The 144,179-nt window shown below is 33.4% G+C and overlaps 8 protein-coding genes and 1 non-coding gene across 10 annotated transcripts in view; 7 read left to right on the top strand and 2 right to left on the bottom strand.

Annotated features, from left to right (window-relative positions):
• The window catches only part of LOC145604562 (calcium-dependent protein kinase 1-like), a 6,033-nt gene extending 1,399 nt beyond the window's left edge, over positions 1-4,634 (bottom strand). Inside the window, exons 1-6 of the mRNA XM_081660450.1 lie at positions 3,088-4,634; positions 2,603-2,746; positions 2,361-2,513; positions 1,123-1,238; positions 809-976; positions 1-170 (exon numbers count right to left, since the gene is read on the bottom strand). The exon at positions 1-170 is cut by the window's left edge and continues 55 nt beyond it. Coding sequence (XP_081516576.1) covers positions 1-170; positions 809-976; positions 1,123-1,238; positions 2,361-2,513; positions 2,603-2,746; positions 3,088-3,952 — 1,616 coding nt within the window. The 5' untranslated portion in view covers positions 3,953-4,634. The remainder of the gene's footprint in view (positions 171-808; positions 977-1,122; positions 1,239-2,360; positions 2,514-2,602; positions 2,747-3,087) is intronic.
• A 12,332-nt stretch (positions 4,635-16,966) lies between these two features.
• Positions 16,967-31,478, top strand: LOC145605037 (histone deacetylase 19-like). The gene is made up of 8 exons (XM_081661047.1): positions 16,967-17,104; positions 17,463-17,993; positions 18,824-19,264; positions 22,149-22,379; positions 27,484-27,554; positions 27,658-27,718; positions 30,910-30,984; positions 31,090-31,478. Exons 2-8 carry the CDS (start codon positions 17,466-17,468, stop codon positions 31,186-31,188), a joined length of 1,506 nt encoding a protein of 501 aa, XP_081517173.1. The 5' UTR covers positions 16,967-17,104; positions 17,463-17,465; the 3' UTR covers positions 31,189-31,478.
• Positions 31,479-56,189: 24,711 nt separating this feature from the next.
• On the top strand, positions 56,190-66,963 carry LOC145604607 (ABC transporter I family member 6, chloroplastic-like). Its single transcript, XM_081660508.1, has 8 exons — positions 56,190-56,323; positions 56,946-57,308; positions 58,387-58,437; positions 58,622-58,843; positions 59,217-59,339; positions 59,710-59,886; positions 64,291-64,391; positions 66,648-66,963. The coding sequence occupies exons 2-7, from the start codon at positions 56,946-56,948 to the stop codon at positions 64,375-64,377; spliced, it is 1,023 nt and encodes a 340-aa protein (XP_081516634.1). The 5' UTR covers positions 56,190-56,323; the 3' UTR covers positions 64,378-64,391; positions 66,648-66,963.
• Positions 66,964-78,175: 11,212 nt separating this feature from the next.
• LOC145604020 (F-box/kelch-repeat protein At3g06240-like) lies at positions 78,176-87,625 on the bottom strand. Its single transcript, XM_081659976.1, has 2 exons — positions 87,457-87,625; positions 78,176-79,026 (listed from the first exon to the last, which is right to left on the bottom strand). The coding sequence occupies exons 1-2, from the start codon at positions 87,623-87,625 to the stop codon at positions 78,176-78,178; spliced, it is 1,020 nt and encodes a 339-aa protein (XP_081516102.1).
• Positions 87,626-88,529: 904 nt separating this feature from the next.
• LOC145606513 (small nucleolar RNA R71) lies at positions 88,530-88,635 on the top strand. Its single transcript, XR_014105373.1, has one exon. It is a non-coding gene; the product is annotated as a small nucleolar RNA R71 (small nucleolar RNA).
• A 7,837-nt stretch (positions 88,636-96,472) lies between these two features.
• On the top strand, positions 96,473-100,094 carry LOC145605264 (zinc finger BED domain-containing protein DAYSLEEPER-like). Of its 2 annotated transcripts, XM_081661314.1 has the most exons (5): positions 96,473-96,702; positions 97,386-98,265; positions 98,355-99,569; positions 99,672-99,729; positions 99,842-100,094. In XM_081661314.1, the coding sequence occupies exons 1-2, from the start codon at positions 96,696-96,698 to the stop codon at positions 98,171-98,173; spliced, it is 795 nt and encodes a 264-aa protein (XP_081517440.1). In that variant the 5' UTR covers positions 96,473-96,695; the 3' UTR covers positions 98,174-98,265; positions 98,355-99,569; positions 99,672-99,729; positions 99,842-100,094. The 2 variants fall into 2 exon arrangements, with proteins under 2 accessions (XP_081517440.1, XP_081517439.1); XM_081661313.1 differs by having other exon boundaries at positions 98,355-99,729.
• On the top strand, positions 98,496-99,281 carry LOC145604019 (zinc finger BED domain-containing protein RICESLEEPER 1-like). The gene has a single exon (XM_081659975.1). The coding sequence runs from the start codon at positions 98,496-98,498 to the stop codon at positions 99,279-99,281; it is 786 nt and encodes a 261-aa protein (XP_081516101.1).
• A 4,130-nt stretch (positions 100,095-104,224) lies between the features above and the next one.
• On the top strand, positions 104,225-109,871 carry LOC145603614 (sucrose-phosphatase 2-like). Its single transcript, XM_081659561.1, has 10 exons — positions 104,225-104,314; positions 104,969-105,072; positions 105,163-105,462; positions 105,574-105,675; positions 105,787-105,975; positions 106,087-106,377; positions 106,623-106,809; positions 109,185-109,231; positions 109,328-109,423; positions 109,542-109,871. The coding sequence occupies exons 2-9, from the start codon at positions 105,013-105,015 to the stop codon at positions 109,409-109,411; spliced, it is 1,260 nt and encodes a 419-aa protein (XP_081515687.1). The 5' UTR covers positions 104,225-104,314; positions 104,969-105,012; the 3' UTR covers positions 109,412-109,423; positions 109,542-109,871.
• Positions 109,872-130,269: 20,398 nt separating this feature from the next.
• Positions 130,270-131,590, top strand: LOC145604018 (uncharacterized). The gene is made up of 3 exons (XM_081659974.1): positions 130,270-130,626; positions 130,659-130,809; positions 130,869-131,590. Exons 1-3 carry the CDS (start codon positions 130,270-130,272, stop codon positions 131,588-131,590), a joined length of 1,230 nt encoding a protein of 409 aa, XP_081516100.1.
• The last annotated feature ends 12,589 nt before the right edge of the window (positions 131,591-144,179 follow it).

Raw genomic sequence — 144,179 nt, 5'->3', positions numbered from 1 at the left:
AACTCCTCACAGGCCTGCTGGAGCTCATCTGCAGTAATATAACCACTTCCATCCTTATCAAAGTAATTAAACGCTGCAAATAGATTATCATGTTTTTCAATTTTGTTCAGATGTAATGTTGCGGCTATGAATTCTCCATAATCAATTGTTCCGCTGTTATCAACATCAGCCTGCAATATAAGATTATAGAGAAAAAAACAAAAAAAGGCATTAGAAACAGAAGTTGATGTTGTATATTTATACTGCATAGTACTTATATTATACAAGGCACATCTTTCCAAATATATTAATAAAATACTAATGAATGGTGGATTGCCGGAATTCATGTTTAGTGGCTTGTCCTTCTTAAATTACTGAATGCACACAATCCCAAAAGCATTGTTCCCAACAAAGGTGCACACTACGTGAAATGGCGTTCACTTCAAAGTAAAAGTGACACATAAACCTTAGGAATCTTATCTTGCCACTAAGAATACACTTATAGAGAATGCTATTACATAATTTATAATACAACAAAGCTCTTTAGGGCGGTTCTCAAGCAGAAAAATAACCTGTACCAAGTTCATGAGTAAGTCTATGCAACACAAATTGCTGCTTGTGGGTTGTGAACCAGAAGCAACAGTCCCAACATATGCTGGAAGACTACTTAGATAATAACTGGATGCAGCCACATCAAGACAAACAAATAAAGAATATGAGGGCCAGAACTATTGATTTCACCAATGGTTGCTAATAAAATGAATCCTCATTGGCTTCTATCATCCTTCATCAAGCTCAAGATGTTCATAATATTCAAGTTATTACTTACAGCTTGCATAAGATCATAAATTTCGGACTCCATAAGGTTTGCACCAGCCTTCTCAAGTCCGACCTTGAGTTCTTCGTAAGTGATTTGGCCACTATTATCTGTGTCTATCATTTTGAACATCTCTTTAAGGCCTGCGATTTCTTCTTCAGATAGGCAATCTGCAATCACCTGAAATACACAACACAATTTGTATATCATTTAAGCATCAAACAAAATCCAAGTGAGCTGCATACTTAGCTTTACAAAGATAATTGCTTTCACTTCCGATAATCTTCATCTTAATAGAAATTTATTTCCCATATTAGGAAACTTACTCTGAGAGCCATTTTCTTGAGTTTATTCATGGCCCTGAACTGCTTCAAACGACTCAAAACAGCAGAATCAAGAGGTTTGTCAGGTGCCACACCATCAACCTGCACCCAAGGGTGACCTGAAAGGAATTTGTGTTATACATAAGCAGGAAAAGTAAAGAAATAAAAAGTCAACATCTCAATACAGTGGTTGGATACTTGATGAAATGAGGAACGGATAACCAGAGATCATACTAAGAAGTAAGAACCCATTCATAAAATTTGTGAGAGTGGTAGAAAAGTTATACAAGACATATTCTTTGTTATCATACGTTAAGAAAACAAAATTTGGAGGACTATCAACCTATGTTATGTAGAGTAAGGTATGGGTATCAAATATAGGTATGTGTCTGCAATCTCTGCAAGTCAAGCTAAGAATATGACTTCAAAATCGTTCATAACATCATTTGTAAAATTCTTTGCTTTTATTCTTTAGCTACATATATACAAATACTAAAGCTGAAAGTCTGAAACTCATAGTTGAAAGACCTATCCTTCCCAACCTTCGCACTTTATGAGTTACTTTAAATGTATGAAAAGGAGAAATAGATAAAGGGAGAGAGTTGCACACACAGACACACATCTTGCAATGTCTACAGGCATACAACAAGGTTATTACATAAGTATAAGTTTAAGCTGCTGGTTCATGTAAAATTTGAGCCTTTGAGGCATACAACATTCATCTTCAGCCATATATATGTATTCATCATCTTATTCCCCCTCATGAATGATTAGCCATGTCTCAGATTGATTACTTAACACAAATTTGTACTCCCATCAAAATTTTGTTATAGTACCTTGATACAGATATGCCAATTGGAATAGACATGGGCTAGGAGTTGGTCGAGTCAGACACCTAAAGAAGTAAAGCTTACCTGCCTAGGTAATGTATAACAAGAAGCTCTATGTCTCTTTTGCACCATGCTATGGGCATGGAAGCATGCAGCCTTCGAGTATCTTTTAGACCAAAAAATCCATACTAGAATTACAGTACGACAGGGTGTAGACTGTGTTAAACCCATTAATACAGGCGGGACGGGACCAATGTATAGCTTAAAGATCCTAGGTTAATAGTAAGAATATGAAACCAATTTCTCTAGCGTATAATCCATCATGTTTAGCCCACATTGACAATACAAATCAGGGTATTTAAATTAGTCTAAAGAAACTGATAATAAAATCAAACATTTGTAACAACTCACATAGAACCTCATGCGCAGTCAGTCGCTTTTTAGGATCACGAACAAGCATTCCTCTCACCAAATCTTTTGCTTCATCTGAGATACTAGGCCAAGGATCTGAGGTGAAGTCAAGATCTCCATGCAGAACTTGTTCAAATATCCCTTGCTCGGTTTCTGCACATTTAGTTCCTCAATAATTAAGTAAATTTTGGAGTTTGGACTCAAACAAAAGCTTCAGATCAGAACAAAATTGAGATACTCACCTCCCCAGAAAGGAGGTACTCCACTAAGTAGAATGTAGATTATGACTCCAGCACTCCAAACATCTGCTTCTTGACCATAACGTTTTCGTAGTACTTCTGGTGCAACATAGTAAGGGCTCCCAACCACATCAGTAAATTTATCACCTGGAAAAAATTCATGTGAATCGTGAAAACTTGTTAAATAGATTCAATGTGCTAGGAAACAACAAGCAAGATACTTATCAAGAACAAAAAGGAAAATGAGAGGCGAGCAGACTTGACCAAAGATTAAGGGTATGTTTGACCAACTACATTATCTAATTTTGTCTTATTTCAAGCAAACTAAGTTATGCAGCATGATATGAAGCATGGAATAGAAAGATGACAGCTGAAATATTCACTGAAAAAAAGTAGTTTAAGATAAAAGGTTCCCTTTCTAAACAGGTACATCTATATAATAACAAGTTTGATGCCAAAAGATACAAAAGTGAAATACAAGAATATACCTGGCTTGAAAAATATTGATAGTCCAAAATCAATTGTTTTAAGGGGTGAATCCTCATCCTGACTTACAAAAAGAAAATTTTCTGGTTTCAGATCACGATGCATAACCCCCAAAGAGTGGCAAGTTTCCACAACACCAACTATAACCCGCGTAAGTTCAGCTGCCTGTCGTTCTGTATAATGCCCACGCTGAATGATCCTATCGAAAAGTTCACCTCCTTTGCAGAGTTCCATCACAAGATGAACTGCAACAGCATCCTCATAAGCCCCTTTAATTGCAATAACATTAGGGTGACCAGCAAGATGATGCATTATCTGAATTTCCCTCCTCACATCCTCCACATCCTCATCAGTCAGCAGCTTCCTTTTCGCTATCGATTTACAGGCAAACTCCTTTCCACTAGCCTTCTCTATACACATAAAAGTAGTTCCAAATTGCCCTTGTCCTAATTTCCTGCCCAAACTGTAAAATTCCTTAATATTCCCTGTCTTCTTTAGCAGTACAGACTCCACTCGGAGTCCTGCACTGGGTGCTCTTTTAAACTGAGGGGGTTTCTTAGGTTTAGCTTGCTCTACTGGTTCAGCTTCTGCTTTTGGTATCACCATTGGTTCAACTTCTGGTTTTGATACCGGGGTTTGCTCGGTTTCTGGCTTTGGCATTGTGATCTGCCTAGGGGGTTCACTTTGGGTTGGCAAAGGCGGTTCGCCTGCATTCGGGGCAGGAGATGGGGATGTTGGGTCATGCTGGCTTCCTCCATTGGAAACAGAAGCCGTATCATCCGGTGACCGGCTTCGCCACACTACAGCTGAAACTGTTTGTAGAAACCCATCCCTAGAAATAGAAGGTCCAACACAAGTATTACCCATCTATTTCTCCCCCAAATTAACTTCTTTTTATTATTACACCCTCTATTTGTAACATCAAGATCCAATGCTACCAAACTTCTAATCTGACAAATTACAATCTAATTTCAAGATCACAAATCCAATCAACCCCAATAAGTCAAACCCTTAAAATCCAACTCAAATCAACAACTAAACTTAATTGATCTAAAATCAACAAAATAATGACACCCAAATTTCAACTAAATGTAAATTACACAAGCTTCAATTTGCTTAAACAAAACAATGGCTCAAACCCCATATACAAAAATAGCACAAAAAACTATAAAGATCAAAACTTTAACCCAATTTATACCATCAAAATTGGAATTTAAGTCAAGCACGCTCAAACCTTACAAACTGAAACTCCTCTGCTAAGTGCTTATTAAACAAATACCCAGAAAATGTCATATATCAAAGACAAGATCAAGTAAAAATAAGCAAGTAGTTTTACCAAATAACACTCTTGAAGATCAAATCAACCAATGCAGTCAAAGTGGTAGAAAAGACCAGTTGATACATGCAATAAATAAACTCCTCTAAATGGGTAATTGGGTATGAAAAACGGGTAAATGGGTATGAAAAAATGGAAGAAAAGCATTGAAATTTGCTAAAAAAATTGAATTGGGGAAATGAGGTTGAGTTGTGGTGGACAATGTTTACCAAGTCAAGAAGTTTTTTGATTTATATATGGCGAGATTTTGGGGGTGATTTGTCTGCTGTGGGGTCGAATTTGGAGCTTTTTAATCTTTGTTTCTGGCACTACTTTTACGCGTATTTAGACTTGGATAGACAATTAATCAATTATGTATATGCGAGAAAAGTTTGGCTTTTTAAAAAGAATTTCTTTTTACACTTTTATCTATTTTCTTAAAAAAAATAAAAATGGATAGGAAAGAGGTTTTAATTTTTTTTTTTTTTTTTTTTTGAGGAAAGGTTTTAATTTAATTTGCCGTCGTAATTTAATTGTTAACTAGATATAAGCCCGTGCGATGCACGGTTCTAGTAAATATTTTATTAATTTAAGGTTTTTTTATATGAAGATCATTCATTAGATATTTGGATAAATTACCTAATATCATAAGATAATTTTGTTTTTAATTTTAACACTAAAGTTATCTTTCGTAGGTTTATTCATTTTACGTGGCGCTTGAATTTAAAATCCCAAACCTTATTCTTTAATTTTGCTTAAGTGACAATTTAATTTTTTAATAAAAAATAAATGACAAATCATTTTATTTATTGGTTAAAATAAGTCATTTGCAAATGCGTTTTTTTATATACTTGTTCTGTTTCAAAATGTTAATCTCATCTAGAATCTTTTAACTATTAAAAAAATTAGGGAGAATCTTCTAAATTTCTCTCCATATATAAGGAAAAACATAGTGATATGAGATTTAGTTTTATTCGTTTCGATGAGTACATTATTAATATCTAATTCATATATGTAAAAAAGATTATTAGTTTTTTAAATAATTTAAATTTTAATTGTTCACTATTCGTTATTATTACCTAGGTGGCAAAATTCTTAAATCTTATTCGTCACTTTTTCTTAGGTGGCGAGTGAATTTTTTAATCCTAAAATAAATTATTAATCTAAAATTTCATTGGTCAAAATAATACCTTTTCTTATGTGGCGCGCCGAATGCTCCCGAAAAATGCCTACTTTATTTATATATATATTAGATAGATTAGATGAAGCCCGTGCGACGCACGGTTTGTTTGATTTTTTTTTATGAGCTAAAATTTATTGTATATTTAGATGAAATTCCTAATATTAAAGATAATATTTCATATTTAATTAATTTAAACTTAAAAATCTCATTCGCCAATTTCACTTACATGGCATTTGAATTATTTAATTCTAAAAGAATTTAATAATCTCTTATTTAATTGGCTACTACTAAGATTTATAATCCTACATGGCGCATTGAGAAAATTAGATCCTTCGCGTACTTAGCACATTTTTGATGATGTAGTAACATGCTAGGCTTGCTTAATTAATCCCAAGCATGCTAAGATTATGATTGAATTGTAATTTGGTCGATATTGGTGATTGAATTATGAAGCATGATTTATTGGTGATTGATTAATGATTGAAAATAATTGTTTGGCATTTAATTGTTCACTATTCGTTATTATTACCTAGGTGGCAAAATTCTTAAATCTTATTCGTCACTTTTTCTTAGGTGGCGAGTGAATTTTTTAATCCTAAAATAAATTATTAATCTAAAATTTCATTGGTCAAAATAATACCTTTTCTTATGTGGCGCGCCGAATGCTCCCGAAAAATGCCTACTTTATTTATATATATATATTAGATTTTATTTTGACGAACTAATTTTTTTTTTTAAGGAATTGTCGAATTGAATTAATTGTATTTAACAATACTACTTCGTGATAGTAGCGATAATACAAACTTTTGGTTGTATATATATGTTATGTGTTGGAGTTTTAGTAGAGAACTCTTAATCTTATTTTAAAGATGACTTTTGAAATAATTGATGTTTTAAGGACTTTAATTTTATTTTAAGACGATTTCAGAAATAAAAGTTTTAATAAACTTCATTTTCTTTACTTTAAGACGATTTTAGAAATAACATCTTTTATAATTTTGTGAACCTTCTTATTTCAAACCCTTTTGTGATACAAGAGTGAATCATAACTTTGCTTGTTTGTTTTAATAATTAAAGATAGTTAATATGAGGTTATGGCCTCATTTCCAAACATGAGGTTAAGATTAATTATTTAGATGTATAAGGTTGTAACAATTATTCATCTCCATAAAACTAAGATTATATTCCATTACAATTACCCGCTGGATAAATTGACACTCGGATATGATTAAATAGTTTATTGTTCCCTTTTATTTGGAAGTAAGGCCTTGACAGGTTTCGTGTTTTATTTGGCCAATTACATTAAGCCTAAACACATTAACCTTAAAACCTTACAAAAATTACCCTTGAGTGATTTTAAGTGAGATTATATAGCGAATCCTTACAGTTTCACTTCAAAAAAATACCTTGACCCACTGAAAAGTCGTCAATTGGGACGCATTTGTTAAATTGTCTTGTTCAAAAGACATTTTTGGTAATCACTAATGGTAATCACTAATCGGGGTGATTTTCCTCAACCAAGGTGGTTCATTTTACTTTTATGAGTAACTCCGTCAAAGATTACTAAAATCCCACTTACAAAAGTGACGTTTATATCAACTACCCAAATTTAAAACCCAATGGAATCTATACTAATCTATTAAAAGGCGTTCCTAAAAACGTCTATACGCCACGTAGACCCCTTCATTTCGCCACATCACTTACTCAACTTCTTACTATGCCACGTCATCCATTCAACTCCTCAATATGCCACGTCATCCACACAACCAACAATAATACTCCATGTTGTCTCAACTATATTGAAAAAAATATATGGATGCAAGGGTTCGATCACTTGACCTCTTAGAAGAAAGGTTATTGTTTAACCATCTAGGCTATTGTCAATTATGCTTTAACCTTTCACAATAAATAATATTATACTACAAAGTAATGAAGACACATAATGCATACAAACTATTCAATGCTCTTTGAAATTAGCAGTTGTATAACTATAAAAGTAGTAACCCGGGGCAACGCCCGGGCTATTCACTAGTTGGTTACTTAAAACATGGCACTTGTCCAAACTACAAAGGTTTTTATCCGTGAGTGAATTTAAAATCTCGCTATCATCGGTACGTAGTACAACTTTGGTGCTCAAACCTACCTTATATTAACTTTTATATCGTTTTTATGTGATTAACATGTCTTAAAACATGTTTTTTTTCAACGAAATAGTAAGAGCTCGTTCCTTAATTAGAACGAAAGGGAATACGAGTTACAGACATTCGATTCTCTTAACCTAAACCCCGAACCCCGTGCCTTATTTCTTCTTATGCAGTTAGTAGTTGATTTTTTAATTTCATATCTTAAAATTGAATGTTTTAACATTCGTCCTTATTCTGATAAAAATAAGGTGGCGACTCTACGTTTTTAATTATACTAGAGTAGCCAATGCGCGCGGAGTGGCTTGTCCTTTCTTGATATTTATATTGGGTTGTGTTAAAACTCTTCACGACATTGGGTTTTAGGGCGCAAATTCTTGGCTGCATTCTCGTGCAGCCAAGCTAGCTGCAACATTTTAAAAAAAAAATTATTAGAGCTTTTAACAGCCTTAAATATGAACATATAGTACATAAAAAATGAATATACGTTTTTTTTTCTACTTTTCCTTATATCTTAACTCTATCTCTTCTTCTTTCTTAATTAGCTCTATTAATATTCTCTCTCTTTTGTTCTCTCACAATTTAAAATTTTCTCTCTTTTGTTTTTTTCTCAATTCAAAATTTTTTCTCTCCTATTTTTTCCTTTCCTTCTAGATTTACTTCACTTCCTTCAATTTTTAAGCTTATTTTTCCTAATTCGGATATTCACCAATTCGACATCACTGTAGCATTCTTCGTCATCTTCGTCGCAGTCATGAATCTTTGGGTTTTTAATTTGTTTGTGTGTGTGTGTGTGTGTTTTTATAATATGTGAATGTTGTAAAATTGTTTTTGCATTTGTGATTCCAAATCTATCATGTTATTGATCGATAATGAGTGTTTCTATGATGAACCGAGATTAGATTTAAGATGGATGTTCAAATTTTTAGAGTTAAAAAAATTACAAACGAACTTGTGTATAATTTCTGTAAAAAAATTGAACATTTAGTACATAAAAAATGAAAATATGTTAACGATTAATTTTAACTTTATTTTTCTTGAATTATTATTTACAATGAATTTGAACCTATATGAAAATCATTTTCATTTTTAATTAATATACGAAATGTTCATAACTTTTTTGACGTGTTCATTTCTTTACGTGTTTTTTTTATATATACTAAATGTTCATTTATTTACTGTGTTCATATATTTTTATGAAATGTTCATTTTATTTGGTATTGTCTAGCTATTTTTGGTTGCATGATAAATGTTCTTTTTTTTTTTGGATGTGTTCACTTTTTATTACTAAATGTTCATTTTTTTACATGTTTATTTTTTATACTGAATATATTTTTTTACGTGATCGTGTTTTTTTTACTAAATGTTCATTTTTATGGTCATAATATAGCAAATTTATGATTATATGATAATCATGTTCATTTTTAATAAATGGTCATTTTTTTTATAAGATGTTCATTTTTTTTACTTGCTCATTTTTATTATTAAATGTTTTTTTTTCATTTTCATATTTTTTTAACCAAATGTTCATATTAATTGGGTTGTGTTTAAACTTTTCGTTTTTTCCTGCACAACTTTTCTAGTTGCTTACAACTTTTCCTCAAGAAATATCTATGCAATTGTTCAACAGTGCAATATTGTTAAAACATCTACGAACTTAATTATGAATAGATTAAATATAATTTAAAAATCATAGAGCACATATATTATATATTAACAAAAGTTATTTAACATGTCATATGCATATAATAATGGAAAATTTTTCTGGAACATTTACTATTTGCAAGTGTATACTCTCATCCAACCTAGTAATTACTCTACATAAATTATATGGGATTAAGTATATGAAACTAAAAAAGAGAAACAATTACACCCAACTCGCCAAAACATTAACATTTAGGGGATCATAGAAAATATCAGTTTGCATTGGCAACTTTCTTCCAAAAACGTTGGTTATGATCTGAAGTCGAAAAAGCTTTATGCAGCCCCAATTGTAGCCTTTAAACCCTTATAATTCCTTGACTTCCTTCTTGCTTTTTTTTTTCCTCTTTTCACCGTAGTCAGTTTGGCTTCCTTTCTTCCTAGTACATCTACTTCAATTCGGCACAATCATCAGATTCATTTCATTGATCTCAATGTCATTTATTAAACACAATTATACGTGTAAAATTTTGACTTCACAAAAAATCAACATTTTGCTTGTCCAATTCATAAAGTTGTCATGCAATTAAACTATAACCCCAATAAATTATCAAACATTTTAAATTTAATTATTTCATTTCCTTTTCCATTTAATTTAATTAATTGAGTAGAAAGATCTTTCAAATTCATTTATCTAATAAAGTTATCTTATTAGTTTCGATCATGAGAGGTGAACTTTAAATTTACCTATAATATATTTACCTATATCATAAATAAATAATATAAAAGTGCATAAATGTAAGGAGAGAGAAAGCTCAACAATCATTATATATGTACATGTGGAAGGACATAAATGTAAGAAATTATCTATGTGGGTAAAAACGTATACATACATTTTGAAGGGCATATAGGTTCGTGCACTATTCATAAGCGCAATCTCCCACTTTTTATAAGGTAGGGAAGTCATGTTAAACACTTAAGTGGAACCTTTATAGTCTAATCTTTGTCCGCTAAAAACCAAGTACCACATAACCAAATTAAGGTTGTATGAATTAAACTAAGGAAGAAATCAATAATAACAAAAAGCCTAGGGTCACATACATGTTCACCATAATACTCCGAGATGAAACATAACAATTAATTGTCAATGCATAAATTAACCTAATTATAAAGGGGTTTCGCTACGTATTATAATCACAGAACCTAGCGGTATTAAATCGATCTCTCGAATCTTGACTTAATCATTAATAAATTAATTCCACCTATTGAAACTAAGCCTTGATATTAATTCTCATTTCTTGAATCTCGAATCAATATTGCGGAACTCATACAATTAAATCTGCGCAAATCTAATTGCATAGCATTATAATAACAGTCAATAGGAAATTAACCCAAAACATTAACAATCAATAATAATAAATCATCCCTTCATATTAATCATGGATCCCCACAACCCTAGATTTAAACTACTCACACATATTTAAATCTAAACTAATCAAAGCGATTAAATTAAACATAGTTAAAATCAATGAGCAATAACAAGAAATTAAAGGAAACAAGTAAATAAATTAGAAGTCTCAAGTAGCTGCTAATATCGAAACTAATATAATTATCAAAGCAAATAAAAAACAATCAGATCCAAAAAGAAAAAAGAACAGATTTGTTGAAAACTAAAAACATCTAAAGCTAATAAAACAAAAGTTGTTAAAAAGAATCTAATCCTAAAATTAGAGGTGGTCAAGTTGGGCCCGGCCTGACTCGAACCGATTTTGGGCGGGCTTTGCACAACTTTTTCCGGCCCAAAATTGGAGTCCGACCCGAGTAAAAAAATGGACGGGTTTGGGAAATCAATTTTATGCAATTTTAGTTGATTTCTTTGGCCCGGTCTGAAATTGGTCTGAAAAGCCCGCATGGCCGCCTAGTTTGGGCGAGTTTGGGCACACATTTTCCGGCCTAAAGTTTGGCCCAACCCGTAAATGGGCAATTTTTTTTTTACCTTGGCCCGACTCGCCCATTGATCACATCTACCTAAAATCATGAAGCTGCTAAAAGAAAACCAAGCTCAAACTAATTATCAAAGCTAATAAATTGAACTATTGCTAATGAATGACATCTTCGTCTCCAACAATTTTGGGAATATATAGATGTAGCCCAAACCTACTTAAATCAGCAAATACACACTTGCCCGATCGGGCAATGGGCCACCGAATCGGGCCTGCTTATTCACGCCCAGCTGAAATGATAGTGGGCCTTTACCACTTGGGCCGCCTAATAACTTAATCTTTGTTTTGTAATTCGTGGCCTTATTACTTGGTCCGTAATTTCCTTCTTAATTAAACTTGGACTTGCAACCCAATTAGTACTCCAAGCGAAACAAGGTTTCTTTAAGTTGGTCTTGAGCTTTAAGTATACGGTCACAAAATATGATCAAACTCTAATATCTTTGTAGTGGCTCAATAAACTCGAAAATTGTCATAAATCTGCAAATTCCTATAAGATAATACCAACTCTACAAAACACTAGAAAACGTATATTAGTAATAAAAATAGCTCCACAGAGCTCAATAAGCACAAAAATGACTGTGGGACGGGGAATAAAAATATATATAAAATAGACTCATCAAACATCCATATACTTGAGAGGGTAATCCAATTCAGCGACATTATCAAATGTGTTAAAGTCACTCAAGTGGATAGGGTTTATAAACTAGTTATTTGCATATTGGAATGCTCAACATGGCGCGTAATGAAATTAAGGCTGTTAATAATATTTTACCATAACTTGCACACACTCTTGAATCGTAGCAAACTAGCAGTGTGTTTGAACTAAGCCATGTTTAAACCAATCTCTCATAAAGAGATAATGACAAATCCAGACAAGGAAATAGGCAAGCATAGTAAATAATAATGAGAAAAAGTATACCAAGACACCAAAATCCAAATTTAAACAACATAATAAAAGTAACATTTATATTATGCTTCAGAATATATAATGGGATTACATTAGAACTGATCTTAAGAAAGGGAGATAAAAAGGATACAAGAAATATAAAAGATACATCTGAGCAGAAGGTAGGATATATACTATGATCATTAATATAATTACAAAAGGCATTGCTCCAACAGGTTACTATAAGGTAGTGAAAACATGCAAAAGTCAAGTAGAAGGGGCTGGGAGCCTAAGGAAGTACAGTGGAGCCAAGTAAAAGCATCATTTTTTGTTGGGGTTAGAGGAAACCAAATCATCAGGTTCCTTAATTCTCCTCCTTTTACCAGAATCAGAGGAGGCATTAGAAATATCCACAACCATAACATCAAAAAAATGTTGATCATCATCAGAAGAAAGGCATGTATGCTGCTGAGAGTTAGTGCCATATTTAAATATTGGAGGGGTGGAAAGTCCTTGATCAGAGGGATCATCCTCAAGCATTTGGTCCATGAGAGAGGGGAAGCTATCATCCTCTATTAATAGAGGGGAAGCAGTAGCAGCAACCGCATTAATGGGAGTAGCATCCCGAATTGTTTCCTCAAAAGATTCATGGGCAGCAAGCATCAAATATTGATTATCCAGGAAGATGTTTGAGGGGGTAGGAGGGATATGGACCACAATAGGACCACTAGGGAATGCAGGACTAGAAGGTGACTCAACTTTAGCTGCGGTAATGACAGATTTACCAGGTTGGAGCTTAGTGAGGCCAGAGGATCTGAAAGGCTCTCCGTTTTGAGATTACTTTTACCCATTTAGAAGAAGTAAGAGTAGTAGAAGGAGAGGCAGAAGGATCACTCCTAGGGGAAGAGGAGGGATTGATGTTTAATCTCTCAATGAGGATATGCATAGAAGATTGAGCAACCTTAGGGCAGCTGTCAAGTGCATGGGATTTAGCCCCACATTGGGGGCAAACTTCAGCCATCCCCACATAATTGAGGTGGATTTCCTTAATCCCATTAGATAAGTTTAGAAAACAGACCCAGGAATAGGCTCAGTAACAGAAACATTAACACAAGCTCTAGCAAACCTAACTTTCTTTTTGCCTCGGTAAAGTGATCTAATTTAACAAGTCTACCAACAAGGGCCAAGATAGTAGCAAGACATTGGAAGGACCAGTAAGGATGGGGAAGCAGGTAAATTTTTACCCATTGGTCAATGGAGGAGATAAAAGTTGAAATGGGACAGAAATTTTCAGTCCATTCAAGCATGACAAAGTTAAGTCCATGCACAAACCAAGGTCTCCCCAACCAAGCATTAGTCTTGTCCTCATTAGTAGCAAAAGTAAGGAGTAGCCACCCATTACCGATAACTTCAAAGTCTACATGACCTTTAAGGAAAACCCAAACACTCCTAAGTTTAGACTCAATAATATGCTTAAAGACTCTTTCCCCAAAAATATTTCCCACAAGACAAGCATTAGACATATCATGAACTATAGTAGAGTCAGGGGTAGGGGTAATGGAAAACTTAGGAATACTACCCGGGGCAGGAGGAGGGATAGGATCAGAGACAGAGGGCATGTCTATGATGGGAAAACTCATTGAATATGGGGGAGGTAAAACCAAATGGACTGGAGGTACACTATGTCCTGAGTGAACGGTAGGGGCAGGAAGATTCTTATCTTGATTTCCATCAGAAATGGATTGGTTGGGTGGGGCCGTATGGACAATTCCATCACCAAGGCAAAGGTCAGTTCCCATAGTACTCGATTGGGACCCCAAGTTGGGAGGGTGAGAAGGATAGGCTGAGACACAGTGGGCGTAGGTGCGGGGAGGGTGTACAGAATCAGACATGAAAAAGAAAACTAAGAAAACTAAGATAAAGAAACAACAAAACAAAATAGAAAAGGAGAGGATGTAAAAGTGAATACCACTAGAGAAGTAAAAGGATCTATTTATACCCAAATAAAAAGGGGAGATCAGAAACAAATACCTAAGGCAAGGAAGAGTAAGGAAATTAAATAAAAAAAAGACATAAAGTAAGAATTAACAGAGCAAATGATGCATGAAAAAAATAATTAAATTCAAAATGTATAGAAATATGACAGGTAGCAATAAGATTTGACAAGGGTATACCACAATTACCAAAAGTAAAAGCTCAAAATTACAGCACATAAAAAATAATAACCCACAAATTCAGTAAACATGACACGTAGAAGAGTAGGTGATTATAGTAGTAAGATAGTGAGAGAAAGAGAAAGAGCACTCCCTTAAAACCATAGGAGAAGAGAGAGAAGTAAAACCATGCACAACAATTGTAAGGCATGAAAGAGAGGCATGCAAAAATTTGTCACATGTCAAGCTCCATAAGAGAACAAAGGAACCTAAAAAAATCCATAAGTTAGTATATATAGAGGAGGAAGGGCACGCAACTTAGAATCATATCATTGAAACAAACCAGAATTTCAGAGTGCAGGAATGAGTGTAACTAAAACTTAAAAAATTATCCAATAAAAAGAGAATGTAACAAGGAAAGGAACAAGAGAGAGTCAAATAAAGAGAAGAATAGGGAGTACACAACTCAAGAGTAATACCATATAAGATAGGATAAATATTTAAAAGAAACATATGCGAGTAAACAAAAGAGGAAGAGCACAAGAAGGGCATATGGTGGTTAAGCAATGAAAAATCAACATATAAAAAATTAAAAGACAAGCATAACTCCAGAAGGGGGTACATGGAGGTAGGATCAAAAAAATACCAAGGATACACAAAAGTGTACCCATAACAAAGAACTTAAACAAGTTCAAAAAACCCAAGTTCCAAAGAGGAATAATAATCTGAGTAACAACCAATAAGGAACATGAGTAAAACATAAAAAACGAAAACATAATAGATAACAAACGGGAAGTGTTTGGTTTGGGGGTTAACAGAAAAAGAAGAAAAAAAAGGGAAAAATCAGTTTTAAAAGGGTAATACAGTAGGAAGAAGGCAAGAAGACACCAGAAACTTCAGTGAGAAGGGAAGTTACCGAAAAAGCACCAAATAATTACAGCACGTCGTATATTCGAATTAGCTTGAGCTCCCAAATATACTACATATTTAAAATTAATAAAAAATGGTAGCGGGTCAGCGGGTACCCGCCTAACACATAGGCTAGCCCAGTGGCGACCCATGACCCAACCCGCTAGACTTCTTTTTTACCGGGTTGAGTACCCGGTCCATTAAATTTGGAAAAAAAAAATGCCCATTTAAATTTATCGAATCGGCAGGTCAGCGGGTTGGGTATTTTTGAACACCCCTAGTGTAGGTGGGTGAAGAGAAAAATAAATAAGTTACCCTTAGGACTTGTTCTCTTCACCTGAAATAAGGAGATCTGATCTGATTTTAATAAGGTCTGATCTGGTCTGATTTGAATTTTTATTATTTGGTCTGGCCTGACCTAATTTAATAAATAAGTTATCAGATTGAGTTTGATATAACTCGGATCGACCTTAGTTAATATTTCGAGAAACACAAGTCATTTTTCAGGTTGAAATTCTCAACCTTACCTATAGTTCACCTTTAAAAAGTAATATTTAGTAAAAATAATTTTAATTTAATAAAAATTAGTTTAGTTCAATAAAATCAATTTAGTTTTGTAAAAATCGATAATTATAAAGAAGAAAAATAATAGAGAATCGGACAAAATAATTTAAGTTCAGTAAAACCAACATAAGTTTAATAAAGATAATTTAATTTAATAATTTCAGTTCAGCAAAAAAAAGGTGAAGTGAACCAGGCTTAACTTATTTAATTTTTTAGGTTGAGTTCAGGTCGTGTCTATTATTTCTAGGTTTAGCTATTTAGGTGTGTGGAAATAGTATTTGAGAAAATGAAAGGATACATGGAAAATTGATATTTTATAAGATCTTGTTAACTTCATCTTATAACACTACAAAAGTACAGAGTAATATTCAGTAAAAATGATTTCACTTCAATTCCCTTCATTAAAAATAATTTCAATTCATCAACAACAATAATTTCAGTTTAGAAAAAGTAAATTTAATTTCGTAAAAATGATTTCTATTCTATATAAAACCATAATTTGAATAAAGAAATGCAATAGAGAATAAAAAAAAAATCATTCTAAAAAAATAGGAAAATTTGCAAATTGCAGCTATTTAAAGTTCGTATTTTGCAAATTTCAGCCATTTTAAAAAAAAATTGCAAATTGCAGCCCAAAAGTTCGTATAAATTGTTAATTGCAGCCCGATTCAACTTTTTCAACGGTTTATATGTCGAAAAATCTTCTGTTAGGGTTTTAGGGGCTATTATAGCTTTTAAAGATCCGAATTGAGCTCGGAATTAGCAAAAAAGTAACACAAGTGTCTTATTTTTACAGTTTTCCACAAATCGATATATTTTTGTTACGCAAAACGAGTCACGTTATTTTTTTTTGCTAATTTCGAGCGAAATTCGGACTCCTAAGGACTAAAATAGCCTTTTAAACCTAAACCAAAGATTTTTCATCATGTAAACCGATTAAAAAATTAAATCGATTGTAATTTACAATTTATAAGAACTTTTGATCTGCAATTTGCAATTTTGTTTTAAAATGATTGCAATTTGCAAAATAAAAAAAAATAATTTAAGTTAAGTAATACTTTGTATCCCTTAAAACTTTCATTCTAAAAAAAAGATTTTGCTAGATGAGCGTAGCCCTACCTCCTCTTCCTCTCTATTTCAGTTCATTCTCCATTGGAGCGCACTTGACGATCTCCATTGAAGCGCCCTCTAATTCCTGAATCGTCCATTGAAATAGCTTCTGAGGTAAGCTGCTATTGTTTCCTTTTGTAATCATCGTATCAATTTCACAATCTAGGGTTTAATTCAATTGTCAGTGTAGTAAGTTTAGGGTTCGAAAATTCAAATGCATTCATGACACATCTATAAGCTATTGGAGCAACATTTTCATGTGAAGTAGTTTACTATACTCGTAATTATCTACTCAAAGTATTACATTTGGTTGTTAATATTCAAGTGCATATAGTAATGGATGACATCGTTAATCCGAGACATTCGAATGTTTTATTTTTGTTGCGTTTGATTTCATTTTAATTTTGAATGTTTTGGGTGCGCTAAATTTACAATCTTGTTAGGAATTGTTACCCATTTGTCCATTGATTAGGTGATGGACTCAGGAGGTAATTCGCTTCCGTCTGGACCAGACGGAGTGAAACGTAAAGTTTCGTATTTCTATGACCCGGAAGTTGGGAATTATTACTACGGCCAAGGTCACCCGATGAAGCCGCATAGAATTCGTATGACACATGCTTTATTAGCTCATTATGGTCTGCTTCAACATATGCAAGTGCTTAAGCCTGTACCTGCAAGAGATAGAGATCTTTGTAGATTCCACGCCGATGATTATGTCACCTTCCTTAGGTGCATTACCCCTGAAACGCAACAGGATCAATTGAGGCAGTTGAAGAGATTTAATGTTGGTGAAGATTGTCCTGTATTTGATGGCTTGTACTCGTTTTGTCAGACTTATGCTGGCGGTTCAGTTGGTGGTGCGGTCAAATTGAACCATGGGCTTTGTGACATTGCGATTAATTGGGCAGGTGGCTTGCACCATGCGAAAAAGTGCGAGGCTTCTGGGTTCTGTTATGTGAATGATATTGTTTTGGCAATTTTGGAACTTCTCAAAGTGCATGAGGTGAGAGAAGTGATCTTCACCGTCTTTCATGATTTTAATTTATAAATGTTTATGAAGGTATTTCTTTTGTGTACGATATTATGGTCTTTGATGGTGAATACTACAATTGGTTACTTGGCCGTTTTAAGATTATATGATAATGATATAGCTTTTTAGCCTTGATAAAAGCTTTTATCAGAAGGTTATTGACTAGAAATATTTAATTGCTTTTCGCAATTGGTCACTAGCTACTTAGTTGGATTTATAAAAAAATGATTAGATGTCCAAGTTACATGTTCTTTAGATTCTTTTGCTGTGAGTATTCTTGTATAATAAAAAAATGATGCTATACTTGATGGGTTGGAAACCAAATTCCTATGGAAGAGATTGTTCCATCATATAACCTGTCTAGATATTTCAGAATCCATTAATAAACCATTTAGAACCTTTTTGACATGGTTTATGGCAGAGCCAGCAACTAAGAAACAATTGTGTTTTCAATCATAGTAGTGCTATCTTCAGTAGCTATTTTGTATCTGTTTTCTCTTGCCCAAAGAATTCACTCATTGGCCTATATACTTCAGGTGTTTTGCACTATATCGGTGCTGATATTATGTGTTTTTTGAATCAGAACCATAGTATACAAGCATAATGCATAAGCTAATACTAAAAAAATGTAAAGTGTGAAAAGCCTGGTTTAAATTATAAATTGAGCTCTTTTAGGTGTTCTGCACTATATCGGTGCTGATATTATGTGTTTTTATTTTTTTTTTAATTTTTTATAATAATTTTTTTTTTTAGAACCATGATAGGCAAAATTCCGAAGCTAATACTAATTTGAAATATTGCAGCGTGTATTGTATGTGGACATTGATATACACCACGGAGATGGTGTAGAAGAGGCTTTTTATACGACAGATAGGGTCATGACAGTGTCTTTTCACAAATTTGGAGATTATTTTCCTGGGACAGGAGATATTCGTGATATTGGATATGGAAAGGGAAAGTATTATTCTCTCAATGTGCCCTTAGATGATGGTATTGATGATGAGAGCTACCAATCATTGTTTAGGCCCATTATGGGAAAAGTAATGGAGGTTTTTAAACCTGGGGCTGTTGTCCTGCAATGTGGTGCTGATTCTTTGTCCGGTGACAGATTGGGCTGTTTTAACCTCTCCATCAGAGGTCATGCAGAGTGCGTCAAATACATGAGATCCTTCAATGTCCCGCTACTGCTGGTTGGTGGAGGTGGCTATACTATAAGAAATGTAGCTCGTTGTTGGTGTTATGAGGTATGATATTTGCTTTTTATGCTAATCAGAAATGGCACATATGTAGAGGATGATCTTCCTTGTAAGACATCAATGTTCACATATCCCTTTTAAAGTAAATTTCCTGATGTGGATCATGTTTTTGGAGTATCATTAGACATCATTACGTTTATTACTTGCATTTAATTGATCGGATTCATCTTACTGGAATTTAATTTATAGTATGTCAAATGTCTTTAATGAAATAATCCTGTTCCAAAGTTTAATTGTAAATTTGTTATGGGATATTCACCAAATATAATTACTCTATTAAAATGGATTGGTGTAATATTTCTTTGAAGGATAACTTAGGCCTGCGAATTTTGGATTGGGAAGTTTGACCGGTGATGTTTATAGTCTTTACATTGCTCATATTTACTGGATAAATACATTTATTTCATCGGGTTAAGTCTTAGTGTTTTGAAATTTTACATACATGAATAATTATATTGATTCTTCACATTTTAATGTAATACTGTCTTTTGGGAAACATTACATGCTATGGTGGATTACATTGTTTACTTGAATTGGTTATTAAACTTTTTTGGAGAGTAGTGCGACAATTTATATCCAGGGATAATTGTTCCTCCTTGAGGCATTTATCTGAAGGCTCTTGCTGCCAACTCTTTTGTCTTAATTCTTATATAATACGATGATAGAACATACTGCAAAGTGGAATACAAGTGATTGGCAGCTTTCCGATTTCTTTCAGCTCTGTGCTGTGAAGTCTTCTCAGCTGTGCTTATCTTTGGCTCAAGCTAACCACTTATCTTCACTGCTTGTTGGGGCTGAGTTGATGGTAAATTGTGACGTGGTGAAGTGCAGTTCTGCTCAAATGCATCCTACAATCCAATGGCGGATGTAGTTTACACGGACGGTATCCATGTGCATATCTCTCATGTACAAAGGAAAGTTATTGTCCCTTAAAATAGAAAATAGTTATATTTACCACATCAAATTATAAGTCATCAGCAAGTGAACACTGCAATTGAGAAGCGTAACTACCCAATGTTCAATCTATCAACCTAAGCCTTCATCCCATAAGTGGGGTCAGCTACATGAACCAAAAGTGATTATTCCATGCAGTCATCGACCAAAATCTTCCACCATCCCTTATGATCCAATATCTCATCCTCGTGCAAATCCATAAATTTCATATCTTTCCTAATTCCTTCCAACCATGTCATTTTCGGTTCTTTCTTCTTCAAAAAAAAAAAAAAAGTCATTTTCGGTCCCCCTCTCCCTCGTTTAACCCCTCCATGGTCCCACTCTTCCACCATTTGTACCAGTGCACTCTCGGGTCTTTGTCTTACTTGTCCAAGCCAACGTTGGCGATTTTCCTTTTGTTTGCAATGCTTGCCACCCTTACTACCCAATATTAATGTAATAAAATATTTTTAATTTTATCATTTCACTTTCTCACCGGCTCGCACAATACAACATACCTTATGTATTCTACTTTTCCCAAAATGTATCGGATATGGAGTATATTTTAAAACTCTATTAGATTTAATCCTATACTTTATATTATACTTGTTTTATAAAATTATAGGAAAACTTGTCAAAAAAATCTTTTAAAAGGTTTTTGGTAAAAAAAAAAAAAAAAACCATCACGTTGATTTTTTTTGCAAAGAGAAACCTGTTTACCTAATTACTCTCTAATTTACTTAAGTACTCTCAAATATCCTTTCATTTCTTCTAATTACCCTTTAACCCACCTAATTATTTAAAAGATGAATTTAATCTATAAAAAAAATCACCAACCCCCAAACCCACCATCTCCCCTCCCCCTCCCCTACAACCAGCTTCCTCCCCTCTCGAGCCTGTCGCCTAGATCCCCCCACCCTCCGCAACCTACCTCCACCGCCGCCCGACCCTCCCTTTCCTTCTTATCCTCGCTAGCGACCACCCACCTTCCTAAACCCTAAACTCAAGGTGTTCTCCGATTCTGGCAATAACGAATGCGGCGGTGCTTTGGCGGCGATTTTTGTTGAGATCGTCTTGGGAAAGGGTGGGAGAAGAGAGAGATTTGATGGAGGTGGAGAAGAAGAGTTTGGAGGATTTTGAGGTTGAGGAATTTGGTAGAGGGGAAGATGGAGGTGGAAGGTAGGAGAAAGAAAGTGGCGGACGAGGGTTAAGCTAGATGGGTTGCCCATCGCCGGTGAAGGTGGGTCGCCGGGGGTGGCAGTAGGGGGTTCCAGGCGGCGGCTTAGTTGGGGTGTGGGCTGCCGCCTGCTAGGTGAGTGGAAAAGGGTGGTTGGATGGTGGTGGGGCGTGGTTTTTGTTTTTTGTTTTTAATTTATAAATTAATGTAATTATTAAATAATTAAGAGTTAGAAGTTAATTAAAGAAAATTAGAGGTTAATTAAGTGTATTAGGGGCACTAGGCTTACTTTAACAAAAAAAATTCACAATCGGGTTTTCTTTTGTCAAAGTGTTAAAAATCGGGGTTTTTTTTTTAACCAAAAAGCTTTTAGAAGGTTTTTTTTTTTCCTTCGCAAAATGGTGCTTTTAAAAGATTTTTTTGACAAATTTTTCTAAATTATATGATGATTTATTGTGTTTGAGTGTTATAATGTTATCACTATTGTATTTGTGCACACTGTTCACTGTTGCCCATAGGACTCTTCTTGAATTTGTAAATTTATTGTTCATGAATGTGCATTAGAATCTCATTGACGTCTTCATTGCTTGTAAGATTTGTTTCTTCTTATTGAGGAATCATGACAAGGTTGCTAAGCTGAATGCAACAACTATGCATGATTTTTCTGCTTTCATATAAAGAAAAAAGAAAAAAGTAAGAATAATTTAAGGCTAACTGCCCCTTTCTTATGTCTTTATTGATAACTTATTATTGCTATTGCAGACTGGTGTTGCCCTTGGGATTGAACTTGATGATAAGATGCCACAACACGAGTACTTTGAATATTTTGGTCCAGACTATACTCTCCATGTTGCTCCAAGTAATATGGAAAACAAGAACTCACGCCCTATGTTGGATGAAATTAGAGCCAAGCTTCTTGAATACCTCTCAACCCTACAGCATGCACCAAGCGTTCCATTCCAGGAGCGTCCTCCTGATACTGATCTCCACGAGGTAAATATATTATGCTTCATTCATTATATGTACTTAACAAATCATATTTATAGCCTTATAGGTGATACTGGAAAACATTAAACTCTGTTTGTGTATCTCTCTTCACTGATACGGCAATACCATGTAGCAATGAGACTTGCAATCATTGAAATACTGTCCTGCTGACTAATATGAACATTTGTCTTGTTTATGAGTCTGGTGAATAACTTTGCTTTGCTAGAATACAACCTGACTTTGGGTTGATAGAAAACCCTGTTGACATTGATTATATAAACTGGCAGGAATTCTGTTGACACCTGTATTGTGTCATCATGATGTCTAGTTAAGTAGTTATACTTACTCTCTGCTTGTGCTACGATTGACAATTTATTGTCCCTTTGTCTTTTTAAGAATATCACCCTGATTCAAAAATTGGGAGTTTTTTAGATTCATGGAGATATCACCTTTCATAAGGTGTCTCCTATTTTGCAGTTCTTATCTTTCCTTATTATGGAATGAATTGATTGATCCCTTCCTCTGTTTATGCTATTTTCAGCTCTTTGGAAATTAATCTTGGTTCTGTTTCTCTTGAAATTTAGTTTAACTCATATAATCCTTATTTATCTCACTATCTGAATTGAGATGCCTCGTTTTGAAAATAAAAATCCTTAGAAGTCATAAGGTTTTTGGTGTATATTTTTTTTGTAAGATTCATGAATGGGAGGATTAGTAACAATAGTCATTGTGCTTTTGAGCTAGGTAAAGTCATGTCCCAATATCTTTCTTCCTTTTTTGATGATGGTTCTTGTTATTTAATTAGCAGATCCAGGGTTTTACTTTCAAACCTTAGATCTGGAAATTATGTTGAATATCAAATCTACTTTATTTTTCCATTAAGTCTATCTTCTTCTTCTTCTTCTTCTTACTTAAATATAATGGCAGCTACATTTATAAAAATGGTTATAGAACGCCATTCTATCGTTATGTAATGGCCGTCACGCCCACGGTGAGTTGGATGTGATTTTCAATGTGCTATTATATAATGGCATTTCTTGGAATGGATAGGCCCAAACCCGTTATAAAGCGTGTAGAGCGGCCAAGTTTTAATTCCATGGATGCATCATGCATATGGTATCTTTCAAGGGGTCAGACTATAATTGGATGGGAAAATATTGTAAATTATGGGGTAATGCTAAAGGCACAAGGCTTTTTCTTTGTTGGCTGAGTAAGCTGTTAACTTGTAATTTATGTGCAAGAAGGGTTTTGTTATTAGTATCCTTGTCTAGGAGTGCTGCTGCATAGTGTTCTAAATTGCTTTTCACCTATCTGTTTGTTGTTTGAAATGTATCTAATCTTCAATGGCTGGGAATAATACATGTTTGGAGGGTTGTAAAATGAATTTAAATGAAAATTTTCTTGTCAGTTGATGAAGGAATCTTAATATGTTGTATGGATGGGGAGTGTTGTTTAGGCAGAGTATTGTCCCCTTGATTATTACAATATAGCTAAAGCATTTGTGGTTTTGTGTTTTTTTTTTTAGTTTGGCCCCAAAATTCACTTTGATTTTTCCCATTATGTTTTGCCAACCATTGAGTCGGTGGGAAGGAGGGGGTTCTCTGGAACTTTTATCTCTATATTATTTGCTTTTGTGATGGCTGTAGCTAGAACATAGGAGTAGTCTGCAAGATATATTTTTGTGGTCTGGAGTTGGAGAAGAGAGATCATCTTGTTGGCTGGGAACGTTTTTGTTAGGAAGACAGAAGCCTAAGTTTAGGAATTTGGTTTTTACAAAAAATCTCCTTTTGGAAAATTTTTGTGGTGTATTCTCTTTCGCTTAGAACGATACTTCTTTTGTCTCTGATTAGTTCTTACACTTATAATGGCACAAATTCTATGGTGATAGTTATATGTTTTCGATTATTGTTTTATTGGAAAAATGCATCTTAAAGGCTACAGTGGAGTATTATTTATAAAAGAAGGTGATGTGGTAAATTATAGTGGGATATTTTCCAAATGTGAGATAGAGTAAGCCATAAATTCCTGGTAGTAGAAAGAGAGATGTATTAAAAAAATAATGTGACCATTGCCAATAAAATAGTGTAATAACTAATGTTAGACAAATGAAAGAGGAAGTTTTATAACTAATTTGGGATAGATCAAGTGTGAAGTAGGTATTGTCCTCAAAAGAATGACTGGGATCAAGTGTAATAACTAATAGGATCCTTTACTAGCCCTTGTAAGTCCCTTTCACAGATTTCACAATCCTTATTTCCCATGGTCAACTACAAGGTGTAAATAGGAAGCAACTTTTTTTTTATTATTTATATGTAATATTTTTTCTAAGTGAATTCTTGGGTTGAAGAGCAACCTTTTAGTTTCCTTTTGCTTTGTCAACCAAAACAGACAAACACTCTCATATTTAAAGCTATCTTAGGTGATAACTTTTCTTGGATGTTTCAGATTTGGAGGGATCATTGTGATTAATTGATTTCGTTTAGTATCATGATCCCTATTATAGAAGAGCATGGTTTGTTGATTCCTCAATGTCATTTACTTGTCATTCTTTTCATAAAAACCTTGCAAGAAATTCACAGCTCACAATTTTTCCCTCTTTTAACTTTTATTTGAACGCCAAGGGTCCAAAGTGGGTGAGAGCTTTTGTTTTAGTTGCCTATTTGGGAAAACTCAATGCTTGTGGCAAATTGCATCTCAGATACCAAACTAGGCTCCATCTCCTCATGTGAAAATGATGCTTCGTCGTGAGGAGCTTTAGAATCATCCGTTTTTCATTGTTAGGCAGTGGTGTTCTAGGTAGAGTTTGTACTTTGTACAGTTTGTTAGGTCTTCATTGTGCTTCTACATTTATGATGTAATTGTTTATGAAGTTTGCAAGATATAACCATGCAAGGACCATAAAATACTGTACAATCTGCTTTCATTGCTGTTATGCCAATGCTTTTGTTGGAGTTAATTCCAAGGCTGATGTTTGCCTCTTTGGTTTTCTGTGGGGATTAATTTGTTAATTATGGCTTCTTTGGGACTGTTTTTGTCACATACCTTATCATGTCTAATTTCGATGAGATGAGGGATTTGAGTTCTTGTATTTTTCCCCATTTAGTTTTTGGTGGATTTTAAGTCCTGATTTTAATTTGTTTTTCTTCTTTGTTTGACCTTTTTTTCCCTACTTAATGGAGTTTGATTTCTTTTCCTCAATCATGGGTAAAACATCTTTTGTCCCTAGATTTGCTTGCTATTAAAATAACATAGATAAAAATCTGCTGCTTAAGTCTGTCCTTAACTATGCAATGCTAGTATAGAGTATTATAATAAATTAGGAGTCGCTTGCCTCTTGGGTGAGAAACCTAAGTATATTAGATTTTATTTTATTGATTAGAAGAATCAATTTGTGAAACCTGGGACTAGACACCCTCTCATGTGAAACCAAGATAGAAAAACAAAAGTCAAAGCCAATCAATATATATTTATCCAATTACGACCATCATTTTTGTTTTATCTAAAATTATCTAATGTCTTCTTTTAACCAAAAATAAACATGCTACATGGTTTAAATTTTTCTTTGGCATGTTAGGCTTTGAAACTGTTATTGTAGATAGCTCATAGCTCATAGCTAATTATAATTATTATTTTTTTCATGAAAGTTTCTTTACCTATCATGTGACTTGTTACTACTAGGTGACATCGTCAAGGTTATCTCTTTGAGGCAGTAATATGGCAAATTAGTATGCTGTCCTCAACAATAAGACATGTCCACCCAGTACTAAGTTCTACTAATATCCTAGTCAATTGTTGCCTAGTTGATACTTTTCAAGTCCACTGATTGCATCTTGTAGAAATAGGAGAGCCCTAAGATTCTGTAAAAGGTAACCTGGTAATAACATGCATGTAATTATGTAAAAAACATCATCTGATCCATCAACCTCCTCACTATTGATTTCCAAAGAATGCATGTCTAAATTTTGCACATAGAGACGGGTCACGGGTTAGTGTTTATGAGCCTTGAAGGGTCCATCAGATGAGGAGATGTGTGGAAAGAGACATTATTGAGAGAGATGTGGGGCTAGATAAGAGAAATTGTTGGTAGAAGAAAAAGAGGGGCAAGCATAATGATTGCTAGATAAGTCTATATGTTAAGAAGGGTTAAGTACTTAAGTGGTGAAGCTACTCTAGGGCTTTGGATATTTGAGTTGAGAATCTATGTGAGAATTAGGAGCTGCTATTGGATAGCTAGGATAGTTTAAGGTTTGTTAGTGATCCATTTGCAACTTTTATGGACTTTATGTAGACTGAGAAATAAATCCTTGTATACAGTAGTCTTACCTGACACAATTTTGCTAGGAGACAGATGTGTATGATGCTCAAATATACTCTAGATTACTTCTAACCTAGAAATTCTTATGACCTGGAGACAATGTTGTTGCTAATGTCATGTTAGATCTTGTTTCTTCCAGCGCTTATTCTTGCGTGTCTTGGTCCTTTTTTCCTCTGGTGCCTTTGAAAACACAGAAATCATCATGAACACAACATAGCCAATTCCAAAGCTTTCAAGTGGTTTAGTAGGCGTAAGTTTGCTTGCATCTGAATTCCCCCCTCGTTTATACTATTTGAAGTGAAAGCTTTGCTGGAAGCATTGGGGTAATGATGTAGGCCTCTTTAAGGTTTCTAAAGCATGCCTTTTTTTAGTTGTGGTCACATTCACAATAATGATGTGGTACCACTTTTGTGGGCATTGTGGGGTTGTCGTGAATTCACGGCTTACAATGCGTTTGTTATGCAGTGGAAGTCGAGTTTTACCATGTTCTATAGTATAAATTGGATGGCGATGTCCCTATTATAGAAAATTAGTTGTGGCCTGAATGGAACCTCATGGAGTTATTTTTGTGGCCTAATTGAGCGACAGACACTATTTTTATGAGGATTGATTATGTTGCAACTTAATTGGATTGTTCCAGTAAAAATAAAAAAAATAAAAAAAAAAAATAAAAAAATCACCCTAAATATCATACTTTTTTTTTCTAGACACGGGAAGCAGATCCCTTAAATTCGCATATGCTACTAAGCATTGTTGTAGTTGTGTATTGATCGTGAAGTTTTTGCTACTGTTCAGGAAGATGAAGATCAACAAGATCCAGATCGAAGATGGGATCCAGATTCTGATATGGAGGTTGATGATGACCGGTGTGTAAAATCGATTTTCCTTTGCTTATTTTAACATTTAATCTCTTGTTTTTTTTTGCCGATCTCAGTTTTGTGTTACATATACTTGGTTTACTTGGCGCAGTCCCTTGTCAATACGAAGCAGAGTGAAGAGAGAGATTATGGAGCCTGATCTTAAAGATTCGGTATGTCTCTAGCTATCTTGAGGTTGATTTGCTGTGTATAGTCTGTGCTATGGTTTTAACTTATTTCGGGCAATTTTATCCTTGAAGTTTGAACCTTTCTTTGGTTAACTAGAATATTTCTTTTTGAGGCATGGACAAGGGGTGTACAAAAACTGGCCCGGACCTAAAAACCGACCTGAAACGGACCTGTTGAGACCGGACCTGTAGATTCAGGTCTAGTCTCGGTCCTTGAAATTCAAGGATTCCGGGTTTCAGGTTCGGTCTGGGTAAAACCCGGAATTTTCAAGTCCGGACCTGAAACCGGTAAAGCTACTTTTTTTTTTTAAACAGGTCCATAATTGGTCCAAACAGGTCTAAATAGGTCCAAACAGGTCTAAACAGCTCAGCAAATATTATAAAAAAAACGAAAAAAAAAATCAATAATCAGATCTATTCAGGTCCAAACCCGGACCGGACTTGATTTTCTGGACCTGTTGATTCAGGTCCGGTCTCCGGTCCTTAAAAATCAAGGATTCAGGTCCCGGTCCATTCAGGTCCGGTCCTGTTTTGGACCGTTACAGCCCTAGACATAATTATAGGGGTGATTATGCATCCAGGTATTTGGGGAAACACTAATGTCTGTTGAGTGATTATAAGCTGAAACTTTTTTAGTTCTCTTGTCAATTGATGCATAAAGTATATTCTGATATCAAAATCAGTGAGGATGCACCCAGGTCTGCTGAACTTGCAATGCTGCATTGACATATGTCATCACTACCTTCAATTCCTTTTATTGCTTCATGTAGAGTGTAGATAATTTATTTCTTTCTAGGCAGTAAAAGTCTTAATGCTTCGCCGCCTTTAGCTTGTGATTGTGTAGCCAGATTGGTGTATCTATGTACTTGAACTTCTTTTTCCTTTATTGCATAGTTTGAGCGGGGTGGTTGCATCCTTTTTTTTCTTTTGCCTTTATTGCAAATTTTGAGCGGGGTGGTTGTATACTTTTTTTCTTTTTGCCTTTTCTGCCCAATATAATAGTTATGGGAATTACGGGAAAAAAAGAGAAACTAGCACTGAAACATTAGCTCTTTTGAAGCACACAGAAATAAGGTAATCAATGGTCTGTTGTGTTTGGGATATTAATGGAAATGATTTAAGAAAAAAGCATAGTTATGGACACAACTTATGTGTCCTTATGCAAGCCTCTGGGTTGAATAATTATGAATTAATGCGAGTTGTGGACCAACTTTAAGGATGAACCATCAACCTGTGAATGAAACACCATCCAAAGTGCAAACAAACCTAGAAATTGAAAGGAATCATAAGCACGTGAAGGTAACAAACTATAAATCAGAGGTAATTAACTTATTTAATACTTCCTCCGTTTTTTATTAGATACATCACTTTTGAAATCATGGACTCCTAGGCAATTTTTGGAGTAGAGAGAGAGAGAGAAAATAAAGAGGGCTCATGTGATATGAGAGAGAGAGAGAGAGAGAGAGAGAGGGAGAGAGAGAATTTATTGACTAATAGAGAAAGTGATGCATCTAAATTGAAACTTTCATAAATAGAAAGTGATGCATCTAATTAAAAAACGGAAGAAGTATAAGGACATTACTTACAATCGTATGAATTATTCTTCCTAAGCATATGAAAAACTAGTTTAGCCATTTAGGAGTTTCCATTCACCATATATTCTATAATTATTTCAACTATTACAATAAGCATTTTATTGAGTTCAATACATTTCTTAAGCTGGACAACCTGATGAACTCATGCAAATATTTCTTAAAGATAAGCAAAATGAGTAACCAAAAGAAAAAAAAAGAAATCAAAATGTTCTATGGCTTCTACAAGTTTCAATGCACCTTCTTCTATTTGAATTGTTGGCAATATTTTGAGGAAGAGTTTCTCCTTACATATCTTTTGAAAAGTAGTCTTATTGTGCAATATTATGTGTGACTCTTGAAATGTTGTCTGTTAAAAGTCACAGAAAATTTGTTTCTTTTCTTGGTTTAACTTTTTCCAAGTTTGAGTAATTTAGTACGTCGCCATCCAAATGTCCATTAGATATTTAGATGTTCCCAGAGAAGTGATCCGCCTAATGTTTGATCCCAAGTTTAGCAAATAGAATTTCCCACTTGCAAAGTTGCAATGCCCACTTTGACTTGGAATATACCACAGAATGCTGCAAGGATATTGGTAAGGTTTCCATACATGACACTTGACCTTGCCACATATACTTAATCCCCAAGTAAAGATGGGAGCCTCCTCTTAGCAGCTTTAGGGGACTTATTATCTTATACTCAATTAGTTTGTATATATTCGGATTTCTACAACAACAAAGCCTTGGTCCCAAAATGATCTGGGGTTGGCTAACAAGGGCATTACAAGATAATCAATTGGATAAAAGTTTGAGAATAAAAAAGCTGTTTAAAGTCTGCTTACATTCTGATTATTTTGAAAAAAAAAAATTTGTTTAGAATGACATCCCTATTCCCAATATCCAAATTTAAGAGTTCCCATCCCATGTCCTATAATTTGATCCATGGTCTAATCGCTCAGGTATGTATGTACCTGTGTCCGGTATACGTACCTTAATTTTTATTGTATAGCCTACTTGTAACTACATCACTCGGAAAGCAAGCTCAATCTGGCATGTAGTCTTGCGATGTTCTTCTTTGGTTATTTTTTGGCTTTTTATGGTTTTGGGTTTTTTTTGTTTTTTTGGCATTGCTTGGGCTGCCCCTTCTGCTTTTCCCCTCATCCTTGCGTATCGCGAGCATTGTTTACCTTAATGTTGCATTTGGCGTGGCATCTTAGTAAGCAGTAACATTGGGTGGTTTTCTTGCTATGCATGTACCTGCACCAAGGAATAGCTTACTCTCTTTCCGGACTCTTATGTGATCTTATAATTTCCCTTCCTCTGGGTTGTATTAACATGTAATTGTGTTTCAATAGAGAGAAACTTTCTCCTGTTTGGACTTGGTACATTATAAAAAGCCCTTTTTCTAAAGGTGTGAGCTTATCTAAATACATCAATAAGCACCAAGACATCAAGACACTTTTCTATCTGTGGCATAAAGATGAAACTCATTATTTGGCTGTACCTCGTGGTACTAGTGATGGTGACCTGAAAGATTATAATTATTTTAGATTTATTGAGGTCGTAGAGGAGCAACTTATTGGTTTGCTGTTATTATGTGTTTCAGGAGGATGTCAAAGAGCCTGTAGATCATGCAAGAGACATGGTCGTCTCTTATAATACAGGAAATACATCTTTGAAGGTGAACTGATGTCAAATCATCTACCTTTTTTGAGTCTGTCAAGCATTTGAGACTTACTTTACCTGTTATAGGTGGCTTACTTGTTTACTTTCATCTCACTTGTAGGCTCCAAATTTGGGCTCAGATCAACCAGAAGCCTGTGTTAAAATGGATCAGGACAGCTCAAATAAGCCCTCCGATCAGCCGACTGATATGAATTTATGAGAAAGTCTGACACATTTTTACCAACTGCCACCGCGGTGTAGATTATTCAGATTTGTTATTTCTCTTTATTTATGTTGTAAATCGTTGGGACATTGAGCATACTGCAAGTGTAGTATATTAGTGAGTGCAAAGATTTTTGTAGTGAATGAGCATGGTTGAGGAAAACCTCTTTAGCAAATGTAACTAGGTCTTTTGACACCTTGTGCCGCACCTGTAGGCACAAATTGTATTAGATTTCGAAAATCTTATGAATGATAGTTGCATTGCTTTTGGGCAATTTTTAGTTATAATTTAAGCTTAATGCAGCCAAGCTAATTTCAACTTCAAGGTTATGTATTGAATCCCCTCAATACACTTTGGGTGGCTTTTAGTTATAACTAGGTTAGGTATGGTAATTTCACTATATTAAATTCGAAAAATATTTTTGTTTTCACAAAAATATAATTATAATGTAATTCATATTTATTTTATTTTTTTTTATTTTGCATATATAATGTAATGAAATTAAATATGGAATAAAACGAAAGCGTCTAAGCCGTCTATTGCACCAATGAATATAATAAACTACAAACTTAGATGTGTTTAAAAGTTCTAATATATAAATGAGATTTTTTCGGGAGTATTTGGCACACCACATAAGCAAATATATTATGTTAACCACTGAAAATGAGATTCCCATTTTATTTTAGAAAAAAAAAAAAAAAAAAATCAATCGCCACACTAATAAAATTAAAGAATAAGATTTGAGAGTGTAATTTTATATGTAAAAAAAAATTAAGATTATTGATTTAGGATTTAAAAATTTAAATATCTTTGTATTCCACCTATATTTTACTTGTTTCATTTCTCCAGTAATAAAATTTTCTAAAAAAAGGAAAAGTGAGTACAAGTGAGAGAGGAGAGACTATGATAAATAATAAAATATGATACGAGGGGATCAATAATGGGAAAGAAAATAGTACAATATATTTAAAGTTTCCAAAAAAAATAGAGCAAGTAATAAAATACGGCTGCAAAAAGAAAGTAGAACAAGTAATAAAAATACCGAGGGAGTAATAGTTTAAAGGTAAATGTCATTAATGACCTTAGTTGGTGTTGTGTAAGGGCTTCTAATGCATATAGTAACTTATGTTTCTTTACTTTTCTTTCGTATGTTGTAAACTCACTTTAATGATTAAGTCTTGTGTACAATGGGTGTACATTAATTTTATTGTATATTGGTCAGTTTGAGCGTAACTTTAAGTATTTTTATAGTAATTTAACCACTTAAAAGGTAACCTTTTTTTTTTTTTTTTTGAAGGAACTTAAAAGGTAACTTTTAATTTGTCGTTGGTTTAAATTTTATTTTAATGTGTAATTTCTTATTATACATTATTACAAACTATAAAGACTAATATGATTAATCTAATACATTATAAGTTTTTGCAAGATAAAATTTATTAATTGAAAAATAATAATTTTTGCAGTATAAAGGGTAACTTTTTTTTTTTACGAGAGTATGAAGGGTAATTTTAAGTACTTTTAACATAACTTTAACTCGTTTTACAATAAATTAATGTACACCCACATTTTGGAGAATTTTTGCATTTTAACTAATGTAATTTCAGTTGTGATGAAAAATGGAAGGATAAAGAAAACTAATACTCGTCGGTTTTTTTTTTGGGTTTTTTCTAAGTTATGCCCTTGAGGTTGTTGAATTTCTAAGGTGTGTCCATGCTTTTTTAAAATTACAAGTTGTGCCCTCCAACTTAAGGTGCTTAATCAACTGTACCCTTTAACGTTAAGTTGACATTAATAATTGTAAAAAAAGGGAAGCCATAAGAAGTGGATGAGAAAAAAGAAGAAGAAATACATTTAGAGCTTGACATATCAATGATTGCTTTTAGAAGAAAGAAGAAAAAGTAGATGAGAAAATGTGGAAAAATGGTTAATGTTAATTACCTTATATATATATATAACCCAATTGGGACGTAAAGGTGATAATTAACAGTAAATACAACTACTAAGGTTGAGCTAACGTAAGAGTTTACGATTGAATAAAGTCATAAACACCTTGACTTACAGGGCACATCTTATAATTTTTAAAAAGCATGAGCACACCTTAGAAACTCAACAACCACGAGGGCATAGCTTTGAAAAACCTTTTTTTTTTTTTTTTTTTTTTTTTTTTTTTTTTTTTTTGACTTAAGATAACATTTGGTGATCAAGTTTTCACCTATTTCACCTTTTGGTGATCAACTTTTTTTTCATTGCAGTTTGGTGATTGAGGTAAACTTTCCGGTGACATTAACTCACTTGAAATATTTTAATTCACCTTTAACCACACCAAAACTTAATCACCCCCCAAAAAAACTTAATCACCTGTCATAATAAATAAGTTTGGAATTATTTATGAAATCTATTTTTCCATAAAAATATAAAAAAACTAGTCGTTTGGGTCTAAATTATAAAGTGTATTTATTCCACTTCCTAACAGAATGATAAATTAATTAAAAAAAAAACCCCAACTCGTCCAAATTCACCATTGCAAAGTTTCATCATTTCACAGCAAATCTAGTAGCACATAATTCATTTTTTTTTAATCCTGCAAAAAACAACAAAACCCAAACAGGTTATGGATAGATCAAATATTTTTTATCATTGCAATAGAAGGCCAGTACAAATAGTATCATGAACATTCCAGTGCTTACACATGGCTTGGTCTCGAGGGGTGCACTTAGGGAAAGTATACATGCATATAATTTTTGGAATAGATAAAGCATATGGAGCATCCTTTAGAGAAGCCATTTGATGTGGGTCGTTTATCCATCTAGCCTAACAAAATACTCAACAATTTTGGTGTTAAAAAAACATCCAACAATTATGGTGTAAGCACAACCACAATTTCACATAATTCATACAATCATACACTCTGTTTTCCAAAACAATAACCATGTAAATCGTTTTAAACTTAGCATCGTATTAGTTGAGTAAAATAATCGACATTACAATCCAATACAACAAAAAAAAAACAATTTAACAGTTTATAAAGGTATTCGAAGATTTAACATAAAAATAAACAAAATTTGATTTTTTTTCCATATAAACCCTAACTCAAGAATTCATCATCTCATCATCAAATTGCAACAAAAAAATAATAATTATAAATAAGAAATTATTGTAAAGAAGTCAAGTTCGTTGATGTGTTCATTTTATATATATATTTATCCCCGTCCCTTGGTCGTAATTAGTAGTGTTTTTGGCTCCTACGAGCCACTTTTATTACTAATTTGTGTTTTCCAGTGTTTTGGTAGTCTTGCTTGAGTTTTGTAGGAATTTACGTACTTGGAGCATTTTCCCGGATTTTTGAGGAGCATCTACAAGTGTTTGAAGACCGCGACCCAGTTCAATAGCCCAAGACCGATTGGAGGTATCAAATCGGTGATTAAGGGCTCGAGTATGAAGATCCAAGAAGGAAACTCGGATTGGGCCGAGGATAAGAGGCCCAATCGAGGTTCATTTGGTAGCCCAAGTGGAACCTGCCCGGACCAAGAGCTCCGCCCGAAGGCGCGCCCGGCCGGGCGGGGCGAAACAACAGATGCGCCCGGAGACGCGCCCGGACGGGCGCGAGAAGCCATCAGAGAAGAAAAAAGGCGGGCCCGGTCGGGCGAGCCACTGCCCGACCGGGCACGTGTAGTTTTTAGGAGTTTTGTTTTCCGTTTAGTTTTGTTTAGCGGAGATTCTCTTGCTTAGTATTAATGTGTTATTATTAGGCAAGATTAGACACCTCTTCATTACTCTATTATTCTAGTTTTTATTCTCCTTCTCTCTACTTAGACTTTCTCTCTCTAGACTTTTATTCTCTCTTGTTCCTTAACTCAATTGTAATTCCGCCGTCTTGATACGATTTTGTAGGAGTTTATAGGTACTACGCAGCTGTAATCCCCCGTATTTTTAAATATTTTATAAATGAAAATTTATTTTATTTATAATATTTATTTGTTATTTTTCATAATTTAATTTCAAAAGTTTCAAATTATTAATCTGGGTCGAAAATTATTTGAACAAATTATTTTATGCACCTTTATTCTACAATTTATGTCCAATCACACAAGCCTAACCCATTTGTTTACTTAATCGACCCATTATTTTTATGAGGCCCAATCTTTCTTTTTACCCTACAATAATTCTCTCCTATAAATACCCCATGAATCTCCAAAAATTTCCCACACAAAAAGGTTAGTCTTATTTTCATCCTCCTTTGTTTCATTATTTTGCTTAATGTTAATTTAATTGTTTTGGGTTTTGATTTTAGTATAAAGATTATATTTTTAGTATCAAATTATATTTTAATGGTATAAAGATTATAAATTTTAGATTATATTTATGTTATAAATTTCATATTTTATGAATTATAAACCTAGGGTTTCAATTTATTGAAAATCATGATTTTAGGGTTTTTATGAACAATTGATTTAGGGATTTGATAGTAATGATGTTTTGAAATTTTGGTGATTATAACTACTGATTAGTTTAACTTAATTCCAGATTATTTTGAACACATAGATTCGTGTTTTAATTTTTAGATTTCCGTTCGTTAATATTAATCCCGTTTTAATACCGATTAGGTTCTAAACTCATCCTATTTTGACAAAAAAGTAGTGTTTTCCATGTGGAAACAACGTTTTAAAAAAGACTCACTACCTTTGGTAGTGAGCACCACCCTCTCGTGGCCAAATTCAGCCTTTAAATATGATTTTCGGGCAGTTTTTGGTTTTTAACGAAGTTTTTTTAAAATTTTATCCTTGAGTTTAAAGGGTAAGAGATAATTTAATTTTTCTATGGATAACTCAAGTATAAAGATGTATTTTGATGAAGTTTTGAAGTGGTTTTCGATTAGTTTAAAATGCTGGAATTTTATTTAAAGTAGTATAATTGTGATTTTAATAAAAGGGTGTGATTACCTATTAAAAGGGAGATTTTTAGGGGTTTTTATATAATTTTTAGATTTTTATTAGACTTTGAACTTGCTGTAATTTCATGTATAAGAGTGTATTTTAAGGTTTTTACGAAGAAAATTTAAAGAACTATATATAAGCCTTTAATTTTAACTAAAGGGAAGATTTTAAAGTGTTGTTTGATTTGGATTTTGAAGGTTTTAAAGTAAGTTAGTATTGCTGTAAATTTGATTGATTGGGTATTGATTGAGATGTTATTATTTGACTTAGGAGAGGAGTTTATTGAAGGTGATTTCTAGTTAGTAAAGTGGCATACCAATTCGTTTGCTCAAGATACGTACAAGTTACGAAACCTTTCTTTTAGGTGCATGTTTAAGGACGACGGATCGAGAACTTAGTATCATGTATAGAGATGACTGAGTTAAATTGTTTGGTTATACATTGTGAATTTCGTATGACGTGCACTATTTTATATTGCAAGTATTATTTGTGCTCTAATTATGCAAGGTGCGCTTAGAGTCAAAGGTATATGATTGGTGTAATGATTAATTTATTACTCATTCATGATTATGCAAGCAGGATGAGTAAATGAAGAATTTAAGTCTTCTAAGACGAGGTTGAGGTTTTGGGGTGCCTTATGCACTCAAGGTGTTTATACACCGAGGTAGTAAAGGAATAAATAATAAATGTTGCTTGCCACTAATAAATCAAGAATTGAAATTGAAAAGTTGTTTTACTTGATTGAATTGATATTGGATTGATTGTATTGTTATCCATATGAGTCATCACCAACTCTAAACCTGTAAATCACGTAAAGTGCAAGATGGATGAGCAATAAAACTCTGGATTGGTGCACTTCTGAAGTAATGACAATCAGGGGTTGGGGTACATGGGGTATTAGCCGTGTACTTTTCTCGAGGCCGTCTGATCTACGAGTCTCTTATTTCAAATATTTTTCAAAACTAGGAGTTGGGTGAGATCTCATACTAACTACGGTCACGGAGTCGCGCCCGTGGTCGTTGGATGTTTATTGATGTTTCCGAAAGGAGGCATGGGGTTTTTCTTTTATTGATGTTCCAAATGGAGCATGGGTTGGACAACCTTGTCTATTGCGTAATCCAATGAATAAAAATAATGATTTACCTATTATTAATTAATGGAGTCTTAGTAATATAAATAGTTGAGTCGTGTGTTGAGTCAATAATTTAATGATGCATGATGATTGATTATTAGTAGCATGTTATGGATTTCTTAATTTATTTTGCAGCTTGTATGTACTCAGCTTTGCTGATTGCGTGCTTTGTGTGTCTTTCTTTGGTCATGGCCTTCGCCTTTCAATGACCCTATGACGATCCAATTTTTACACTTGTAATATTGGGGAGCAGAATTACTACAGGTTCTTACACATGCAGCATTCATCAGGGTTGTGGGATCTTGAGTAGAGAGTTGGTTGTTTGCATTTTATTTCTTTTGCAAGTTTGAATTTATTTTAATTCGATTTTATTCGACACTATTTCTTTTGGGTTTGAATTTATTTGAACACTGAATTTAATCACTTACTACTTTTATTGGGTTTTGAATAAGGGCCTTAATGGTTCCAAGTTGTATGACTTAATTTGGTTTCATTCGTTGGTTTTGAAACTTATTTATAACTGATTTAGTTTTTCCGCTGCTATTTTATGATAAAGCCTTAACGTTTGAACACGTGGCGGTAGCACGCCAGTAATTCTCTTGAATATTGTTCAGGGTCCTCACAGGTTTAAAGAGAGAATTATTGGGGTGTTACAGCAGCGGAAATAAACATGAATCATATTCATACAGTACCTAATCCAAGGATCTAATGCATAACACATAAAGAACAAATAATTGTACCTTTGAAGCGTGATTCCACGTGCGATCGAGCAAGAACAAAGGGAGATAAAGAACCTCAAGCGTGATTCCTCTACTTGGTCCACGGGCACAGATTAAGACCTCCACTAATGCTAGTTAGTTGCAATTGAACCCTTCAATTGACCTTCTACGGAGAGGAGAGACATACTAACCAAGAACCACCACAATAACCACCACACGCGCCACCAAGGGGTGGCCGGCCGTGCGGACGTGAGGGGAGGATGAGGGCCGTGAGTTGGAGAGAGGATTAGGGTTTTGGGATTGGTTGCCTTGATGTCAAAATTCACAGTGTGTGAATTATGACTGCTTATTGCAAACCCTAGGCATGGATCTTATTTATAGATCTCATCTCTAAATAAGAGCCCATGTCAAAAGCCCAAAACCTAATTCCAATCTAACTATGCTAGCCCAATCCAATTCATGATTAGTTAATTGCTCATGAGGCCCATTAATGGGCCTCTTACTTGCTTAACCCAATACCCTTGTGTGTGACCAATATAGGATCCATTCTAAAGGGCTTTGGACCATTTGACTAGCCCAAAGATCATCTCTCATAGTCTAGCAAAAGAGGATGACGCCCCAATAGAATGAACTTATTATCTCCATAATAGTGATCCTTGATATATCTAGTAATTGCACTTATCGAAGACATAATTCCTTCAATCTCCCACTTGTCTGAGACAAGTGCGCAATATTCAAATTCCTTAAGTCAATGTGTGTCGATTTGATAATATGATTGCATCTTATGTCGTGATCATATTAATCTACAAATCTTTTCTTGAAATCTGAGTTAGAATTACAAAACAAATGATTACTTTGTAATCCATTTGAGCACGGCCATGCATTTTCTGAATTCTCCCTCTTCAAGGGGCCAAGACACATTCCTAATTAAATAGGTAGACTCAATCCAATCTTATGGCAACCAAAGCTCCCACTCAACTTCTGAAATAACCGGGAAACACCCTTTATAATCTCCAGTTACGGGCAGACGTTTGAATGTACCACAGTTATAACATCCATTGAATAAGATCAATGTTCCACTCATGTCAAAGGAATCCACTAATATATCCGGAAGCTCTATACTTGAACTTCAAAGTAGGTCTATAGTTCGATCATGCATCATTCATGCATATCCATGTGATTGACCGAACATCACTACGCTCCTATAGCCCATGAAACTGCGCTATCCAATCAATCTTGACATGCTAGTCCAAATTGAAATCATTTATGTCCACTTTAATGATTCCGAACTAGGAACTTAAATAATGTATGAATTTTGTTCACCTGTGGGGTTTCATTCAAAAGGTCATCAACCTAGTGAGCCCATCAATTCATAATTATTTTGGACATTTTATTTAATCTTGAAACCACGATTAAATAAGATTGAAACTTTGTTTCAATTGATAAACATAATTCTGCAAGCTAATGTATTTACTTTTGTAATATGCTTTCTCAAAACATACACAACTAAAATTACATAACTTGCTTCAATCCAAAAACCTTAGTATGATTCTCATACCTTGGTCATGGAAGGGGTTTAGTAAGTAGAGTTCATGAGACATTCTCATAAACATGAATTTTGAATTTTCTAAATCTCATAATCATTTTCATCTCCATACACTAAGAATTTTCCTTCGCCCTTTCGCAAGGAATGAACTTAGGAATTTCTAATTTGTATTCCAACGTTACATTGGATTTCGATTGAAATCTATCATCACTTGTTCTTTAAAACACGTGAATCAAATAGACGAGTATAATCCATGGCATGCATGATGCATCCTTTGCGAATTGCATAAGGATCATCACTCAAAGTCTTAATTTCATCAATCCTTTCTCAAGGTATTGAATCATTAAGCAACGTGCCATGTCACATGGGATTGAAACTCCTTTCAATATAATGTTGATCTTATAAGAATCTTATCAATATAAGCTTCTTAACCAAAACTCAAACATCCTTCGAGACCTATCTATATAGATCTTGAATCCCAAATGTACTCATCTTCTTCTTCAAGATTTTCATACAAAATGCATTACCCACCACTTGACTCTTCAAGCAATAAATAATTGCTCTTTATACTAGACCAAGAAGACTTCATAGCTCCCACTAAACGTCTTGTACACATAAGACCTTTTCTTCATTTTACGAGAACATCAAACGATTTGATTAACTCACAAAATTAAGAACATTAACTCCCTGATGCTAACTTCAATCCATTATGGATCTTTTAGGCATCCCTAGGATTATTGGATCTCCAAACTTTTGATTGTATCATATACAAATCTTATTTCATGAACAATTTCAAGAAAGTGTTTTGAAATCTATCTACCAAATCTTATAAGGTAGAAATCACTAAAGTATCTTCAATAGATCTTTGCAACATGACCAATGTAAAGGTTTCATCGTAGTCATAGTCATACTAAGAATTTGTTGAATCCCTTAACAAGTCTTTGCTTTAGTTAGAAAACATTTTTCTTTCTTGTCTGTTTTGCTTATGTTGGGTTTCACCCAATTTAGGCAAATTACTCAAGTGTCATACACTTGCTTACAGATTTAGAATCTATTTCAGATTTCATGGTTTTAAACCACTTGGAGTTATAACTTGTCAAATCATCTTTATGAAGGAGTTATGTCTTCGATAAGTGCAATTACTAGATATATCATAGGATCACAGTTATGGAGATAATAAGTTCATACTATAAGGTTGCCAATGTCTGTTGCTAGATTTGACAGTTGGACTTTGGGCTTGTCAAATGGTCCAAAGCCTTATAGGATGGATCCTACAAGGTCACACACTAGAGTATTGGGTTAAACAACTTGAAGGCCCATTATTGGGCCTCATGAGTATATGGCACATCTTATGTTTGGGCTTGGAATGTAAGTAGAGTTCAATTAGGATTTGGACATGGTTTTATTTCTAGATATGATCTATAAATATAAACCATACCTAGGGTTGCATGACATAACAATTTGACACACTGTGAAATTGTCAGACAAGCAACCAAGAGATCCCGAACCCTAATTCTCTCTCTCATTTTCGGCCCTCCTCTTCTCCTCCCTAGATCCGTGCGTCTCCCCTCCATTGGTGGTGCGTGTGGTGGTGCGTGGGTGGTGTTGCGGTGTGTTCGTCACTCTAATCTCCGTTGAAGGTTGATTGAAGCGTTCGGTCACAACTAACTAGCATTAGTGGAGGTTTAATCCGTGCTCGTGGACTAAGTAGAGGAATCACACGTGGGGTTCTTTATCTCCCTATTGTTCTTGCTCGATCATCGTGGAATCACGCTCCAAAGGTACAATTCTTACTTCTTTATGTGTTATGCATGAGATCCTTGGTTTGGTGCTATATGAATATGATTCATGTTAATTCCGCATTTAGTACCTATAATCTCCTTCAGTGGTATCAGTTAGCCTCTTGCATCTACATATATTGAGTAATAATTCTTTGATAATCCACAATTTTAATTCGATTAGGAGGGAGAATAATTTAATTATGAGTCAATTGTTATTTTAAATGTGATTTAACAATATAGAATCATTAAAGGTGTTTAATTTGCTCCATATTAGCCATAATTTGATCCGATTTTGCCCCAAATTAATCAAAAAAAAAAAAAAAAAATTCGAACCCCTAAACCCTAATTTTCGAAAATTTCGAAATATTGAACCCTAATTTGTGAAATTTGTGTTTAATTTTGATTTATTTCGATGGTAATATGTTTAAGGAATTTAATCTATTTGATTACATGTTAAAATTATGAATTTTTCATGGTCAAATTATTTAATTTAAATGTTAAATTAAATTGGGGATTAATTTCATCAAGAACCCTAATTTCAAAATTGAATATGATTTAATTTTGGGATTAATAGGACCACAGAAAGTTTAATTGATTTTTACAAAATATGTTTTGTTTTAATTAATTAAAAAAAAAAAAAAAAGGGAAACAGCAGCAGCACCGCGGCTGGGTGGCGCTGCCACGGTGGTGCCGCTGCTGGTGGTCCAGGAGGGAGGGGGCGGGGCTGGGTCAGGCAGCAAGGAGCAGCGCAGCAGTGCCGCAGCCTTGCGTGTGCTGCTGCTGCTGCTGTTCCTGCGTTACTGCAGGGGCAGCAGCCACCGTGGCCGGCTCCGGCTGGCCACACCACGGTGGCTGGCGGTTTTTTCAAAAAAAATTTTTTTTTTGTTTTTTATTTTATTTTTAGATAAAATCAGATTTCAAAATTTTAAAAGATAAGTTTAAATTTTGAAAAGATAATTAACAAAATTAAAGTTGTTATTTTTGTTAAGTTTGGATAATGATGGAGCAAAAGATTCTATAAGGATAATAATTGATTAAATAATGTGATTATCTCATAATTATTTATGGATAATAATTGATTTAAAATATGTGATTGGCAAGTAATTAGGATAGAATTCCTAAATTAGTTAGGATAATCATGGAAAATAAATATGATTTATATTCCATATTTTCAAATAAGATTTGATTCTATCTCATACCTAAATTAAAATATATGATATTTTATAATTGGTCATGATTAATATATAATATTATCTAATTACAGTTATTAATTAAAATATGAGATATTTATAGCCATGTTTCCTTTATTATAGACATTCGATGTTGTAGTTTAGGAAAGCATGATGAGTGATTTATTATATGGCACTTTATAATATATGATATTGTTTATTGCTATATATAGACTAGTATGGCCCATAGATTCTAAAATACGATCTGCGCATCGTGAAGTATTTTTGTAATCTAAATACGGTCTGCGTACCGTTGAGTATTTTTGTAATTTATTTTATTTTATTTAAGTAGTAGATAGAATAGAATAAATTTACAGGTTGCAGTTGATCCAAAAGCCAATGAAGTGAAGGCCCAATGGAGCAAGATGGATGAGATCCATGAAGATCCAAGTGGGAGCATTCTTCTTTATTAGTTTTCTTAGGATTAAGGGGCCATACTATGTCATGTTTTATTGCATTAGTAGATTATGCATGTTTAGGTTTATTTATGTTGCTTGATGATGCGCTAGAGTTCACTATATAATCACAACATAATAAATCTAGATCCCAGTAATATTGAGGCAGCTTTTCCAATTAAAAACCCGATGAAACCTTTGACATTTGTGATGGGTCATGCGTAAGCTGGGCATCATAATTTTCATTGGGGAGTGGGGGTAGGACAAATTCTACACTTTTAATTGGTTATACTCAACAGGGTTACCTAAAGACAAAGTTTAGAACCTTGAAGCTAAGGGTAATAATTAAACATGTGATGATTAATTATTCAACCAAGAATTACAAGAGTTGTAATCAGTAAAGAGTTTACTCACCTTGAAAATATAATAGTTGATGGCAGGGCCAAAGTCCGGTTAATTATTGCACAAATAAAAGATCTTGGAATCATTTTATTCAATAGGGATCATTTAAATATTGAATGAATGCTTTAAAGTTACCAATAAAATTCTAAATTACTTATGGTACTTTAAATTTATTAAACATTATTATTGAATTTTGCCTCGTCTTGTTTTTTGTTTGTAGATGAATAACTTATATGACAACACAGATTTACCAATGAAACTCAATTTAAGGCTTAATCTCAGAAACTACAGGCAATGGGAGGGCGAATTGAGAAATGTTCTCACAAGCTTCAAGCTTGATGCTCGCCTATATGTACCCGTTGAGAACAAGTGTGCTCCTGGTCAGGACCCTGAAATGCATGTAAAATTAGTTTTGGATGCAATAAAGGTCAAGAACCTAATACTGGAATCTATTCCAAACTGTTGGTATAATAGGTTCAGACGGTATGAGGTGACCAACTTATATCAATGTCTTCGTGCTATCTGTAGGGGTGGCATGGGGGCATTGGGTAGCGGAGGTGTCAACGATCCAAATGTAAGAGAGATCGTTAACTCGATCCCTCAGATTTACTATTCCTGGGCTGACAGTTTAAGGTATGAGACTTACCGGATTCATGGTAAGATAATGGCAAAGAAACTCTTGCCTGGTCAGTCTGTGAGGAACCATGTTAATGAATTGGTTGATATGATCAACCAAATGGATGTCCTCGGGAAACCGATCGATGATGATTCTGCACGTGACATTATTTTGTTCTCGCTCCATGCTGGTTTTGACATTGTGAGACTTTCTCATAATGATGAGGGATCATCAGCGAATTTGATCAACATCTTACTTAACCATGCTGAGGAGTACCTGATAAGGAGAGATTGCCAGTGCTTCTATTGTGGTGGATGGCAAGTCCATTCACCAGGGTGTCCCCATTATGCACCAGTGAAAACAGAAGGTAAGGTGTTACTTGATGTTTTCGTTGTAGAAATTAATCTTACTTCATCTTCCACTTGGGTATTCGATACCGGTTGTGGTGCTCATATCGTCAATGACGTGCAGGGCTTGAAAGGAAGTAGGAAGCTAGATCCAGGAGAAGTAACACTTCGAGTAGGAAATGGAGCAAAAGTTGCTGCACTTGCTATTGGGAGTTATCATTTGAGACTACCTTCTGGATTAATTTTAGTACTTAATAACTGTTATTTCGTTCCCAGCATTACTAAAAACATTATTTCAGTTCCAGTTTTAGATACTGAAGGTTTTTCATTTGAAATAAGAGACAAACGTTGTTTTATTTCGAAAGAAAACATGTTATATGCTAATGCTAAGTTAATTAATGGTTTGTATGTTTTAGAATATACAACTCATGTCTACAACATAGATCATAAAAAGCAGAAAACAGATGGTTCAAACCCAACTTACCTATGGCATTATAGGCTTGGACACATTAACCAAAAGCGCATCCAGAAATTACATAAGGATGGACTCCTTTCTTCTTTTGATTATGAATCATTTGAAAACTGTGAGTCATGCTTGCTTGGGAAAATGACTAAGTCACCCTTTACGGGTATAGGTGAAAGAGCCAGTGACCTTTTGGGGCTCATACATACAGATGTGTGTGGACCAATGAGTTCAAAAGCTAGGGGTGGATTTAGCTACTTCATTACTTTTACTGATGATTTAAGTAGATATGGTTACATTTACTTAATGAAGCACAAGTCGGAAGCCTTTGAAAAGTTCAAAGAATTCCAGAATGAAGTACAAAACCAACTTGGGAAGACAATTAAGGCACTACGATCTGATCGTGGTGGCGAATACTTAACCCAAGAATTTGATGAACATCTGATTAATTGTGGAATACTTTCACAATTAACCCCTTCAGGGACACCTCAATTAAATGGAGTGTCAGAAAGGAGAAATAGGACTCTACTTGATATGGTTAGGTCCATGATGAGCTTTACTGATCTTCACATATCATTCTGGGGATATGCATTAGGAGCAGCTGCAAATATACTAAACAGAAGCCCGTCCAAAGCAGTTGAGAAGACACCATATGAATTATGGACTGGAAGAGTTCCAAAATTGTCTTATCTCAAGATTTGGGGATGTGAAGCCTATGTAAAACGTTTACAAGGCGATAAACTACACCCTAAATCAGACAAGTGTTTCTTTGTGGGCTACCCCAAAGAAACAAAAGGGTATTACTTCTACAATCGCGATGATGACAAAGTGTTTGTTGCTCGCGATGGTGTCTTTCTAGAAAAGGAATTTCTATCTAGAAAGCCAAGTGGGAGTAAAGTGGTGCTCGAAGAAATTCGAGACGAGCAACAAATGGATGTGGATAACACCACATCAGAGGCGAGGGCGCATGAAACGATTAATCATGCGTCGGAGCAAGCTAATTCCACCAGCGAGACTCCTATCGCCCCACTTGAATCTAATTCATGCGAAAATCTTCAAGGAGTTGGAGAGAAAATTTCTACTGTTGCTCCTACCCCACGTAGGTCTGCCAGAATTAGAAACAAACAGTTTGTCGAAGTTCTGTTAACTGAGGATTCTGAAATCTTCTTATTGGAGAATGAGGAACCCACAACCTACAAGCAAGCTTTGGTGAGCCCCAACTCAGATAAATGGCTTGAAGCCATGAAATCCGAAATGGAATCAATGTCTGAAAATAAAGTGTGGACCCTAGTTGACTTGCCTAATGGGGTAAAACCCATTGGTTGCAAATGGGTCTACAAGATTAAAACAGACAAGGATGGAAATGCCTACATCCATAAAGCAAGACTAGTTGCAAAAGGGTTCAAACAGATTCATGGTATTGACTATGATGAAACTTTTTCCCCAGTAGCAATGCTTAAGTCCATTCGGATTCTTCTAGCGATTGCCGCATTTTTCGATTACGAAATATGGCAGATGGATGTCAAAACCGCATTCTTGAATGGGTTCTTGAAGGAGGAAGTGTATATGACACAACCTGAGGGTTTTGAAGATCCAGAAAATCCTAGAAAGGTATGCAAGCTTGAGAAATCTATTTATGGATTAAAGCAGGCATCCAGGAGTTGGAATCTTCGTTTTGATGAAGCAATCAAAAGGTTTGATTTTGTCAAAAGTGAAGAGGAACCTTGTGTATACAAGAAGTTTAGTGGGAGCAGCATAGTTTTCTTAGTCTTGTATGTGGATGACATACTTCTCATGGGAAATGACATACCAATGCTTGAGTCAGTCAAGGAATGGTTGAAGAGTTGTTTTTCCATGAAAGACTTAGGAGAAGCCGAATACATATTGGGGATCAAAATCCATCGAGACAGGTCTCGAAGGATGATTGGATTAAGTCAAGAGACTTATATTGATAAGGTTCTTGATAGATTTTCCATGAAAGACTCTAAGAGAGGATTTCTCCCCATGTCTCATGGCATCACTCTCAGTAAATCTCAGTGCCCTAAAACGGCGGAGGAGATGAGACGAGTAAGTGATAAACCTTATGCTTCGGCAATAGGATCAATCATGTATGCCATGATTTGTACAAGGCCGGATGTTGCATATGCTCTAAGCATGTGTAGCAGGTTTCAGGCAAATCCAGGAGAAGCACACTGGACAGCTGCCAAGAACATCCTTAAGTACTTGAGAAGGACTAAAGAGATGTTTCTAGTGTATGGTGGCGAAAAGGAATTGGTTGTCACAGGTTATACGGATGCGAGTTTCCAAACAGACAGAGATGATTTTAGATCTCAATCTGGATACATTTTCTGTCTGAATGGAGGAGCAGTGAGCTGGAAGAGTTCGAAGCAAAGCACTGTCGCAGACTCTACAACAGAATCAGAGTATTTGGCTGCTGTTGAAGCAGCTAAAGAAGCAGTTTGGATAAAGAAGTTCCTGATTGAGCTGGACATTGTACCAAGTGCTCAAAAGGGAATCGAGTTGTTTTGTGACAATAATGGTGCTATTGCTCAATCAAAAGAAGCTAGGTCACATTTCAAATCCAAGCATGTAGAGAGGAAGTATTACCTCATTCGAGAGATCGTTGACAGAGGAGATGTCAAGATGTGCAAAATTCACACGGATGAGAATATCGCTGATCCACTTACTAAACCCCTTCCAACTCCAAAGCATGAGAAACATGCTAATGAAGCTGGATTGAGGCGAATGATGTAATTAAAAGTTGTATTTTGTTTTGAGAAAATAAATTACATATGTAATACATTCATTTGCAGAATTATGTTTAATCAGAAATTCTATTATTTCTCTTATTTAATTATGGTTTTAATATTAAATAAAATGTCCAAAATAATTATGGATTGATGGGCTCATCAGGTTATCTATCAGATAGAGACCTGGTGTATGAAACCCCACAGGTGAACAAAATCCACATATTATTTGAGTTCCTAGTTCGAAATCATTAAAGTGGACATAAATGATTTCAATGAATGGACTAGCATGTAAGATTGATTGGATAGCTCGGTTTCATGGGCTATGGGAGTATAGTGATTAGGCTCGGTCAATCACATGGATATGCATGAATGATGCAGGATCGAACCATAGACCTACTTTGAAGTTCAAGTATAGAACTTCCGGATATATTAGCGGATTCCTTTGACATGAGTGGAACACTGATTCTATTCAATGATTGTTTTGACTGTGGTACATTCAAACGTCTTGCCGTAAATGGGGATTATAAAGGATGTTTCCCGGTCACTTCATGAATTGAGTGGGAGCTTTAGTTGCCACAAGATTGGATTGAGTCTACCTATTGACTAGGAATGTGTCTTGGCCCCTTGAAGAGGGAGAATTCAGGAAATGCATGGCCGTGCTCAAATGAGTTATATAGTAACCATTTGTTTTGTAATTCTAACTCAGTTTTCAAGATAAGATTTGGAGACTAATATGATCATGACATGAGATGCAATCATATTATCAAATCGACACACATTGACTTAAGGAATTTGAATATTGTGCACTTGTCTCAGACAAGTGGGAGATTGAAGGAGTTATGTCTTCGATAAGTGCAATTACTAGATATATCATAGGATCACAGTTATGGAGATAATAAGTTCATACTATAAGGTTGCCAATGTCTGTTGCTAGATTTGACAGTTGGACTTTGGGCTTGTCAAATGGTCCAAAGCCTTATAGGATGGATCCTACAAGGTCACACACTAGAGTATTGGGTTAAACAACTTGAAGGCCCATTATTGGGCCTCATGAGTATATGACACATCTTATGTTTGGGCTTGGAATGTAAGTAGAGTTCAATTAGGATTTGGACATGGTTTTATTTCTAGATATGATCTATAAATATAAACCATACCTAGGGTTGCATGACATAACAATTTGACACACTGTGAAATTGTCAGACAAGCAACCAAGAGATCCCGAACCCTAATTCTCTCTCTCATTTTCGGCCCTCCTCTTCTCCTCCCTAGATCCGTGCGTCTCCCCTCCATTGGTGGTGCGTGTGGTGGTGCGTGGGTGGTGTTGCGGTGTGTTCGTCACTCTAATCTCCGTTGAAGGTTGATTGAAGCGTTCGGTCACAACTAACTAGCATTAGTGGAGGTTTAATCCGTGCTCGTGGACTAAGTAGAGGAATCACACGTGGGGTTCTTTATCTCCCTATTGTTCTTGCTCGATCATCGTGGAATCACGCTCCAAAGGTACAATTCTTACTTCTTTATGTGTTATGCATGAGATCCTTGGTTTGGTGCTATATGAATATGATTCATGTTAATTCCGCATTTAGTACCTATAATCTCCTTCACTTTATTACTTGCATAATCATCATGTTCCAAAATAAATATTTTAGAACTCTTAGTCAATATGAAATCATATTTCTTTGGCTAAGTTTTACATATGCTAGTCATCATTGTGGGTTTGAATGCAACAATTGAAACTCATACAACAACTTTGTTTAGTTTTCAATGAGAAACGACAATTGAGGATGTGCACTTGGAATGTACTACCTTCGACACATGGTTATTAATCCCATTACACTTAATGAGACCACGCGTTGTCATTTGTAACATGAGGTGAATCATGCTCATATTGTTGCTTTTATTCGATTACTTCTCGAATTTCTTCAAGAATTTCGAAGTCATTTTTCTTGAACTCTTTCAAGGCTCTCAAACTTTTCAAGATTCTTATATTCCCACTTGCCTTTTAGGGAGGCTTTTTTAGCATAGGGTGAACCAATCATGGTTTGAACCACGTTTGTTTGTTGCTTTTCTCAAACTCTTTTGAGATTTATACTACTCCCACTTGACCTTTTGGAACAATTTCCATAAGGGCACCTACTTGAGCAACAAACATTTTGTGCTAAGTATGGTTGTGTAGTAGTACCCTGTGCTCTATACAGGAATCAAACGTGCATCAAACGGTTTAATACATGTTTTATTCCTTGCTTTGTAGAAAGACTTAATAAGAACTTTTCTTATCCATATCACATATGAAGCCTTTGCTACATTTTGATTTGACCTATGTATCTTTGTTTAGTTTTGTAGCTTATCTTAAAAGTATATCCCTTGAACAATGGTTGGAAGATAGGTAATTTACATCCATTATCAAAGTATATCTCATATAGGTTGATAGCTCCCTTCATAAACACTTCACAAGGTTTTCTTTCGGAGTTTGTTGTAAAATGATTTTATAACTCTTGGATGTTTATCAATGTCTTGGCTTAAATTCTCATTATTACGATCATATCGCAATATTTTGAATGTGTTGCCAAGTACATGTCTTGACTTAAATTTTCACAAATTCAATCATATTGTAATGCAATCATTATCTTGTCAAGTTGATACTGAACTTCATACTGAACATTTTGAATTTTTCAAAATTTTCACTTTTATGCTTCAACTAAGCACAAGTAGTGATCGTATCACAAATAAAGTTTCGTTGTCCGTCTCTAGCCTTTGAACCTTTGGCTTTCTTACATCGATATGTATTCGACCTCGAGTTCACAGCATCATTTCTCTAAATGGTGACTTAGTCAAAATTTCAAATTAGAATGATAATTACATATATCAATAGATTCATAATCTAATGATATTGAAAGTCCATCCCTTTGAATCTTTTGCATGCAATTTTCATTTTCATTCGAATTAATTGACATGTTAGAGACAACTTATATACATAGAAATGGTTTAACTATTTCTATCATATAGAACTTTAAACCTATTTAGCAATTCAAAACACATTATGACTCAATGAAGCATAGAATAACATTTATTCCACGTTTTTGAATCTTCGATGCTTAGTCATTACTAACATTGAATGGTGTTTTGATAATGGCAAGAATGAATAACATTTATTTAATTCTAGCCAATACCAAGGCAAGGTGAAATATAGGTTCTACTTGTAAAGTTGCAACTTTTGCTTCCAAACTTGTAGATTCTACTTGTGAAGTAGAAAAATTTGCTTCTAAACTTGTAGATTTATTCCTCCTTTAGCTAAATTCTTCCTTTAGTTCAACCAGATTGTGCAATGAGTGATCTAAACAAGACATCATATGTCCAAGAAGTAGCAATATGCTAAATCAATTTCTATAGTATACTTCTTAAATTGGAACATTTCCATTCTTTTACCTTCCAACTATATGAGGTAGTTTCTAATCAATTGGAATCGGTCTATTTAATTTGAAACATTTGTTGTTCATAACAACTTTTAGCATATAAGTAGTTCTAAGTTTGAGAAGTAGCAACTTGTTTGCATTTCTTGGCCTATAACTTCTTAATGCATTCCTCATATATTCCTAAACCTTTCCCTTTGAGCCACTTAGAACATTTCTCTTAGGTTCAAAATGATACCTTGCTCAACTACTTTAAGCACTTTTCATGATTTTGCTAAGTCTATTATATCATTATTTATATTTGAGTTTAATCAAGTATTAAACTCTATATAAAGTAGATGAAGAATATTGTCATTTGATCAACTTTTGATCAAAGAGATTTCCAATCACTTTCTTATATTCAATCATATTGAGGATAAGAGATTTTATTGGATTTTTATACTTGTCTTTTGGAGGTTTTGTACCTCTCATCTCATTATATCCCTTGAAACATTTTTCAAAATGAAGATGTGTTGGTATTTTACTCAAACATTTTGAATAAAACCAACCTTAGACATGTGACATGAATTTCTAAAACTTGCCTTTTAGAACAATCTTAGCAAAATTGGAATATAGGTTTATGGATTATCTTTTAAACCTTTTTGAGAACGTTTCTCAACTTTATTTTCAATCGAGGAGATTAAATATATTAATAAAATTAGAACGACATGTTACTAATAAGTAAACGCAAAATTCAATTATGTTTATTAAAATTAAAGTACCATAAGCGAATTAAATTAGTAACTTTAAAGCACTCTATTCAATTTAAGTGATCCCAACTTGAATTAAGTGATTCCAAGATCCTTTATTTGTGCAATAATTGACCGGACTGAGGCCCTGCCATCAACCATTACATTTTCAAGGTGAGTAAACTCTTTATTGATTACAACTCTTGTAATTCTTGGTTGAATAATTAATCATCACATGTTTAATTATTACCCTTAGCTTCAAGGTTCTAAACTGATCTTTAGGTAACCTTGTTGAATATAACCAATTAAAAGTGTAGAACGTGATCTACCCCCACTTCCCCGAGATATATTATGACGCTCTGCTGAGGCCGACCCATCATAAACGATCGAAGGTTTCGTCGGGGTTTTAATTGGAAAAGTTGCATCAATATTACTGGGATCTAGATTTATTATGTTGTGATTATTTAGTGAACTCTAGCGCATCATCACAAAACATCAATAAAATCTAACATGCATAAAATACTGAATGCATAAATAAGACATAGCATGACCCCTAATCCTAAGAAAACTAATAAAGTAAATGCTCCAACTTGAATCATCATGGATCGCATCCACCTTGCTCCTTTGGGCCTTCACTTCATGGGCTTCTTGGATTAACTGCAACCTGTAATTTTACTCTATTCTATCTACTACTTAAATAAAATAAAATAAAATTACAAAATACTTTATCTGTTCGTAGACCGTACTAAGATTACAAAAATACATCACGATGCGCAGATCGTATTTAGCAATCTACTGGGCCATACTAGTCATTATATAGCAATAAACAACATCATATATTATATTTCCACATAATAAATCACTCATCATGCTTTCCTAAACTACAACATCGGATGTTCACAATTAAGGAAACATGACATCTAAATATCTCATATTTTAATTAATGTAATTAGATAATATCATATATTATTCATGATCATCAATAAAATATCATATATTCTAAATTTGTCATGAGATAGAATCAAATCTTATTTTAATCTTAAAAGATAAATCATATTTATCCTCAAAGATTATCCTAACAAAGTTAGGAAATTCTATCCTAATTACTAGCCAATCACAATATTTTAAATCAATTATATCCAAAAATAATTATGTGATAATCACATTATTTAAATCAATTATTATCCTTTTGGAATATGCTCAGAATATCCTAATCATTCTTATCCATAATTAACCACTTTAATTTAGGATAATTACTAATTTAACAACTTAAATATGGATAATATCAAATATAACAACTTTTGAATATTTGATTTTATCATAAAAGATTTTATCCAAATAAATCCAATTTTATCTTTTAAAATAAAAGATCATATTTTGAAAATATTTTAACTTATCCAAAATAAAACCAATTTTGTCCCAAAATAATTCGTAATTATCTTGAAATAATTTTTTAAAACAGAATTTTTTTTTTTTGTTTTTTTTTTGAAATTACCGCAACCACCAACGCCGGCCACCGTGGTTGGCTAGCCGAAGATAGCCACGGTGGCTGGCTGCCGTGACAGCAGCCACTGCCACAAGGGCAGCAGCGTGGCAGCTGCTACTGCTGGGCTGCAGGCCACCGTGGTTGGCTAGCCTTGGCTAGCCACGGTGGCTAGCGGCTTTGCAGCAGCCACTGCCGCGCAAGGCAGCAGCCGCAGCCCTGCTCCAGCCGTGGCAGCAACTGTGCAACACTTGCACGCTGTTGTCCACGGCCACCGGACCTCCGCCCTCCCCTTCCCCTCCCTCTTGGACCACCACCTGGTCGGCAGCCGCCGTGGCTGCGCCACCCAGCCACGGTTGCCGGCCAAATTAAATTTTTTTTTGTGTGTTTTAATTTAATTAAAATAACATTTATCCTAATTAAATTAAATTAGTCCATAAGATTAAAATTAAATCACATTCAACTTTAAAATTAGGGTTCATCATAACATTAATCCTAATTTAATTCTAACTTTTAAAATTAAATCTATGATCATACATAAAACATTTTTATGCATAAATCAATCCAATTAAAATTATGAAACAAATTTAAAACGTAATCAACCAAAATAAGCATCAAAATTCATAATTTTAAGGCTAATAAGGTTCGAATTTTCGAATAAATTAGGGTTAGGGTTCGAAATTTTTGAACAATTTTAGGGCATAATTCGGTCCTCTTCATGGCTATTTGAGCATAATTAAATCGCATTTAATCTATTCCAAAAGTTTGATCACATTAAATATAATAATCGAACCATAATTAAATTAATTTCTCCCTCCTAATTGAATTAAAATTGTGGATTATCAAAGAATTATTGGCAATATGCGTAAATGCAATAGGCTAACTGATACCACTGTAGGAGTTTATAGGTACTACGCAGCGGAAATAAACATGAATCATATTCATACAGTACCTAATCCAAGGATCTAATGCATAACACATAAAGAACAAATAATTGTACCTTTGAAGCGTGATTCCACGTGCGATCGAGCAAGAACAAAGGGAGATAAAGAACCTCAAGCGTGATTCCTCTACTTGGTCCACGGGCACAGATTAAGACCTCCACTAATGCTAGTTAGTTGCAATTGAACCCTTCAATTGACCTTCTACGGAGAGGAGAGACATACTAACCAAGAACCACCACGATAACCACCACACGCGCCACCAAGGGGTGGCCGGCCGTGCGGACGTGAGGGGAGGATGAGGGCCGTGAGTTGGAGAGTGGATTAGGGTTTTGGGATTGGTTGCCTTGATGTCAAAATTCACAGTGTGTGAATTGACTGCTTACTGCAAACCCTAGGCATGGATCTTATTTGTAGATCTCATCTCTAAATAAGAGCCCATGTCAAAAGCCCAAAACCTAATTCCAATCTAACTATGCTAGCCCAATCCAATTCATGATTAGTTAATTGCTCATGAGGCCCATTAATGGGCCTCTTACTTGCTTAACCCAATACCCTTGTGTGTGACCAATATAGGATCCATTCTAAAGGGCTTTGGACCATTTGACTAGCCCAAAGATCATCTCTCATAGTCTAGCAACAGAGGATGACGCCCCAATAGAATGAACTTATTATCTCCATAATAGTGATCCTTGATATATTTAGTAATTGCACTTATCGAAGACATAATTCCTTCAGATTTCTCTCTTAATTAATCTCAGTATTTTATTCATTCAATCCCTTCATGTCTTGTTTAACTATTATGTTTTGTTTAGTTTTAGTTATGTCTGAGTAGTTTAATTCTAGGGTTTAGGGGGATCCATAATTAATATGAGGGGATAATTTATTATTGTTGATTATTGATATTGCATGATAATTTCGTATTGAATTGTTTTAATTCTTTGCAATTGGATTATGAATCGAGCAGATGTAATTTGATTGTGAATGTTTAGCAATATTGAATTGATGAATCGAGCAGATGTTAATTTGATATTAAAGGCTATTTTCAATAGGAACTTAGATCTAGTAAATTGCGAGAGCCTGTTAGATCTATGTTGGTTAATAAATTGCGAGAGCCTGTTAATCATGTTATTTGATGCAATGTTGATTAATTGATTGTTATGTTTTATCCCGGAATATTAATTATTGGTGAACCTATGACTCTAGGCCTTCTTATTATCGACTTTCTCCCTAAACTTAATCCTCGTAGTATAATTTCATATTAAAAACAACAATTTGGTTACCTTAATAATTTAGATTATAATAATTAATTAGGAGTAGAAAGACCAGTTTCCCTGTGGATTCGACCCTACTTCCCTATCTACTTTAGTTAGAGGACTTAGGTAATTACTTTTGATTAGGTGATACGACTTTAGCCTGTCATTTGTACCTTTGTAAAAGTTATAAGTGTTTGTGCAAAGCTTTTCCAAATATGACTTCAGTCTAAAAGAGAAGAGAAGATGAAATAATGGGGGAGAACATTCTTTGTATTTGTCTTTAGTTGAATATATATTACTCTAAACAAAAGAGGATAAAGCGCGTGAAAATGGGGAACAAAAGGAGCAGAAGTGTCATTTTAATAACCGACGTTTTCGATATTATCAATAATTATAATTAAATCAGCTTAATTCCTATTGGTTAACCTTTAGGTGACTAAGGGCCTGTTCTCTTACGTTGAAATTCAGTTCAGTTCAGTTCAATTCAGTTCAGTTCAGTTCAGCTCCTAATTTCCTTCTCTTATAAAATATTCATTTCAGTTCAGTTCAGTTCAGTTCAGTTCAGTTTAGCTGAGTTTAGTTCAGTTCAGTTCAGTTCAGCTGAGTTCAGTTCAGTTCAGTTCAGTTCAGTTCAGCCGAGTTCAGTCAATGAGAACATGACCTAAGTTTTTAAACCCAAGTGACTAAGTTTTTTGCCCAATTTAACTTTTGTCATTAAAAAGTTGACTTCAATCACCAAATTGCATAGAAAAAAAAAGTTAATCTTAAAAGGTGAAATTGGTCAAAACTTGATTTTTTTTTTTTTTTTTTTTTTTTTTTCCAGAAAAATACAGTAATTTTAAAACAGGTTTATTTCTATTTTATAAAAAAAGGCGGATGAACTAAGCCTTGCGCCCCTATCTCTCTCAGTTGACGTTCTCCATTGAAGCGCACTCAACGTCCCCCATTGAAGCGCAGTTCACGTATTAATACTTGTATCCCCATTCAAGCAGCTTCTCAGGTAAGTTGTTTCTTTTTGTAATCAATTTCACAATCTAGGGTTTATCTTTCATCTAATCTACTTTAATTTTATTGTCAGTTCATTTAGTGTAGGGTTCCAAAATCTCAACTAGTGCTTCTAATTACTAAGATTATGAAACCATCATAACCAAAAGAAAAGAAAATCATGAGCCTAATTTGATTATTGAATCAAATATCCCTAAAATTATGTGATTTTTTTGAATCAAATTTGGTTGCTAATGTATTGCACAACCCTTTAATGTTTGGATTCAATTATGAATTTAGACCTCTTTTCCTCTCTGCCATGCTTAATTGAAAAGGAGGGTGCTTTTTAAATCATAAATTATAGATTATTTTGCTTTTTTGAGATACATAGGATGGGTAGTTTTATATTTTGTCCTAAGAATTAGGGCCTGTTCTCTTACGTTGAAATTCAATTCAGCTCAGCGCAGCGCAGTTCAGCTCCTAATTTCCTTCTCTTATAAATATTCATTTCAGTTCAGCTTAGCTCAGCTTAGTTCAGTTCACTTCACCTCAGCTAAGTTCAGTCAACGAGAACAGACCCTTACTCCAAAATATCTATGAGTGAATATGTCTCCTCTGACCCTTTCTCTCCTTAACAGATGTGGACTGGAGGAGCAGCAGGAACAACAACATCAACAATGGCGCACTGCTCTACCTCCTCCTCCCTAAACCCACCAAATCTCTTCTCTCACCCTACTTTCCTCACAAAAACTTTGCCAATCCTTAGATTACGTCCACTTTCTTCCATTCGTATACCACAATCCCACTGCGCCACCTACCGGAAATCCCTTCGCCGTCCTCCGGTGGTTGCCGGAGCAGTTGCCGTTGACTCTCCGACTTCGTATGCCAACGAGAAGGACGGGAAGAAGCTTCTTCTTGAAGTTAAGGATCTTACCGCTGTTATTACTGAATCTCAACAAAAGATTCTCAATGGCGTTAATCTTACTGTTTATGAAGGAGAGGTTCGTCTTTATTTTGGTTGTTTTTCTTAAAGTCGATACTATTATGATTGTTTGTTAATATTTTTTTACTGTAACATAATTGGAATGCAATTTATCTTATGTTTAATTAATGTCCTTGATACGTATGATGATTGAATTTAAATTGTAATTATGCGCAAATTTTTTGTGTAGCTGATTTTTATAGGAAGCATTATTTTTAGAGGATTGTTGAAAATATTGGAATATACTAGCTTCTGTTTTTCATTGGTGTATATACTTAATTATTGGAATTATAGAGATGAAATTTGAGCAGAATTTTATTGACATCGTTGAAAGATATAAGATGAACAAGATATTGTTTACTTTCTAGGTTGGGGTTGGGAGGAGGAGAAGAGGGTGTGTTGTTGTATTATGAGGTGATTGCATCAATTAGAAGTGGGGTAATATACTAAAGGGGTGTTCCTTGCGTGCATAAGTGCTCCTCGTCAATGTTGGGTAAAAAAATTTGCTAGTCAAGGGCTCTGTCACTGTCTTTTAGATGATTTAGGGCTTCGTTTTCCCTGAAGTTTCATCTAGTAGTTTCGTGTGGAAGCTTCCCCTTCCCTTCCACCCTCCTATCCAATATGCCTGTTTGTTAGTTAATTCTAATATATTCTCATAATATTGTAACCTATTTACTCCATCACTCTTATTCCACTCTTTTTTTTTTTTTTTTCATGCCCACTCTATTTTTTCCAAAGTTTCCTAGAAACAAGAGTCTCCAGTAAGTGAATAGAACATAAAAAATAAAAATAAAATGGTGGGAGTATTTAATTTGATACAATTAACTTTTTTGTGTTATAATATGCCTTGGTTTCTTATCTTTGCGGTAGTTTCTTTTGAGCTTACTTTGTCATAAGTAGCTTGTGACTTGTTTCTGGATAAGGGAAAGATGAAGTAGCATGGGCATTGAATTGCTACCAACTTCTGTATAATTTAGGCAATTTTGTTGAGTTTTTCCTTTTTTTTTTAAGACATGTAAGGGATCCTACTTAAATATACTACTGGTACAGATCTAAAGTCATGATAGTCATGTCTTATGCTGCGTAATTGCTTGCAGGTCCATGCAATCATGGGGAAGAATGGTTCTGGGAAGAGTACATTCTCAAAGGTTAGTTTTTGTCCTCAATAATTAATAAAGTATCTAATTGGCAGAATGCAATTTCATTTATCTGTTGCATCTTTGACTTGAAGTTGAAGCCCAATCTGTCTTTCAACTTTACAAATCTGTATTTTGTACAATATTTTAGTTTATTTGAGATTTTTATATGTGTTTATAAATTATTATCTTCTAGGTTCTTGTAGGTCATCCAGATTATGAAGTTACTGGAGGGACTGCGATTTTCAAAGGTCAAGACCTACTTGAGATGGATCCAGAGGAAAGGTCCCTTTCAGGTATGTTTATGAGCTTCCAGTCACCAGTTGCGATTCCTGGAGTGAGCAATGCAGATTTTTTGAATATGGCATATAATGCTCGACAAAGAAAACTTGGTCTTCCAGAATTGGGTCCTATAGAGGTATCACTTTTGTATTTTAAATATTATTGCTATAATAAATTTCATCTGTTGCCTTCTTTGAATCATGCTAGACATGTTCATCTCAGAGAATGATCTGTCAATCTTTCTAATGTGTTGATCCTTAAATTTTTCTGGATATTTATTGTTGATTACCTTGCTGATCATGCTGTAAAGCCGTAAAGGCGAGGACATAGTTTTGTCCTGTTTAACAGTGACAGTGGAAATGTGCATTCTATAACTGATGGGAATGTATATTGATTTCTGTTTAATTATATTGGCAAAATGTGTTTCTCTTAAACAAAACCATGAAGAAAGAGAAAAAATGATGTGAAACTCTAGACTTATTTAATTTTTTATTTTCAATCCTTTGCAGTTCTTTAGCCACGTATATAGCAAGCTTGATCAGGTGAACATGAAGATGGATTTTCTGAATAGAAATGTTAATGAAGGATTTAGTGGTGGAGAAAGGAAGCGTAATGAGATTTTACAGCTTGCGGTATGTCCTACTTTAGGGCGAGGGATGTATTTTGTTTCCTGTTCTTTTTAGGGGGATGGTTTTAATAATTTGATCTTAACCAGTTGATTTTGTCTTCTATTTCTCTAGTGACCAATGTGGTAGAGATATTTGAATTTCAAAACAGCTAAGGTGTAGAGTACAATTAAATAATTTTAGGTGAATGAATAAATTTGAAGAGATGCTTTTTGTGTAGCAGAGAACAATTTTGTATTTTTGTGTTCATCTCTTCTAAAATGCTAATTCATTATTTCTTTATGTTAATTGAAGCTGAGGCTAGAACCTAGATACTTACTAAACTGGCCCCTTACTTTGGATTCCTGAATCTGATAGTTGCATCTGTAAACTGCAGGTTTTGGGGGCTAACTTGGCCATACTAGACGAAATTGACTCTGGGCTAGATGTTGATGCACTTCAAGATGTAGCAAGAGCAGTAAATGGTCTTTTGACACCAAATAATTCTGTGTTGATGATCACTCATTATCAGCGTCTTCTGGATTTTATAAAGCCTGCTTATATTCATATTATGGTAAGTAAATTAGCTAATGGTAGCTGCCTTTTTAAATTTGATTCTATATAGATGATATATCTTTACTTAGTAGTTAGAAAGTTATCTTTCTGGTTTTAAGATGATGAGTTTTTGAGTAACAATTGGAAGATAATAAAGGAGGATAAGAAGTCCACCTTATAGTCAAGTAAAGGGGATAAAAGAGTCCAAATATCTGATATGCCCATGCTAAGAAAGGCCCTCTTTCCATAAGCTAAAAGAAAAGCTAAAAATATTGTCCTCTCCCTTAAAGAATTACAGGGACAATCTTCTAAGATCCTATTATTCTTCTCTATGCAGATACTCATGAATGTAGGAAAAGAAATTAAAAATCATTTCACGGAAAAATTCTATGCACCTAGTGCAGTCTAAGTGCATGTTTGGCCTAGCTTCTACAAGTGCTTCTCAGCCAAAGAATCTAAAATTGGGCCAAACATGGGTTCAAGGACAGCTAATTTCTGTTTCTCTAGAAGCCCAAAACAGCTCTTATAGAGCTTAGAAACAGAAGCTCTAAATCCAAGCTTCTACTTTCAGTTTCTCGGGGAGCTGTTTATACCCATTTAATGAAACTTTTATTGGACGATAATACCCTCAAAAATTGTTAAAAGGACCTTATATCCTCTCTAAAAATAGGCCCTCTAGATTCTCTCTCTCCTCCGTCGTTTGTCTCCATAGATTTATCCACAAGTACCTTCTCTACATTTGCTGCTAAAACCGCGAAGCATTACTGCTCGTCGGCCAGAAATTGGTGGTGGGTGGCGAAATTGAAGATTGTGGTGGCGAAATTGGTGCACAAGCAGAGAAATGGAAGAAGAGAGGAAGGATTGATGAAACAAATGAAACTCATGAAAGTTTAGATATCTTTAGGATGGGTTTTTAATTTAGGATTATTTCACATGAACAATCCAACCTTTGTCTCGTTCTCCCAAAATAATCCAACCTTTTGATTAACCCTGAATAATCCTAAGTTTGCTATTTATTCTCTCACAACAACCCTAGCAGGTCACCTAACTCATTATAGCCGGTTTTAATCCACGTGTCACTTTCTCGTTGGTTAATTTTTTATTTATTTTTATTTCACAAATTCTGATATTAAAAAAAAAAAAATCTCCTTTCTTCCTCATCTTCCTTCCATGGCCTTTCCTCCAATCCCTTCCACCACCTAGGCCAACAACACTGTGGCGCCACCCCCACCACCACCACCACCACAACCACCACAAACCTCAAAACCCCCACAACTTGACAACCAACTTATAACTCCACCCCAACCACGAACAATCCCCAACGACCCTACAATCAGACCCCAAAATATTCAGATCCCCCTCCCCCCTTTGACCTCCCATTTCCTTTCTTTATGGTTGCTTTCATTGGGGTTTTAATCCCAAGCTTCCCATACTTCTTTAATCATCATCAATCAGCAACAATAATATAATCTGCCCATTGAATTAGGAAACAAATCAAACCATCCAAAATCATCAGTTCCACACAAATGGTCAATGCCGATACGGAGATGTGGGTGCGTTGCGGTGCTTTACATTGGTGGTCCGTAGGTGGGTGGCGGTCAGTTTATGTGCTGCTGCAGTGGTGTTATAATGTGATTAGGTGGTGGTTTCGGGTTCTTGGTAAGTGGGGTTAGGCTTTCGACGTCTGGGTACGTGGGGATGGGGTTTTTGGTGGTTACGGGGTTTGAGTGAATGGAATTAGTGGTTTCAGTTTGGTGAGGTGAGTGGTTTCGGGACTGGGTAGCTAGGGGTGGAGGTGGGGTAAGTGGTGGCTGAGGTGGTGGTGGCGATGGCGGAAGGTTCAAGGAGGTGATGGAGTTGAAGAGAGAAGGAAGGAGGGAAAAAGAAGTAAGAAAAAAAAAGTTACCTGAAGTTCAGGTAACCGGTCAAAAAGGTTCACTAGAAGATAATAAGTATTAAACTTAGGATTATTCTAGGTTAATCGAAAGGTTGGATTATTTTGGTAGAATGAAGCTAAGGTTCGATTATTCTTGTTAAATTTTCCTTTAATTTATGGGTTGAACTTTAACAAGTGATAGACTTAAGAACAACATTAGAGATCTCCATTAGTAATGGTGTTGTGGTGGTGGGAGGTATTAATGGCTCAAAGTAGCAGGGCTAAAGTTGAGAAATGTGAGAAAAAAAGTGGGTCTTTTATAATCTATGTTATTAAAAAAGATTAACATGAGTACTCATTTCATATACCAACTAAAATTATTCTTCAATTGTTATTAATCTTCATTTATCAGATAAAAAAAAATATTTTTTTTTATTTTTTTTATTAAAAAACGTTAATCTTCTTTCATAAAATAAACATTATTCTTCTTGAAAATAAACATTACTCTTCATTTTTTTGTCCATACTATGACATTTTTCAATAGGCCAAACAATGTAAAATTGTTTCTATTTCTCAAAAAGTCAAAAGCTCTTCTAAAATTTTGTGGCCAAACAAGTATGTTTCCCACAAGTGTTTCTTTAGAAACAGTTTCTAGAGAACTACTTCTAAGAAACAGAAACTGTTTTAAAGAAGCTTGGCCAAACATACCCTAAAACTCACATAGTTATCCATTAATTGTTCCAAATTTGTTATTGGCCAAGTCATCTTATTCCTATAACAGTTACAACTAGTGAGCTTACACTACATTGAAGCAGAATTTAGTAGAGGGAAAAGGCCTGCACTTTGAGACCACCCTTGACCTGACTTTCAAATACAAGTATAAAAAGAGGAAAGGCCGTTAATAAGTGAATTCAGTTCTTTTATTCTTTTTTCCCATGGCTGTAGGAAGAATGGCCAGTACGAATACCTGATATACTACCTCCATTACATGTAGTAGCAACTTTTGCCAAAACAGGCTGGTATACATTAGCTACAACTTTCTATTTGTTTCCTTTTTAGTAAGATTTTTAAAATTGAATTTACAAAAGTACCCTTGCTAAAGATTTCATAAACACAATTACCTAACTAAATTAGAACCCATTAAAATACTATTCTTACTTAATTAACATAATTATTCTCACCCAATTTCATTCTCCCATAACTAAATTTAATCAACAATCAACTTAAATTCAAAAAAATGATTTAACATCCGTCTATGATCATGTTCCACGATACGACTACCACCTTCAATGTCGCCGCAACTTCTGACCACCACCTTCAAAGTTGACACCTCCTCCTCCGGTGTTCCTTCAATAAGACTTTTGCAAGTTTTTGTGTACAATATTCAAGAGACTAGGTCTCAAAGATTGATATCCTCTCATAAATCAAGCTTCTTGTAGCCAGTATGAAGTTGTTTGTTTTAAACTGCAACATTCTTCAAGATAGTTTGTGATTAAATCTGATGTAGATAACTTGGCTGTAAGTAGTCAATAAAAAAGTCAACTGTCAAAGCCTTGGGCTTTATGGGCATTTACCAGGCTAATGCCAAGCAAAGTAGCGTGACTGTGCCTATGATTATAACTGCGGGCATCCACACGTTAAACCTATCACTGTGCCTGTCCTAGATTTTGGACAGGTATTGGTCTTCATGCATGTACCAGCAACTACATAGCTTAAATCTTCAAATTGGTTCGTTAACCATCTAAATACCGTAATCAAAATTCAGCACCAAATAAAGAATTTTAAATCTGAACATTATTACCTATGTGGGCCAATGCTAATTTACTTTTCTTGTCTCGTTTATTGCTCCAATAATTTAAAACCCCATCCTCTCCTTCCCAATATAAGAACGAGGTAGAAAATCGAGGTCCTTTTTTCTGGCTGTGTTTGAAGAGGATACATTTCAAAAACCTTTCACAGGCTGATCTGGGTAAATCAAGGCTTGTTACAAGGAGAAACATCTTCTCCTATAGAACCTTACTCAGAGTATGGCCATATGGTCTTGCAACCAATATAACCAAGTTGATACCCACTTTTGTAGGTTTCTTATTGTCACGCTTGCTCTTTTTTTTTTGGGGGGGATATGTTGGTTTACTGTCTGATAATTTGATTTGCTCCTCTTCCATCAACAGTACTCTAATCATAAAACATAGTAATGCTATGCTCAGAATCGACTTATGAGACTGTGGTGCTGTTATGAGAAATGAAAGTATCTATTGAAATCTAAAAGGCTTCTATTTTAGTTCATTATGTTTTATTTTGTCTCAGTGAAAAATTATCTGTATGGCTGTATGACCCTTGATTTGTTTATGGAATTCTGTTTTCAAGTTGATGAGTTTAGGGATATGGTTATTTTTCCAAAGGTTTTTATTTTCATTTCAGCAGTGAAACACCCCCCCCCCCCACACACACACACACATCCAAATTTAAATTAAATTTAGTGGGCTTTAATTTAATGATGTTTTGTGAATACTAACCTTTAAGACATGGATTCATGGTTTTACTCAGGAAAATGGAAGAATTGTGAAGACAGGAGACATTTCTCTCGCATCAGTCCTGGAAAAGGAGGGGTACAAGGGAATAACAGATGCATAAACAATCTTCATATGGTAAGTTTTCTCCCTCTCCCTCTCTTAAGTTACCTGTCTTGACCTGGAAAGTGGGTTAGGTTTACTTTATGGCCTTATACAATTTTCAAATGTGATGTTTGGATATTTGGATTTGTCCCAGAATGAATTGACATCTCAAGGTATCGAGATTCAAATTCCAAATCACCTCTCTCGCTCTCTCCACCTTTCAGCCGTTAAAGTTTCGTTGTAGCTCAATTTCAAGGTTCCATCAATGTCACTAGTCCTAGCATATTCCTTCTTTTCTAACCTGGATTCTCTTCTTGATATCATCCCTCAAATCTTTTCTTTCCTATTCCAGTCTTCAGTCCATAGTTGCTAAAAATAAATCAAACCAAAAGAACACCACAATAACATTTAGATTTTCGCCAAGGTTCAAAAAATTTGTTGAAGCTGTGAAGGAGTATCTTAAATTCAGAAATTCCATCAATGGCGGAGGTGATGGTGGCTGCAGGCCTGCAGTGGCAGCCTTTTCAAATCACAAAAAACATTAAATTGTTTGATTTCATAGACATTAGATTTTTTTATTAAAGGAATTTTAGGGTTTCCATGATTTTACTGTCCATATATCTGACTAATCAAATAGTTATATACATAAGTTGAAAATGTTAATTCCAAAATTTTAAATTCGACTTAATTCCCAAACATTGAGATGGAATTTGAAACTCTTAAATAGCCTAATGTTTGCCTAACATTATATTTGGAATTGAAATTGAATATATGCTCTAAAGCACAACCTTAAAGTAATCTCATCAACTTTTGAAACAATATGAGTTTTGCTCTCTTTTGTACAGGGTTTGTTGGTGTTAGATTAGCTGCTAATTCATGCTGTAAGATGTTTGTCATTGGTCGATTCTTCATTATGTATTTAGCATTCTTGTTGGTGTCAATCTCGCTTGGAATGACATCAACGTGGTTTAGTATGGGGTTATAGAATCCACTTTCGTTGGCCATGATCTGTAATTTATCAGTCCTAGTTATTCGACCAGGTTTCATTTCGATTGTATTCAGCACTGCAGTATGGCATGAGTATCATCTCCATCTAGAACATTAATTTTAGTCAACTTTTGTAATCAGTGTTCCTTCAGTGTCATATTGTCCTTCTCACTTGGAATCTTTTTGTGAGACAATATTGGTCAGAGTGGGAGGAGAAATATAAAACAGAGGGAGTAGTTGTTATGTTGAAAATTTTGAGAAGTGAATAACTTTCATTTATTAGATCAACTAATTAAAGATGGCCTTTCCTTCCAAAAGCAGTTTTGGAAAGAATTATTTAATTTTTAATATGTGAGGTGAAGATAAATAAACAAAATTGAAAGAAAAGGTACGTAGTAAAAGGTTAAAAAAAGATGAGTAATATTTTCCTTGCCCATAATCTGTAATTTTGACCAATAACACAACCTCCCTCTTTTTGCAAAAATATAAGTATTGTCTGCTTCTCTGCTCTATTTCTCCAGTCTAAGGTAGGAAAAAAGGCTGGAAATGGTAAATGCCTTCTGCAATGTCCTACTGAAAAGACTTCTTATCTGCCGGAGATTGTAGATACAAGCCATATATTGGCTCCTTGGCTCCAATTCTGCAAATTTAAACCCTATGTTCTATTATATGATTTCAATTTTCCTTTTGGCCAAAGAAGTGTTTGTAAGATATGCATGTAATCTTTGGTAAGGCTCTTTGGAAATAGTTTACTTTTTTTGAAATGTTTTTCCATATTACAAAAATGTATTTATTTTCAATAACGGATGGTTAGGGGTTTCAACACATTACTCTCTGAGATCAAATTGATATCAATTGATCATCTAAATTGTGTGGTTGAAATCATTGAGCAAGTTGAACTGTGAGAGAATCAATTGTATTAAAGGTGGATGGTGAAACATAATTAAGAAAAATTATAATGCTTCCCCCCACCACCTACTATTTTTTTTTCCCATCTATTGTGGAGGAGAAGAAGCTAAAGAACAAGCTTAAAAAAAACCATCAAGTTCTTGTTTTCGTCATATCAAAAAAGAAAAAAGAAAAGAAAAGTCGGAAGGACTTCACATTCATATACTTCCTTTGTTCCTTTATCAATTGTATCCTATGTTTCTTAGACTCTTCATTTTGTCTTCATACCTCTGTCATATAATACATTAAAACATATTATGTTGCAAAAATATGGTTTAGCTGCTTTTCAGCATCTCATTTGAATGACTAGTGGTTCCAACTTCCGAGTCTTCTAATATTTCAAATTCCTTGCAGATTTGACTCTGACATCTGAAAGTCTCCTGAGAACAGCTGTTATAATCAAGAACTGATCCAGGACCAGCTGATGCCTGATGTGCAGAAGTGATCACTACCTAATTGGGTTCCCGTGGCGGAATATCTTGCACTGTACTTGTTGCTGTAATACAGATATGATTCACCTGTATAGCAGTGGCTTTTTTGCAAAAGGATCCACCTTTTGATAGTAAAATTTGTTTTAGCATGATATAATGTAAATTTTGTGACATTATTAAATAACGTCACAGTTGTAGTTTCTCCATTCTCTTAATTCAGCTAAGTTTCGTTCCCTCTATATTGTTTTGCGGTCTACAAATGAGTTATCTTGCCAAGACTTTGATGGAGCTTACTTTGAATAACAAAGTGAAATCAAAAGAACTAGGAGGCGTTTTCTATTTTTTTCTAAAAGAATATATATATATATATATATATATATATATATATATATATATATATATATATATATATATATATATATATATATTTCTAAATGAGTTAAACTTTTGTGTACAAAATGAACCTATTGACATTTTAATACTTGTGTTTGTTGTAAAATAAGTGTTTCGAAGGCTACAAATAATACAAGAATAATAATGTGGTTGATTGATCAAAGGAAGACGGTGTGGTATGACATTTCGTCACTAACTTTAAAAACGAATTTTGGCGCAACAGGGGTAAACATTGTGTCGTCAGTACGTTCCCTAACACACCACTCTCATTTAAAGACACTTTTGAATAAGAGGTAGAGTCATATAAACCACTCTCATTTAAATACACTGTTGAATAAGAGGTAGAACCATATAAACCTATGCCCGAATAAGAGGTGGAGCCATATAAACCTATGTCCAAAAGAATAAATGTGTTTAGCAATTTGTAGATAATAAGTGTATATAAATAAACTAAAACAACCGCTGACATCATTACTTTTTAAAATTGTACACATGTTAAGCTGTTGTTAAAATTGTTCCCGCCTAAATCTATTGCTGACATCATATTCTTATTTATTTTTTTACCTTAAATTATAACAATATTTTTGTAAGACAATTATTTTTATTATTATACTAGTTTAAATCCCGTGCAATGCACGATTGTTATTAATTTTTTAAAGAGTTATTATTGTATTGAATTTTATAAAAAAATTATACTCATAATATTAATTCAAAAGTAGATATAAAAATACATTAGTTGGGTTTATATGGAGAGTTATTATTGTTAAGAATTTTAACTGGAAGAAAGATATTTTTCATTATTATAAAATAATTTCCTTAAAGAATCTTCTTAAAAACGGAAAGTAAAATGGGCGGGAAAATTGTTAATGACATTGTGACAAGTGTCATTTTAGGTTCGCTTTTAGTATATGTTAATTGATTATATTATATTATACTCCATATTTTATATTATGAATTTATGAGTGACTATCTAGCTTCAAAATATAATTATTCTCGGTTATAGGGTACCCCGTAATGCATAGTTTGCTTAAGTTTTTACTCTTCTTCAGAATTAATAAGATCTAAATATCATTGCAAATGACAATTAATGCTTATGTTTTTATAATTTATCTCATATCAGGGACATATATAAAATATATATTTATTTCAATGAATTTTTTTATGTCGTGCATCGCACGGGGCTTATCTAGTATTGTAGTATATCATATACTTACTGATTTTCTTCACCAAGAAATATATATGATTCACAAGGTAATATGAAATAGGATGAAGAAGATAAAAGACAAAGATATTAATTAGCAATTAAGGGAATTAATCAACCCTTAAACATCCCATTAAGAAAGGAGTTAAGTGGAGGTTGCAAAGGAATCCCAATAAAAAGAACAAGAATGCCAAGAGAAAGAATTTAGACATTGAAAAAGTCTACTCTACAACTTACTTGTTAAGTTGATTTCCTTCTACAATAGACATGAAATAGTCTACTCCACAATTCACTTGTGAACAAACGTTGTAAGCCACAACCTAATTATGAAGTTAACAGATCAACTTCAAAACACATGGATTTTACTCTCTTCAATCCAACAATGTTGAAATCATGAAAATCATATATTATTGTGCAATGATTTATAAAGAGGACTGTCCAATTCTTCTCACCTCTCTAGTTTGGTACCCAAATAAAATTGCATGCCAAAAAAAAAAAAAAAAAAAAAAAACTAATTATAATTTGTTATTATAAAAATTTCCAAAAAAGCCACTTATACAATTATGAATTAGGAATTTTTGAAAATAGATGCCTCTAGATTGTTCACAATCTCCGGGAATTGATACACATACATTGAATGTATGTGGTTTTAACATACATTATCAATTAAAAATTGACAACTCATCATTAGCTAAAAAAATGATAGGGAAAAATGAGAGGGAAAAATATTTTGTTTTTGGCGCCATTTACAATAACAAGGCGGGACAAATTTCATTGGCGCCAAAAAATCTTTCTTGTTACTAAATAAATATTTTAGGTTACTAAAATATACAATTTTGTTACTGAGAAAATAGCATCCTAGTCAACGTAATTAATGAAGAGAGATGTTTATTATAAGAATCGAATAATACTTCATTTAACGATATTTTACAAACTACAAATCGAAAAATTATTATAAAAAACCAATGGAATTATTTTTTAAAGATCTTTTTATAAACATCCATATCGATATATTTTCAAAAAATTTATGAAGTTGGACAATTTTAACCTTACTATGTTTGTTAACTTTTTTAAAGAAGGGTTAGTAATTTGTCATTATTGTTACTACAAAAATTTCAAACATACCAAAAAAGTACATATCATATATTTATTACGTATAACGAACTATATAAAATTAAATAGGTGTTAGCTACAATTATACAATGATCAAGTACGTGTTGTACGGATTAATTCATATATTATATTGGAGGGTTTTATTCATTTCTTGAAGGTTTTTAATCAAATAATTGAAAGTTAACATGAAATCACAAAAGTTAAGGTTACACACAAATTTTTATCGCTTATTGGTAAATACTCTCGTGTGTTTATAATTTATCTTTTTTATTTGTAAAGTTTTATAGTACTATTATTTTAGTAACAACGACATTTTTTTTAGTAACAAACCACATGTTTTAATACCTATTGGTTAGTATAATCAATAAAGGAAGAAGCGAAGAACCCATTATTCATGCTATTTATTAAATTTATTAAAAACATACAAACATATCACATTGTACAAATTATAGTATTTAATTAAACGACATTTAAGGATTATTTTATGTACTGTTTATGTTGTTACTAAAAAAAACGGTTTATATCTTTTTTAAAACCTATAACACATACACGACTACAAATTAAGATACTAAATAAAAGGGGAAAATCTATTTAATAATGTGGGAATATATGTCCCTACCTTTTAAGTATGATAAAACACTTATGAATAATGTGAGGACATTTATATTCTAATAATGTTAGTTTACCTATAATTAAGCTCCTCTTGATATGATATTATGATGTTAATTGCATCTAAACTTTTCCCTTGTGTGATTTAATGATTAAACTCTTATTAATAGATGAGAGTATATCCTCTAATATGTTTATTTACGTATTTACCATTAATTGCACTTTATAAGGATAATTTAGATAATTTATCTACCAAAAGCATACCAAATATAGTATGGGTCAAGTAATGTGACATTTTCATTTTAGAAATGTTAGTCAAGTAAATAGTAACATAGGAAGTATAAGATATGTCTATATCAATAAGGACTATATACAAATGAAGACTTTTCAGTCTAATCTTTTATATAGAATGAAATAGAAGCCACCGATTATCTTTTTAAATGAACTTATCATATTGTGATGCTAGTAAGGATTTGAAAAGAAATATTACATTTATTACATTTTTATACTCTGTAATATAGAAAGGTCCTTTGACAAGTAAACAGTTTTTAAGTGTTTAAGGTGATCGTCTAACAAAATTTATAGTGTTTATTTAATTTCATTATTTTGATCATGTATGACATCTTACATTAAATAATTATTTCAATTGACAAAAACTTATCATTGCTAAATTAATAATCCATATTGTTTACAACTAATTTCATGAATTAGCATCCCCTATTACTAGAAAACAAGTTATATATATTACATTTTTCCTCTAACATATATACGGTTACTAATTAATGTACTAACCTATTGAACAAATTAAGAAAAATAATATTTACTTGATTACCTTTACTTTTTCACCATGGTTTCTTATTACTTTTCATTGATGGTGTCACATTATCTAATTCTCAAAAGACTTGATAGGTGGACCTTTTTCCTCAAAACATGAATTTATTTTAAGCAAATACAATTATATAAGGTCGACGCCTATAATTACCAAAAAAAAAATAATAATTACACAATATCGCTATAAAGGTAACAATAAAAAAAATCCCAAAGGGAAAAATTATGCGCTTTTAAGGGATTATGTAATTCGGAAACAATATGTGTTTACCAAATGTAGTTTCCTATGTTACTAAAAATTACAGAATGGTTGTGTCCTTTTCAGATATGTGCTTACCAGATATAGTTCCTGTGTTACTAAAGATATTATAAACAACATTGTTTGAATATTTTGGGGGTTTTCGCCATTGTCGACGACCTTGTCGACCTAAGACCATTTTCAACTATTACTGTTGTCAACCTTCAAATCTCCAATTTATTTATTTATTATCAATATGACTTCAGTTACTTGTGTGCCTTTAACAATTATTGTATTCCAAACAAAAATCCAAATCCATTGTTATAATATGAATTGTTCTTACCAAATATACTTTCCTATGTTACTAAAAATCATAGTATGAATTGTTATAATGTTTTCAGATTTTTTTCTACCAAATATAGTTTCCTAAGTTACTAAAAAAATATCTAATAAAATTGTTCGAATATTTTGGGGGGTTTTCGTCCGCCTTCGTCGTCGACGACCTAAGCCCTGTTTCAACCATTGCTGTTGTCGGACTTCAAATCTCTAAATTATCTAATATTCAATATGCAATCGGTTACTTATGTGCCTTTAACAATTATAGTATTCCAACAAAAAATCCAAATCCATTTGAAATCGATAGGAAGAGAAGACTCATTTCACTAATCAATTGAAAATGGGTATATTTTGCAAACTTACCCATTTATGAATTGGATATGATTAATGGAGGAAGAACAAGTCAATTACACAATAACTCTGCAAATAATAATATACATTTACATAATTAACTAGAATCAATCCAGTTCGTAAACCCCCAAATCGAAAATTCCGAAACCTAATTAACTCAAATTTTTTCAATATTCTCATGTAAACAACAATTATTTTGTTCAATTAAACCGAATAATATTTGCGGTTGATGTAAATTTAAGCGTCTGCAAGTATAATGAAGCAGCTTCAAGGTTCTTTTTGTTCATCTTCCTTCGTCGCCCATTTCGTTCCTTCTCTCTGCGATGTTCATCAATGTTGCAGAAATATTTTTTTTATTTTTTTTGTAAAAAAAATAATAAACTAATTGCATTGAAAATGACAATTAATTTGAAATTCAAACCTTTGAATTTTCATTCAAATTTGAAAATAAGTGGATCTTGGGCCCCAAACAAAGAACCTATGACATGCTGCCATGTAACACCCCGACCCCAAACAAATTAGGGAGGGGCCTATTGTCACGAAATGCGCACCCCGGGAAAACTTCTCAGGAGGTCACCCATCCCAAGACTACTCCCAGCCAAGCACGCTTAACTATGGAGTATTCTTAGCATATGAGCTTCCTAAAAAGAAGATGCATCTTGATGATATGAGTAGTATATCAAACTCCTTTAAAGCAATCATGAGGGGTATTACAGCCATGTCACAATGTATGTGGCTCCCACATACAATGAAATGAATGAATGTATGCGTAGCTTTTTCCACAATCTCCTCGTAATAACCCTATCTCTCTTTATACATTATCCTCCCACCCCAACTAATTACATTTATTATGCATTTATAATTATGTCTCACTATCCCATCTAATCAATTCAATCTTGAAATGAATTCTAACACTCCCATAGTCCCATTTCCAATCCTTCAAATTAGCCAAATTTGACAGAAAAAATCACCCAAAAAAAAAAAAAAAAAAAGTGAAAGATGATGAATGTGTTGCAGAGCTTCTTATTCCCACCACCACCATCAATCTTTGTGACAGCTATGTCATTCATAAGCTTTGGTTCACTAGCAAATGCAGGTTTCTCTGAATTAAGGGGAAAACATTTACAATATTCCAAATTTGTAAATTGGAATGTTCCTAATAAAATCCAACAAAAACAGATTATAATTTCTAGCAAAATTGGAATGGCTTTTCTTTATACTCCTGCTTTTTTATTTGGGGTTGCTTCCTTTTTCATTTTCCCTGATGAAGGTTTCAGGTTTTTGTTGCTTCGTTCGGCTCTTACTATCCATTTTCTCAAGAGGGTTCTTGAGGTAATTTGATTATATTGATTCATTTGGTTATATTTTATCTTTATTGCTATTTTTTAACATTATTGATTTTAGTTTATTTAATAAGGTATGATTTCTTATGATGATTTATGTTAGCCGACCCTAAACCATTATTGTTGTTGTTGTTGATTATAGTCCTGTTTGACCAAAAAGGGACTGAAGGAGTGTAAAATAGACAAATACCATAAGAAACAAACTCCCATTGAATCATAACTGGAATTTACTATATCAGTCTTAACACAAAGAGCATTATAAAACAAAGTTTTGGACCTGAACAGGCAGGTCATCCTAGAAATCAAGAGGGAGAGCTACAAGGTGTGGATACTATCATAGTAGTACACTCTTTAGTATAGGGAAAGTAACCTAAGAGTTGCTTATGATACATTCACGTAATTTTCTGATAGTAGCAGGAAAGACAATAATACTCCAAAGAAAGCATCATGCTATAAATTATACACAAATCATCTAAAATTCTCTGGTGTCCAATCAAAGCTGGTGGAAATCTTATTCAATGGCTCACACAATAATCATGCCTTATGGACATGTTCAGATCAAAACATAAGCTGATGGAAGACTGAACCATCATTTTCAGACAACCTAACACAAAAACTACTGCATGCTCACGATAGTTACCTAAATTTAGAGTAGAGGTGAGATTACGAGTATGAACTAATGACAGGGGATTTTAACAGGGAAGTTTTCAAAAGGGATTAAAACAAAAAGCGGGTTCCATTGGGTAATAACAGATAACAAGCAGGCAGGGCAATCCTAGAAATCAAAAGGATTAAATTACTACATGTAATGCTAACAATGTCTAGTATGCTGCTATTGAGAAACTGAAGGTATGTCACATGAGAGTAACCTAGTTTCAAATATTCAACCATACTAAATATAAGAGGTTACCTTTTGAGAATTCTATCAATACATGTTCAGATATAGGACATGATGGAAGACTAAACCAAAACACCCACGACTCTGTAAACAACTTAGATTAGAGACTACGGACTTATGAATAAGTATAAGACCTTGTTCTCTTCACGTTATTTAAACTGAATTGAATTATTTTTATTGAAATATTTTTTACTAAAATTACATTATCTATGCCGAACTTCAATTATTTTCATTAGTTAAAATTTAGTTTTATTGATTCACTAATGTACTCGTTCTTTAAGGTGACTGGTTTTTTATTTTTTTTTATTAAAGCTTACTTTATTGAATTAACTTATTTTTGCTACACTTAACTTATATTTATTGAATTTAAATTTTTTTCACTATATATTATTATTATTATTATTATTATTATTATTATTATTTTTTAAGGTGAAGAGAACATGGCCTAAACACAGAAACAACTATTTAGAGAATGTAAAATTTTACATTTCAATCTATTACGATATTACCCTTTTTTTTTTTTTTTTTTGAGGGACAGTATCACCCATCTTAACATAAAGTACAACCAACTTTACTAACAGTAAGACAAAGTGATTTGTAGATGCACATCAAACAAAGATGCTTTATAAACAAGCAACTAAACAATACTACGATGCAGACATTGGTAGCAACATACTTCCTCTATTCTTTTTAATTGCAATGTTTGGGTTTTCATGCTTGACAATGCACATTTAATGTCATTAATATCTTTACTAAACTTTAGTAAAATTTAATTTAAAAAAATTTAATATTTTGAAAGTTAAATCAAGACCAATTATGTCATATACTCATTGTAAAGTCATGGGGGACCAATCTATTGGAATCATTTTTTAATTAATGAGATAATGAGTATATGTTCTTCCTAACATATACTCCCTTCGTTTTTTTAAAGTGCCCCATGACTTTACAAATATGCCGATGCAAAACTTTCCAATTATATCTTTAATGATCAATTAGTATAGATTATAACAATTGAATACTAATACACTATTCATTATAACTCTAACAAGTACTTACAAGACTATTTTTTCTTATGTATAAACCACAAACATTAGTCAAAGTAGGTCAGGTGAACAATGCAAATAGTTCCAATAGGGGCACTTAAAAAAACAAAGGTTGTTATTCACAATTTCACAAACAACAGTTAAAAAAGAGTGTATGAATATTGAATAGTAAAAATTCTCAAATGTTGCAATTAACAAAGGAGGAAGTAAACCAATGACTAATATCCCCAAGGTTTTGGTAAATACTAATCGAATGCACACCACTCACATGCTAATCCCTTTCATTGGCAGCCGAATTCACTAAGGGAGGTTAAATTTATTTATTTTAACTGCCACCAAAACTCCAACTACTCACAGGCATGAGCCAATCTCACCTTAAGCGTAACAAAAAAAAATTAAGGACGAAATCGACAAGAGAAGGGGAACAATTCCACCTCCTTCAAGAAATCATCATGTTGTAAAAAGATGAAAATAGCAAAATCCTGTTGAATCATAGATCAAACTCTACAACATAGGTCTAAAGAAGTTTTAAAACAAATTGTTGACCCTAATTTGTCAGGCCATCCCAAAAATCCAACGAGGTAGCACTCATTGACATAGGGTATGTAACCTAAGAGTTACTTTGCTGTTGGATAACTGTTAGCACTCATTGACATAGGAAAGGTAATCTAAGATTTACTTTGCTTCACTGTAATAATAGCAGGAAAGGCAACAATGTCATCTAAAATTAAGATCCTTGCATGTGGTTGTCTGATAGTAGCAGGAAAGGCAACAATGTCATTATGTGATACATTGTACACATTGAAAGAAATCATATTAATAGAATCACTTCTCATGTACATTTTCAGATACATGAGCTGATGGAAGACTAAACCATCATTTTTAGATCCTTCGACTATTACACAAGATGCACAAGACTCCTAGGGTAATTGATTAAAAGAGATGAAAGCTGAGGTTGAGCAATGTTATTCATCAGAAAACTTGAAGGACATTCTTACTAGAGTTCCCAAATGTGGTGACATTGGAACTTAAAACATTTATACTACAGGCTTCCTAGAGTTCCTAGGATGCAAAGGCTAGTGAAAGTGGACTTTAAGTCTTTAATACTATAAATTATATGTTCTTGCATGTAAGTTGGGGTTCAAACTAAAATGTTGATTTCACAGGAAAATAAAAGGTAGCCAGGCCATCCAGCAACTGAGAGGGAAACTACTTAGTGCGATATTAGCAATCCCTCATATGAGGCTCACAAGAAGAAAAATGGAGGGAATGGAATGCCACATGAGATTTACTTTGCTTCAACAGAGCAACCTTGTTAAATAAGAAAGGTTACCATTCAAAAATATTTATCCTAGCAGGTTGATATTATTGTGCTTTAGAAATAATAATCCTCTCAAATACCCTATTGAAGCTCGATGATATCAAACTAATTGGTCAAAGTACATATTCAAATATATTAACTGATGAAAGACTAGGCCATCATTTATAAGATCTTTTCTATTCGAGATGCCTAAGACTCCTAGGATAATCAGACTAAAGACAAGGAAAGCAAATGAAAAAAAAAAAAAAACATACTTCACTCTATGAGCTACCAACATGAGACTATAAATTAACTCTAAATTTCTATTTACCAGAATCCATCATCCTCATCTTCGTCTTCTTCATCAGATAACGCATACTTAAAATAATCACTGTCTTTATCAGCATCATCAGAACTAACCCAATACTGATTGACCTTGCCATCATCCTCAAGATCACTCCCACTACCATCATCCTCGGGATCACTCCCACTACCATCATCCTCGGGATCACTCCCACTACCATCATCCTCAAAATCACTCCCACTGTAATCATCATCCTCAAGTTCACTCTCAGTGCCATCATTACAGTCATCATCATAGAGATCTTTATCTTCATGATCAGATTTCTTTATTTGTATCTGAGACACAGGAACCCTGCCATTTTAGAATAATAAATTATTCATTAATGTATGTGGCATAGAAATTTTGGAACTATTTAAAAAGTACGAAATATCTACCTTTTTTTCAGGAGAATCTTTTGATGAATCCTATCCATGATCGGATCAATAGCGGTCTGTAATGTTACATCCCGACAAAAAGAGAAATAATTAATTGTTGTTGATAATATGTTCTCAAAATTTATCATTTCTAAAATCCTAACAATGATTCAAGTTGCCAAGGGGAGAAGAAAATAACAAAAACAGTATTGTAAAATTTCCGTCTAGAAACAAAAAAAAAACGAGAGATAGGCACCCAGTAGCTTTAAAGCACAAATGCACCTGAAATAAACCACAAGTCTTGTTTATGAAAAGCCTGTAGCAATGGAATTGCAGGAGTGTACGGATGTATCCATGTTAATGAACATACAACGAAAAAGACTAACAGAAAAGCTTTGAGCAAAATGCTACGGATTACAATAGATTGTATACATTTTCAATCCAATGAACAAAACCAATGTTAAAGACGCTCAAACAGCAATAATCGTGTAGTTATGATGGCACTTAAAGAAGCCTTCTCCCCAAGGAAAAAGTGTCATAATTCATTAAAATCCTACACCATTCGAGACTATGTGCTGCAAGATAAACAAAACGAGCATGCATCAATTAAGTACTCCACAGATCTGTTGTACCCTTCTAGGATAGATATGAACATCTCCTTTCATCTCTAACGCTATTACATCTCCAGACCCTCAGGCTAGTGTGACTTTCAGAATTTGGCTAGTCACTAAAGATAGTGTTTAGTTGAACATAAAAGGACACTCTTTAAAAAATGTGAGAAGAAAATGATCCTTCTCTGCATGAATAACGACTTAAACACCAATGTGTAGGAACCTCATGAAGTTTGTGTATATGCAAAATAAGGCAGGTGGCATCTTTGTTGAATATGTTGGTTGAGTTTCAACATTATACTCTATTTGTTTCGTTAATAAAAATTTAGCAAAAAAGACAGGAAAGAAACCCAAAGCATAAGAACATATGATACGATAAAACCTCATGGTTAACTAGCAAAAACCAACAAGCGTATAAAACTAAGCACAAAGAATTAGAATGAAATATATAATCAAACTAACCTCATAGCTTAGTTTTCATCCTCCTCATCAGACTCAGTTGTTGCACAAGGTGAAACGAGACTCTCAATGTAATCATCTGTTTCTGCCCCGTCAGAATGGACTAGTTCTAGAGCTTTCTTAGATGGGTCAATTAGCTTGAAATGCTCAAAGTGTCGCACCAAACATTTATCTGTCTTAGAGAAATTATAAAATGAGACTTTTGAAAGATCAACAGTGAATAATTTCTCCCAAGTATTAGTTTCATCAACTTCCTTCAGCATCCAAAAGTCCCAAACATCACGGCGATTATTATAGTTACAAGGCTTTTGACCACGAAATGTCAAATTCCCTTTAAACCGATACAACTCCACATCACAGTACCTACCTGAATCATCTGGCAATGGGATTTCTTCAAATTTCTTACTAACTAAATCAAACCCAATAATATGTTCAGCCTTATAGTATTGGTCAAAACGCTCAGCACTTCTAGGAGGCCAATATAAAGTGTCATCAATAAGCAATGCTTCCTTTTCCAATGTCACTGCAATAGGAAGGTTACGCCTATTATATTTACCAACAATTCTAGTCCAATTTCCACTCCTTAACGAAAACACATAAAAACCTCGAAACTTCCCACTACGTGTCCCAAATGAAGCTGCAATTTTATAATCATCATACGACGAAACACAACCAAAACCAGAAGCTAACACATTGGGTATATCTTTCGGGTTATCAATATCGCGATATTCTTTAGTGGCAGGGTTCCATATAATAAATTTACCAGCATACTCTTCTTTATCAACCAAACAAACAAGGCCATTACAAGAACCAACTAAGATAGGAAATACTTCGAAAACTCCGCAATCTAATTCAACTAAGTCTTCAACATTACAACATTCATTATGATTTTCGGGCAGTTTTTGATTTTAACGAAGTTTTTTTACACTTAAAATATTATCCTTGAGTTTGATTAATAAAATTAATTATGTTTAAAGTTAATTAAACATAAATATATGTTTTTATTGAAGTTTTAAGTGTTGGAAATAGTTTCTAAGTACTACTTTTGATGTTTTATAAAGAAGGTTTAATCACCCATTAAAAAGGGAGATTTTTAGGGGTTTTTATATAATTTTCAGATTTTTATTAGACTTTGAACTTGCTGTAATTTCATGTATAAGAGTGTATTTTAAGGTTTTTATGAAGAAAAATTTAAAGAACTATATATAAGCCTTTAATTTTAACTAAAGGGAAGGTTTTAAAGTGTTGTTCGATTTGGATTTTGAAGGTTTTAAAGTAAGTTAGTATTGCTGTAAATTTGATTGATTGGGTATTGATTGAGATGTTACTATTTGGCTTGGGAGAGTGGGCGCGGGGAAATTATGTCGTTAACTAACCTCCTCACGGCCAAACAAATTTATTATAATCCTAAACTAACCCCTAAACAAGTCTAGTGGTAAGTTCGGAGTCGAACCACAAGGAACGGTAATGTTGGATTGTTCTCGATCTAATGCTTAAGCTACGCCGAAGTCGGTTTATGGATAGTGGACACTACAACTACACTAACACACATATAAAGATCAAGATATTATAAAGTCTACTAGGGGCAAATTAAAGATCCACTTTGAACAATTAACAAGTTAATGGGAATCGATTTGACAATCAATCATTCAAAGAAAGAATTAAAATGAGAATTAATTACACTCAAGAGCAATCTCTCAAATTCCTAGCCTAGATCCCTCATTGACTAGGTGCATAGAAGAAATTTACCCAAAATGCAATCAAATATATAAATTCTAATTCACAATCCCTTGTCAAACTAGAACTAACATGCAATTAAGTTTGCTATCTTGGGAGATCAATCCAATCTAAAACAAACAACATGCCATCATCAATTCAATCAATTTAATCACACAATCATCATCAAATTTATCTCAAATAACTCAATTAACCATAACAAAGCTTCACCCAACACTTAGTAGAAGGAAATCTACTCAAACATGATTAACAAAGCAATTAATAAAGCATAAAGAGAGGAGAGAGTAAGAAATGCTCATTGATATAAAATGGAGATCTTCAAATCATCAAATTCCTCCTTTAATTATCCAAAATCCATGAAAACCATTGTTTCTCTCACTTTCTCTCTCCAAAATTTGAGAGTTTCTCTCTCTAAAAACCTAAAACTAACCTAAAAACTACTGAAAAAATAAATTCTCCCTCTAAAATGAGCAAAAAATCTATTTATAGTCCTTACTAAATTGCCTAGGAAGCTCCACAAAAAGTCGAGCAGCGCGTAGACTAGCGGGCGTGCAGGAGATGGAGCGCCCGCTCCAAGTGCCGGAGCGGGCGTGCAGAAGGTCGGAGCGCCCGCCCCAAATATGGAGGAAACAATCTGTTTTTTTAATTTTGGATTTCCTGTGAGGAGCGGGCGTGCAGATTTTGGAGCGCCCGCTCCAAGAACCGGAGCGCCCGCTCCTCTCGGACTGGGCAAACTGCTCAGCTTCAAATGAGCATATCTCCCACGTTTTACATCGGAATTGAGCATATGACCTGTCGTTGGAAAGCTCTCGAGATAAGCTTTCATCTCCAATTAGAATCGCCTAAAAATGTTTTGTAGATCAAAAGATATAGGCGTTTTAAGTATGATCTTTGCAAATCAAGTGCACATTTCTTCATTACTTGCTCTTTTATGTTTTATATTTCTTCAATCTTGAGCAATGAACTTATCCAAGTGTTCCTAAACATAAGAGTAAACCAATAAAGTTTAATCTAATGTCATAAGCCACCAAAATATGCAAGAAAAGCCAAAATTGAGCAATAACGACATTTCACACACAAACATGACAAATGTAGTAAAACGTTATTAAAACCAAGTAAAAAGATAGAAAAACTATGAAAAACTAAGTAGAAAACTCCTAAAAATAGCGACATAAATGACACTTATCAGAGAGGAGTTTATTGAAGGTGATTTCTAGTTAGTAAAGTGGCATACTAATTCGTTTACTCAAGGTACGTACAAGTTACGAAACCTTTCTTTTAGGTGCATGTTTAAGGACGACGGATCGAGAACTTAGTATCATGTATAGGGATGACTGAGTTAAATTGTTTGTCTATACATTGTGAATTTCGTATGACGTGCACTATTTTATATTGCAAGTATTATTTGTGCTCTAATTATGCAAGGTGCGCTTAGAGGCAAAGGTATATGATTGGTGTAATGATTAATTTATTACTCATTCATGATTATGCAAGCAGGATGAGTAAAGGAAGAATTTAAGTCTTCTAAGACGAGGTTGAGGTTTTGGGGTGCTTTATGCACTCAAGGTGTTTATACACCGAGGTAGTAAAGGAATAATTAATAAATGTTGCTTGCCACTAATAAATCAAGAATTGAAATTGAAAAGTTGTTTTACTTGATTGAATTGATATTGGATTGATTGTATTGTTATGCATATGAGTCATCACCAAGTCTAAACCTGTAAATCACGTAAAGTGCAAGATGGATGAGCAATAAAACTCTGGATTGGTGCACTTCTGGAGTAATGACAATCAGGGGTTGGGGTACATGGGGTATTAGCCGTGTACTTTTCTCGAGGCCGTCTGATCTACGAGTCTCTTATTTCAAATATTTTTTAAAACTAGGAGTTAGGTGAGATCTCATACTAACTACGGTCACGGAGTCGCGCCCGTGGTCGTTGGATGTTTATTGATGTTTCCGAAAGGAGGCATGGGGTTTTTCTTTTATTTATGTTCCAAATGGAGCATGGGTTGGACAACCTTGTCTATTGCGTAATCCAATGAATAAAAATAATGATTTACCAATTATTAATTAATGGAGTCTTAGTAATATAAATAGTTGAGTCGTGTGTTGAGTGATAACTTGTTATTTGATACAATTTTAGGGTGATTTTTGAACCTTGTTTACTTGATATATTAGCATTTAGGTTCACTTCTATCCTATTTTCATTCAATTTTTGTGTATCCCTTGCTTCACGGGTTTTTAGTGTTTTTGTTGAGTTTTTAGGTCCAAAAACCGATGATTTGAAGCATATGGATAATAAACCGAGGTTAGAAGCCGTGACAAAGGAGCAAAACTGAAGAGAATGTGAAGAAAAGGGCTTAGAAGACCCTGCAAGGCCGTGCCATGTCCTGCACGACCGTGCAGGAGTGTCCCAGCCAAGTCAAGCCACTGCCTGATTTGGCACGGACGTGCAAGGCTTAAGCACGTCCGTGCAAGTCAGCCAGCACGTCCGTGCCAGAAGCTGCACGGCCGTGCATCTCACTTGGCCTAAGTTGAAGCTACTGCCCGATTTTGCACGGCCGTGCTTAGGGTGGCACGTCCGTGCCACTAAGGCTGCATGTCCGTGCCACCCCTGGCACGTCCGTGCGCCCCTGTAGCCGTACCTGACTCTTGTTTTCTCCGTCTTTTTTTATTTGAGGGTCATATAAATACCCCCTTTTGCTCAATTGTGCGGCAGCCAAGTTTTCAGTACTTCCTCTTAGTTTGTAATTGTAGGAACATAAATACTCTCAAATCATTAGTTAGATTTCAATTATTAGTTTGGAATTCTCAATCTCAATCATTGTAGAAGATAAGTTCCTCCATTGTTATTCAAATTCAAGCTTCAATTAGTAATTTCTCCAACCTTTTTCTACTTAATTTCTGATTTCATCTGCTTTTGCATGTTATTTAAATCTTCTTAGTTCTTTGTAATTTGTTATTGGATGATAGTTATTTCAATCGTTAACCACTTTTCCCCAATTATTGAAGTAGTTAGAACCCTAATTGTTGATTGCATGTTGATAAATATGAGTTGTGAGTAGTCTTCTTGCTAGGGGTTGGGTGAAACTCAACCTTTTGGGTTAGTTATGCAAATAAGGGAGAAACATTGATGTTTGTATTGCAATTAAATTGATTATATGAGATTGCTTGTTAGTTCTTCATGATAGGATTAGCTACCCTTGACTTAGGAGCTTGATAGCATGATATGCCTAATTTGACATGGAAGTGTAAATTGAGTGTGTCATTACTTATTGCAATTTGATTATGTATCATCTATTGCTAGACTAATGAGGAATCTAAGTTTAGTAGTGTGAGTTGTTTTCTCATTGTATGAGGTTGATTTTACATATAGTCCTTGCTATATCTTGTCTATTTTACTCCCCGTTTGCCTAATTGCCTTGGTTGAGTGGATCCCATTCCCTAGTGTCTTTAATCCATTGATTTAGAACCATAGTTTGTTTGTCTACTTGACGAAACCCAATTCACCATTGACTTCGAATTAGCTTAAGTGTTAAGATCTTTAGCAACCATATCCCGTTCCTTGTGGACCGAACTCTTACTTGTCATTATGCTTGGTTTGTAAGGTGTTTGTTAATAAATGTGTTTGATTGAGTGTGGAATGAGCGACCGTTCTAACGCCCATCATTGAGTCTATAATTTAATGATGCATGATGATTTTTTATTAGTAGCAGGTTATGGATTTCTTAATTTATTTTGCAGCTTGTATGTACTCAGCTTTGCTGATTGCGTGCTTTGTGTGTCTTTCTTTGGTCATGGCCTTCGCCTTTCAATGACCCTATGACGATCCAATTTTTACACTTGTAATATTGGGGAGTAGAATTATCACAGGTTCTTACACATGCATCATTCATCAGGGTTGTGGGATCTTGAGTAGAGAGTTGATTGTTTGCATTTATTTCTTTTGCAAGTTTGAATTTATTTTAATTCGATTTTATTCGACACTATTTCTTTTGGGTTTGAATTTATTTGAACACTGAATTTAATCACTTACTACTTTTATTGGGTTTTGAATAAGGGCCTTAATGGTTCCAAGTTGTATGACTTAATTTGGTTTCATTCGTTGGTTTTGAAACTTATTTATAACTGAGTTAGTTTTTCCGCTGCTATTTTCTAATAAAGCCTTAACGTTTGAACACGTGGCGGTAGCACGCCAGTAATTCTCTTGAATATTGTTCAGGGTCCTCACAGGTTTAAAGAGAGAATTATTGGGGTGTTACAATGACTGTATGTTTCTTTTGTGAAAAGCTAATTAAAGTCGGTATTCCCAAATACATTCCCTAATCATTAGTTCTCTCTGTCTTGAGAGCCAAACTAATCAAATTATGTGCACTTGCATCCATGTTGTTGGAGAAATAAACCCTGGATTTTGCCAAGCATACTTTTTGCCCCGAAGCACTACAAAATCGGTGTACGCAATCATGCACAACTTTTGCTTGTTCTACACTCGCCTTCCCAAACATCATTATATCATCCGTAAAGAAAAGATTTGAAAGCATAGGTCCATCTCGACTTTGCACAGATTTGCTTCCATCTTTTTTTAATTATGGCTTCCTCAATATTCTGATAGAATCTCTCCATGCACATGACAAACAAGTAGGAAGAAAGAGATCCCCTTGGCGAATTCCCCCCTCGATTTAAAGCTTTGAGACGGCTCTCCGTTCCAAAAAACTTGAAGAGAGGTCGAGGCTATGCACTCTATGATCAATTCAATTATAAAATAGGCAAGTTCATTTGGACCATCGTATCACATATGAAAGACCACCTAAGCCTATCATATGCTTTCCCAAAATCTATCTTGATCGCTATTTACCCTTTTATGCCTTGATTCCTTCTCATTGTGTGGATCACTTCTTGTACAATGATAATGTTATAAGTTATCTGTCGACCCGGCACGAAGCTAGCTTGTGTGTTGGAGATCAAATGCGAAAGGATCGGCTTCAAACAGTTCACTAGGACTTTTGTCACCACCTTATACGCCACATTGCACAAGCCTAGTGCGTGGCCGAAATCGAGAAGCCAACTCCGGGTGATCAATTTTAGGAATAAGAACAATGAAAGTGTCATTCAAATGATTCAGATTCCCCTTTCCTTCAAGAATTGGGATGATAGTATCATAGACAGACTCTGCCACAGTATCCCAATTTTTTTGGAAAAACAAAGCTTAGCTTGATAGCCATTCGGACGGTACCCAGAGCTTTCAAAGCTCCTGATGGGATGAAGAACGGTAGGTCATTGGGCTACCACCCCACCCAATCAAACAAAATTTGTAACTCAACAAACCCCTATGAAGTGTAGTGGTAAGTCAAGGTCGAACCCAAACGAATGGAGGTTGAATGTATATTGCCTAGTGTCAAGCTACTCCGAAATCAAGTAGGGGTTTATGGTAGAAACTAGAGCTAAGCTAGGCAATGCAAAAAGCTTGTACTAATCAAATGCAAAGGCACTAGGGGAATGGATCCACATGCATCAACAATGAAGTTCAATCAACTTGGGAAATCAACTAATCAAGTTAAGCAATGTGAGGGAAAACCGAAATTGCAACCAAAAGAGCACATCATGCTATTCTCCTAAAGGTCTAATTAGCGCCAACTACATCAAACACTAACTAGGAAACATCACAAGATATCTCAATCGAGTTAATGTAAGCCACAAATCAATGGTCCGTATCAATGTGAACTCACAATGCAATCTAGTGTGAATAACAAGGGTGATCAAGCCTAATCAAGCACACACATGCACAAAATCAATCAACCAATTTAATCACGTTATCAACTTAATCAATTTCCCCCAAATTAATCTCAATTCATCATCAATACATGCTTCACCACTACCCTAGCAATAAAACTACTCACAATCCATAAAAAACATCAAAATCAAAGCTAAACTAATCATCATACCCAAATTCATCAATTGAAATCAACAAATTCAATCCAAATCAATCAAACTATTAATCAACCAAATCAAACAACAATACTAATGAAATCAAACATTAAATTGCATTAAAGAGTAAAGAATCCTTACAAACTTGATAGAAATCAAATTAAGTGTAGCAATCTTCAATCATCAATCATCAAACCCATATTTTCTCTATCTAAAAAGCTAAGAACTAGTGTTTTTCTCTCTTTAAGATCTAATCTAATCTAATTCTAACTAATGAAGATCTAATTCTCTCCCTAAAAATGGAAGAAATAACTATAAATACAAAGGGGAAGTTAGGATTGACGTCCAAAAATAGACCCACGCCGGTGCGGGCGCTCAGAGGAGAGAGAGTGGCGTGCACGGGAACACACCCAGAAAGGTGCGCCCGCACGCACCAGGTGTGCGGCCGCACTCGACTAATGTGCGGCCGCACACTCCCCGAGTGCGCCCGCACAAATCTGGCAACCCCCTTTCTTCTTCTTCGTCCTAGCTCATGTGGTGCACACATCCTAGGTGATGGTGATGGAGGACAAGGTAGACAGCAACTTCCTTGGAATTCTTGAAGAGTATAAGCCATGGGAAAAGCATATACAAGGCCTTGAAGCATGGTCCTTGGATCCACCCTCGACTTGAAACTCTTTGCACAAGCATTAGACATGAAAAACAATGAAAGACCATGGAGAGGAAGCTCGGGAATCCTTGGACAATCAATCACAACCTACAAACAAAGGATAAAAAGCAAGTAAAAGGGAAAAATAGCAAGTAAACTAGAAAATGCATAAAATAAGGAAACTAACTACAAAAAGCATAAAATGAAGAAAACTAGAATAAAACTAAGGAAAACTAAAGAAAAGAGCAATAAAATGAAATGAAATTCATCCAAAAAGAGATCAAATGAGTGCCATAAATGTCACTCATCAAATTCCCCCAATACTACAAAATTAACCGGAATAACAAATTTCCCAACCCTTAAAGGCACATCTTCTACCTTCCCCTTAGGAATCTTAATCGACCTATCGGCTAATTGCAAAGTAATCTTGGAAGGTAGAAGTTCTCCTAGACCTAATCTTTGATAAACCGAATATGGCATGAGGCTAACACTAGCTCCTAAGTCACATAAGACATTATCAATTTGAGTCTTGTTAATGGCACAAGGGATGGAAAAATTTCCGGGATCTTTCAACTTAGGAGGCATCTTGTTCATGATAATTGCACTACAATGTTCGGTAAGGCTAATTGTCTTCATCATATCACAAGTCCTTTTTCCACTCAAAATCTCCTTAAGGAACTTAGCATAGTTTGGCATTTGTTCAACAACATCGGTGAAAGGAAGAGTTAGATGAAGTTGCTTAAGCATCTCTACAAATTTCCCAAATTGCTCATCCAACTTATATCTATTATATCTTTGGGGATAGGGAAGCTTTGGTTTGCAAACCTCTTTCTCTTTCTCTTTCTCTATCACCTTCTCTACTCGTCCCTCATCAACATTTTCACTCAAAGGACATTCATCTCCTTCAACTTCAATGGGGTTCATACTAGTGCTCTCTCTAGAAACACTCTTCTTAGGCACACCTCCCTCAAGGACCCTACCACTTCTAGTAACAATGGCATCCATAGGGTTCCTAGAATCTAGGCTAGGTGGGGTCAAAGAAGAAGAGTTTGCATAATCCTTAAACACACTAGTCAATTGAGAAAGTTTTTCACTTAAATCCTTGTTATTAGCCAACATGTAATTAAACTTCTCCTCATTCAAAGCCATATAAATTTCCAATGTTTTGGCTTGTTTCTCAATGACACTTTTCAAAAATTCCCTAGAAGAAAATGATTGATCATAGGAATTATCACTTGAACTTTGAGCATTTGGAACTAAATCAATTGGGGAACCTTTTTGAAAATTTGCTTGAAAATATCCCCTAGTTTGATTATTCCAATTACCCCTAGTTTGATTTTGGCTCCTTTGTTGACCATAGTTATCATAACCTTGATTATGATCCCCATGTCTTTGGCCATGACCATGACCGTTACAACCATGATGGTTATAGTTACCATGAACCCCTTGGTATCCATGATTTCTACAACCTCCATTTTGGTTATAATTATCATGATTCATATGATAATTCCTATATCCAACATTCCTTTGAACATCAATTCTAGGTTCACAAGCATGATCATTGATATAATTCACATGTTCTATTTCAATTTCATCACATTCATCACAAGGAACATTCGGGCACATAGAAGCATCATGATCATTCATTCCACATAATTCACAAGGCCAACATTCTACAATCATGCAACAAGAAGAAATATTAGAGTTAGAGTGAGAAGATGTACCTCTCCCCTTAATTTGGGAGGGAAGAATTAGAGCTTGGGAAGGGGGCTTCTCAAGCTTTTCTTTGAGAGACACAACTTCTTTCCCTAAATCCGCAATCAAAGTAGTCAAATCATTGATGGCACTAAGTTGTTCGATTGAGCAACCCTTGCTTGTTGGCTCTCTCTCCACTTCTTGCCAATTCATGTAATGACGAACCACTTCATCAATTGCATCAACCACTTCTTCTTCCATTTTGTTCATGATTGGGCCTCCGGCTCCGACATCCAAACTTGCTCTCCCATGAGAACTCAACCCACCATAGAAGATATGTATGATTTGATAGGCAGGAATCCCATGGTGTGGACACTCTCTTTGATAATCCTTAAATCTTTCCCATGCTTCATAGAGACTTTCATTTGGCTTTTGCTTGAACCCTTGAATCAAAGCTCTTGCCTCCGCCGTCTTCTTTTGAGGATAGAAACGGAACAAGAAAGCTTTGGTGACATCATCCCAAGTTCTCAAAGAATTGGGCTTCACTTCTTTATCTAGCCATTCCAAAGATCTTCCTATGAGAGAGAAAGGGAACAACTTAAGACGGATAAACTCTTGAGATACTCTATTGACCTTGATTGTGTTACAATATTTTTCAAACTCCTTAAGATGGTTCAATGGGCTCTCATTCTTAGCCCCACTCTATTATCTCCTCTCAATTAGGGTGATCATTGCCGGCCTAATTTCAAAGTCAATTTCCAGTATTGTAGGTGGAGCTATGCCGCTCTCATACCTATATGCACCGGCCACTCCTAGTTCCTTCAAGGCAACTCTTGTATTTCCTCCCATGGCTTGGGATCTATGAATACAAAACTCAAAGAAAATATTAGTAGCACGGCTACAAGTGTAGCCTAAAGTGTAAAATCTTTTTGTATTTTGCAAATAAAGTGGAATAGACTCAACAACAACATGCACTCAAAGCACCATTCCCCGGCAACGGCGCCATTTTGATGGGATGAAGAACGTTAGGTTGTTGGGCTACCACCCCACCCAATCAAACAAAATTTGTAACTCAACAAACCCCTATGAAGTGTAGTGATAAGTCAAGGTCGAACCCAAAGGAATGGAGGTTGAATGTATATTGCTTAGTGTCAAGCTACTCCGAAATCAAGTAGGGGTTTATGGTAGAAACTAGAGCTAAGCTAGGCAATGCAAAAAGCTTGTACTAATCAAATGAAAAGGCACTAGGGGAATGGATCCACATGCATCAACAATGAAGTTCAATCAACTTGGGAAATCAACTAATCAAGTCAAGCAATGTGAAGGAAAACCGAAATTGCAACCAAAAGAGCACATCATGCTATTCTCCTAGAGGTCTAATTAGCGCCTACATCAAACACTAACTAGGAAACATCACAAGATATCTCAATCGAGTTAATGTAAGCCACAAATCAATGGTCCGTATCAATGTGAACTCACAATGCAATCTAGTGTGAATAACAAGGGTGATCAAGCCTAATCAAGCACACACATGCACAAAATCAATCAACCAATTTAATCACATTATCAACTCAATCAATTTCCCCCAAATTAATCTCAATTCATCATCAATACATGCTTCACCACTACCCTAGCAATAAAACTACTCACAATCCATAAAAAACATTAAAATTAAAGCTAAACTAATCATCACACCCAAATTCATCAATTGAAATCAACAAATTCAATCCAAATCAATCAAACTATTAATCAACCAAATCAAACAACAATACTAATGAAATCAAACATTAAATTGCATTAAAGAGTAAAGAATCCTTACAAACTTGATAGAAATCAAATCAAATGTAGCAATCTTCAATCATCAATCATCAAACCCACATTTTCTCTATCTAAAAAGCTAAGAACTAGTGTTTTTCTCTCTTTAAGATCTAATCTAATCTAATTCTAACTAATGAAGATCTAATTCTCTCCCTAAAAATGGAAGAAATAACTATAAATACAAAGGGGAAGTTAGGATTGACGTCCAAAAATAGACCCACGCCGGTGCGGGCGCTCGGAGGAGAAAGAGTGGCGCGCACGGGAACACACCCAGAAAGGTGCGCCCGCACGCACCAGGTGTGCGGCCGCACTCGACTAATGTGCGGCCGCACACTCCCCGAGTGCGCCCGCACAAATCTGGCAACCCCCTTTCTTCTTCTTCGTCCTAGCTCATGTGGTGCACACATCCTAGGTGATGGTGATGGAGGACAAGGTAGGCAGCAACTTCCTTGGAATTCTTGAAGAGTATAAGCCATGAGAAAAGCATATATAAGGCCTTGAAGCATGGTCCTTGGATCCACCCTTGACTTGAAACTCTTTGCACAAGCATTAGGCATGAAAAACAATGAAAGACCATGGAGAGGAAGCTCGGGAATCCTTGGACAATCAATCACAACCTACAAACAAAGGATAAAAAGCAAGTAAAAGGGAAAAATAGCAAGTAAACTAGAAAATGCATAAAATAAGGAAACTAACTACAAAAAGCATAAAATGAAGAAAACTAGAATAAAACTAAGGAAAACTAAAGAAAAGAGCAATAAAATGAAATGAAATTCATCCAAAAAGAGATCAAATGAGTTCCATAAATGTCACTCATCAGCTCCCATGTCCTTCAATACTTTCTCAATTTTCAGCCATGAGTATGGTCTAGTCAAAGCAGCCTAATCTTGCATCGATAATTCAGAGAATATGTATAGCGGCAGATCAGTATGAGCATGTTCCCCCTCCTCTTTGAATAAATTCGAAAAATAGTTTACAACATGCTCTTTAATCTTAGTTTTTTCATGCAACCATTGATCATCATTCCCATTCAAAGCTACCACTTTGTTTTTCCATCTTCGAACCACATTTCTCAAGTGCAAAAAAGTCGTGTTGCGGTCTCTATTTTTTTATCCAATCCAGTTAGGCCTTTTGATACCGTATAATTTCTTCTCTCTCCAAGATTTCATCAAGCTCTCTATGCAATCTACTTTCCAACTTTATAAGTCCTCTATCCACCCGTACAACTATCTTTTTTGGGATGCCAACAATACGTGCAAGAAGAATTTTCTTTTGTTTGAAGATGTTACCAAACACATCTCTATTCCAGTTTTGCAAGTCTGTAGAGAGTTTTGTCAATGAGTTCATATCCCACTTTTCAGCCACAAATTGCTTGAATTTCTCATGAGTTAACCAAGTGGCTTGAAATCTAAAAGGTCTATGAAGCGCTTACATCGTTACAAATCCATTTCACGAGATGAATAAAGGGCTACTATGATCCGAATGAACGACTGTGTAATACCCTGGAAATTCGTTTCCTTTAAACTACCTGTTTTACCCTTTTTAAAACACGAGATAAGAAATTCTAAGGTATTACTGCCACCGTGATAATGGCTAAGGCATTTATCAAAGACACACAGCAGAAGATTCTCTTTAAAACCATTAAAACAAGTCAAATTAAATGTCAAATTAAACAAAAGTAAAGTCAAACCAAAGTCAAACTAAGTCAACCTACAACTTGGAACCGTTGTAAGCCCTTATTAAAACCGAACAATACTTAAAACCTTTGTGTTAGTCTCACAAGCACAATAAAACTACATCAATTACCCTTGTATATACAATTTTCAGCAACTTAAACTCACTTTAAGCAACTTATAATAATCTGAAAATTATTTAAAAACCATCAATTAAACTCCTCTTTAATGGGTAATTACACCCTTTTTAAAACACTAAAAATAAGACTTTAGGCAAAATTCCAGTATTTTTGATTAATTAAAAACCCTCCAAAACTTCATCTAAACATCACTTTTATGCTTAATTAATCCATAGAATCATTGAGTATATAAAAGCCCCAAATAAATTTATACAAGAACCCTAAAAATCAAGTCTTGAATAAATTAAAAACCCTAACTTTTAATATTTTATAAAATATGAAATTAAAACCCTTTATAATATGAAATTTATACTCTTTAATTATCAAAACACAATTATAAAACATACTAATAATATTTCAACAATTAAAATCAAAACCCAAAAGACATACTACATAAAATAAATTAAAAACAAGAGGAGAGAGTAGGAACCACCATGGGTGGTGGCCGACGGCTGGACGACGACTGGTGGGTGGTCGCCGGAGGCGGGTGTCGTCGGTGATGATGTGGCAGCAGGTGACCATGTCATGTGGTGGTTCACGCATGAACCAAGGAGCACCAAAGAAAGAAATAAAAAAAATAAGAAAAGAAAGGAGGAAAAATTTAAGGAAAGGAAAAGAAGAAAAGAAAAGAAACATAAAATAAAACTTACCCCTTTGATTCTTGTGTGGCAAAAATTTGGGGATTAAAGGGATATTTATAGTGTGGAGTAGGTTAGAATTATTTGGGCTCATAAGAGATAATTTGAGAGAGGAATAATTAGCTTAAATAAATAAAAGGATGATTGGGCTTGTTGTAGACATAAATTGAATTTTTATCAAATTTTGTGATTGATCAGATTAACACCCTTGTTTTATTAGACTTTGTGACGAGTGAATCAAGTCATTTGCTAGAAAATCTACTTGGTGTTTTATTTTTTTAGCTTGTTCTCTTACATCTTATCCAAGATCAAATCTTTATTTATTTTCCATCAAAAATAGATCTTTGTTCATCTTTTTCATATCAAGCTTGGTGTTGGCTTTGCTTTGCTTCTTAGGCTCGTGAGTTGGCTTGGGGATTGGATAGCTTGATACTTACTTTTTGTTACATCACCTTCCAAAGTGGCCAATGTATTTTCTTTTCCTTGACTCGGGGTAGCATTAATTTTATTAATAATATCACCAAATTTATTTGTACTATCCTTCAAAGGCACACTTGAATTAATTATGGGATTTTTTTTTTCTATTCTTAGTAAAACATTATTTATTGAGATTTCCCTTGTGATCTTTGTTACCAAAGATACTTTTTGCAGAAAATTTCGGGAAAGTATTTTCCATATTATTAGCTGGCTAAGTATTATCTCCTAAATTAATTGACGAGAGATTCCTTATCTCCATCTTTATCGTGTGCCAACTCTACAGTTTTATCAATTCCCTGATTCCCTTCCATAATTATCTCATTAACTTGCTCTTCTTGCACATTCAAGATATCAAATCTTGAACCACTTCCTAAATTAATGCCTTCAGTTATTCTCGAGATATTTTTGCCTAACATTTCTCAAGAATTAGTTCTTCCATTTGCCACCTGCATGCTCTGCCACCTTAGCGCCACCTGTAGCTGGTTTTACACCACTAGTATTGCCCTTGCCTAGCTTGGTTACATTTTTCTTCCTCGCCGGTTTTCTTGACCAACATCCAAGAACCAAAATCTTCTCTTTCCTCTGGTTTAGGTTCATGATTATGCAAGGATTTGTCATGAATTATAGTCGACGAATTATTTCCATCCATTTGAGCCAAGGACAATCATCTTCTACATGTCCTAGTTTTCCACATTTGAAGCATACCACATGTACGCCCTCATATTGAACTCTCCATATATGACCTTTCAACCAGAACTTTGATAGTACATGCTTAGTCAAATCAATTTCCACACTTAGCCTAACGAATTGGCCACTCTCAACTTGCTTTGTGGTCTTATCAACTCTAAGCACTTTCCCTATTTTAGAACCAATTATATTCAGAAAATATATGTCAAAAATATTCAACAGGGAGGTTGGGAATTTGCACCCAAGCTGTGAGCACTTTCAAGGGAGAATCATCAAGAACAAAGTTTGGAATCTACTTCCTTATAGTAAAAAATTAATTATCATCCGGCATCCAAGGACCCCGCGTGAGAACAAAGTTGTAATCCGCTAGACTCGTGAATCTCGCAATATAGTAATTATACCCTATATCAGTCAGTGCAAGTTCTCCTTTGATGTTCCATTTCTTCTTCAATCTTCTCATTAAACCCATGTAACCTATTTTTCCACTGAATATAACACCCTAGAAATTCCTTTCCTTTAAAATACCTGTTTTGCTCTTTTTAAAACTCAATATAGGAAAATCTAAGATATTACCGCCACCATAAAAACGGCTAAGGCAATTATCAAAGTCACAACTCAAAACAAGTCAACTTAAGAAGTCAACCAAACGAAAGTAAAGTCAAACCAAAGTAAAACCAAAGTCAAATAAAGTTAACCTACAACTTGGAACCATTGTAGGCTCTTATTAAAATCAAACCAACTTCAAAACCTTGCGTTAGTCTCATAAACAATAGTATCATAAAAATAATTAAAGCATTTAACACATTATAAAAATTTATGGAAACTAGCATGATTCGCTCTTCACTCATGCCCCACCATGAATATGCTTCATCACCTGAAAAGCTTCTCTCTACTTGTTTCCTTTACCCTCCATTAAAAATGGGTCATCATAAGGCCAAGGTAAAGACAAGGCCAACAAAGACACAATCAACAAAGCTGACTTACATAAGCGTATTTAAACACACTATCATGCTATCACCAATCAACACGCAACTTACCTCGTTACTCCTGTTTACAAGCATGCAACATACAACAAAACTTCTTAACTAGACAGCTAAATAATTTATTTAGTATTGATTACGCATCGAACGGGTTTCCCCCTAACCTGCCCCAATAAAGGGATACTAGCATGGGAGCTAACCGTGCTAGTATAAAATAACCACTCGTAAGTGGCGGAATTCCTGCTCATAATAATATAGGAATGTACAGCGTCCTGTACTCTAGTAGAAGTTATGGTCAAATATAAAGTCGCATAACTCCCCCCCATATGCTGATACTCAAGGTATATACGTTCCAAGAGTTTTAGTGCGTAATCTCTTTCACTTTACGTTATTTACATATTATTAGACTTGGTGATGACTCTCAAACTATAAACATTCAATCATGATAATTATTCAAACAATCAAACATACCAATTTAATTCTTGAATAATTAGTGATCACATAATATTTAATGTTGAACCCTTTTTAAATCTACCTCGGTGTCAAAGACACCTTAAACGCATAAAGCGTCACAAATCCTATCCCTCGGTGTTAAAAACACCTTAGGTGCACTAAGGCACCAAATATGATTTAGCCCTCGTGTACAAAGACACTTAATTAGCTCCTTCCTCATGCTTATAGCATCAATAAAAAATTACATGAACCATAAATAAATTCATTTTCAATATTCCAAACGTAATTAAACATGTAGTTTAATTAAACATGTATCCTAACATGCCATAAATAAAGTGTGGTTCATATATAACATGCCAAACAATAATTTCCAATCCATAATCCATCACAAATACTTCACAAAATACTTATTTAAAATAAAAATACGTATAAAAATACGGAGTATTACACTGAACATCTTGATAATCAAAGAAGTCTTCCATGTTTTAGGCCATTTCAGCCGCCTTTTGTTCCATTAATCGTGGATTCGTTCCCATGGTTTGATCCTTCCCAGTAATACGCGGCGTGTTCGAATTCTGATCGCAAGACTTAATCCGAAAGTTTAAGCTTAGTCGGGGAAGTTTTGATCTTGGCTCAACAAATCCGCCCGTGATACTTGTTGTCCTACCCCGAGAAAGCTCACCGCCCCAGGGGATGACGCCCTCTTGACCGGGTCAAATATATGAAAACATTCTTAGTAGGATAGTCTCACTTCTTGCTTTAGAAAGATTATTGTTTCTATTCTTCTTTTGATAATTGTATCACAGGGCATCTTTTATCATTAAGCACCTCCTCTGGCACTTCTTCATCCTCCGAGATATCATCATTGTCATCTTCATCAACAATGCTTATTCTTTGTGTCTCCGAAATCCTTCCTCATCTCTATAGGAAATTCTCAATCCTTGATATTTGGCCCTGAGGATTGTCTCCTTTTCTCTGTTCTTCATTAGCCTTCTCCAATTCCGTCTCATGTGCTTCAGCTAGGGGTGCTAATCGAGTTGAGCAGCTCGCGAGCAACTCGAGATCGACTCGGTCAACGCTCGGTCAAAACTCGACTCGAGTTGACTCGACTCGAACTCGACTCGACTCGAAACCTTAACGAGCACGAGTTGAGCAAGGTCTTGCTCGACTCGATAAGTTCGCGAGCAGCTCGATAGTATTTTATTATTAAAATATTTTTAAAAAATTAAAAAAAAAAAAAAAAAAAGTCCCATAAACAATTTTTACAAATATATATGTATACAATAAAAAAATTTTAAAAAAAAAGAAAAAAAAAAGGAGTAATATTCACCTTTCCATTAAACAAAAAAATGAAAAAATAATAATAATAATTCACCTTCGTAAGAAATCTAAACTTTCTAACTTCCACTAACCACTTGCTACTCATTCAGCCATTCCAAAGAAAACAAAAACCCTAGTCCTCTTCTAGCCACTACTACACCGCACTCACCCTTCCAATTTTTTCTCAATTTTTTCTCAAATCTGAATTAAAGCTCGCAGAGGATATGAATTATTGAGGAAGGAAGAAGAGATCAACATCAATTTGAAGGAAATTTTGACAAAGAACAAGCTTTTAATATATGGCAGGTTTGTTTTATTACTCTCTTTTCTTGTAGATCTGTAGTTGTTCTTGTAGTTTTGTTAGATATTGATAAAATTTATTCATATAGTTGGACAATTTTTTATGTTCTTGAGAAATTACATGATTAATTTGGGTGATTTTTTGCCAAAGTTTTAAGTGATTAAATCCGTTTATCCAATTAATTTGGGCATTTTTTGTGTTTGCTTATTATGAAATCAAAACCAGTCCACCACTTTCACTAATGTCATTAATTATCTTTTGTTGATTTTTAATTTCATTATGATAAAGTATGTTATAATCAATGGTGCACTTTGAAAATCCACGTCTTACAAACCTATGATAATCTTACATGAGCATTGCTATCGGCTATCGCACATATAAATGGGCAAACATATTATATGAATCATGTAAATGCCGGTCTGATCTAACTAAAAGGTGTATCTCATACAAGTATAATTTATAAATATGTTTACCATTTCAAGTTTATAACCTTAAACTATCTTACACTTGACCAAATACCATATATACATTAATTTCGATCAGTGCATAGTCACAAAATGTATGTTCTATTTATTTATTATTTTCTGTCCTATATTCTCAATTGATAGTTGTATATTTTACATTACTTAATTTGTGATAATGAAATTTATATGAACCATATTGTTCATTCTACTTTATATTCATGCAGATTTGTCAAGTAATGCTGACAAAGACTCTACTCCTACATCTTCAATGGACCCTGTTATTAGGCCAATTGTTGAAGAATTTTATGTCAATCTCAATGATGAAATGGAGGATGCCGAAGATGAGGAAGATGATGTTGAGGAAATTCCCGCACCAACAAACACTAATGAAACTATTCGGGATCCGGTTCCTCCTACTGGCCCTTTTAAGAGAGCACGACAATCTGAGGTTTGGAAAGAACTTACCGAACCTATATTAATTAATCAACAATGGTTTGTAAAATGTACACATTGTCTTGAAAAACTTAAAGTTCTTAAGTCTGGTAGTACTACTCATTATAGTCGTCACTTAAAAAAATGTGCAACAAGACAGGGTAATTTGCGGAAACAATCAAAACTGAATTTTTTACCATCTGATTCTAGTGCCGGAACACCAAATTCTACTTTTGTTAGTGCATTACATGATGGTAAATTTGACATGCTAAAGATGAGGGAGGGTATTGCATATTTGATTGTCATGCATGAAAAACCTTTTTCAGTTGTTGAGGAGGAAGGTTTTAATTTGATGTTGAAAAGAGGAATTCCACAATGGAAAAATGTGTCTCGTCATACTATTAGAAATGATGCTTTTAAAACTTATGATGTGGAAAAAAAGAAGCTAAAAGAGTTGTTAAAGAGTATTGATAGGATTTCTTTGACTACTGATTTGTGGCGTTCAAGGCCCCAAAGAATTGAGTACATGGTTATTACTGCTCACTTTGTTGATCGTCATTGGAAACTCAAAAACGAATAATAAGCTTTGTTCATATTCCCCCTCCTCGAAAAGGTAGAGACATAGCAAATTGTATCTTCAAGTGTTTAAAGGAGTGGGAAATTGAAAATAAAGTAAGTGTTTCACTCTTTAATTATGTAATAAATTTATGTTAGTTTTTTTAATACATGATTCTAATTGTTATATTTGTATCCTTTCTTAGATTTTCACAATTTTCGTGGACAATGCAACGGCAAATGACTCTTGCATAGAGATATTAAAGGATACGTTTTCATCGACTAAGAGGTTAATTTGTGGAGGCAAATTGTTTCATGTTCGTTGTTGTGCTCACATTTTGAACATTATGGTTCAACATGGATTAAAGAAAGTGAAAACAATTGTCAAGAATATTCATGACACTGTTGACTATCTTCTTGGTAGTGAGCAACGGTTACAAAAGTTTACCGAGCTTGTTCAACAATTCAACCTCCCACATAGAAGATTAGTTCTCGAATGTAAGACAAGATGGAACTCAACTTATGAAATGCTTGCTTGTGCCATCAAATTCAAAGAGGTATTTTTTAGACTTGCTTTGGAGGATAGAGAATATGTTTATTGTCCTAGTGTTGATGATTGGGTGAAAATTGAGAAATTGCTTGAATTTTTAAAAGTGTTCAATGATGCTACGAATAATATATCTGGGTCAGAATATCCAACATCCAATTTGTTTCTTGGTGAGGTTTATAGGGTTAAAGTGTTATTAGATGAGTCTTCAAATTCTCATGATGATTTTATTAGAGACATGGTAACAAACATGAAAGAAAGATTTGATAAGTATTGGGGTGAATGTAATTTGCTAATGGCAATAGGATCCGTGTTGGATCCTCGTTTGAAAATGCAAGCCGTAGAAATTACATTTCCTAAATTGTTTCCTCCACAAGAAGTTCGTGATAACTTGGTTAAGGTTAAGGAAGTTTTGCATGAACTTTATGATGAGTATGCTACTTTGTATTTCCCTCCTAATGTGGAGCAAAGTGGTGAATCTATTGCTGGAAATAGTAGTACACAAGTTGGAAGAGGTGAATCAGCTTTGTATCAACTTTTGCAAGCTGTGAGAAGCACACAAGCTGCTACTTCATTCAAGAAATAAGAAGTTGATGAATATCTTGAGGAGGGATATTTAATGACCGATGGAAATGAAAAGTTTGATCCTGTGGAATGGTGGAAAGAAAAATCAATGAAGTATCGTGTGCTTTCTAGATTAGCCGTTGATATCTTAGCGGTTCGCATAACTACTGTAGCATCGGAAGCTACATTTAGTGCAGGGAGTCGTGTTATTGATCCTTATAGATCTTCACTTACTCCGGAAACCGTGCAAATGTTGCTTTGTTCCGGAGATTGGTGCCGAGCCCTTCATGGAGTAAAAAGAAAAAACAAAGTAAGTACAATTTATAGTTATTTTTTAAGAATGTAAACTTTTTTATATTTTATAATTTTTTTATACTATTATTTCAACTGAATACTATTATTTTGATTGTAGAATAACAATGGAGAAGAAGAACCAAAAGAAATCATTCTTCCAATTTCCTAAGTATGAGGTATTGGTCTTAATATATAAGTTTTGACATCTTGTATGTAAGTTTATTATTTATAGTTTATGTAAGTTTATTATTTATTAATTTGTATTTGAAATAAATTATTTTTTTGTAGGATATTGGAGAAGATTGAAGGAAGAATTTCCAACCAAAGACAAATTGGAGACAAGAAAGATTCCCTGTATTCATTTTCTTTGGTTATGTGATAAATTTTAATAATTGTAGTTTGATGTTCTAATTGTTTGTTGTGTAAGAATGTTATACATTTTTTATGTTGGATTTTTTTTTTTTTTTGAGCTGTTAAATTTTATTTGGTACTTGGTAGTTTTAAAAAAATTATATATGTAAAAATAAGCAGTGTTAAAATAGTTGACATCTTGACAATATTAAATAGTCAAGTTACAATAATAAATAAAAAAAACAAAAAAATTAACTTAAACGAGCTGAGTTATCGAGCTTAGCGAGTTACGACCCGAGCAATCGAGTTTTGAGTTAATGAGCTGATTCGAGCCATTGCACCTTAACGAGTAACGAGCATTTTCGAGCTCGAGTCGAGCTAAAAAAAATGTTTTTGATCACGAGTCGAGCACCAACTTAACGAGCTTAACGAGTCACGATCACGAGTCGAGCACAAGTTTCAGTTTGCGATCACGAGTCGAGCACCCCCTAACTCGTGATCGACTCGCTCGATAAGCACCCCTAGCTTCAGCCATAGCTTCTTTTCTACTAGTTTCTGAATTGAAAATCAAATGTGTAATCTTTCTCCATTTTTTTTTATCGATCCATTTTTTTTTTTTTTACTAAACTGAAAGTATTTTTATTAAACTTAATTTTTTTTCCTGATTTTTGATTTTTTAATTAATTAAATATAATAAATGGATAATATTATAAATGGATCTTATTTTCAATTTTTTATAAAAAAATAAATTTTATGATGAAAATAAAACCGAGTTATAGGATAGTTATTAAAAGTTATGATTAATTTTGTATTTATGAATATTAGAAGTATTTCGATAATAAAACTCTATATAACATTTTTATCTTAAAAAATCTATCTAAAATTCTTATACTTAGCATCATGTTGTGTATCACAATAATATCTATTTGTCGCGGCTTGACACTTGGTGAAATTCTGGAATGCTAAGTGTCACTATCACGTGGTCTAACTGCGAGAACGGTTTTATTTATTAGTGATATGATAAGAAAAGTGATATAAATTTATGATTAATCTATTAATACATATAATTATATGTCTCCATAATATATATGTAGTTTCATATAATTTGTTAATTTATAATTAATTATAATACAATGTATTTAATTTTGATTTAATTTGATTCCACTTATATAAAATGGTAGATTCATCACTGTCGTGTCGTTTACTCCTTTATTCATTAGGATTAAATCATGACACGTGTCATAATATGATTGAATTGATTTATTTTAATCATTTATTTTAATTAATAAAAATAATATTTTTTTTTCTATATTTTCGTCATAAATATTGCTCGGGTAAGTTTGGGAATCATTTTGGCTCTTTATGAGTTCAAATTAAGCTCGAAATTGGCAAAAAAGTAATGTAAATGTCTCTTTTTGTGTGTCGAAAAATATCTCGATTAGTATGTAATTTTTTTAAGGTAAAATTGGTATAAACCACCTTTTTTGTCGGACTTTTTTGAAAAAACCACCTTTTAAGTTTTTTTTTAACTAAACCACCTTTTAAGTACCTAAATTAATTATTGCACCACCCCTATTTCAAATCTAACAAATGGCATCTCAACCATCCACTTCCAAATCATTAACCATAGCAAAACCTTCCCTTCCATCTCAACCATCCACTTCAATTACCTCAATTTAGGTTTTGAGAATAAACAAATACTACAATTTAATTTTTCTAGCAAAATTAGGTTTGGTTTTTTTAGAGCTTTATTCAATTTTGTTATGCATATATATAAAGGGAAGGGTCAAATGTTTTTGGAGGTGAAAAAAATACATGATTTGGGAGCGAAAGTCACAAGTTGTAGGCCCCTTTGACGTCTTAGTTAATTTTTTCGTCATATTTTGAAATAGGGGTGGTGCAATTAAAAATTTAGGTACTTAAAAGGTGGTTTAATTAAAAAAAACACATAAAAGGTGGTTTTTTCAAAAAAGTTGGACATAAAAGGTGGTTTATATCAATTTTACCTTTTTTTAACAATAACATTTGATCGGGTAAGGTTTTGAAGTTAACGTTAAACAAAATATAATTTTAGTAAAAAAACAAGTAGAGAAAATCATATGAGACTTTAATAGTATAAAAATGAGACTCACGACAACTACACTTTTGCATTTACAATTTTTATCCATATAACAAATTAAATTATATTTGAAAAAAATCAAATTAAATTATAATAACAGATTAATAAGAAAATTAAGTAGTGAAACATGAAAAAGGTAGAAGACACTAAGAGGTTTCTTTGGTAGGACTATTTTTCTACTCGAGCCAATTTCGGCAATAATTCCTCGTTGTCTCATATCTTAGCTAAATAAAACAACAAATTATGTTTAATTTTAGAAAGACAAAATATATACAATAATATACCTAATGTAGCTGACGTCTGGACATTTTTCGATTGTTCAGCTTTTTTTTATATTCAATTTGCAATGTACGTGCATATTGGATGTAAGAATCTTTTTGCTGAAATCAATTAATAGAAAAAAAAAATTGTTTAATTCTCTAATTACATACATAGTCATGTTAAAAATAACGGCAATCTCACCAATGATATGATATAAATTTATGATTAATCTAATAATACTCATAATTATATGTTTCAATAATATATACATAGTTTAATGTAATTTGTTAATTTATATTATAATTAATTATAATACAATGTATATAATTTTGACTTAATTTGAACTACTGATAAAATGATAGGTTTGTCACTGTTTTAATAGTGACTTTCATAAAATTATTTAAGATTCAGGTCTGGATCGGAAGCAAACTTAGATAAGAGAAATATCTATTTAGTTTGAATTTATGAACCTATTAAAGAGGATATTTTGGGAATAATTATTTTTGTAGACTATTTTTATAGATTTGCTATTAAGTTAATTCTACAAAGCTTTAGATTTTTTCTGGGTTAAAATTATTTTTACTAAACATTATTTTTTTAAAGTAAAGAGAAACGAATTAGTAAAAATTAGTAAAATTAATTTATTTTAGTAATTAAGTAAATATAATTTCAATTCAACAAAAGTATTTAAATTCAATGAAAATAAAATAAAGAGAACATAACCTAAATGTCGAATGACTTTTATTAAATGAAGTCACCAAACCCTATTAAAATTTTAAAAAAAATGTGACGATTAATTTAGAGAGAAATAAAACTTTGTAAACATCGAATAGACAACCCAACTTAGCCAGGTAATTCACTCGGTGTATAACTCATTGTCCGTGTTCGCTTGGCCTTACTCGGTCTGGACGTTCTTCACCTCTACCTGGATTACTAGTCTAGTGTTATTAGAAAAAAATATAGTATACGAGAAAAATACAACTTGATCTTCATGATAAAATAAAAAAAATTAAAAAAAATAAAAAATCCAGCGGCATTTATGCAAATAAGTCAACAAATTTATTAAATACGAGTCCTACAAATGTTGATTTATTTACAAAAAATGTCATGCTGATTGACATATTTTGCTGATTTATTTACAGAAATGCTATAAAACTAATTTTTTTTTTTTTTTGTGTGTTTTTTTGTTTATCATGAAATATCAATTACCAATTAAAGATTGGTCTAGTGGTAAGGTTTGCATTTTCCAACAAACCCCACTAGAGGCACTTTTGGGGTGGAGATTCCCTTACCATTCCCACCTATACCTTAATTAATGAATTAAGCTCTTGCACCACCTACCCACCACCTCCAGCAACCCCCCTTTAACATCTCCAGCAGCAGCGGGAGGGTACGGGAGGGGTGGATTTGTGGTGGGGATTGACCGCGGGAGGTGGGTTTCATGATGGGGGAGTTGTTGGAGATGATAAGGGGGGTCGTCGGAGGTTGTGCAATGGTGGTTGGGAGGTAGCGCAAAGTTTATCTAATTAGTTAAGGTTAAGTTACTATTTGCAGTTTAGACAAATAATGATGTCATTAAGAGGTTAAGTAGGTTGATTAGGGAAAAAGTAAATAAAAATAGTTTCAGATGTAGAACTACAATTGTTTTTAGTTTTAGGGTAGTAATTCACCAAGGGCCCTTTTTGAGGTAGTAATTTACTCACTCTGTTTTGCTTCATATAAAAAAATTAATGATAAGAGGATTTGAACACCGAACCTTTTGTAAAAACAATTACTTAACCATCTAAGCCAATCATAAATTATTTTGTAAACATGAAAATAAATGTATATAATTGTCTTAATTGATAATCACAAGGTCTAATTAAAGTAGCAGCCAGTGCAACGCCTACGCTAGTTTCAAATTAAAAATATTTGCAATCGGAAATTTCCCATACATAATAATTAGGAATCCTTTTGTTATTGTCACGCTTGAGAAATTTTTTTGGCTTTTTACTCTGAAGACAGAGAGATTCAAGCTTCTCATAAAACGGGTAAATCTGTTATTCTGCTGGTACTTTGGCTTCAATCCGAAATATTGCAACTTTTTTCTTTTTTAATTTACTGAGTTTTTATCTACTTGATAAATCAATCTTGATGAAATTGCATTTTTTTTTTCTTCATCTTTTTTTCCCAGTTTAAATCTATTTTCTGGGGGGTGAGAATTACCCACTATTTTATTATTTTTGTCTTTGGCAATGATCCTTCATTCCCATTGGATGAGTTTGACAGTTTGTTTATGTATTTCTGTGATAGAATTGAGCTAATCCAATTTGAATCAATTGAAAATGTTAGATGCTTTTATTGTCAGTTCGAAAAATGATATTTAATTATATGATATGATAAGCGAAAATCCGTTATTATACAGCTAAGTTTTGGTCACCTAGCCCTATAAATATGCAAAATGTCAAATTTGATCAATTATAGTGTGTTGGGGGTACTGACATGCTAAAAAAAATTGACTTAATTGATCCTTGATGAATGTAGAAATTAGTTATTTTGTTTCAAAACTCGGAGAAAATATGATATTGAAGAATAGTTTTGCACGGAGGGTTTGAAATCAGATAATTCCAATACAAAAAACGTAAAATCGGGTTCATGTTAATGCTAATATGATCATGTATTCTGAATTTCTGACTTCTGAGCAGAGACAGACTTGTTAATAAGTTGTAATTATACGGGGCATGATACTATGGATCGACTAGACAATGCAGCACGCGTTATGTTAGTTTCAGATCTTGACTACACAATGGTACTGGTTTTTTTTTTCCCTCTTAAAACTAGTCCGCTTTTGGTTTCAATATCTTGTTGTTTTGTTCATCCGAGGTGGTGGTATACACAGGTTGATCATGATGATTCCGAGAATAATGCTCTCTTAAGGTTCAATGCACTGTGGGAAGCATATTTTCGCCATGATTCCCTACTGGTTTTTTCTACAGGACGATCACCTATTAGCTACAAAGAGTTGAGGAATGAAAAACCCTTGCTAACTCCAGATATAACTGTTATGTCTGTGGGAACTGAGATTGCTTATGGGGATTCTTTCGTGCCTGATGTTGATTGGGAACAATCCCTTAATTACAAGTGGGATCGAAAGATTGTGACAGAAGAAACTGCTAAGTTTTCTGAACTTGTGCTTCAGGTCTCCCTTAAAGCTATTTGCAAATATTCCAAAACAATGTAATATACGCGCTTATAGAATTCAAAGGATCAGTAGATGTTCGTAGAGCCTAAATTCAAATGTTGATTGCAGTCTAAAACTGAGCAGCGGCCTCACAAGGTTAGCTTCTTCGTGGACAAGGCCAAGGCGTCCAAAGTGATTGAGGTTCTTGAGGCACGCCTAGTAGAAAGAGGGGTAAAACTCTAAATGTTTTTTTTTTCTGGTATCCTTTGAAACCCTGATGCTTTAGAGAAGTTATACCCTTCTATTTGAACATTCTTGCTCTGGAAATATGCTATTTCTCAGTTAGACATCAAAATTATCTATAGTGGCGGGGTTGCTCTGGATGTGTTACCAAGAAGAGCTGGCAAAGGACAGGCTCTCACATACCTGATGAAGAAATTGGATGGTAAAACTCCTAGGAACACTCTTGTATGTGGTGATTCAGGAAATGATGCCGAACTGTTCACTGTTTCAGGAGTTTATGGTGTCATGGTTAGTACTTCAGTATATCCAAAACTTCATTTGTTTTCCTGTGTGTATTCTTTCATTTTAGTTGAAATTGGTTTTTCAGTTACCAAGCATCTCTCATCTGTTCAAATGCAGGTCAGTAATGCACAGGAAGAGTTATTGCAATGGCATGCATTAAACGTGAAAGACAACCAAAATATACTTCATTCCTCTGAAAGATGTGCTGCTGGTATCATACAAGCCATTGGTCATTTTGATCTAGGGCCTTGTATATCACCAAGGGATAAAATGGACTCTTTGGAATACTCAGAGCAATATATTAATCCGGGATTTGAAGTTGTTAATATGTATCTGGCTTGTGAGAAATGGCAACGTGGAGAAGTTGATAAGTCTGAGAAATTTATTCAGAATTTGAAGTCAAAGTTTGTACGTGTGATTCTGAATTCCTCATCATATCAATCAATCAATCAAAGCCTTATTCCTCATCATAGCACTGCATAATTAGTATTTCCTCTAGACATGAAGTTTGTTATCCTAAAACACATACATACAAGGACATATTGGTCTCAACTTTGCAATTATAACTAAAAGGCTGAGAAAATTTTCATGTTGTATAGTTTTGGTTGAGATGCTAAAGCCACTTGTGTTTCTTTTTGTTATTTGACAACCAGCATTCATCAGGGGTCTTTGTCCATGCTTCTGGAGTAGAAAAACCTCTCTATGACTGCTTAGATGCACTGGAGAAGTCTTATGGACATATGCAAGGTCGCAGATTTACGGTGTGGGTTGATCGAGTTTCTTCTGCTCAGATTGGTTCTGATACTTGGCTTGTGAAATTTGACAAGTGGGAATTATCAGGTGATAAATCTCTCTTCTTCTTCTTCTATTTTTTTTTTTTTGTCGTGCTTATAGGGATTGATGAGTGCTAATTGTTTTTGCTTAACGAACCTTCCTTATCATAAACCACAATTAAACTGCAGTTAGGATTCTGTGAGATGTAAAAAATAACTATTATGGATTAGGTTGTACAGCAGAAATCATTTCCATAGCTATATCTTTTCCGTACGGCCTGATTTGATGAATAACACATGAAAACATACGAGAGAAGAGAGAAAAGAGGAGAGGAAATAAAAAAAAAATAAAAAAATAAAAAGGAAAAAAGTAAAACAAATTAGTAAAATACTATAAGGGCCTGTTCACATTTACTTAATTTCAGTTCAGTTCACTTCAGCTCCAATCAGTTCAGTTCAGCTCTTAATTTCCCTCTCTCATAAAATATTCATTTTAGCTTAGTTCAGTTCAATTCAGTTCCAATCAGTTCAGTTCAGTTCAGTTCAACTCCAATCAGTTCAGTTCAGCTCAGTTTAGTAAATGTGAACAAGCCGTAAAAGTTGACCAGGTTACTGCAAATGGGGGATGTTGAAGTTCATGGGAACTGGGAAGTATAATATTGGGTAGTTGTTTGGTTAGCACTAAATAAAAGAAATGGAGGAAACAAATAATTCTAGGAAATGTGATTTCCCACAAAATATGAGAAGTTACTTACGTAACATCCCCTTGGTCAATAGAAATTTGTGACCTAACTTTCCCTTGGTCAATTGAAATTCATGGCAATTGGAGATTCCTTTGATGCCAACCAAACATATTATGGCCATTTCCTAGGAAATACATGAGGGAAATTACTTCCCATGAAATAAAAATTCCCATGGGAATTTAATTCCCTTGTGAGCCAAACAAGCACAGAGTATAATCAAGATTTCTGTTTTTCTGTTGTCATTTTCTCAGAACTTTAAGATGCGTTTTGTGCTGAAAAACAAAAATTTAGGAAGATCCCAAACCAACATGGGGTTTGATGAGCTTGATCAGGCTGGTCATTTTGGGGTTCTATTCCAAAAGGGAGGATCAACTCATTAATTTAGAGGGTTGATGTTTGCATAATCTGCTATTTTGTACTACTCTAGGAGATAATTTACCAGAGACAGGTTAATAATTTACCTTTACTGTCTTATGATTGCATCATGCCTGGCAAGATAACTCTCGAGTTAACAGAGTTTGACAGTCAAAACTCAACCCAAAATCACTCTACTCGACTCAAATTTGAGTGTATCTCTAACATGTGAAAATGCGCTCGGAGAGTGTACAGGAAGACATTGTTAGTTTGATGTTTACAAATACTCCAAATTGTTTTGCTGTTTTAATATTTAATTTATGCACTGAACCAGGTTAGGGAAATCATCAGATCAATGAATCAATTTGACTAAAGCTTTTCTTCTGTCAAATTGGACCATGAGTTGAGTTTGAGCTTATTGAACTTGACTCAATTTGATCCCTAGCTTATAGAGTCATAGTCGTACTATCCTCAAATGAGCAGCAGCAGGACCATTTCATTTGCTGCATTCTGATTATTTCAGTTATTTAGGTCCTTGTTAGCCGGGGGAAGCTTTGGTGTATTGTAATATATAGATTGCAACTACTGTCTTGATCTCTTCAAATATGATTAAGATTCATCACTCTGTCCAATTTTCTTTGCTTTTCTGGTGGTCCTACCTTGTCTCAGAGCTGATCGAGCAGTAAGGACTTCTATTTGCTCTTTCGGATGTAGCTTCCGATACTGAACTTTTACAGGTTATCTGCAGTTCTCATAACCATTTAATAGCTCACAAGCACTTATTGCAGAAGTCTATTGCAGGCAGGCCTTGCACTTTAGTTTGTAGAGATTGGAAATCTTGGAACATTCAGCAACTCAACTCTGCAATGGCCCAAATACATTGAATTACAATCTTTATCATCCTTGAATTGTGTCACATACTTGTCTCTAGATTTGCAGTTTAAAATATCAACCACATTTTATCTGCTAGAAACATTATATGCCACAGTTGGTTTTCATGCAATTCTCTCCACTAAAATTCTTTTTGGATTGAAATCTTTTATCCAATCAGATTCAATGATAACTTATCTTCTCGCTTTGCTGGAGGGGATTTGGTTTTCAATGCCAATAATTTTTATTACTAGAGTATGATTTTGGGAAGATAATTTCTGAACCAATGTTGAATTCTTTTATCGTATATTCCATCCATAGTAGGACAAGGGCTCTGATATATTGAATATTCAAGGGTTCTGAGTAATCCATTTTCCTCTCAATGTAGTTTGTGATATCATAGTATCTCTATGTCTTACAGTTGAAATAACCAGAACTTTTGCTGTCTTGACAAATTTTGCTATTGTGTGTCTAGGTAAGGAGTGCCGTTGCTGTTTGACAACAGTTTTACTGAACTTAAAGGTATCATTTCACAAAATTGTTGATCAGCTAAATCCTTAGATTCAAAAAAGACTCAGCTTGACAGTCTTGCTGATATAAGTTGTGCATGAATTTCAGCCCGAAGGATTCACTTGGATGCATGTACACCAGACATGGATGAACGGAGCCACATTAGAAACTGAAAGGGTGTGGCTGTTCTAGAACCTTAAGAAGGTAGAAGTATACCTAAAAGAAGGAATGACAATTACTATTGGTGGTTGTTCATGGGTAGAACCGTAGAAATGCTAAATATCTGGAGGACATAACTAACTTCTCCTTACTTCTCTTGCAGGAATGGATATGGAGTTATAAGTCTGAGAAAGCCATGTAAGTTACAGATACAAAGGTGCATTGGTGCAGACAACGTCGAAAGTGCTACTGCCCCTGTACGCTGTTTGCTGTTATAGATAAAGAGTTTGGTTAGAGTGGTGTATGCCTTTTTAGTCACATGAATGCACTTTGTACAATGGTCATTTTTTAAAATTGTCATGGTTTAAGACTTGGGAGGCTTATAGAACTTTGTCTAGTAAGGCTAAGTTTTGTATTAGACGGCCTCACAATAATTTATCTTGAGATAACAGTGAAATCTGAACATGTCTTGGAGAGGTACTAAAGGTTTGCGACGATTTAGCATATAATAGGATTTGTTCATCTTGACAAAAATTGAATTACAACTTGTCATTTTGACGAGCTCTTGAAGTAACGGAGTGAATCTAACTCCCACATTTTCAGTAAAAAGAAGAAGAAGAAAAGCAAACAAGCAAACAAATTTATGCACAATAATTAGACCCGGCAATTGGGTTGTTCGATCGGGTCATTTCGGGTCTGGTTTGGGTAGGGTAAGTTTAGGTCGTTAGAACTTGTTTTAACAAGATTTTTCAATTTGAGGCAAGTTTGATCTTGAATTAATACTTGATAAGATTAGTTTAAACCTAGCTGAGCCATGTAACAATTCAGTTACATTCCTCTCTCTCCTCCTTTCTCTCTCCAAAACCCTAGCCTCCATTGTTGAATTTTGAAGGGGCTTCCATCGATTTTAATCGGTGGAAAGCCCCAATCCTTGTTTCTTTATTGTTTTTTTTTAGGTTTATAATAATGCTTCCTCCTTTTGGGAGGAACTTTTCTCCCTCGAAAGAAAGGGTTTCCGATCTCCTTCGAAAGACAAGGGTTTTTCGACCTCCTTCGAAAGACAAGGTTTATCTCCTCTTTTCGAGGGAGAAATTTCTTAGGTTTGAATCCATGGTAGCAGATCTAATGGATTGTCGTGAAATTATTTCGTTGGTGAAAAAGTTATCAAGTTTTCGAAGACGGACAGATGAATCAGAAGGAAAACATCCTCACGGCTACAAAGGATCGTTAGATTGTCTCTCCAACAAGGCTGTAATTTTCAGCGATATAAGCGGGAGATGCTCCGCAGTGCAAGATCTACTCGACGATCGTAGTTTTTATGAAGGAAAATTCTATTTGATTCAATATCTTATGTATTTGTTAACGTCGAATCTCTATTGTAGATGTCGTATGACTTTTAATTAATGAAATATTTTTGCTATTCAAAAAAAAAAATGTAACAGTTCAGTTTAGCTTACTTTGTAGGCTGTTTTATGTAAATATGAACGTATCTACTATTCTACTACTCAATTATACTCCCACGGTCAGACAATACAAAGTCTGTATTCCTGTTTGGACAAATCAAAATACAAAGTCTATTTCTAATTAAAGGTAGTACTTTTTTAGAATGTTCCCTTGTTTTGATGAGTTGTCATTTTTTTTCTTTTTGTACTAATGATGTCTTTTGACCTTAATTCCAAACTACTTCTTCTTTCAATCTCTCTCAAACCCCATATACACATATGTACTCTCAATCATTTTTATTTATTTTTTTTATTCTTTTTTAATGATAAGAAGGACCCTGCTAGACCTTATGTTTTTTTTGTTCCAATATTTGCGGGCCAAGCACTTGTGGGTAAGGGAATCCCTACCCCCAAATGCCCTCACTTAGTAGGATTATTCGAACTCCAGACCTCTAGGATTATGAGGTAAGAGTCTTACCAAGTGAGCGAACACTTTGTTGGTTGTACTCTCAATCATTAGTTGTAAGGAATATAAAATCTCCTTAATTCTCTTAATAACTCAAATACGCTTATGTATTGTGTGATGGATGGAGTATCATGTATATGTCTACAAGACTACAAAGTCTACAACTAAACTAAGAGCACCCTTATTCATGAACATAAAAAAAAAATGTTCATGTTACTATTCACATAAAAAAAATACTTTCTCTCATATACATAAACCAGACAAATAATTTCCAACATACTCCTCTTAACCATGAACCAAAAAAAAATGCTCATGTTACTATTCACCTATCCCACTTCAATTTATTTTTTACTAAAAATTAAAATACATACATAATTAACAATATATTAATCTCATTTGATATGTAATTGATTGTTATTACCGTTATTATTACCATAATTAGTTACGTTCAGTATTAGAAAATTACAATTAGCGTTATTTGCGTGCCAAATTAGCTAAAATTATTGTTAATTGTTTGCGATTAGCGTAATTAGAGTAATAAATTACTTCGTTAATTTAAATGGGGAATACAAATTTTTTTTGAAAAAAAAAACCACCCAAGTGCATTAGACATAACACATACTTAATTGTTAACAGAATTAAAATCCAATTGTTATGGTTCTCGTTACACCTAAATTTCTTCCAAATGTGCTCAACCAAATTGTGTTTTAATTGCAAGTTAGCTTATTGATCTTCAATCTTTGTTCTTCGTTGCAAGTATATATTGTTGTCTACCACACACTCATTATATTGTTGTCTACCACATGCTCATTACGATACTCGAAAGCATCCTCGTTGCAACCACTTTGATTGTCAATGAAGTGAAATGTGTCAAAGTTGTTCAAGTATGTATCTCGCTCATCTTCAATGATCATGTTGTGTAATATGATGCACAATAACATAATCTTGTGAAGTATTTGAACATCCCAAGCAAAAGATGGTTTTTGAATTATACAAATCGAGATTGTAGAGCTCCAAAAGCTCTCATAACATCTTTCTCGCTGCTTCTTGATGTTGTGCAAACAATTTATGTTTCTGAGTCTGTGGACTAGTGATAAACTTCACAAAAGTAGCCCACTTGGAATAAATATCGTTAGTAAGGTAATATCCCTTGTTGTATTAATGACCATTAACAACAAAGCTCACAGGAGGAGTACGCCCCTCCAACACATCCTCAAATATAGAAGATTGGTGTAGCACATTTAAGTCATTGTAAGAACCCAGCATCTCGAAGAAAAAATGCCAAATCCACTAGTCTTCGTCAGCAACAGACTCAAATGTAAGAGTGGCTACCCCTTTTCTGCCTTGATACTATCCTTTTCATGTCATCGAGCAATTTTTCCACTCCTAGTGCATACAATCAATGCTTCCGATCATGCCTGGAAATCCACGCTCCTCTCCGATTCGTAGCAGCCTTTCCATATCATTACGATATGATATCCTGGACTCAAGAAAGGAATTCACAAATGAATGAGCGACTATATCATGGGAATATTCATTTTATCGTTAATTACTGATTAGTGATCACTGAATTGGTTGATGACACCTTCGGTAAACTTTTCTAACGCCAAATTCGCAATACTTTTGCTTATTCTTATGTACTTGTCACAAACGTTGGTGGTTAAACCGTAATACAATTGCCTAATTGTTGCACTGCACTTTTGTAGTGGAGAAAAACCTAGGACTTGTTCTCTTCGTCTGATATGGTTTGATCTGATCTGAATTTTATAAGATTTGGTATGATCTGATCTGAATCTTTCTGGTGATCTGAATATTTCTGGTCTGATCTGAATATTTTTTATCTGGTCTAATATGATCTGATCTGAATATTATTTTCATTGTTTAACAAATTTTTTTTTATTTTTATAATTGAAATATATATACTTAGTTTATACTATTATGTAATTTTATTAAAATTATTACTTACTCTTTAATAATAATAATAATAATAATAATAATGACCAATGTAAAAAAAAAAAAAAAATTTGTACTCTAATTCAAATTTTTTTTTGTTTAAAATACAATAGGAAATCAAAGGTCACTAATTTCAATGTACAAAATGACATGCAAGAACATTAATTTATATTTCCATGTTTTCACCTTCAGAATCGGAATCTGAATCAGAATCAGAAGATTCCACGATCCCCCCTTCTGAACACCAAATTTTTTTTGCTATCTTACATCGTACTTGATCCATTTTTTTTCCGATTGTCATCAAATATGCTTGTATCAGATCTTGGCTCAATGCTCACACCATTATATATTGGAATACCCAACTCGTAAGGCGTATGAAATTGTGAAGTGCAAATGTTGACACTATGATTGCTAGTTGATATTCAATTTCCATCATAGGCGTGTTGTTTAGTATCCTCCATCGATTTTTAATTGTTGAGAAACATCTCTCGATTACGTTTCTCAAAGACGAGTGTCGGTAGTTATAATTTTCAAGTATTCCGTCTGGTGAAGGGCCATCACGAAAGTCTAGTATATGATATCTGACATTGTATTCTCTTATTGGACTAAGAAATCAAACACATCAAGTCACCAACAAGTAATACATCAAGAAATAGAAAAAAAAAATTATATTAAGCATGCATGATCACATAAGTTTGAAAATTAGATAATACACCCGGGTGCACCATGCGCATGGTGCATCGGGTAAACAAAAAAAAGGCGGAAAGAACATACAATGTTTGATAAAGAACATATCTATGTTTGACAAAGAACATACCTTTAATATGTTCTTTGAGTGTGATCAGTGTGTTCTTTGAGTATGATTATATGTTTTTTTACATTGTAACTTATGTTATTTAACATTTGTTGATAAACATATATGTTTTTTTGGGTTTAATGCTACAAAGTATGTTGTTTAAATTTGGCCTGTATGTTCTTTAAGGTCGTAGTGACGCCCAAATTCTATTTTTATTATCATATGTCATATTTAGATAACTTTTATTATCGTATGTTTTTTGAGTTTGATCAGTGTGTTATTTAGGTATTAACTATATGTACTTTCCAATATAAATTATGTTCTTTTAACATATGTTAATTTGAAATTTGATATTGAAATCTTCAATTATTTTTAATTGAAAATAATATTAGAGTAAAAAACCTAAATTATTATGGGAAGTTGATTTTTTGGAGAGAGAGAAAACTATTTTTGGGGAAATGAAATATTTGGTAAAGAATTTTAAAGAGGTGATCAACATGGCATGACTCACAGCCCGACCCGATCCAACCCGAAATAAAGTGGGTTTGGGCAAGCCTAAAAATGCATTTTTAGTTAAAATCCGAACCGGGTTCGAATAAAGCCCGAAAACCCGCTACTTTTTCACGGCTTTGGGCACGAGAAATTATGGTATGGCCCGACCCTACTCGATTTTTTATCACCTCTAAATTTTTTCCGTTAATGTATAATTTTTCAGAAAATTTTTATTAAGTTTTTATCTCGATCTTTTTATTATATCTTTATGTTCTTTGGTTATGCATGTTGTTGTCAAATACAAACATGTTCTTTGTCAAATACATGTATGTTCTTTATGAAACACAGGATGTTCTTTCCGCCTTTTTTTTTATTCATCCGGGTGTACGATGAGCACTGTACACCCGTGTGTATAAACCACAGATTACATAAGTTAATAATTTTTCTTGCAAAGATAAGAAATAAAAATGAAAAAGAACAAGATCAACTTACCTACGTTGTAGGTTGCAAGTTGAATCTAGAAGTTGCAAGTTGAGTGGTGAAAGTATAGATTTGTATAAGAAGTTTTTTTTTTTTTTTTTTTTACAATTGTATGAGAAGTAAAAGATGGGAGAAACAATTAATACCAGTAGAATGAATGAAGTTTTTAATGCTAGTTTTATTTATCTCTAGTAAATAGTAATGTATGGAAGGTAGGGTATTAATTGCTCTTGTACTTTAAAAAAAATGTGTTTTCATAATTTATATACAAACCGTGATAGTAGTTGCTACATACTACTTCATATGGAGTACTTACATGTTTGATGTTTGAAAGGGTAGAAATTGTTATTAATGAATCTATAATAGTATTCATAGTTATCTTTTGGCTTTAGATAACTTCGGCATGTAGCCATTACGGCAATAGGACTTATGGCAATTTATGCCTCTTGAACTTTTAGTTTGCTGTACTTTAATTATCATTAATTAAATTTAACTAGATGAAACCCATGCGATGCACGGTTTGTTAGTATTTTTTAAAAAAAAATATTTTTCATATATATATATATATATATTACATATATATAATTTGTACTTATATGAGAACTGATCTTAAATTTAGAACATGTGAGTACAATTTTAGAACATACGAGTAAAAATTTAGAACATGTGACTCAAATTAAAATTTAGAACATATGAGTAATAATTTAGAACATCACTGTGAGTAATATGTTTAGAACATCTGATTTAAGAATTAGAACAAGTGATTAAAAATTTATTAAATTTGCTTTATGAAATTTTAAACATGAGAATCTGATTTAAGATTATGAACTTATGAATAAAAACTTAGAACAAATTAATATAGAATATAGAACGTGTGAGTAAAAAATTTAGAATATACGAGTAAAAAAATAGAACATACGCTTTAAAATCCGGAACATATAATTAAAAATCTTAGAACACACGTTTTAAAATTTAGAACATGTAAGTTAAAATTTTGGAACAAGTTTTATAAAATTTATGATATCAAACTTAACTAATTTATAGTTTAGAACATGTGAGTACTAAATTAGAACATTTGATTTAATTTAGAACACCTAAGGAAAAGTTTAGAACATCAGATTTAAAATTTAGAACATAAGAGTTAAAATTTAGAACATAAAAAGTGTTCTCACATAAGAAAAATTCTCACATAAGACAAATTCTCACGAAAGCCTCCCCCTATATATATATATATATATATATATATATATATATATATATATATATATATATATATATATATATATATAGAGGAAGGCTCATGTAAGAACCCTCCTCTATATAAGAACCCAATCTTATATAAGAACCAATCTGCACCATTGATTTCCTTTAATCTAACAGCACAAAACACACCTTTAGTAATGGCAATTTAGTAATTTTGAGCAACTGAGAATTTGATATTTTATTTGTTTTTCGCTTCCCCCGCACACTTTCTGTCTCTTCTTACAAAAACTATCTTTCTCTCTCTTCTCTCAACATTTTCCCCTCTGATCTCCCCCAAAATCATACAAGTTTCTTCAAAATCTTCATAAAATCTGTGTAAACTATTGATATATTACAACATATCACTGATTATCATCATCAATTTTTACAAATTTTTTGTTATGGTTTTATCTTAAAGGTATGAAGTTAAATTAGGGTTTATTTATCAATCTTATAATTTCTATACTATTTTTTTGTTGAATTTATGTTTGATTCGAATTATAATTTCATTGATTTTTGTGTTGAATATCAAGTTTTTTTTTATTCGATTTCAATCGATTGTGTAGTTTTTCATTATTGCTTGCTTTTGATCAATTTTTTTTTGCGTTTTTATGTTCTTCATTTTGATTTGCTTGTTTTTCTTTTTGTTCTAATCATTCCAGATCTTGTTTAAATATAATACTAAGGTTGATTGCTTAGTTTGGTTGTCAAAATTGCATAGTCTTGGTTTGGTTGCTTGGTTTGTTCTAATTTCTACTTTGCAATTGTTTTGAGTGTTGATTTTGTTTGTAATTTTAATATTGTTGTTGATCTCAATTCAGGTTTATAATTTTAATTTCATCATATAATTTTGGTTTTTTAAGAAAAGTACAACCTTTGATAGACCTTGAATAATTTGTTGCCTTATTGGGATCCCATTTGGTTATTGTTCATAGGATCAAATCCACTATGTTCAAAAGTTTATCCTTTTATGCTCCAAAGTTAATCTTTTATATTTAAAATTCACTCTTTATGTTCTATAGCTTACTATATATATTCTAAAGTTTAGCTTATATATTCTAGAGTTTATCCTTTTATGTTATTAAGTTTTTCTTTATGTTTTAAAGTTTTCTCTCAATGTTCCAAAGTTTATTCTATATGTTCTAAATTTTCCCTATGTTCAAAAGTTTGATCTTTATGTTGTAAAGATTGATCTACATATCTTTTTGGTTGTTACGCATTTTCTAGCAAGGACTATGTAGTATAGTAGTATTGATTATGAAGTTGAGTCCTTAAATCGGCTGCAAGTTTGAACAAATAAAGTGCTTTTTGCATCTAAATGAATGTTTTTATGCCATAAGTTGATTTGTTTGAATTAGCCGCAACTTTAAATCATTTATTATTGTGAAATCTAGGGTTAAAAATAGAATATGATTTTGATTACTTGCATACTTGGGCATACTATATCATCACTAATTCACTATGCATATCATATGAGCACTACAAGTATACTCTTCTCAAACAACCTCACATAATATGCATATATATTGATCATGAGTTTACTTTCTGATTTAAGCACTACCCTTTGTTGTCAGTCATATTTTTGTCAAAGCTCGCTTGGTTAGTACTAGTCTTAACATGGGATAGTCCTTGCTCTCCTAAAATGTGCACTAAAGGACTACTAATAACGGTATAAGCAAACTTAATATCTATCTTTTTAGTAATTTTTTTAATTCAAATGCTTTATATACATTAGCCTACTAGCTCAACGGGTAGAGCATTGTGCAAATGCACAAAAGATGTGGGTTCGAATCCCACGTAGGTTCATTTTCATAGTGTGGAGGCAAGAGTTTGTATGTGAGTTAAGTTTAACAAAGTTTCCATAGTTGTTAATCATTTTAACCAATTTATTCTTGTACAAAATATAACTTAGTGCTAATTTAATTTTCTTTTTAATATTATTTTTAGAGTTAACCTATGTAGGAATTGAACCTACATCTTCTATGCATTTGCATAGTGCTCTACCAATTGAGCTAATAGGTTTTAGCATATGTTCTAAAATTTACTAAATTTGTTCTAAAATTTACTAATTTTGTTCTAAATCATGAATGAGAATATAAAATAGATTCGTATAATCCTACTATGTACTTTAGAACATAAACAATATATTCTTTTTCTATGTTCTAAATTTTTTTTGCCTACTCCTATGTTCTAAATTTAGTCTACTTATATTCTAAAGTTTTATGTTCTAAAGTTTTATTTTACTATGTTCTAAATTTAGTCTACTTATGTTCTAAAGTTTTATTTTCCTATGTTCTAAATTTTTTCTACCTATGTTCTAAAGCTTTTTTTTCCTATGTTCTAAATATTCTTTTTACCTAAATTATTTTGTTTATGTTCTTTTTTTTTTTTTCCTATGTTCTAAATTTTTTCCTATGTTCTAAACATGTACTCTAAATTTTTTTCTTATGTTCTAAATTATTTTTTTGTCTATGTTCTAAACCTATGTAGGAATCGAACCTACATCCCCTATGCAATTGCATAGTGCTCTTCCACTTGAGCTAATAGGTTTTAAAACACCCAATAATTAAGTAGTGTACTCCAACATGAAATTTAATCATTACAATAACCCTATATATGCAATCAACCACATCAAAGCATAAAATTAAAGTATGAAAAAGGCACTGCAGCAGGGCAACAGCAAGCCAATAGCGGTAACAACAGGCTACCTACAGCAGCATCAGCCCCCCCTGCAAAGCTTGCAATAAACCACATATAGTCCCTTGCTTAAGTGTAGATGCTGATGGTGAAGATAGGCATAAGATAGAGCAGGTTTGCACTTTGCAACCATATGGATAGACTATGAAGACATATCTTATGTTCAAAAGTTTATATGCCTATATTTAAAAACTTTTCTTATGTTCAAAAGTTTTTCTACCTATGTTTAAAATATTTTTCCTATGTTCTAAATGTTTTCTATCTATGTTCTAATTTTATTTTGTCTATGTTCTAAAAATTTATGTCTATTTATGTTCTAATTTTTCATATGTTCTAATTTTTTTTTATTTAGAACATATGTTCTAGATTTTTTTATTTAGAACATATGCTCTAAATTTTTTATTTATATTTTAATATCTTTCTTATGTTCCAAATTTTCTTCCTATGTTTTGAATTTATTTTCTATCTATGTTCTAAATTTTTTTTACCTATGTTCTAATTTTTTCATATGTTCTAAATATTTTCTTCTTAGATTTTATAGCTTTACTTATGTTCTAAACTTTTTTCTACAAATGTTCTAAATGTTCTTCCTATATTCTAAACTTAATCGGCCTATATTTTGAAATTTTTCTTATGTTCTAAATTTTTTATGCACTAACACTTTTCTTATGTTCTAATTAATTTTTCTTCCTATGTTCCAAATAATGTTTTCTATCTACATTCTAAATTTTTTTTCATGTTTTCTAATTTTTTTTCTTCTTATGTTCTAAATTTTATGTTTTCTGATTTTTTTCCTATGTTCTAAATTTTTTTGTTATGTTCTAAATTTTTATTTCTATGTTCTAATGTTTTTAAGCCTATATTCTAAATTTTTTAAGTCTATGTTCTAAATTTTTTCCTATGTTCTAAATTTTTATTCCTATGTCCTAAAGTTTCTAAGCCTATGTTCTAAATTTATTTTGCCTATGTTCTAAAATTTTTTAAGCCTATGTTTTAAATTTTTTTGCTATGTTCTAAATTTCATTTTCCTATGTTCTAAATTTATTGTTCTACCTATTTTTAACATTAGTCTTTGTATGTTCTAAATTTTTTTCTAAATAAACAAAATGTCATGACTCATGAGAGCCTCAACATTGCAATCATACAGCAGAAAACATAGTTGTATAGCTCTAGCCTAGAATACGCGCACAAGATCACGCACATACATAATATTAAGCACTACACCCACACTTGGATAGTTCAAATAATCAAACTTGTCAATGTTCAGACCGATACTTCAGAAGACCAAAACAGAAGGTGGAAAGCAAAGATAAGATATACGTAGTATAAAAAGAATTGACTATGCTACTTGATTTGATCCGAAAATACTAAGCAACATCAATCAATTCAATCTACTTGAGATGTTTCAACTATATGGTACTCCAAATTCTGCCAAACATTCAACAATAAAATTCTCCAAACTATCCCTAACATTCAAAGAGTAGAGTAGAGTAGAGTAGTATATTTTACTTATAATATGGCAAACTTACCTCTAACCAACAAAAATTTAGCAGCAATATAGGCAGTCCAAGGGTGAAGTGCACTGAATTCAATTAGTCGAATCTCAAAATAATCGATGCATAATCACTGAAAATTCTTGAAACAAAACGAACATAATGACGCATAGTCGCTGAGCTTGAAAATTTCAACCATAATCGCTGAAACATACTCAATACAATATAGTCGATGCAATTTCCGTAACTAAAATCAAACATAATTGATGCAATTTCGCAACAAAAATCTCTGAAAAGTAAAAAAAAAAATCCTACAAAATTACTGTGGCAAATCGCTGCAAATTCAAACCCTAGCTAATTCGTAAATAATCACTGAAAATTTGAAAAAAAAAAACTTAAAATTTGAACATTAAAATCATTGAAAAATAAAACAAAAATAGTTGGAAAATTCGTGAATAATCAAACAAATCGTACTTGAAGCTATAATAAACATAAGCATAGAACATCTAACCAATTAAAAAAAAAATCGTACCTGAAGCTAACGAATTGCGTTAATTTACAGCTTGCTTGCGACTGAAAATTGAGCAAAATCTGTGATCAAAGCTTGAATTGGGTACGTTAATGGCGGTTTGTAAAAAAAACGTTTTGTTTTTAGGAGAGAGAAAGTGAAACAAATGTGGGTATGAGAGAGACTGTTCTTATTTTGTAGGTTTAATCATGACCGCTCATTCCAATCTAATCCTATGGTAGAAATTGGTTCTTATATAACTAGGGTTCTTATATAAGGAGGGGTTCTTACCAGATCCCTCCCCTATATATATATATATATATATATATATATATATATATATATATATACATATATATATATATATATGTATATGTATATATATATATATATATATATATATATATATATATATGTATATATATATATATGTATATATATATATATGTATATATATATACATATATATATATATATATATATATATATGTATATATATATATATATATATATATATATATGTATATATATATATATATATATATATATATATATATATATATATATATATATATATATATATATATATATATATATATATACGTGTATATATATATATATATATACGTGTATATATATACGTATGTATATATATATGTATATATATACGTATATATATATATATATATATATATGAAAAATATATATATTATATATGAAAAAAAAATTAAAGTACCATAATACAAATAATATATAGTATAATATGTAAATTTTATATTTTACTCCACATTATAATGTTTCCATTCGATAATCCTCCAAATAATAATAATAATAATGGTTTAAAAAAAATAAACAAGTATATGTCCTGGTCTGATCTGATCTGAATTTGTTTGGTCTGATCTGAATAGTTCTGATCTGAATAGAAAATCTGAAATAAGTTGAAGAGAACATGTCCCTAGACGACCAGTAGCATCTCTCCTTTGTTGGAACCATGTATCATTTTCTTTTACTACATACATAACACGTTTAAAGACATGCTTGTGCATTCAGATCTACGTCGAAAAAGGTCACTTGGTTAAACTGGAGCTTCTGCAAAGTATTCATTGTACAACTACACATGACCTTCTTCATGCTATCTATCATCGCGAGGAACAGATTTGTGTGAGCGCCGTGCTAGAGGGGTTGCCATCGAGGCTAGCTAGGATAAGGAGGTAAGTGGATGTTACTGTGCCAATCAAGTCATCCATTTCCCTCTCTTCTCGAGCTAACGCTTTCCTTCTATCATTATTTGAGCTATCAATGGAGCTTATATTAATTTTGTAAGGATCTATTTTTCTTCGTTTTTGTTATTTGAAAGAGTAAAAGTTGTTAGTTTCAGAATAAGATTATTGTTTTGATGAAGAAAGATTGCACTTTCATAGGCATGTATTGTACTTATAATAAAAAAAAAATTAAAAAAAATTCAATAATGTAAATGCACAAGTGCATCACATGAAAATAAAATAAAATTTATTGTAGATTTGACAACTCAATGGATTCTGAAAAGTCATCAAATTGACTCTGAAAAGTATTAATAGACTCTGGAAAAGTATTTACTATTGGATTTTGAAAAGGTAGTAGTATGGTAAGCTTTTGAAAAGGACTTAATAAATCACTTGAACAAAGTTTCACACATATATAAACAACAAATATTCAAAATATTATTACGTGGTTGCAATACTATTCATTACCCATACAATACCTTGAAAGGAATGACACATTAAACTAAACATAACACAACTAGCCCAACATGAAACTGAATACATTGAATGTGAAAATAAACTTAAAACACCACACTTATACAATGCAACCTATTCCATAATATAATATTAAAATGCCCTAAATTTGTTGAGATATTCTTGGAATTCTATGATCATCTGATCTTCCCACAGGGAACGAACTTCTTTGGCAAGCAATTGTTGGAGCATGTTCCAATTCATTCATTTTTTATTGTTGCATTTGAATGTTTCTCTCCTCCAGCTTGATTTGTTTCTGTTTTCTAGCTTCTTTCTTCTTCTCCAACTCGAGCCTCTCCAAATCTCTATCAACGGTCTTATCCCTTATCTTGCCGTACAGTTTAATCTTGTCACCAAATGATTTGAAAGTATCAAGTGTCTGACTTGTTACTTCCCTGCCCTTCAACCTCGATTTAGACTTCTACGCACCATCAGGACGTGGTACAAACTCAACAGCAAAAATGTCTCCACTTGGCATATTTGGTGTTGATCCACCATCTTCACCCCTTGATCTCTTTCCTCGGCTACCGTTCCCTCAGGTGTCAACCGTCGCGAGCTTCTTTGATGGACGACCATGTCCTGACACATGAACTTCTTGCTCTAGAATAGAGCGAAATATTAAGTTGGAGCCACTCTTTATAGAATGGAACTTCCCATAAGAGTTATTATGGACCTTGTGGGCCTCAACAATCACATCATTAGCATTTCGCCGCTACGCATCCTTGCCTTGTCGATGCTACCACACCACTTGACAACCGCCAGAGCAATTCTTAACCACCGTTCCTTCAGACTACCAATGTTTCTTATGGTGATCTCCACTTGGCATGCTTTTCTTGCTTCTTCGTTGGACGCTTGAACCCTCTTCCAAAACACATTTGATTTTTGATTTGTTCCGGTAATTTTATCGTTGGTTGTGTTCATGTATGCAGAGATTAAAGCGGTTGTCTCTGCATCATCCCAAATTTTTTTATCGGGCTTTTCAGAGGGTTTAGCAGTGGGATGAGGTGCAAATTGGAAGGCTGGATGTGTTAGGAGTTCGATCGGTGAAGTTCATTCAGGTGCATGGAACATCCAATTCCTCCTCTTCATCATCGTCTTCTTCATCGTCATCAAGTGCATAATTTTGTTTGTGCTCCTGCCTCCTACGGGTAGGGGTGTGCAAAAAAGTCGTAACTGTTAACCGATAATTATAGCGGTTAATGGATACGGTTACAGTTACACTGATGAGTAAACGGTTAACCGTTACAATAAAAACATATTTTTTTTATATGTTTTTTTTTAGGAAAAGACAAGTATAATTAAGCAAGTTAACCCTAAAAAATTCTTTATTGATTTGTAATCAACTAGTTGGAACTTATTCTTGTTTATATCAAAATTTGTATTAGAGTTGAAACTGTTGGAAAAACAAAAAGTATTGATTTATAATTTATTTATTGGTTAGAGGTTAATCGGTAACGGTACCGCTAAAAAATGATTAACCGTTACGGTTAACCGTTCCTTAATGGTACGGTTACGGTTCGTGTTTTTAAGTAACCGCTCTAGCGGTTAACCGTACCGTTAAGGCATAACCGTATAGTTAACCTAATGTGAACAGCCCTACCTACGGGTGTTGATTGACGAGAATAACCACTTCCTGGACCATATTCACCGTAATTTTGTTAGTAAATTGGTTCAGTTGAGAAGTTTGATTGACTTGGTTGAGCGTAATTGAAGCTTGGTGGGTAATTTTGACAATTTCTCTTATGTTTCAGGGTGAAACTTTGAAGGATTACTTGTGGAGAATTTCGTGGGTAATTAGGGGGAGTTTGAACCCTATTTTCTTGATGTATAGGATTTTGTTGTGGATTATTTTTGAATGTGGGCCTTTGTTTGAGGTTTTGGATTCTTAAAAGCATAATTAGAAATATTTGGATCCATTATTTGTAATTTTTTGGCTAGTTTTGTGGAAGAAACTAAATTAAGATATAAACTGTTTTTTTTTTAGAATATGATTTCAAAAGGAGGTAATTTTTGAGGTTGTCGAAACTTTATCAGTATGGGTGTCTATTTATAAAGAATGAAAAAATATGACCATTGGTAATTTTTTTTTTTAAAAAAATAATATATTAAAAGTATTAACGTTACAAAAATTGTAACATTAATAATTGTTGCAAATCCAATGGCACACATGGTGACACGTGGCACACTCTGCATGCTGCCAGTGTCACCAATTCTCTATTTTTTTTGGTAAATTCATGTGACTTTTGCATAAAAAATCATCAAAAGCAAATGCTTTGTCTAGAAAAATAATTTCTCACGAATGGTTTGGTTTTCCAAACCGTTCATTGTTGTTCACCGCACTATTCATCAACATCTGATTTATTTATAGTTTCTCCGTTTTTATTTAGTTGCAACACACCCCTTTGGCACGCATGTTAAGGAAGATAGTAGACTAGGTAAATGGATAAATTAAATTACAAAATTTTAACACCATAAGAAAAAAAAAAGGATAAGTTACTACCGTTTAAAGTTCATAGCTTAATTCATTCGTTTACCTAGTTTAATCACCTCATCGATAAGCGTGATAAAAGGTGTGTTGCAAGTATAAAAAAACAGAAGAAGTATTATTTTTATTTTTTATTGAAAACTATTTTATATTATTTTATGTAAATAGTCTCTCAAACAATTTACTTCATTCATGGTTAAGGGTGCTCTAATACAGCATAACAAAACTGTAGTACTTTTAGGCTATGTTCATCGGACTCGACTGAAATCCCGGAGTGTCCATGTCGACACGACATGCACACGGACACGAAATTCGCGTCATATTTGACAGTTTTCGGACACTTCAGAGAGAGGGGATGGGGATAAACAAAGCTGAATTTTTAATAATAATAATAATAATAATAATAATAATAATAATAATAAAGTCTAATTTTTCAAGTAAAGGAGTGCCTTTGTGACAGTTAAATTCGGGTAAAATCCCTCATTTAAAATACTACATGACCCATATTTAATATCCATTTTATTATCAGTGTCATCATGGCTATGGATAAGTAAGAAATTGGAGGGAGCTGGAGGTTGAAGAAGAAATACAGTACAAAAAAATCAAAAAGTCAAAGAGTCGGTGCTTTATAGTTGTATTCCCCCTTTTTGTTTAGGGGTGAGCATGGGACGGGTACCCGTACCGTTAGTACCGACAGTTTGGGTACCCAATAACCAATATCAGTAAAATTGATTTCCATAAATAAAACCGATAAGTTCGAGTACCCGCACTTCGGATACCCGGATTTTCTGATCGGTTATCGAGTACCCAATAAAATATCCAATAGTAATAATTAAACTTAGTAAATTAGTTTTTATGATGTTTTTTTAATACTAATTAACAACAATATCACATGATCTTGACCAAATTATTAACAATATTAATAATCATTGATATTATATAGTGATTAGGAAGTAAAGTAAGAGTTAACAATTGGAAAAATAGAGCTAAGTAGGAAAAAAAACAAAAAATTGATTATCGGATCGGAACGGGTAACCGTTAATTTTAAAATGATACCCAAAAACCATACCCGATAACAAATTATCGGAATGGGTACCCAAACCGTTATGGTTATCGGATCAAGTACCCTAATTTTCGAAACGGTAACGGAACGGGTTTTTCGTTTTTCGGGTAGCTAGTTTTGCTCAACCTTACTTTTATTGGCTTTTTATTTATTTTTTAAATCCCTTTTTACTGTTGTGACCCCATCACTTTTTTACCTCTTTATTTATTTCTCTTGTGGTGAGTTACTGAGTTACTGAAGTACTTCATCTTTATCTTTCTTTTTTTATAAAAAAAAAATAAAAAAAAATAAAAAAAAAAAATTATAAGTGTTATTGTCATAGTTTTTTTTTTTTTTTTTTTTTGAAACAGTTATTGTCATAGTTTTAGCATTATATGGTTTAAATTTTTTGAATATTAATGAAATATTTAAATATTTTGCAATGTATATTTTTTTTGCAAAAAATGAAAGTGTCGTGTTCCTGCACCCGTGTCCAAATATAGGACAGAGTCTCCGTGTCCTAAAATTTTGGAAGTTGACGAATCGGACACTTGGACACGTGTTTGTGTCCGACACACGTCCCCGAGTCCATGTAACATATCTTTTAGGATATAAGGTCATAACAAATTTGAAATTATTCATATCTAGTGTTTAAGTGCCCCCAAAGTTGTTGCGCACTGTCTTATTTTTATATAGTGAGAATTTTTGATACAAACAATAAAATTTGGTCATTAATTGTTTTAAAAAAAATAATAATGTTTCAACTTTTAGAGCATTAGCATCAATGAGGATTGTAATCCTCTTAGCTCTCCTTTTTCATCCTCTTCCCCTTCTTCATGAATGTGAGAAATTGGAAAAGGATCCCACCATTTCCTTTCTGTGGAAAGGAAACCACTCCTTGTCCCACGAGCCAAAAGGCCAGCAAGAAAACAAAAGAAAAAAGGAAAAAAAGGCAGCTTATTCGCGGAAAATGCCAAAGCAACGGCAACAATTTTGATTTCAGAAAACCAAAAACACAAAAGGTGACACTTGTCACAAGTTAAAAGGTGACATAATTTTTGAGACTTTAAAACTATAAAAACGGGTATAATTTGTTAACGGTAAATTATTTTAAAAAACCAAAAGTACCAACGGTCATAAATTTTTTTTTTTCTCTATAAAATGAGTATAATTTTTCCATATTTTCACACACTTTCATTTGCATTTTGCCCCATTAATCTCATATATTGTGGAAAAAATCTAATGTCACTCAAACAAATTTTTTTTCTTCATTTCACTTCAATTTCAAATACCCTTTAATATGGATCGTAATAATTCAAATTACGGGAATAATATGAATTTCCCAAATAATAATAATAATAATGATAATAATGATAATAATAATAATAATAATAATAGTAATAATAATAATAATAATAATAATAACAACAACATATTTTAAAAACTTTAATAATAATTAAGTGTATAAATAGGAGAGAGAATATATGGTGGGGTATATGTAAATAGGAGAGAGAAAATGGGAAAGGAACTCGTTGAGCTGGAAATATTTAAGAAAGAGGATAAGAGCACCAGCAATGGAGAGGATTACTCTCCTTTTAGCCATCCTTTTTTGTACTTTTGAGAATCCTCTTGAATGCTGAAGTTGCTAAAAGTATCCTGAAGTGGGCAGTAAACTAGCATTTCCTTTTGACTAAAAGGAAACATTGCCTCGTCCTGTGTGCAAAAGCAAACAGAAGAAAAAGAAAAAAAAAAGGGAAAACTATCTGTTGGAAGCAAAATGCAAACCAACGTCAAAAACAACGGCCAAAAGCAAACATTTGACACTTGTCACAACGAGAGTGGTCACGTATTTTTTGTGACTTAAATATTTATAACGGCTACAATTTGTTAACGGTAACTTATTTCAGAAAACCAAAAACAACAACGGTCATAAGAAAATTTTCTGCATAAAATGAGTATAATTTTTCCATATTTTCACACACTTTCATTTTTTGCATTTTTCCCCATTAATCTTATCTATTGTCGAAAACATCTAATATCACTCAAACCATTTTTTTTTTCACAAATTTCACTTCCAATTTCAAATACCCTTCATATGGATCGTAATAATTCAAATTACGGGAATAATATGAATTTTCCAAATAATCCAAACTTTCAATATAATCAAAATAATCCTCCTTTTGACCCAAATTTATTGAGTAATCCTCATTTTCAAGCTGCTTTGCAATGGTTTAATAGTCAATCAAGACCGATAAATGTCAATAATATTCCACAATGTCCACCTTCTTTCCCTTTTCCTCAAAGTAGCTCGTCATCTCAACAATCTCTTGGTAATATACCGGGTTTTCCCATTTCTGAACATTTCACTCAGAACATGGATCAATCACCGGGAGGTTTTGGTGGTAGCAATGCAACTCCAATAGAGGAGAGTGGTGATGAACATGTGGAACAATTCGGGGGGGCGCAACATCTAGAAGACATTCATGATGTTGATGTCGAAATTGTTTCCAAACAAAATGTCAACACCACCGGGCAAAGGAAAACCAATCATGGAGCATAGTTGAAGACAAAGCACTTGTATCAGCCTACATAAACGCAGGGGGTGACGTAGTGAGAGGAACCAAGACAAAGAGAAGTGGGTTATGGGTTGACATCTATAACCGCTACGAACGTTCTAGAATAGAAAAACCCGATGAATTAAAGGTAAGAAACATTAAATCTATGCAAAATCGCTGGGATCATATCAATTTACATTGTAGTAAATGGGTAGATGCATATGGGTATCATTATCGAACCAAGGGTAGTGGTGAGTCCGAGCAAAATTTGGAGAAGTTTGCTCACAAAGATTATTACGCAACTAACAATAAGATGTTTTGTTTACTGCACTGCTTTGAGGAATTGAGAAAATATCCGAAATGAGATCCATCTTTGGCCAAAGATCAATCGAATATGTTACCCGGTGGCCAAAAAACGTCAGCCAAAAGTGGGGGAAGCGGTAAAAGATCACAACCTGATTCATCATCCGAGGTTGGAGGAAGAGGCCGGGTAAAAGACCTGCTGGAATAAAAGAAACGAAGATGAAAGGTAAAGCATCTACTACTTCATCTTCAAGTATAAATCTTGAAGCGTTAAACACAAATTTTAATGAAGTTGGTGATAAGTTGAATGATTTGGGTGGGCGACTTCTGGATCAGTTGAAGGAAAGAGATGAAATTAAAAAAGCACAAGTTGAAGAAAAGAAAAGGCAAGAGGACGAGGCCATGAAGTTTAGAATGTTAGAACGATTAATGTGGAAACCCGTTCTTGATAAAGTTGAATTAGAAATGTATAAGAAAATTAGAGCTGAATTCAGTAGTAGATTTTCGATTTGATTTAATTTACCTGATTGTACCGAGTAATCATGATTAGTTATTATGATTATGAGTTGTATGTTTTATTATTATTGTAATTTTGCAGAACTATTGTCAATGTACCTTTTTTATATGAATTTAATTTCTATGTATTAATATGAACTTTATGTTTACTAAATTGAGTTCAAGTCTGTTATTGTTACTTTATATTATTGTGATAATGTATAAGATTGCTACCCATGACATTTCATCTAACTAAAATCTTATCTTCTAACATCCTTTGCTTTATGACCACATATCATCATCTGAAATCTAATCTTCTGACTAACCTTATCGTTTTTTTGTCTAGATAATTTATCAGATTGCTCCCATGACATTTCATCTAACCGAAATCTTATCTTCTGACATCCTTTGTTTTATGACCACATATCCTTGGGAAAAATCTTATCATCTGACTAACCTTATCCTATTTTTATCTATAAAATTCATAATATTACTCCCAATAACATTACATCTACCAATATCAACCTTATTTTCCAAAAAAAAAAAAAAAAAACCCAAAGCCTTCTATTTCAATATTGTTTGGTAATAAACATAATATAAATTTCGATTCAAACTCTTCAAGTTCTTCTTCTTCCTCTTCAAGTTAACTGATGAAATCTATGATCAAATGGTCATGAATTTTATCAACGAGAGTCATCGATTACAAGTAATGCAAAATGCAGTACTTGTAGCTGTAAACAATTCAGTACAGCAAAATGAACAAAAACGTCAAAGAAAACGAAGAATAACTGTGCCGAGAAATCGTGAAGCAGCTCACGACAATTTAGTTTCAGATTACTTTAGTGACCAACCAGTATACTATGAAACCACATTTCGAAGGAGGTTTCGTATGCAAAGACCCCTTTTCCTTCGCATTGTCAACACATTAAGTGCAACTAACCGTTACTTCCAACAACACCCAGATGCTACCATGCGTCTTGGTGCTTCACCCCTTCAGAAATGCACAGCAGCCAGCCAGCCATATGTATGTTAGCTTATGGTTGTTCTGCTGATCAGGTAGATGAGTATCTGAAGCTCAGTGAAAGCACTATTAGAGAATGTCTTGCACAATTTGTCGACGGAGTAATTGCTCAATTTGCAACTGAATACCTTCGCAAGCCAACATTAGAAGATATCCAACGCCTCCTTGGAGAAAAGGAGGATAGAGGTTTCCCTGGCATGTTGGGCAGCATTGATTGCATGCATTGGGTTGGAAAAATTGTCCAGCTGGTTGGAAAGGAATGTATCAAGGAAGATCTAAAACGGCGACTGTTATTTTAGAAGCGATTGCTTCCAGGGATTTATGGATTTGGCACGCCTTCTTTGAGACGCCTGGATCCTGCAACGACATTAATGTAATTCAGCGTTCTCCGATGTTTAATGATATAATAAATAATCGTGCTCCACAAGTTTTGTTCACTGTTAACAGAAATAATTACAACAAAGGATATTATCTCACAGATGGGATTTATCCAAAATGGTCGACATTCATAGACGATATTGCAGTCCCACAAACCTTAAAGGATAAATTTTTCACTACACGTCAAGAGAGTGCTAGAAAGGATGTTGAGCGTGCATTTGGTGTGTTACAAGCTCGGTTTACAATAATTAGGAAGCCTGCTTTGACATGGAGTGTAGAGTTGATGTGGAAAATCATGATGACTTGCATCATCATCCACAACATGATAGTTGAAGACGAGCGTGATACATATTTAAACTATAAAGATTCACTTGAATTCGCTCAAGAACAGCCTGAAAATATGCCAGGGTCGTCCTCAACCAGAAACGCAACAACATTTACCGTAACTCCTGGGCAGTATGATCCTGAAAATTTTAGTAGATTAATAGCTTCAAGAGGGGAGATTCGCGATAGACAAGTTCATGAGGCATTAAAGAACGATTTGGTTGAGCATTTATGGGTAAGGTCAAGGAGCTCGGTTGAAAATTAGCATTTTAATAATTTTAATTTTTGTGTGTTATTTTCGTTGCTTATTTTCATCCGTGTATTTCATATTTTTAATTTATGTCTTTTAATTCATGTATTTCGTGTTTTACTAATCTATTATATTAATGTGAAAATTTATTAGTTGACGTAGTTTTGTTCGATTAATAATAATAATAATAATAATAATAAACATATTTTACAAACTAAAACAATAATTAAGTGTGTAAATAGGAGAGAGAATATATGGTGGGGTATATGTAAATAGAAGAGAGTATATGGAAAAGGATACTCATTGATGTTGGAATTATTTAAGAAAGAGGAAAAGCAAAAGGATGGAGATAGTGGGAAGTGATGTGGAAGAAAGAGAGTGTGATGTGTCAAGTGGAGGAAAAGAGAGAGATATTGGGAAAGGATTGTTGCATACTTTGATACTTTCCATTGCTGATGCTCTAAGTAAAAGGATGGAGATAGTGGAAAGTAATGTGGAAGGAAGAGAGTGTGATGTGTCAAGTGGAGGAAAGGAGAGAGAAATTGGGAAAGGATTGTAGTATCCTGACCAATATTGGTGCTCTTACAAAGTAAAACTTAGAAAAAGCTACACATACAAGCATTGTATGTGGGAGCCACATACAATTTGACATGTCACATTCTGATTGGGTGGTAAATTGGGGCCCAATATCTAATTATTTTTAAATTTTATTTGAATTCAAATGAAATTTCTAATTACCCTAATATTTGAAATTCAAAGTAACTGTCATTTTCAATGCACCTCAATAAATTTTGACTTAGATTTTTTTTTTTTTCAGTTTTCATTTCACTTGTTTTTCGTGAACACCTTCGAGAGCCCAGAAATTGGACGAAATGTCGATTCCTTCAAAAGACAAATCTAAACAAGTTAGTATTTGCATAAAATTATGATATATTTCTTCATCATGTAATTGATTTAGTCTTCTTCGATTTAATTTGGCTATTTTTTTTTCCATTTCTTCACCACCATGAATGTTGAACGGTGATCAGAATATTTTATGTTTTTGATTTTGGGTTTTTAATAGGATGTTTTTGATTAGTGAGGTTTGTAATTGGATGTTTTTCGATTTGGGAGTTTTGTAATCGGGGGTTTTTCGATTTGGGGGGTTTTAATTGGGGGTTTTCGATTTGGGGGTTTTGAAATTGGGGATTTTTTTTTATTGTTCATTTGTTAATTGAATTTTTATGTTGAGTATATTAGATGTATTGGGGGCTTTTAATTTGGGGGTTTGTTAATTGAGAGATTTCCGAATGGGGATTTTTTATTGTTCATCTTTTAATCGAATTTTTCTGTAGCGTAAATTGGGTGTAATGGGAGTTTTTAATTTGGGGGTTTTTTATTGGGGGATTTTCGATTTGAGGGTTTTGTAATTTGGGGCTTTTTCGATTTGGGGGTTTTAGTTGGGGGTATTGTAACTGGGGATTTATTATTGTTTATCTTTTAATCAAATTATTCATTATTTGCATACGATTTCATTTTATTTTTGATGGGAAGCAAAGAACCATATTATTAAGTAATAAGTGCTAAACAATCAACTATTACATTCTCATGAATCTCATGAGGATACTCTTCGAGCCAAACCCGAAACCTATCATAGAACTTGCGAACATGAGCTAAATTGTGAGCAGCTTAGTTCCCTCCTCGTTTGATAAAAATAAATTGAAAAACTACTACAATCCAAAGCTAGCTTCCTAACATAATTAAGAACGTATCCATACGTTAACGGTTGTGAAACCTCCTTCTTTTAGCATGTATCCATACGCAGACGATTTCATTTTAGAATTCATTATTTGTATAAGATTTTATTTTAGAATTTATCAGGGGTAAATTGAATTATTCCCTAAATTTAATCGTCTCCAAATATCAACAAATTAATCATAGGTCTTACAACCATTTTTTATTTTACTCCTGAAATGGGTTCTTCTTGATATTCCTTGAAGGACCACAATAGTGGTTGAAAATAGTTTAAGGGTTATCGACAATGGAAGAAAACTCTCAATTACGTCTAACCCTTTTATTTGCTAATTTTTCAGTAATACAATTAATTAAATTTGGTATGAAATAATGTCTAAGTCTTTTATTTGCAGATTTTTTTCAGTAACATAATATTAAGTTTGGTATGAGTAATGTTGTAAGTCTTTTATGTGCAGATTTATTAGTAACGCATATCTGAAACCAGGCCATTATAGTATTTGTGAATATATATATATATATATATATATATATATATATATATATATATATATATATATTGTGACTACTCAAAGTTTTTGTGACTTTGTGGTAATTTTTTTAAAAGAAAATTTTAAATGGTAGTTGTTCTCAAAAGTGGTCATTTAAATGGTAGTTGTTGGCAAAATTTCCATTTTGTTATGCAAATAATACTAATGTTTATCTCTCAATCTTGGTTACCATGTCTCAAAATAATATTTTCCTGATATGACCAAGTTCGATTCCATGCATGGCCATTTTCAATTTTTTTTTCTATAACGTTAGACCCACATCAATTGTTTTTAAGTTTTTTAGTAATTACATTTAATAGCAAACAACCAACAATTTTGGTTAAACTAACTTTATATGAAAATATAAATTAATCTTTATCTGAAATTAAAATAATTACCAATCTATACACTGATAATTTGCTTGTATGCTGTTGTAAAAAAAAATTCTAATTAGGAAAACGTTTAACAACGGAATATCGAGGTTAATGATTTTAAGAAATTGAAGCTTACGATTGACGGCTAATTAGGAAAACGTTTAACAACAGAGTAATTAGTAAATACGTAGTAGAAGCTTACGATGGAATGAAAATACCCTTTATGTTGTAAGGTATAAAGCATTCCTTGAACATTATACGTAATATAACTTTGTATGTTGCAGAATGTGATATTATAATTTGTAATTTTGATTTATTATTTATTTAATTTTGAACAGATGAATAATTGTAATTGATAACAAACATGGATTGGTAGTAATTGAAGTTACATTGATAATGTTATATTGGGTTTGTTAATCATTTGAAAGTAACTAAGGTGGCTTACGCGCACGATGTGCGCACCATAACTAGTCATTCCTTAAACATTATATGTAATATAGCTAGCCTTCTAATTGTTGAAAGCATTAATGAGGGAAAATACCTAAACAAATATTTTTAGGGGTATAAACGTTCCCACTGTTCTTAATAGTTCAAAAAAAGGCAATTAATAGCGAATAAACATGTTATAGGGTATACTCTATTCATAAGAGTTTAATCATTAAATCACAAAAGGGAAAAGTTTAGATGCAATTAACATTATATCAAGAATAGTTTATAGGTAAACTAACATTTTGAGGATCAAATTGTTCTCACACTATTCATAAGTGATTTCTCATTCTTTTTAAAAGGTAGGGATAAGATATGAAGTTGAATTTCCTCCTTTCATAAATAATTCATTTCAGCTTTATTCAGACCAATTCAGCCCCAATCAGTTTAGTTCGTTTCATTTGTTTTCAGTAAATCGGAGCAGGCCCTAGTTTTCTTTTCTCATACACAATTCATTTTAGCTCTTTTCAGTTCATTTCAGCTCCAATGAATTCAATTCAGTTGTTTTCAGTAAATCGGAACAGGCCCTAATTAGCAATCCACTTTCCCCTTTAAAAAAATTTTCATTGAACAAGATCACATGTAATAATCATTGCTCAATGCTAGACTACTAGTGTGATCAGATAGTTTAGGTTATTGGTGCATAATAAAAATAGCAACTTTCTGTTTATCAGATTGACATATTTTCCCACATTATTAAATAACTTTTTCCGTTTTCCATTTTGGTTCATATATTTAGTACCTTAATTTGTAGCCGTGTATATGTTATAGGTTTTAAAAACGATATAAACCACTTCTTTTTAGTAACAACACTATGAATAATCAAATAAGTTTAAGCATAAGGTATGTTATAGAAATAGTATGTAAGAAATACAGTTGCTTTCTATTTATTAGAAATATTAATTGAACAACTTCATATTTTCCTATTCCATTTTGATTCATATATATTTAGTACATGAATTAACTAGCAACTAGGGATGACAATATTAGATGGATATCCGCTAACCCAATCCACCCGCTTAAAATAAATGGACGAAAACCCGAAATAAATGGATGAAAAGCAGGTGATGGATGAAGTTGATGATGGTTCGGATCGGATGTGGATGATGATTTTTTTACCCGCTAACCATCCACCCTCCTGTTTAACATATATAAAGATTTTTAATCTAAGTATTTTGATTCAAAATTTTAAAACACTTTATTTGTTGCAAATTAATTTTTTTAAGAATATGTAGTTAGTGATTCCTTTTTATTTAAAAATTAATAAAAATTTATGGTAGAAATAACCATAAATAAATTCTATGTGAATTTTTTTCCTAAAATGTTCATCCATTCGTCATCCGATCCACCCGTTTCATCCGCAGATGATGGATGGACGAATACGGATGATGGGTGAAGCGGATGAAGCGATAGGATTGATGGATGGATGCGGGTGAAGCTCCACCCGATCCGAATCCGATCCATATCCATCTCCACTAGTAACCATGTATGTGTTATAGTTTTAAATAAATATATAAACCATATTTATCTAGTAGCATGATTCTCAATAATCAAAGAAGTTGTAAACATAAATTGCAACTTTGGTAAGAAATACAAATTTAATAACTTCACATTTCAATTTATTTTCAAACTATGAAAATAGCTTGAATTTTTTTTTTCTCTTACTACGTAGATGACATATATTCCCACATTATTAAATACGAGGATTTTTTTCCCTCTTTTCCATTTTGGTTCATATATTTAGTACTCCCTCTGTCCCTTATTTACATGCATGCCTATTTCTCATTATTATGTTAGTAATAAATGTTAGAAATATGCATGTAAATAAGGGATAGAGGGAGTATATTAATTAGCTAGTACCCGTGTATATATATATATATATGTGTGTGTGTGTGTGTGTGTGTGTGTGTGTGTGTGTGTGTGAGAATAGGTCCATATGTGAGAATTCATACTTATATGGGAACTGATTTATAATTTAGAACATATGAGTAAAAATTTAGAACATGTGAATAAAAATTTAGAACATGTGATTCAAATTAAAATTCTGAACATATGAGTAATAATTTAAAACATTTGTGTAAATAATATGTTTAGAACATCTGATTTAAGAATTAGAACAAGTGATTAAAAATTTATAAAATTTGCTTTATGAAATTTTAAACATATGAGTAAAATTTAGAACATCTGATTTAAGATTATGAACATGTGAATAAAAATTTAGAACAAACTGATATAGAATATAGAAAGTGTGAGTAAAGAATTTAGAACATACGTGTAAAAAATAGAACATACGCTTTAAAATCTGGAACATATAATTAAAAATTTTAAGCACGCATTTTAAAATTTAGAACATATAAGTTAAAATTTTGGAACAAGTTATTTAAAATTTATGACATCAAACTTAACTAATGTATGGTTTAGAACATATAAATACTAAATTAGAACATTTGATTTAATTTAGAACACCTAAGGAATAGTTTAGAACATCAGATTTAAAATTTAGAACATATGAGTAAAAATTTAGAACATAAAGAGTGTTCTCACATAGAAAAAATTCTCATATAAGAAAAATTCTCACGAGAGTCTTTCCCTATATATATATATGGAAATTTTGACAATTACCACCTTCTGTTATGTCTATTTTAGCAATTACCACCTTCTATTTTTTTTTTTTGAAAATTACCACCTTCTATTTTCAAAAACATCAAAAGTTACCACCTTCTTACCCCTAACTACCACGTGACGTCATTTTGGGCCCATTCTTTCCCTTTCCTCCCTATTTCCCTCACATTTCTCATTCATATTTGGATTCTCATCTCCCATTTCACTTTTTTCCCCCAAACCACCAATAAGTGTTCGTCAATTTTGATTTAGAGGAGTGAATTGAAGTGTTTTTGATTGTTTGGGGGAAAAGAAGTGAAAGGGGGGATGAGAATCGAGTTAGAAATGAGAAATGTGAGGGAAATAGGGAGGAATGGGAAAGAATGAGTCCAAAATGACGTCACGTGGTAGTTGAGGGGCAAGAAGGTGGTAACTTTTGATGTTTTTGAAAATAGAAGGTGGTAATTTTTACAATAAAAAATACAAGATGGTAATTGCTAAAATGGACATAACAGAAGGTGGTAATTGTCAAATTTTCCTATGTATATATATATATATATGTGTGTGTGTGTGTGTGTGTGTGTATATATTGTAACACCCCCAAATTACTCTCTAATATTAACGATAATAATCCAACTTATGGAGTAACATGGGAGTATTACCGCCACGTGATTACGTAAGGCTTAACAGAGTTTTGCAGCGGAAAATAGTACTTATCTTTCATTAATAATAATAGTAGTAATAATAATAGTTTGATAATAGTTTGAAACGCTTCCAAGGTACTACAACACTAATACTATGTTTACTAAATTAAACTAGGTGATCACCGGCATCGTTCCCAATGCAGCATATAGTTCACGTCGTCTGGTCGCCATCACCTAACTACTCATCAAAATGATAAGTAGGGCCAAGCCAAAACAAAACAAATACGTAATAGCCAAAATGTTAAGTACATACAAATGCTAGACATGTAAAATCAATTTATTTAATTAAACATGTTTTCGAATAAATCATAATTTATCCAAACCATTCATGAATAGAAATTCATGTATAAAAACTTGTCAAAAGAACCAATTTCCGAAATAACTAACTTCCAAAGATAATTCCGAATAGGATGGATCAGTCCTAATTTTCGCAAATCATTGTCCCATCTAAGTGTGCACACCCCCCAAGATAGTAACTCTTTTACATAGTGCTATCAAGGGGAAAGACTAGGTCATACAAAGTCCATAGTCTTCAACTTACTCCGCGTAGTGGAAGTTAAAAATCCAAAGATCCAAGGAATAAATCCTGATAAATAAACTTTCTAATTTCCCACACTCGGGATAATTTAAACAATAAAACTTCCTTTTTAAACATCTTGAATATCAATACAAGTTTATAATCAACCATATAAAATATTTAAACTTTTGATATTAAACAATTAAAACATGTTTCACCGGAATATATTTCACAATCATTTAAACATGGTTCGAAACCACTCAACATGTAAATCACGTTGCATATAAAAGTCACTTTATAAAAGATCTAGCCACGTGTACGTACCTCAATCTTTGCACACAATTACGGAGCTCCTAATTTCGAACCTGAAATTCCTCCTATAACAAACCAATAATCCTAATCAAATATTTTTCAACCCATAGACACGAAGACTTAAAATACCGTCTTTGACTTGTTGTGCATAGACAATTTATTATCATAACCTTTTTTATTAAATCCATAATAATAATAGTAGTAGTAGTAGTAGTAGTAGTAGTAGTAGTAGTACGTAGATATATATAGGAGTAATAATAGTAGTAGTAGTATATAACTTATATATGTAAGTAGTAGTACCTAGTATATATAGTAGTATGTAAGTAGCAAAAGTAGTAATAATGACAATAATACTTAGAATAATGAAAGTAGCTCATAAAATTCTACTCATATGTTCTTTAGGATAGAATTAAGGAGTGCATTAATATGTATTATACTAGGATATGCCATTTTAGAGAGGAAAATTTGTGTAAAACTACCCTAAAGATAGGGTCATTTGTGAACAACTACCCATTTTTTTTTATTTGTTTAGAACTACCCGTAAGTTTGAAAACGTTTGGGTAGCACTACCCACTAACGTTCGCCGTCCAATTAAAATGTTATGTTGGCCCAATAATTCACTTTTATCAATTACAATGGCCAATTAATGCTAAAATAAGCAAAAACCTCAATTCAATTAAACCCCCAAACCTTAGAAATCAAAATCCCCAAATAATTTTACACTTATGAACCCTAAAATGAATTCTAATTAAGACCCTAATTAGGTTAATTAAGGTGAATTAAAACCTTTAAACAAACTCGGAGAGTTAATTGGGTGGCAAAAGTGAAAAAAATGGGCTCCGATAACGTTTTAATCGAACAGAAAATGTTCATGGGTAGTGCTACCCAAACGTTTTCAAACTTGTGGGTAGTTCTAAACAAATAAAAAAAATGGGTAGTTGTTCACAAATGACCCTATCTTTAGGGTAGTTCCACACAAAATTTCCTTTTAGAGAAGGAATCCAACTTACTAAAGGTAGAACAAGACCAATTTGGTCTAGTTGAAGGCTTGAATCAGGGCTACGAATGAAGAGAGGGAATATGGGAGGAAGGAGAAGGGGCTGTCGGGGTGGATGTTCGGACGGTGACAGGGCGGAAGAGGACCGCCGGCTAGGGGATGGGTGGCTGGTGGTGATGCGGAGGAGAAAGAAATTAGTAGGAGGAAGAAAGTAAGAAGAGGAAGTAGTAGAGAGGAGTATGAAGGGGAGTTTGGAGGAAGAAATGGAGTGAGGTAGTCATGGCTATTTATAGAAGTGCCTTGATACTATGCCATCCATATTCTTAATTGTAGGAGGCAAGTGGGTGGATTTTCATCATATATATATATATGTATATACACATATATGTGTATATACACATATATGTATATATACATATATACATATATACATACATATATATATATATACATATATATATATATATATATATATATATATATATATATATATATATATATATATATATATATATATATATATATATATATATATATATATATATATATATATATATATATATATATATATATATATATATATATATATATATGTTGAAGTAGAATGCTAGGCAAATTGACGTACAAATTTTGTGTAGTACAAGTGTACTACATATATATTGAAATAGCGAATTTTGGACATTGCTGTCTAACTCGGGTACAAACTATTAACGGTTGAAAATCTGATTTGGATACGATAAATTTTAACTTGACTCGTATAATTAAAATCTTTATAAATCATAAAAGTAAAATCATCTTTGTAAAATAAAAATATAATATTTCGGAAAAATCCACATTTAATAATTATTAAACGACTTAAAAATACAGGGTATTACATATATACTCCCTCTGTTTCTGAAGTTCGACTCACTTTGCATTTGAACGGTCTCCAATGAACATATTTGACCACTAATAATTTCGGCTATGTATAAGTAAATTTTTAAAAAGTTGATATTTGAAAATTTTATCCTAAGGCGAATATTATTTTGATTGTAAAAATCATAAAATGTGGTCAACGTTATTTTATTTTGACCACATTAATAGTAAGTGGCTTAAAAAATTTATCATAAGGAGAATCTAATAAGATCAAACCCTTTAATAACCTATAATCTTTTATTTCCATATTAAAAGATATGGAATACTGTATTATTATTCAAGATTATTATGCATTATAATTCTTTTTTTGGCAATAAATTTACTTAAGTTAAAGTTATATAATAACTAGTTTTGTGCCCGAGTGATGCCCGGAATTTCCTAAACTTTTTAGCTTGAATGTTAAATACAATCATATAATCCCTTTTGATAATATAAAATATTTAGGTATACGATATCATATGTATTTTACTTGAGTTTTATTTTATTTGTTTCTATTTTTTCAATATTATCCTAATTAATAGGCAACAAGTTAATCATGTAGCATTATATTAATATTGTAGTGCGTCCATTTCTTACAAAGTTGAGGCCTAGTCCGACGCTATTAAAATTTTCTATTGTAAAATTAATTATTCCACAATCACATTAATCAAAATTTCTAGAGATTATGTATTCCAGAAAAACAAAGCATAATCCTCAAATTTAGCAGATAGTTGTATGTATTCCAAAGGGATGTGTTTAATTTTGTACCCTTTAATGGATATAGGCCTAATCACTTAAACGATCAAAGATATTAAATTTATTATTTTTATAGTAACAACAATGGTAGAATAAGTATCCATTGTTAATTATTTGGTTTAAAAGTAAGGTCACCACATAGTATTATAGATATATTTCACAAATTTTGTATAGCACGTGAATATCTCTTAATATTGGTTATAGATGCTACACACATAAATATTTGCTTGCCATATGGTCCTGGGTTCGAACATTGTGGGCGTATTACTTTGTTACATATTTTTTATGTTTTAGTTTTCCCAATATTATTGATTTTCATTTTTTTTTTTAGAATGGTAACGAAAAAATAAACCATGGTATCTGCCGAAATAAAGTAGTAGTATAATTTCAAAAAGGAAGGATACAACATAGTATATGAAACTATGGTTATTAATTTATTTAATTTTGGTAACACAATGGAGTATTTTAAATTTAGCCGCAACATGAATTGTGGGTAACCTTTCGTAATTTATTTTTTACTCTAAAATATCGTTATTTCATTTGATTATATTGTTTGAATTAACGCCAAGATAAACATTAAGGAAATTACATAAGAATTGTTTTGAATTAGGTTATACAATCGCCTGTATAACAATTAATTTAAATAATCAATTATTTAACTTAAATTATACCCTCTAGTGTGTAAATTAAACCTTACAACACTTAATTCTAATTCCAAATATTTCAAGTTGTAGAAACATAGGCTTATTTTATGGTAAGGGAAATAATTGTTTGTATTACATTTTTTTTTAGGGAAATTCTCTTTGGTAACACTATAGTTTTTATTTTTCTCAGTGGTAAATTGCCAAAAAACTTATTATCGTTGGTAAACTTTAATTAGTTTTAATTTTTCAATGGTAAACTTAATAAAATAATTTACTTAATTATTAACTATGGTTAAGATTATTTTAAAATAAAAATAATAAAATTCCTAAAATACCCTTACTTAAAACACTCAAATACCTAAAATGCCCCCCTTAAACCTAACCTACCATCATCATCTTCATCCTCCTCTTTTTCTTCATCCTTACATTTCACCATCTGAATAACAAGCTCTACTAACAATAATCGATTTTTGCAAAATTTTGTAATTGATCTTCAAATTGCAAAAATCAAATTTTTTAGCCAACCCCATTGATCTTCTTGTTGTGGCTATGACTGTTGCATTTAGAGTTGAAATTAGGCTAACTTACTAGAGAATCGTCCTGCAAATTAATCAGAAAATCAAGCCTTGCAATTAAATTTGGGGAAATTAGGTTGATAATCAACTGAATTGGGGCTTTATATGCTGAAATTGACGGGCCACTATCTTATTTGAAGTGGGATAGTTGCGAATTTCGATTGGTGCTGCCTTGAGTTATGTTGGTGGCGAATGGTGGCGAGTGCGGCTGTGATTTTTGCTAGGCTGCGGCCAATTGTTGCCGTTGTTGTAGTGTTTGCGATTGTGGAGCAGTTGATATGTGGGTCAATTCGGAGCAGCGCCACTAATTGCGGTAGGTTGTGGGCTGCAGTTGGTGGTTAAATGGTGAGGTAGAATTGGTGAAGGTGAATGTTGTAGATTGGTGGAACAGGGGATGTCTGGTGAGTTGGTTGTTGTTGGTGAATGGTGGTGTTGCTGTGATGCGTGGAGTACCGGTTGGAGAGGGCTGAGATTGGTGATGCAGGGGTGTATTGGGCAGCAAGGTTGAGTGGCGGTTGGAGATGGTGGGTGACGGTGGTTGTGGTCAGGTGGTGCGATAATAGTTGAGATTGGGTAATGGTGGAATGGGCTAATTTGAAGGGGAGTGATTCTGGGCAATGGCGGCGGCTAGGCGGTGGTTCTGGTTGCTGGTAGTTTTTGGGTTGAAGGATTTTGGATGAAAAGCTGGAATTGAGATTAGGGCTAAATTAGTCATTAAGTCTTTAGTTAACTAAGGTTAAGCTTATAATTTCATTAAGTTTACCATTGAAAATTTATAACTAGTTAAAGTTTACCAACGATAATAAGTTTTTTTGCAATTTACCACTGAGAAAAATAAAAACTAGAGTGTTACCAAAGAGAATTTCCCTTTTTTTTATATAACCCTCCACTATTTGTTCATAACCCACCAATAATTTTTTTTAACCCTTCAAACAATATGAAGCTGAAGATCAACAAATTACTTGTTCAAACAAAAGATAAAAATTACTCAATTTACTAAATAGTGCTCAAATCATAGTAGTTCATCTAATATTCACACAATTTCTGGACAGCGGTTACCTTTTCAACTACACCATCGCGCGCACGTCGTCCACCTCTTCTTCCACCCCTAAGACCACCCCTTCCACCCCTTCTACCACCTACTATATTAAACCCTAAGTAACAAAATTCCTAGATTTGTTACGAAATCTTTGTATAACGAATAACTTGGTTTACCTGACATGCCTCGAATGTTGCTTCTATAAACACCTTCAACACCTTCGAATTTTAGTCGTCAAAACAAATCTACCCCCTCTCACCTCGAGTTACAGCCAATCCTTGTCTAGGAGACAATTTCGACGAAATTCGACAGTTTTCAGGCCGTAATATTCTAGGTTTTCTTGAGATTTTCCGATGGGTTTTCCAGTGAGTTTTTTAGAGAGAGAAAAAGAGAAGTCTTTTTACAGCAATTAACTTCTAGTGAGAGGAGAGAGAATGCTTTTCA

The sequence above is a fragment of the Chenopodium album genome, chromosome 22 (assembly GCF_948465745.1).
Source record: "Chenopodium album chromosome 22, dcCheAlbu1.1, whole genome shotgun sequence".
NCBI lineage: Eukaryota > Viridiplantae > Streptophyta > Magnoliopsida > Caryophyllales > Amaranthaceae > Chenopodium > Chenopodium album.
Note: the sequence above shows the minus strand (reverse complement) of the source record. Positions and strands in the feature narration are given on the sequence as shown.

Bases quoted from the DNA above. Each gene is read 5' to 3' on its own strand.
- LOC145604607 (XM_081660508.1), top strand. From the start codon at position 56,946: ATGTGGACTGGAGGAGCAGCAGGAACAACAACATCAACAATGGCGCAC. The intron at 58,844-59,216 runs GTATCACTTTTG...AATCCTTTGCAG, and splicing joins CAGAATTGGGTCCTATAGAG to TTCTTTAGCCACGTATATAG. The intron at 59,340-59,709 runs GTATGTCCTACT...TGTAAACTGCAG, and splicing joins ATGAGATTTTACAGCTTGCG to GTTTTGGGGGCTAACTTGGC.
- LOC145603614 (XM_081659561.1), top strand. From the start codon at position 105,013: ATGGATCGACTAGACAATGCAGCACGCGTTATGTTAGTTTCAGATCTT. The intron at 105,463-105,573 runs GTCTCCCTTAAA...TGTTGATTGCAG, and splicing joins TTTCTGAACTTGTGCTTCAG to TCTAAAACTGAGCAGCGGCC. The intron at 105,676-105,786 runs GTAAAACTCTAA...GCTATTTCTCAG, and splicing joins CACGCCTAGTAGAAAGAGGG to TTAGACATCAAAATTATCTA.
- LOC145605037 (XM_081661047.1), top strand. From the start codon at position 17,466: ATGGACTCAGGAGGTAATTCGCTTCCGTCTGGACCAGACGGAGTGAAA. The intron at 17,994-18,823 runs GTGAGAGAAGTG...GAAATATTGCAG, and splicing joins AACTTCTCAAAGTGCATGAG to CGTGTATTGTATGTGGACAT. The intron at 27,719-30,909 runs GTATGTCTCTAG...TATGTGTTTCAG, and splicing joins AGCCTGATCTTAAAGATTCG to GAGGATGTCAAAGAGCCTGT.
- LOC145604018 (XM_081659974.1), top strand. From the start codon at position 130,270: ATGGTCATGAATTTTATCAACGAGAGTCATCGATTACAAGTAATGCAA. The intron at 130,627-130,658 runs GTATGTTAGCTT...TCTGCTGATCAG, and splicing joins CAGCAGCCAGCCAGCCATAT to GTAGATGAGTATCTGAAGCT. The intron at 130,810-130,868 runs GTTTCCCTGGCA...AAAATTGTCCAG, and splicing joins TGGAGAAAAGGAGGATAGAG to CTGGTTGGAAAGGAATGTAT.
- LOC145604020 (XM_081659976.1), bottom strand. From the start codon at position 87,625: ATGGCTTTGAATGAGGAGAAGTTTAATTACATGTTGGCTAATAACAAG. The intron at 79,027-87,456 runs GTAGGGTCCTTG...GTAATGTTGAAG, and splicing joins TGCCATTGTTACTAGAAGTG to ACTTAGTTGAATTAGATTGC.
- LOC145604019 (XM_081659975.1), top strand. From the start codon at position 98,496: ATGGTTCAACATGGATTAAAGAAAGTGAAAACAATTGTCAAGAATATT.